This window comes from Haliotis asinina, chromosome 7, assembly GCF_037392515.1.
Source record: "Haliotis asinina isolate JCU_RB_2024 chromosome 7, JCU_Hal_asi_v2, whole genome shotgun sequence".
Taxonomy (NCBI): Eukaryota; Metazoa; Mollusca; class Gastropoda; order Lepetellida; family Haliotidae; genus Haliotis; species Haliotis asinina.
The window spans coordinates 7,155,946-7,300,124 of NC_090286.1; the positions used below are offsets into that span (position 1 = coordinate 7,155,946).

The window sequence follows — 144,179 nt, forward strand, 5'->3', positions numbered from 1 at the left end:
GCAAATAGAATAAAAAATGAGAAACGTCAACATTTTTTCAAGAAAACTATGTACTAATTTAAAATTTACACTGTTTAACATCACTTTCTCTCAAACCCTAACCCGTGGAGGTGCGACTTTGCATTGGTCTTCAGCTTGTCGAAGGAGACCACTAATGGATGGTCAGGTTTGCTGACTTTGTTGCCTCATATCATCGTATCTCAATTGCGTAGAATGATCCTCGCGACAATTTCACGACGTTATGCTTTCGTTATTCCAACCTTGTGAACTCCCGATTACGTTGACACAACATAGTGGCCTGACGTTGCGAAGCAAAGCAGAAATGCAGAGGTAGAAGGAGGGGTTACAAATTTTGAACACATGAGGGTGGGATGGGTGTCATTGATTTTGTTCATGAACAGCGAGGTGGGGTGGGGATCAGTTTCCTTCTTTTCAGGGCATTCACATTGTACATAATCACCACCATCATATCACACACTCACTTTCTCTCTCTCTAAACCCCTAAGTGCTTTTTAGTCCATGAGCCATATGAGATTTGACTTCCAAATTGAGGGTACGTAGTTTATGAAATAACGTGATGGACATCTCCCATGCCTAGCTAAATGAGGATTTGGCGGCCATTTTCAAAGATGGCAGCCATTTTCTTGAATCCAACCATCTGTCTACTATGCTACAGCTAAAACTGTTAGCAGTAGACAAATATATGTGGGGTGAAATATGTTTGGTATTCAATTTCACATTTTGGTATGTAATTTGTAAGAGTGTAGCTTGATTATAGTTTACAAAATGTCGAAAATGTATGAACAAATAAAAGTTTCCCCTAAATATGCGGGTATTTTGTTATTTTCTCTGGAAAATAATGATCACTGACATGAGATCTTAAACAATTTTTATAAACCTAATTCTGATCACTGCCTTTAATGGTCATTATCCTTTCTACTTGCACCAATACCCGGTAAGAGGTTTTACTCCCAATGTAAAACCTGGGAATAGGTTTAACTAGATTTAAGTAAAACCTATTCCCAGGTTTTACTAGGAGTAAACCCTCGTCCCGAAAGTACCGGTTTGGAGCGATCAGCCACCGAAATCTGCATTCACAGGAAAGGAAAAACAAAAACTCTGACAACAGTGTTTTAATTGAAATTGAACGTCATTGTAACACTTCCGTGAGCGACAGTTTGTGTTGTACCGGAATCTCCCTCTGAAGTAGGAACCGACACTGTCGCAGACGTCTGAGTTTTCTTTGGAGCTGAACATGAGAGAACATCTGACGCCATTGCTTGTTGTTGATCACTGGTTCTCTTGTAAACCCTCACTGCCTCGCTTTTGTGACCTACAATAAAAGAATTCATCTTGATAAGTCATTTCAAATTGTACATAACCGTTTGAAAAGCAATTTATATGATATTGTAATCGCTTTGCTTGGGGCCATCATTGGGATTCGAACCCGGATCTTGGCATGTTAACCATAACACATGTTGACATCACAAGTTCTAGCATTTAAAATCGCCAAATTGCAATTTGGCCCAGTCACTTCAAGTTTCATTCGTGTTTTGCAGATATTCATTGAGTTACATACCAGTTTGTTCACAAATCTGTTGCTCGCTTATGTTTGCCTCGTAGAGACGGGTAGCAGCAGTGCATCTGAGCGAGTGGTTCGTTTTCCTTCCTTCAATTCCGGCTTCAGCACATATTCTCTTCACCGTTGTCTGGATTGTGTTGTGGCCCATGGGCGACTCTAGGTACCATTTTCCATCCTTAGGTTTCTTCATCGGGGTGAAGTAAAACGCATTTGCTCGAGTTGAAGATGGTAGGCTGGAAAGTTAAATTGTGTTGACATAGAATCAATTAAGTATGAAATGTTTGCATTTGTCATTTATATGCCCCTAAACCAATGCGTGCAATCATCATCAGGGAGTAAAATTATAAGACAATTTACATGCAGTATGGGTCAAGTCACCCGCATGATGTGATTAAATGAGTGGTATATCTAAAGAATGTATAACATGTATCAGAAATGTATCAGAAAACATCTAATACATACCAAAGTGACTTGTACTTCATGAAAAGGCGCACATAACATCGTTCCGGGTTCTTGGTATTTTCATACGCTCGCACCTTTTTCTTCTGCAGTTTCCTGTCTTTCACTCCCCCGGCATTTGTCTTAGAGACGTCTTCCACATACTGCAGGTACCTGCGGCCGTTCTGGTCTGTATGTGGGCCTGTAATCTGAGGTTGTTGGTGTAGTCTTAAACTCCGATGTTCCTTTCCACCTCTCAAGGCGAAGTTAAGTCCTGGAAAATAAAATTCCGTACACAATTATATAATGTTTATCTATTTTGGTCTTAACACGGGATTCAAAATATCCATCCAAACTTTGTTTGGTTTGGTTTGCCTCAAAGTGAAGTCGGGCATTTTGTTCCAGTTAATCACATTTATTTTCGATGTGAAGGTTTGATTGTAAATGCCAAAATTGCTAATATCCGACTTTTCGACAGGGAAATCAAATGCAAAATGCAACTCACCAGTTAAGTAGAGGACTGTGTCCAGGAGTTTTTGCGGCGTGCCTTCTCCAAGAGCCCCCTTCTCCCACAGAGTGTTCTCCTCGTCTCGAGTTATCACCTCTGTAGGTTTTCTCACGTCTGCTCCAAGACCAGCTGTGGACCTCTCACGCATGCATGCGTCCAGTGCCTGTCTGCTGTCCTGGAACTCTTCGCCTTCCATCAGATTGTAATAAGGAGATTTGTTAGCTTTCAAGTGTGACGCTATTGCCGTGAATAGCCCATACACAGTAACAGCTGGGTAGCAAGTCCCGTCCACTTTCCTCGCCTCGAATAGGAAATACTTTAGGGCTGTATTTATATCTTTAGCAGTCATATCCAGCAAGTCTTCAGTCAAGACGGACGACGACAGCGCGATGTTTGCATCCATTGACCTCGTCCGACGCTCTTCTTGCCATCGCCTGAATACTCCTTTCGCCCAATCATTTTTGTACCTTGTCGTTCTTGGAACACATCGAGATAATTTCCTTTCAATATCTTCCTCAGTCAAAGGTGCCGCGAAACGGAACAGAAAATCATCATCATCATCATCAGCAGCAGCAGCAGCAGCAGCAGCAGCAGCAGCAGCATTGTCATCATCTTTCTTAAACTGCGACTGTGTTAAAAACATTTCGTCTTCGCTCTGGTTTGCCATGGATAGCAATGAGCGGATTCAAGTAACCACGTGGTATATAACTGACTCACTCACAAAAAACACGTGCACTGCGTGAAAATCCCGTGCGTTTTCTAACTTGTGCATTAGAGTTGCGACATTGCTGTCATTCCGAATGTTCGCGGTATAGTGAGGTCCTAATTCCTTATAACGCAATATTTAAAATGACGGTTTATAAGCAAGAGAAAAAACTTCTCCTCAGTTTTGGTAGAGAATGTAACCTTCGGGGGTCGGGAAATCCCTCGGGGCTACGCCCCTCGGGATTTCCCTACCCCTCAGGTTTACATTCTCTACCAAAACTTCGGAGGCGTTTTTTCTCCTATACATAAAGCCTATGTCCCTGAGTATACGTTTGCTTCCATTTGATATTCAAATCTAAACTGAAATAGACTTTTCATCAGGTTTATTACGCAGGTCCCATTTTCCACTTAAACTGACTCCCTTTCAGTAAAATTTAAGCATCACCCTCTAAATACAATGTATCAGTATTATTGAATTTCACACATTTTGAAATGTAATTTGATTCAGAATGATTATTTTCATAAATTGGGGGGAAATGTGTGAAAAAAATGATTTTCACCCAAATGGAGATATTTTGTTATTTTTCTGGTCTGTTGTTCAAGATACCATCACAGGTGTTATTGTGGAAAAACGGTTGACAGCAAAACACATTCTGTTCTACTGCATTGGACTATCAAAACCCTCACTGGCAATAATGAATTAATACAGATTATGAATCGTTTTGACATTCCTGTTCCTATTCGGCTTTAGAAGAAACTGAAAAACTCCAGCAATTTGACTGTAACAGTGTCACTCTCCCCGCAAACGCCCACCATTCGTTTTTCCAACATACTAACTGGAATATGTGGCTTCAGCAAAGCAAACCCCTGACGTCCAACATCTTGAACTTGTCTTGGAAAATTAAGTAAGCTTCATCAATGTATGAATCATGAAAGACAAAGAAAAATCATTGAGAGCAGTTCCTTCACAACTTATCTCAATGTTTTGCGCCACAAAAGGGGACATACTGCAACCATTTGGATGACCCATATTGATTTGGTGGAAATTTTGTTTGGGATCATACATGCAAATAGAAAGGGCAGTTGGTACCTCCACCTCGCTTGTATTCATGACATGATACCTCTATGTCTTGCCTCGAAGAAACATACTATACAAGACATCTTCCTGTTTTCTATGCACAGAAACATCTCCAGAATTGCACAACCATTTCCATACCGAAGGATTTTCAGTTCAGCTTAGCAATACAAATCCTTTGGGACAAGTTGCTACTGACCAAGACACACAGGAAACAGTCAGCAAAGATACAGAAACTGCTGATAGCACTCGAGGCTTCAGCATGAATCAGGAACAGTGTCTGTCTCTGTACCACCTAACAGCAGAAGACAGAGGTACAGCCCCGCGGCAATTTTATCATCAAGCGAATTTCAAATCACAAAGCCTGTGCCATGTTGACCTGGAGAAAAGAGGAGCACACAAGTGTGGTATCACTTGTTGACATTCTCTCCAGTATTTGGACCAACCTGTATGTTATGACGGACTGCTGTTAAGTATGATCGGGTCTTTGACTGCACTACAGAAAAGGACTACACGCAGACAACAAATTCCAGGATAAACTGGAGAAGGAGGTAGACTTTTACGACAATAAACAAATCAATTTGAAAACATTCACTGACATCAACAAGAAATCACCAAAGGTCCTGACAAACACATTGAGTGCAATAGGATCAAAAGAGTATTTGGAAATATGGTGCTAATTGCCATAAACCCGATAACTGGACATGAGAAAAATTCTCTGTCATCCTCTGGAACCATCCTCATTGTCACTGGTAAAAGGTGTGCGGACAGATTTATAGACTTAAAAAGCCAACAAAGCCATGCAAGCAAGCCATCTTGAAAGCAAGGTGTCAAAAGAAGGAGTTGTATTCACTCAAACGAAACCAACAAATGGACGAACCTCCCTGCTTGTACCAAAAGCAGAGCAACCTCCCCATATATGAAGCTAAGAGTTGGAAGGAACCAAGAAGCTTGGAAGGAACAGAAGCTAGGCAGCAAGTCATTGTTTGTGAACTATGGCAAATGATGATCACCAAGTTGTTGAAGATCTTGAATGCAACCATGCAGTCATCAGGCATGGAACCAGAGCTCATATCAGACGAGTGGATGTAGAAAGTTTGCTTCTGCTCTAGGGGTAGAGGTGTGTTGTGCTCTAGTTGGATTAAGGCGCGTTCCCACGTTACAATTTGTGGTATACAACACGTAAAGCTCCCAACTCGGTTATATAACATCCACTTAACTATGGAATGTGAAGAGAAGATGGCCGCCCAAAACGCATTTAGCTGGGCATGGGAGATGTCCATCGCGTGATTTCATAAACTATCTACCTTGAGCTATATGAAAATCGCACTGACTGTTTGCCCTTCAGGTGAAAGAGTTCCTTCCGTTCCCCCATCCCAAATTATATTTATATATTGACATATGACAGAAACCTTAACAAAACCTAACAAGATTACTAGAGGACTCACAAAAATAACTAAAAGCCTTACAATTAAGTACAAAACACAGGGTGGGACCCCTTCAGTTTGGCAGTACTCCATATTTTCAAGGTCTGGCTCAGGAACTATTACAATTGGGCATTGATGTGGACGAACAAGAGACTAGGGAGACAACAGTAAATGCATGGACGTCTTCCCTTTGTATTGCGTTAATGATTGGAAAGTTTTACTGTTTGAAATACTGTCTCCGTGTATTATGTTTTTAACTTTAAGATAAATACTTCATTCTTTTACTTAAGTACATAACAACGTCGTATGCCTCATGTCCTGTTTTACAAAAAATGAGCATGCACTCACATCGCCTGTTCCACAACTGCTAAAGGTTACCACGGAACAAAGGGATAGACTCAAAACTTCTGGTCTGAAATCCTTTCATTGTCACCGCCACTGCCATGCCAAAGAAAACCATCTGCTGCTTTCGACTGCACACTTATTTGTCATTTTGGACGTACGACTTTGCAGCAAACTATGGTCAAGTTGACCTTTCTGTCTCTGTGTCTCAGTTACATCAGGGTCTTTCCACTATCATGAGGATAGCTTACACTCTACCTTAACCCATATTTGAAGCTGCTCGTGCAACATGAATTGGTTGTCAGTAACCAATGCTTGTCCTTAGAGGCGACGGGATCAGGTGGTCAGACTCCTTAAAATGATTGATACATGCCATTGGATCCCAGCTGCATAAATTGATCTAATACTGAATGCTCTGGTCCAAATTCGGTTGTTTACAGACTACTGCTGTGTAGCTAGAATATTCCTGAGTGTCATGTTTGAAATCAATCAATCAATCTGTGATGCAAGAATCTCATGTTTTCCACTTTGATAAAGCCAAAGAGCTTGGTGATCACCAACCTTGACAAACAATCAAGCCAAACCAGAATCAGAACCCACAATAAGAGCCTCCCGTTCCAAGGGACACAACTCTGCCCTCTTCTCCCTTGCGTCCTATATGTTTCATTCAAAACACATCTACAACAGCGTCACAGTTTATTGTTAAAACAATCATATTCAAACGTGCATATCAAACCATCAACATGTTACTTCAATCAATGATACACAAGATAAAATCCTACAACTTGGCTAACACAACAAAACATACAGCCAGTATTGAGCAACACTACAGGAATGCTTCTATCAACAGTACCGGTTGATAACAAAGATACTACAGTTATCTAAATGCACTCATCACTCCAGACTTAACAATCTAATAATTTGGTTCCAGCCTAACAACTTGACAAGTGTACAGAAAACAAAAAGTCCTTTTAACTATTAAACCTGTTGGGTATATAACATCTGCAATGCCCATTAGTCAATAGAGAAGAAATATTTTTGTACTTGTCAATAAAAAAAAATAAATAAAAAAATAATGAAAAAAACCCCTCAAAATGATATTTCTTTGCCTGAAAAACGTATTCAAACTACAGAAGGATAAAATGACTCTAAGATATAGAATTTCCAGTAAACAAATCTACCTTAATGACTATCCAAATTCAAAATACCTAAGCAAATTATAATTGGACCCAAAATACAATCCTTGTTTTGGAAAATAGACAAATGGATCATGAAGAGGATCCTGAATGATAATCTACCCAAAAGAGTACAAGAAATTACATGAGAAAGCGTATGTTGTATAACTGGACCATCCTGGAGTACAATACAGTTGCAACTGGGAAGAAAGAATTGAACAGAGCTGGAATGTTTATCTAATTCAATGCTGATCTTATAATTATCTGATACCTGTCAGCATGATTGGTGAGTGAGTGAGTTAAACTTTGTTCCATTTTAAGCAATATTCCAGCAATACCATGATTTGGACACCAGAAATGGGCTTCACACATTGTACCCAAGTGAGTAATTGAACCCGGGTCTTTGGCAAGACCAGTGAGCACTTTAACCACTGGGCTACCCTAGTGCCCTTGCATGACTAGTAAGCTGATCATATACTGGACATAAATAGTTAGGGATATTTGTAAGTTTTGAAATTTTGAATAATGATGCATTTATTCATTAACATTCTGATAAAGAATCAACCATAAATACCAATATCCCTAACTCTTTTTGTCAAGTATATAATGTATTTTTGATTTACAAAATTTGAACACAATTCAGATAAAAGCTTGTGCTGCCATGTGCAGAGGGATTGGTTAAATATTCGGTGAGGTGCTTCCGATGAAAGTGGTGACTTGGAGAATCAAAATATCTTTGTAGAAGTAATGGAATTCATGTTTTATTGCCAGGATCTCTTTGTGAACCAGGCAGCCATGATCACACGTGCCCTGTATGAACTAGATATTCACATTACGACAGTTGGACATCCAGGTTAAAGTACCGGAGACACAACTGTCACTGGACTAACATTACTTCAAGGAATAGGGCCCATGACTCTTACAGCTCTGGGTCTTTTCAACCCAAGTCGTTTCACTCAAGTTTCATTCCAATTTCAAACTAGATCTGTTCAAACCTCTCTTGGGGTTGTTTCACCCCGTATCACGAGTTGTTTCACCAAAATAATTGAGTATACCTGGAAAGCGCTTAAATATCATCAGGCTTAAAACTTAACTATTCTGTTCACCGCTATCTCAAGGCAGATCTCATTATCTCTTATGCTCGTATGAAACAGAAGATTTTAATCACAGCTTCAGGAGAAACATATCACACGACTCCATGACCACTCATACAAACATAACCAGATTAATTTTTAAACACGTAACATAATACTATGAATAAGGATTTGTTTGCATATAAAGCAATTCATTCTGAATGGCCAATCATACTTCAGAGAATTTCATGACATCTGAAGAGCTCTATCATGGCTGATCAGTCATGTGACAAGTCATGTGATCTATCATGTGATCAGTAGTGAATATTGCTTTGAACTGCATCAATATCACATGTTAGCTTTGTGTGGACAGCCTTAAGTGATGCAGGTTATTTAGGAACTCTGATGACTCAAACCCTATTTCTCTTGATCACACATAACAAGGATATAGAAGGGTGTAGCATTAACAACTTCTGCTATTTTCACAAGCACCTAAAATCAAAATTCCTGTTCAAAAATATGGAGAGAAAAAAGAACAAGCAAAAAACATAAAAATAATACTCATATTTGGGCAGGGTCATGTAAAAGTGAACATTATATAGTAAAGTATGAAGTGGTTTTGCATCTGTTTAGTCACAGTTATCCAAATATAAGTATTTGTAAAGTGTAATTATTTTTAGTATGTCACTGCATCAAAAAGCTCTGATTCCCCCAGTGTTAAATACACAGGGTTTAGTACAGCACCAAGTTTGGATAAAGCAAGATGGAGATTGATGGGAGAAGTCTTTGTATTGGTCACGGAGTAATCTGCAATTACCGCCATTTACACAATGACCAATGGAAACAACAACTTTCTCACATCTATCAAGTATACAATTCTTTGGATTACACGCAAAAATCATGTTGAACTATTGAAAAAATGGCCTTATACAAAGACACCAACAAAACGTGAAAACAGAATAATTGTGCCCTTAAACAGAAAACATTTAAACTGAGTAGTTATGAGAAAGAAACGAAAGTTGTTAAAATTGCTTGTGTACTGGATTTGGTCCAAAAAGAGTGGCAGAAAAAAATATTGATAAAATCATACTCATAACACACGGAAACAAATTTAACAATGTGACTCACAATGGACACATGCATACAAGATTGTCATCTTTGACAGTAAAGCTAAAGAGTTTCATATAGACTGTACCATTCAAAAAAATCGGGGATATTTGATTTACAAGACTGATAAAATCCAAATGATGAAGCAAAGGAGGAAACAGATGATGAAGAGAAAATAAGGGGAAAAAAATGACAATTTCTTCCACTAGTTTGTAAATGTTTCATCTGTATGGATATATATTCCTTTCATATGCATTGGCTAGTGGTATGTTCACAAAATGGAATATCCCCTACTTTGTTTAATGGCACAAAAAGAATCTTATTTATTGTCAGTAGAATGAATAAGGCTAGAAGACACCTTACACTCATCAGTGGAAGAGTGACAAGAACTGAGTTAAATACAGTTTGAGAAATAAATACTCAAATCTTCAAAAGCTATCAATGTTGTCCATACACTAATTACAGCACAGCAAAGTGACACCATCTTACAAGGTCAAACAGATATGTGTCGTTGAGAAGATGGCTCACCACTGTTTTAACAGTATTTTGGTAACTTTACAGCTGGCATGCTGTGAACTAAGTGAGTGAATGAAATTTTAACTCACTCTACAGTGTGTCAACTTAATGTGAGAGAAAACCTTGAAGTAGCGTCTTTGATGTTTACCATTTTGTTTAAATCCATCATCACGGGCTAGGGGTGCAATGATTCAGTTTGATTCATCAAAAATTGAATCCAACAATACGATTCAATATTTGAATATCTAATAATACTATTTCCACACAGTGACAATGTAACTTTGAGTCTAACTTGAGCAGTTTGAAGTGCTGAAATAAGGTGAAACGTGATAGTTTTGACGCCAGGCTAATTATCTAATGAGAATTGTTGTTAACAGGCATTGCCAAGTTGATGATGGGCTTCACAGGGAAGAGGCAGACACACTTGAACTCTGAGAGGGAAACGAATGTGATGCTTTACTTGTATGGAGAATCAACAAAAAAATGATTGAATTGAGGGTCGAACATCGAAATTTGAATGGAATCAAGGTCTGGGTGAATAGTTGCAGCCCTTGCACGAAGCAGAAACCATAAGACATATGTAGGGTGAACCTGGATTTTAATCCACAATGATTAGGTTCCCTCCTCTGTCATCAGACAAATAGACAATCAAGTACCACCTTCGAATGTTGTATCTTATCTGCTTAAAAACATATACCTATTTGCATGATTTTCTTCATACATCTAAATATTTTGTAATCATGTCATCAAGCCATAGAAATATTACATTGGGAGTTTACACATTGTTAATACAAAGGAATATTGTGAAGTAAATACTATGTAATGTTAAATATAGAATAACACTGAACAAAGCCTTCTACTACAAGATTACAGAAAGCCATTCATTATCCTAAAATTGTAATGAAAAACATTCTATGCTGATCATAAATTCATAAAAACAGCCATGTTTAGTCACTCAACATAAATGTGACCGTTTTCCCCAAAACAGTCGACAAGCATTTCTCAGCAAATTCATGATTATTTATCTTATTCTTACAAAGAAATATCTCCAATTTCCTGACTAACCATTCAGCTGCTCTCCTTAAAGGACAGGTCCCTAGTCCTTTGTTAAGCATGCAACACACTCCCCATCTACCTGTGTAACTAACTCAGAGTGATTATTTCTCTTCAAATGTATATTATCTCCCCTGCCAACTTCAGTTACATGTTATTCAATCAAGGTACTTCTAACTAAAAAAACGGGTTTTGTAACTTGTGCAACCCATTGTGTGCACATAAACTGACTATGCACTGATGGTACCAATTTGTGAATGCGTTACCTAAGACTTTGTGGCCTGTATGATATTTATCTATACTTCGCAAAACAATGCTATAACGCTGTGTGTTGTGACAACCACCAGCCATGACGGATTAACTAGATGGAAACATCAATCATACTTATTAATATACTTGTAAAAGAAAATGGCAGCACCGTCTCAAAAATACTAGAATTTGCCATCAGACTCAGCATGATTTATGACAGACTTGTAACAGGCAACCATTCACACATTGTACTCTCTTCAGAACTAATTATCAATATCATCTCTCAACGAGCTAAACTCCATTCATCCGTTGGGAAGAAGAAAGGAAACTTGATACGAACAAAAAAATAAAGTTGACAGCAATAAAAAAATCCTAGACTCTCTGACAATAATATGAAACAAGGATTTGGATGTCTGCAAATGTGGAATGGTTCTGACATTATTCTCAGAGCATGGAAAATATCATAAATATTTCGCTGTCATGCATATACTATGTTCCATCATCATCCAGGGACAAATACTGTCCCTCTGGAATGAAGAAGTCACACACCTATTTAAATCAAGCTAATGAGATATAGCCTTTAGACATCTATATTCCAGGTGTGTGAGAATCCTACTTCAGTCCACAACGGAGGCAATGCATAGAGCAGACGTCAAAAAGGATGTCAGTTGTTGCCAAATATTTATGCATCTAATCACATGATCAATGAGATCAATGTCATTGACCTTTAGTGCTATAGTTATTGCTATACTTATTTAGTACCAGATTCTTTCAAATATTCAACACTGCTATAAGGTTAACTTACAAGCCCGAACAGAATTTTCCTAGACTCAGGTTTCAGTCCAGCAAAATGCTATGTACATGCTGCCTATATTGTCAACCAGGACGATATACATACTTTGAGAGGTTAGGCCAGACCAGTTTTGTTTGGCTTATGGATGTTTGTCCTCAGAAATATAAAAGGCAGGAGGGAAAAAATTAAAAATAAAAATCACCAGTCAAATAATATTCTGTTTAAATACTAAAAGTATTTCACTATTGGCAATTTATGAAGTGTGTAAGGGGCATATGGGGCAAAAAACAACCTAGAAAACATTTTCCTGCAAGTTTACATTTTCGGCCAACTTATTTTTTGAGTGGCAAAAATAAATCATTATTTTTTCACATTTTTGAAAAGAAATAAAATTGGCCCGGCCTAATCTTCATATCGTAGATCGGAGAACACCTCTCACTGAATCTAAGCCTTGCTTAATCAATTAGTTTAAAATTGCAACACCATTATTAGGATTTATTTTCTGGTGACAGATGAACGGAGTGTGTACAAATCTATGAAGTACTGAAGATGTTCATAGAAATGTATAACAAGCAGGGTCTGGATGGTTGGAGGAAGGGTTCCACTACACCTTCCTTGCTGGTGATGTCTAACAAGGACTGAGCTCTGAACAGCCATAATATCTGAATAAACAACATGGCCTCTGACTTTCAATATCACAAACAATAAATAAGAGCAGTATTTAAAATGAAGACTGTGATCAGGATTTCTTCACTGGTATGGTAAATGCTCTGATATTGAAATGCTCACACATTTCACACACCTGAAAAGACAAAAAATATAATCAGATAATTCATGGTAAGATTGAGTAAATGTCTGGGCCTCATTCCTCAAAACGGTCGTAGCACTAACGTGATCGTAACTCCCATACTTTAACACAGACTTACGACTGTTGTAACTATTATGATTGGTACGAGAAACAGGGACCTGGTTTCAATCCTTCTTTCAGAAAAATTCAATCCTACTTTTAGAAGAATTATAGTCTGTTTGCAATGAGAACATACTGATGAAATTTACTTTAAAGGAAAAAGTAAATAGATTAAACTGAAATTGCAAATCCTCAGAATTATACCTTACCAATTGAACATTTAAATCACAGAATTTCATACAACTTAAAGATTTTTAAGTAGCGATCATAGTTTCAGATTGCTGTTATTGGTTTGTATGACAAGGGGGTATGCACATAACATGAAACACTGAGAAAAAGTTAAATTGGTCTAAGGTTACACTCATCACGTATCTCACGTGCACTTGTTTCACTGTTCCAAGTACTGTGCTTACCCCCTTGTTATACACTACTATTATAATTGATTTCTAACAATACAGTATTTTAAAGATGCTGCTGAGAGTGAATATCAGTGTGTTGTCAATATTCCAGACATATGAAGTAAGAGATTGCTTATTGTTTCACACTGTATTAGCAATATTCATGCAATATCACAGCAAGAAACACCAGAAATGGTCTTAAGAAAACACACTGGCCATTTCTCCTCTCAAAACGATCCCATAGATATGTAATACATAATTCCTGCAAACAATCATCAAACTGGTACCTACCACACTGACACCAAATATAACATGAGACACTGTCACGTATATGCAGTATGACCAGAGTAGGTAGAACTCGATGTTCCCAAGACTAAAAACTCCACAAAGGAAGACAATTGTGAATAGTGGCAACAGCAGCGTGTTGATCAGCTCACACCGGGTGTTGCTCATCTGAGCAATAATTAGATTGCACTGAAACAAAACAAAACTCAGCTTACGATTACGAAACACAATGCTTGTCATGACCCAACAATGCAACTGCCTATAAACTGAATCAAGCTGTAATTTTTTTCATTCACAACAATGGCTGCAATGAGGCTACTGTGGAAGCCCTCTAACACAGCATTCATTGGGGTTAGCAAAAATCTGCTTGCATAGAGGGTGTGCTGGTTTAGAGAACCTTTGCCTTTGATCTTCAGTGTGCCGTAAAACACCAATGAATTCTTCCCTTTTGCAAAATGTCCAAAACTATTTGCCTGCCAAATTGGTACTTTGGATTAATTTATACTGTAAGTGGCATGTGACACTCACAATTAGCAACATCAATGAGCTTAAGGCTGATGGTAAGCCAGCATGCTGTTAATACACTTTCAGCAAATCAGCAGGAGAGCCAAGATATTGGACGCTGTTTTAAAAAGCCTTAGTTACTGTACAAACAGTCAATTGGGTGGTCTTTCTTGTGCCGAAATACGGAATAAAAGGACACCAGATTAGAGGGCATGTAAATGATCATAAATTAGCTTTTGCCAGAGCCAAATTCCGGCATTGATTCTACGCCACTCCGCTGCTGTCAGCGTTCTGCTGTTTATTTTGTTGACAGTTACATAGACAGGTACATAACATCCACTTGCAAAGTTTGAGATCTATTGGATTATTGGATGAAGAGTTATTTACAAAAAGAAGGGTCCACATGCATTTCATGCCAAACTATAGTAACTGCTGGCTACTGTATGTCTAACAAGTCACAGCAATTGGACATGACTCACGTAACTGTGGGCAGGTGGGCCATTGGCCCAGTTTTTATTAAGGCTTGAAAGGACACAGCGCCAATATTGTGAGCATGCCAGTGTTGAGGGCTGCCAGTTTTGAGAGCTTCCATTGTATATTGAAGTTTCATGGTTTCCAGTGTCTAGTAGACAAAGTCATAGGGCAGACTTCAAGGAAAAGGATGTTAAGCAAATATCACTATTTGTATAGTATGGTAACTCAAGTTGAACACTATGAAACAGCTGAGCCTGCATTCGAAAAATCGAGTGATTCAACATCACCGGCTTGTCAATGACCCTGACCAGCCAGTTTGGTCGTCAGCTTCTAAAAACACGCAGACTGATTCTAGGCCAGACCTACACAATCAAAATATCGTGAGGAGGGAGAAAACAGGGCAAATGTGCTTTTCACACTTTATTGTATGTTTTCAACAAAAGGAAACATTTCAACACTTGTTTATCAAATGGGGGTCGACTTTTCCAAAATGAACCAAAAGTATACCAAATGTGATTTGTGGAATGGACTCAGTGAGACATAATGAATCGTCACATCTTCCACTTCAAAAGAACAACTCGATGAATGCAAGGAACACTGGGTATGAGGGAGGTACTCACTGCTATATTTGAGAAGGCTGCTCCGGTGGTCCAGTAGAATAGTCTAGGGTGCTTGTCCAAGACTCTGTAGGAGGACAAACTGGCCCATGATAATAACAGGGTAAACAGCAGCGCTGTTGATACAAGAGGTCGCATTGCTTCAGAGAAGGATCTCATCTTTCCTGTCTTGTCACGGTAAGATCTGAAATCAGTCAGGAGCCAACGTGGAGAACATTATTCTTCTTCATCATCATCATCATCATCATCATCATCATCATCATCATCATCATCATCACACTTGTATAGTGCTAACATCCTGCTCAGCTACTCAAATGTGCTTTGGTTTTCCCTCAATCACTGGATGTCAACCTCAATGGCACGTTGCGTTATCAATCTCAACTCCCTGGGGATTATACAGTTCTTGCTCCCACCTGTCCCACTGAGTTCATGTGGCTTTCTGATCCTAACGAGGCACTTACTCACAACTACGTGTCCTGGGACACATAGTCACAAGACATAAAGCTGTACTGAGATAATGTATTACACATCATCAAAATCAAGACTTTAGATGTTGCTTTCCAGAGTTTACTCTCAAACACAAGCCCATGTCACTGTCAGCACTCAGAATCATATTCAGTGAACTGTAACTTTCAATACCTCACCTTATAAGGCCAAAAAGAATTTTACTACACATGGGCTTCACTATGTTGTCTTACTACACAGTTCACTATGATGTCTTGCTAGCTGAACGATCTTGTTAAAAACAGTTCACGTTGTCGGGCTGTTTTCTATATACATCTTGATCCCATTAGTGGTTTTGTTAGTGCTGCATACAGTTTGTCTTGTTGTTTACAAGGTAATAAATCTAATCATGTACACACATCTTGTGAAACCCATACATTATGACACTTTGCTTTAAGTTGACGGTGAAATCAGACAAACACTGTGTCAGTGATTACTCTGCATACACACTCGTGTGCCTGGGATTGAAATAATTAAATTCTTACCTGCCTGCCCTTGTGGCACACTTGATTTGTTTGATAAAGTGCATTAATGTATGTTTTAACTGTTATTATCTTTCATGATTTAAAATGACATTATGAACAATGAACAATGATAAAGTGTACAGGTCAGACAGACAGCTTGTCATCAAAGTCTTTTCAAAATTTGAGGTCAGTAAATAGACAGAAATACATACCTAACATTGTTTTATTCCTCATTACTTTTACATTCACCCACTGCAAGTCATGAAATGGCACACTTAAATGATCATGACACTGACAGTGCCCATGAGGCATACTCTAAGAAAACTTAAGTTCGATCCCTGTATGCATTTGTGAGTAGATGTGTATTAGTCCCCTTTTCTGCCGATTTCATAGTGCTAGTCTACTGTTTAACACAGGGGTGACTGTTGAGGGGGAAACAACAATTGTGACCATGACTGTCAACTGCAACATAGTATTGCGACCAACTGTTGCAATACTATTGCGAAATATTTTCTCCTTGAACTGTCTCATTTGAAGTCATTTCCCAGATGAATGTATAGTTTATATGAAATGAAAGCAAGCTGAAGTAGTATCGGTCTTTTTCAATAACTGACTGATCACTGGAAGTCAATTACTAAAGTTATTGATAATAACACATACTATTGATGCATCAACAGTTTTTTGTCTGGTACCATTGATTAATAGCTCTTGGAGACACAATTGCTATCAGTTGATAGTTTGGTACATCATTACATAGACTAGATACCACACTCAGTCAAGTATTAATCAAGAATTAACCTGCAGTAGTTTTATTCACTTACTGTTCAGCAATAGTTAAGATAATAAGTATCATCTTTCTATCATCTTTAGTTATTGACAAAACCAACTGTAAAATTAGGGACTCTTCAGTCAGACACTACAGACTACAGAGGTGGTCCAGTCCTGAATGATGTTCGCAAGTGTCAGGGTACTGAGAGTGAGAGTGAGAGTGAGAGTGAGAGTGAGAGTGAGAGTGAGAGTGAGAGTGAGAGTGAGAGTGAGAGTGAGAGTGAGCTACATTGGTTTTATGCCGCTTTTGGCATTATTCCAGCAACATCAAGACCCCAGAAATGGGCTTCACACATTGCACCTATGTGGGGAATGAAGTGGGGTGCTCTGCATGACGAACAAATGCTACCAAGTTGAGATACTTACACGTATAGGTTGTAGAGACTTGGGGGGAATGTCAGTAAGAAGAATCCCACTGTAATGGATGCAAAAAAATGGGATTCAGGGTAGTGTGTAACACATGCACACTTGACAACTGCAGATAGCAAACATTTAACAGTTGAACCTTTTTAGCAATACTGCAGCTACATGCAGCTAATACTGTAGCTATATCACAAGTAATGTTTTCAGGAATGTTACGGTTATAAGACTGGATCTGTAGTCAGCAATGTTGCAGCAAATATTGCAGCCATATCATAAACATCTAGTCTGCAAAACCTTCACTTGGGTCACATCAGCAATAATCAGGTATACTGCACTAATACTGCAGTTCTGTTACAGACATCTAGTCTGCAAAAGCTTCACTTTTTTGACATAAGCAATAATCAGCAATATTGCATCAATATTACAGACACCTAATCTGCAATAGCTTCAGCTCTGTCACATACGCAATTGTCAACATTGCAGATACATCACTGGACCTGTTTTCAGCAACATTGCAACTAAATAACAGGGCATGTTGCAGATACATCAGATATTCCATCAATAATACCAAATTTACAGCATTATTTCAAAAACACATGGCAACTGTACTGATCACTACAAAATTCAGAAAAACACTCACTGTAGCACAGCACCACGACACACTCAGCTGCTGTCCAGTCAATAATAGGAACTGTGAACTTCCAGATCTCATATGTTCCAAAATATGTTATTAGATACACAAACGTCATAGCCTGAAACAGAAGAAAAACACAATCACTCAGAGTCATTATTCCATAACAAGAAATCATTGAGAAAAGCAAGCATAAAAACATGGCAATTTCAACACATTGAATTAATTCACTGACATATGTTGCCAAATATGTTGTTTCAAAGCAGCAAACTTTTTTTCTACTTTCATATGCATGCCAATAAGTTAAAGTAAATATAAAAACACTCACTTCTTAAGAACATCTGAAATGATCTTAATCACTTGTTCAAATTACATATCTAATACAATACAGCACTAACAAAAGTGGTCCTCAATACAAGATTAGCTTATGACAGCTAGTATGTTCAACATACAAGCTTGTGAGGTGAAAATATTAGAGGAGAAGAAATTTCATGGATGTATGGTAACGTAAAGACTTAGTCATCACAGACAATTATGAGCCATCAATTCACTAGCCTTTCTGAACTTGAAAACATTCTGAAGTAGAACTGAGGCAATGACAATGGCATGGTTAGATGGTGTAAGTCAGAGAAATCACTCAAATCTGCTGATTCAGAAGTAGGGGCTTGTCGACTCCATATCTGCATTCAACATTCACTAACTTCGCCATTCAAAAACTGAACATGCTGAACACTGACATTCAGCACTGGGATCTCATTCCACATGCTCAAAGAATATTCATACAGTTTATTTGACTCATCTTGTGTCGGTACAATGATGTTTATGAAGGAAGGTAGTCAACATTGATGAATGTCTTTGATGGATCGGCTCACTATTTTCAAAGCCATGGATATCTGGGTAACAATTTGTCTTTAGCAATCTATGCTTGTCACAAGTGCCAACAAAGAGGATCAGGTAGTAAGACTCGCTGACTTTGTTAAGATGTCAGTGCGAAAAAAAAAAAAAAAAAAATGTCCGTTTCCTTATACATGCATCATAGAAACAGGGTAGGTATGATCAGGTGGGCACCTGTCAATCACTAGATTTTCTGGCCCAGACTTCATTATTTACAGACCGCCATCATGTGCTGGAATATTGCTTTGTGCTGCGTTAAACAACAAAACAACAAACAAGAAGAAAAGAAGAAGTACTTACTATTTGGCTGATGTCATACCCCCAGGGCAGGAAGAGGATGCCAGTGTTGTACTTCTCCCAGTGGGACAATATGAAACATGTCATGATCCCCAGTATGATGTAGTAGCAACGAAACACATCCACGCTCATCTCACCGCGCCCAAATATGGAGTAGAGAGCCACTGGTATAAAGAGTGCACCCATGCTGTCCAATCCATGGTCAAACAGCTCCCCGAGCGGTGAGCTGGTGCCTGTACGCCGGGCCTGCTTGCCATCTGTACCATCTGGGAATAACAGCAAGGAATATCAACTTCTTTGTAAAACAATGTAAAGCCCTTTGAGGGGCTAAAGAAGGCGTTGGGAATGGCAGGGGCCATGGGCCATTTTGCACATTAGGCTACTATTGATACAAGGGCAGTGGCCCATTCTAAATTCAGAAAATTAAAATTCTATTAAACAAAAGTCTTGAATTTTCCTCAGACTCATGGATGAGTAGATAGTACCCCATCAACCAAACTTCTATAGATGGTCATATAAATTGACTACAGAACCAGGGCGAGATTTTCAAAGCTCTTAGCATCTTGTCAGAACATGGTAAGTGACTATCTTAGTGCTAAGAGAGATCGAAAATCTAGGCCCTGTACATTTAGGCTTGGCACCTCTAGTTCACCCAAGGACAGCCTGACCTTCCTCCTGTTAAATACCTTCAGATCTATATCCTGCAAGGTTTCATAATTGCAAAAGATCTGATTTTAAGCGGGATCATCAATCAGTACAGTTACCTCCCTTGCACTCCCTGTGTCAGTTTTTACCAATGTTTCATTACCTATCTGTACCACTTACACCTGATTTACCCATGGCTTCTTTTCGTCAATGTTAGCGCCAATACACTACTGGCTTCCCTTGTCAAGTGTCAACCACTGTTATCTTATCACTTTTCACATATCACATGTACATATTTAGCTGACTGCTAGTTTCATAGGATCAGTGGGGAAGTCTGTTGGTTAATGCATTCGCTCGTCACACTGAAGACCAGGGTTCGATTCCCCACAGGAGTCAAATGCATGAAGTCCATTTCTGGTGTCCACATTGTGATATTGTTGGAACATTGCTAAAAGCAGCGCAAAACTTAACTCACTCATCTACTCAGTCCTAGTTCCGCAAACTTCCCCTTTTATTGTGCATTTTTTCAAAATGCCATTCAAAGACTATGGATGATCAACACTGAACATCAATTACCCAGATTATGTGACATGAAGTTGTTGACAGCACCCATGAGCCACACCCAGTTGGGTATGATGTCATAGTCAGGGTAGTCTCGACTGGAGGCATAGAAGTCGGGGTCGAAGTATGTCATGACGATGAAGCTGAGTAGGAGGAGGAGGAATCCCGACAGTGTCAGCACGTTCGGAGCGATCCATAGTGGGTAGAACTGGAAACATCATCATAATCATCATCATCATCATCATCATCATCGACATCATCATCATCACTAAAGTTCGGAATTGACTGAAATGTCACAGTTGATGATCTGTTCAATACCAATGAGCAATCATCAAAAGAAATTGGTTATCATCATTTTCAGGGGTTCAAAAGCCACTAGCCACAAGTGACTTTAAGAAAACAACTTGACCTGACTAATTATCCACTTGCCCTCATTTTTATGACATAATCATGATTATGTAAATATGAAAGAATATATCAACATGGTATTTGATGTCGATGTTTACTGCACTATTTATCGAGAAGTGATAAATAGAAAATAGAGATAACTCTACCTTATCATCATTACCAAATCTAACAGCTAGATTTTGAGCAGATATGAAATGAAACCCAAGTTTATTTGCAGTTTGAAACTGTTAGCGGAAATTGTCTTGTAGCCAGCGGACAAGTAAGATACCATGATTTGATTGCCCGAAATGAATACTGACTTGTACCAGGTTTGGGCAATTTTCCTGTTCAGGTTGTTGTCCCTTGTTGCTGTTTTCCTTTGTGTTTTAGGGGATAAAAACGATGCAAATTCCTCATATAAAGTGATGACTATCATGAATATAAACCTCCTGCACATTTTCAGGCCCTTATAGTTTGTCTCTAAGATATGCTTCATTGTCAACCGTTTCAAACTCTAAAACAGTAGTTCCAAAATCGTTTGTATTTGAATATGGGAAAATATCATTCATTGCCTGGCTGTTTGGTCATTGCGACCAATTTTCAAATATTTCAATTAACTGGAAGTCAACTAATAATCATCATCATCATCATCATCATCATCATCATCATCATCATCATCATCAACTGAGTAAACTCTGCATAAAAAGTGGATATGTTTACAGCCTTAGTTATCTTCAGAGATGTACAAACAAAAACACTGGTATACCCTTATAATGACTTGTTAGCTATTAACATATTGATTATTTTTGTTGGTTCATCTTGTTTATTGTTAAATTTTGCACACAAACACCCTTTTCAGCTTTATAACAGCAGTGTTCGAATAATAGAGACTGGAGAAATGCAGTGACGGACATCAGACAACCAAAGGGATCCAGTGGTCAGGTTCAGTGGTTTGTTTGATAGACTGGCCATTGTATCCAGACTGTGGGTTATAGGACTGGCTGGTTCGGGCTTATTAAGTTATTGAAGGTCTTGGTTAAACTTCAGTAAACAATGCTTGTCATAAGAGGCAACTAAGGGGAACAAGTGGCTAGACTCACAGACCTGGTTGACATGTCATCGTACCCCAGTTGTGTAGATCAATGCTCATGCTGTTGATCACTGGATTGTCTGGACCATACTCAATTATATAGACTGCCGGCACACAGCTGCAATACTGTTGAAGGCTAAACATTCCTCGCTCGCTCACTCACTCAGTCACTCACTCACTCCATAATTGGGATATGCTGACATGAATCTTTAAAGTCATAAAGTCTGACCACCTGATGCTGTTAGTCTTCACTTAAGAAAAATATGGCTCTCAGGAGACAAATTGCAGCCACTATCTTTACAGGTATAACATATCATGATATAAAGTTGCATGTTGTTTGTTCGGTCATCTTATATAGAAAGTTTGAAATTCTGATCAAAGACCCGTGAAGGTCCGGGGTAGAATAGGCATTCAGCAACCCATGCTTGCCATAAAAGGTGACTATGCTGGTCTAAAGAGGCGACTAACAGGATCAGGCTCGCTGACCTGGTTGACACGTCATCGGTTCCCAGTTGCGCAAATCGATGCCCATCACTGGATTGTCTGGTCCAGAGTCAATTATTCACAGACCGCCGCCACAGAGCTGGAATATTCTGAGTGTGGCATAAAACTAAACTCACTCACTGTTCAATGGGAACAGTATGTAATGTTCCAAATTATTTTGCTGGTATACAAAACTGTGTGCATATGCATGAAAATTCTTGTACTAGAGAGAACCTGGACTCCAGATAGGCTTTTGACCATGTGCCTATAATTTTTGTTTACCCATAAATTCAAAACTAAGTGGGTATTTACAATTTTAAGTGTGTATCTATACTAAGCGGGTATTTACAATTTTAAGTGTGTATCTATACTAAGTGGGTATTTACAATTTTAAGTGTGTATCTATACTAAGCGGGTATTTACAATTTTAAGTGTGTATCTATACTAAGCGGGTATTTACAATTTTAAGTGTGTATCTATACTAAGGGGGTATTTACAATTTTAAGTGTGTATCTATACTAAGCGGGTATTTACAATTTTAAGTGTGTATCTACACTAAGTGGGTATTTACAATTTTAAGTGTGTATCTATACTAAGCGGGTATTTACAATTTTAAGTGTGTATCTATACTAAGCGGGTATTTACAATTTTAAGTGTGTATCTATACTAAGTGGGTATTTACAATTTTAAGTGTGTATCTATACTAAGCGGGTATTTACAATTTTAAGTGTGTATCTATACTAAGTAGGTATTTACAATTTTAAGTGTGTATCTATACTAAGTGGGTATTTACAATTTTAAGTGTGTATCTATACTAAGCGGGTATTTACAATTTTAAGTGTGTATCTATACTAAGCGGGTATTTACAATTTTAAGTGTGTATCTATACTAAGCGGGTATTTACAATTTTAAGTGTGTATCTATACTAAGCGGGTATTTACAATTTTAAGTGTGTATCTATACTAAGCGGGTATTTACAATTTTAAGTGTGTATCTATACATTTTGATGCTCACCATGTTTATAAATTCAGGGCATCATTTCAAATAAAAGGTTTAATAGGTGCGACTTTTTTATCCAATGATAGAGACAAGAAAAAATCTTCTAGGTTAAAAATGAATAACTAACAGTGCTAAATTATAGCTAATACAGCTTTATCTACTTGTGACGTAAGGAATAATATCTACATTGTCTACATCCATTTGGGTGGCAAAATCGAGATACAAAGATCGATTTAAATAATATAGCATCTATATTTTCACTCTTTTAAATTAATATGATATACAACCTGATGTTGATTTATTGGGTAAATATGCATTGTTATTTAGATAGCGTACAGGTAAATAATAAGTGTTTTTTCATATCCTGGCATTCATTTGTGTTGCGTATTTCAACTTATTGGCCTATTATAAGCAAACATGCAGCTCATCTGAAACACTATCCACTATACCACTACTCACCTGTACTATCCAGTTCCAGAAGGGGTGACAGATGTAGTTAGCTACGGGACTTGTGTCCACGGCACTGTACTGCAAAACAAACAAGGGTCAGATTAGAAGTGGATTATTTTTCTGACTAATTCATTGCGGCTGCTACGATTCACCTATTTCACTAGGGTGAAATGATCCGTACCTCTTCATGAATTCAATTGCTATTCATGGTAATCCAACTAAATAACACTGTTTTTTCAAACTGATCACGTCAGCTGTGTATCAAAGGCGATATGCAGAAATGAATGTATGGCATGACATTCAAGCCATGCAAAGGCATAGCTGGTGTTCCATATGGCCAGTTTCCAAAGCAACAGGCTACCAACAGCATTGTGACAACATGCTCTTTAGTGCTGCCATGATTCCACTATGAGGTGAATATGATTCATATCATGAATATTGGGTAACAAAAACAATAACACAGCAGCAGCCGATTTATTATTCAGTACACATGCATTCAGTGAAATAATAACAAAAATATTAACGTGACATGCTTTCTACACGTTGCACATGTTACTTTAACATGACAATAACCAGTATCCAGGTAACTGTGAAATGAAATATGTTGACTATTAACCTTCATGGCTCGTAGATATTCTATTTTGTGTATCTTGTTTGACAAACCCAAGTAAAAACACTACTTTTAAGAAACGATGGTTCAATGTGATCATGAATAATGAACTGAACTCCTCAAAGATGATATGGTTCAATTCACTCAAATGCCAAAAGGAAATCTTGCATCCCTAGTACACATGATACTACCCAAGATACCTACTTATATTGTTGCTTAATATTTATTGCATGTATTGTATATTAGGGATGAAATGACTCATTCAGACCATGACTGAATTTCCGATACTTTACCCTCAATTGATCATTTTCAATTTGATTCAATTCTTTACACAAGAAAAACATCAGATTCATTTAGCACGCAGAGTTCAAGTGATTCAGGGTTTTAGAGTGAAAACCATCGTTAACTTGGCCATGTCTTTCAACAAAATTCTCATTGGATAATTAGCCCAGTGTCAAACCAATCACATTCCACCTTATTCCAGATCTCGAAACTGCTAGAGTTAGATTCAAAATTAAGTTCTCGCTGTGTGGAAATAAATAAAATGGATATTCAAATACTGAATCAAAATAAAAATCAAAACTAAAGTGTCAGATTCGAGTTTTGATGAATTGAACCAAATCATTGTAGCCCTATTGTATATGTCTCTCAGTCTGTTCACTGCAGCCCTATTATTCAGTGAGAAACAGTGTTGTAAACATGGCAACTGTATTACACTATCTGGGGTCTCAAGCAAAGAGAGGGTAGCAGGGATTGACTAACAATGACTTGGGCCGCGATATCTATTGCTATACAAGCACACCCAAATTTATCTGCAGCAATCTAAAATCGCATCCTGCTCGCCTGTATGATTACAAATAATAGAGTGTTTAAACCATCACAATTTGATTCTATGTTTTCATAAACAACTCAGATCATGAACAGTTAAACATGTTAAATCCCTAAGATCTCATGTTTTTGGTCCCATGTGACATTTTTTTCTCATATCTTTTATCTTTATACAGACTTATCCCTGAAATACCATGATACCTCGATACCATGAGTGGGTTTGACTGTGTTTGTTGTGAAAGGCTGCACTCCATGATATTCCAGCTATGCTGGAGGCAGTCTGTAAATATTCAAGTCTGGACCAGACAATCCAGTGATCAATATGATCAATATGAGCATCAATCTATGCAACTGCAATACGACAATAAAATCAGATCCTGTTAGTTGCCTCTGACAAGGATAGGTTGCTGAAGACCAATTCTAATCTTAATGGTGGCTATCAGCATGTGATCAGTGATAATTGGGATGCAATTTCTAAATGCTGTCCTTACTAATGTCAAGCATGAACAATTTCTGAAGTTGTTGTTTATCAAACAGTGAGGAGCACAATATGAAAGAGAACGAGTGAGTTTAGTCTAATGCTGCACTCGGCAATATTTCAGCTATAAGGCTTTGGGCTGTAAATAATGGAGTCTGGACCAGAAATTCCAGAGTGATCAACAGCATGAGCATTGATCTGCTTAACTGGTAACCGATGACATGTGTCAACAAAGCCAGCAAGCCTGACAACCTGATCCCATAATGAATAGTAACCACTTGCAAAAAGCATGAGTTCATTGTTCACGAATACTGTCTGACCCTCTGACAATTCCGGCAGATTCGCCAACGGTCAGATAGAAGTCTACAACCAATCAGACCCGGTGTCCGACTATATATTTCACTATGACTTTGACTGAAATTGTCACATGCCCCATTTGTTTGCTGTATATAAATTTTACACTTGTTAATAATTTCAGTGCTGGCCATAAGAAATGTTAGATGTGAGATTCTTGACCACTGAAGTATGTGTATAATTTTTATTCTGTGGGTCCTGTGAATTTTCAGTTGGTCAGACAGACTTTTGAAACTTACAGGACCCAATGTCCTGTTACTTTGAAACACTATTCATGAACACTGTGAGTTACTGAAGGCCAATTCTACCCCAGACCTTCATGGGTCAACTATGTAAAGCAGGAACCAAAAAGGTTAGACTTAGAGTGGTTTTATCTATTAAATGCAACCATGGTAATCACGCTAATCTGATAATAGGATTACCCTTTTATCAGGGTATGTTACAGGATGTCATTAAAATTATCTTCACTAAATCTCATTGAGCAGTCTGTATTTTGTTCATTGTTCCATTGTATCAGCATGTGTATTGTTTGCAAAACTGCCAATGGCAACATGACATCACACTAACTCATTGTCCTAAACAATTCAAGATGATGCCATCCACTGTTTCTGACATCCAGTTTTAAGAGGATCTTGAGACTTTGCTCAAAGAGTAATGTGTTTGTACCCTGAGGGCTTCTGGCTTAGATTTGGTCCCTAACAACTTAAGTGGTGATAACGGATGGCAACCAAAGGGATCACGGCTGGTGATTTGTTTGATAGTCTGGTCATTGTATCCAGAGTGAATTATAGGAAAGGCTGGGTCATGCTTCTCATATTCAACCTGTGAAGATCCTGGTTAGAATTGATCTTCAGCGACCTACGCTTGACATAAGAGGCAACCAACAGGATCGGGTGATCAGACTGCCTAATTTGGTTGACACATTTCATCATATCCCAAATCAATAGAGTGATGCTTGTAAATGTTGACTACTGGATTGTCTGGTCCATGACTCCACTATTGACAGACCGTCTTCATATAGGTAAAATATTGCTGATTACGGAGCAAAACTAAACTCATTCACTGCTTATATTTCACAAGCTGCAGTTGATATGTGGAATATTGCAGACTGTAGTCTTTAACAACAAACAAAAGTACTGGTAATTGGGGATATGCAATTTGATAACTTTTACCATGTTTATTAAACAAAAAGATCACAGAATATCATGGCAATATATGAAATAACCCATTTGACAGTCTGAATTCTGGAACGCATGTCCCTAAATAACTATTGTAAGGCTTACATTCCACTTTCTCATGACATACAATTGGAGATACCTAATATCTTACAGGTTATTCTCTTAGTCCTAACATGCCAAATACTGGTAATCACGTCCAAGATGGCAAAGAACTTTGATCGTACTGGTTTCAGTAGAAAGATAACATGAAAAAAAAAACATTTGATCATCATCATCATGCCTTAAACAGAATGCATACTGGTTACATAACTTGGTTTCATTAACAATAATCTAGAATAGAATAAGTGTATATGGATGACAACTTCTTTAATACTGGAACACAACGTTTCGGTACAGGTTCTTGTATCATTTTCATTTTTTACACTTTGAAAACGACACAAGAAGCTGTATCGAATCGTCGTGTTCCAGTATTGAAGAAGTTGTCATCAATATACATTTATTCTATTTACTTCCAACTTCTGAAATATGCCTCTCAAGTAAACAATAATTTAGGCAACCAAAAGGGAAAGAAATGCAATTATTTCAGGGGTGTCATTGAGCACCAGACAGATAATTTAGGGGTGCTTTTGTGCTTATACTTTCTGATGACCTGTTTAACTTAAAATATCATAAGAATCAATTGAATGTACAATAAATCAGTACCAAACATCATGTAAATCAGTAAATTCAGAGCAGGATTTCCTAAAGACCGTCATGACTGTAACAATAGTTCTGTTTCCTTTGTCCTGGGCCATAAACTAACCCATAATATTATCTTCCAAAACAGGTTTTCCGGTTATGCACACTTGCATTCATGATTCAAAATGGTTACGCCAGTGTTGAGCTCTGAGATTGAGGGTGCCACTGATAAATAGCCAGATGGGGTGCAGAAATGGGCTTTGAATCACAGGAGGGCAGATGGTCAAATATTTCTCAGTAAATTAATCACAGTGAATATTACTTTTAGAACTTTGGTCATTCTACCAGGACACACTGAAAATTGTTCATCCATGCCACATCTACTTTTCACAGTGCCATGGCAAGGATATTGAGCACAATTTCATTGCATGTGCAATCTGTAATACCTCACAGCTCATGACCCAACTGCTGTGTGCTTGAATTTTGTCCATGATGTTTTAGTACTTTGATTGACCATACTGATAACAATAGCATCTATCAATCATGGAAGTAACATTTGATTAATATCTTCATCATGCTTCAAATACATTGCTTTGTTTCATTATCAGAGTTTGTACTTTCAATCGCATGTAATACTACTAAGACAATAAGCAAAATACATGTAACTCCTTTGAACCAAAAGGTGTGGCACACGTTTTGAAAATTAAGAACTGGCCATTGATGAGAAACCAGTGCCTCCTTCATCAGGTTTTAGCAATCTAGTTAGGGTTAGGATGACTGATTAATTACCTTTGCTGAAGAAGTTGCAGTCCCTAAAGGTGCAAGTGAAATATTTATCTATTATTCTAGTTCAGCTAGCTACTACTACGAATTAAACATTTCATGTGTGTTTTTTCCAAATCCATTTGAATGAAGTCTTACATTACATATTCAGATCAGATTCAGGGATTGAGGAGGACAATGCTGTTTTTCAGTCAGCACTATTACAACAATCACTGCATGAGAAAAAAGAAGTGAGTTATTTTTCTAAATCAACGAAATAGCATTTGTAAGTGAAACTGAAAGCAGAATTTATTAACATGACAACCCTGTGCTCGATTTACTACATTCTACAGCATATGGTACCTATCGCGCAAATCATGTCAAGTGCACGACCTATCAAGAAATCGTGAACAAACCCTATAAGAAATGTGTACGATGGCCAGTGACCGGAGTTTGGCAAACGAATCACGTACTGAGGTGGTGATCACCCTCAACGAGCTACTTCACTCTCAGATCATACAGTTTTCAATTCCGATATATAAATAAGCATCTCTATGAAATTTAATTAAGTTAATTCAAACTTAGAAGTCAGCTATACCTTGTAGTTGTCAAAACCGGTCAGAACTTCTTTAGATAAATAACCAAAGGTCGCCATGCTGCTTGCTGTGTGCCTTCTCATCTAACTGGTCCTACGATTGGATATATGAACTTCCGGTCAAATATCATCCAATCAACAGCTGCGTAGTTACTCAATAAACTACATGGAAACTAGACTTGCATTCAATATCCCTTGGTACGCATGCACGAGTAGCGTTATTTCGAATTCTGGGCGTGTTTTGAGAGACCACCTTAATAACTGCGTGTTATCACGTAATAAAGTGTAGCAAAAAAATATATATATATATAAAATATCCTAGTAATTTAGTGATTAATAAAAATAAATTTCATTCCATTTACTACTGAAATTGTACTAAAGGGCCTGTCATTAACTATAAGGCCCAATATACACGGGCGCACGTACGCACGTACGCACGCGCTAACACAGTGCCCCTGATAATTGTTATTTGTATTATCTCTATGACCCTGCCCAAAAGACTCACATTTTGACCTCTGACTATTTCCCCCTACCAAGTTGACCCTGTTAAAAATGACAACTACTTTCAGAACAGCACAACGTGGGAATGTAATGGCCAGAAAGAAATATACACAAGAACCTCGACTTTATCGCCTAGTCTCCCAAAATATGCGACCTTACAGACACAAAATAAAAACACCCATATTTACAATGAGAAGGAATTTAAACTTCAGCATGATGAAAATTCAGAATTTATTCCATTATTCAAATCAATATGGCTTGTTGACTGTGTGACATTAGATGCTTAGACAAGGGTGCTAAAAGTACATGTATTTGTAAAGAACATTACTTATAGCGGTCTGACCATACATATGTGTAATCGGAGTATGTTCAGCTAATTGTTGTACTCAATTAATTAACGTTGTTGTTAACTGATAACAGAATGTACTCGGTCGTGGCGTCCACAGCGAAGGTTGGCATGGTGCAACCAAATCATAATTCGCAAAATCACCTACCGAACTGGAGACCTTTAACCCCATAACTAGATTGTGTCTTGTTGCCAGTGGGCACAATTTAAACGGGGATACAGTTGTTCTTTCGGGAAAATATGGGTCGTGCTGGGTATGCCCTTTTATTTTTTAAGGTCACAACGAAAATCACCACATATATACTTCTAAATGTAATTTGCGTGTGAGCAAAACTTTGTCAAATAATGGTTACTTTTGGTGAATACCATTTAAAGATATATAGCTAGGCGTGTTTTTCTTTGCAATCTTCATAACAAGTATACTTCAAATGGATTGGGGTAGATCCGGGTTAGAATTGATCTTCAGCAACTAACTGGTTCGGGTGGTCGGGCCTCGGCTGACACAGTGACGTGCATGTCGTCATAACCCAATTGCGTAGATCGATGTTCATGCTGCTGATCACTGGGTTGTCTGGTCCAGACTTGGCTGTTTACACACCACCGACAAATAAAGCAGGAATACTTAGTGCAGTGTAAAATTAACGCATTCCTTCACTAAGTTGGTGTTGCCCACAGTAATATAATTCCGTTGCCAAAAGCGGCACAAAACAATACTCACTCGCTCTCATACATGTAGGCCACACAGGTGTCAACTGTCAGGGTTTCTCCTGTTTTTATCAGTAAAGCCGACATCGTTCATTGACCTGTGTGTGGTTGGAGATAGGATATATCCCAACCTTTGGTTAACCCGAGACCCTATATCGGTTAATGGACTCTCACGGGCTAACCAATTACCCATTCGGAAAGACCGCGCCCATACAGCACATACTATGCATAAAGATAAGCGTCAATACTGTTATGGGCATGCACCAAATTCCATCATATCTCTATAATCATATATTTTTATTATATATTTACAAAAGAATGTAACCTCACGTATGGCTGAGTAAACTCCGTGTTCAAGGATGTTATATATGGGATATACAATATGTGAGTGAGTCGGGGAGGTTCGTATCCTCTGTGTTGTCATGGTTGTGTTCTTTGGTTGGAGTTTGTTCCTGTGCATAAAATTGAACAACGTCTCATTGACAACCATTGGCAAATCATACATTTAGTTCCTATATTATAAAGAAATATTGTTGATTTTTATGGTTTAGTTTACATATTTATTAAATCACTAAATCTAGACCCAATTTACGAATGTATTTTTTTCGTATTTTCAATATTTTCATTAACAGGGGCACGTGTTTCTGTGGTTTCAATATTATTCTTAGTTCATAAATAATAAACAGTAAAAAATAGGCCATCTACGTTTCCTTCAAAGATTTCTTCTGAATGTGCATATGAAAATTCCGTAAAGTGCGATTGAGGGAGGTGTGTTTTGTGTGCAGTGACCATTTCCACTTTGTATTTGCGCAGCATGCGATATGCATTTATAAACAACTGTAGACAGGTGTCTAGTTTAAGAAATTCGTTTCTCCACCGTTGAAGTCTTAAACCAATGCTGTGTTACAATTGCACTAAGATCTGCTTTGTGCAAGTGGATTAGACAATTGTGTGGTGATTGTTGGGGCCTAAGATTGATTTAACTAAGATTACTCTATACATATGAGCCCTGGTCTCAAATCAGTTGAAGTTTTGTAACGCTGGGCGTGGAGAGAACTTGCATTGGTGACCATGTTTGACAGCTTGACTTCTGAGAGTTCCTTGGAATTAACGAAGCACGTGTGATAATGTAGTCTCACTTTAAGCATCATATAAATGCTGGCAGTCTTTACGGAGAACCTGGGTTATCAAATATATGTGTGTATATATATACGTGATGTGTGTGTATTAATTTTGTATAGACCCGTGAAGGTCCGGGGTAGAATAGGCATTCAACAACCCATATGCTTGTCATAAAAGGCGACTAAGCTTGTAAGAGGCGACTAACGGGACTGGGTGGTCAGGCTCGCTGACTTGGTTGACACATGTCATCGGTTACCAATTGGGCAGATCCATGCCCATGCTGTTGATCACTGGATTGTCTGTTCCAGACTCGATTATATACAGACCGCCGCCATATAGCTGAAATATTGTCCAGTGCGGCGTAAAACTAAACTCACTCACTTACTCACACAGTTTGTCAAAAAAAGTCGTAAAGGCATGTAATAATAGGAGGAGAATAGAATCCACACATGTCCACACATACTGATGATGCCTTTCACTGGATTGTCTGGTCCAGACTCGAGTTTTACAGACCGTCGTCATACAGATAGACAATTGCCGAGTGCGGCATTAAACAACGAACAGCAAATGTTCGTATCTTAACGAGGACGGAAATTTTGAGATTACCCCGATTGAAACGCTTCACAGTACAATATTGTACAGAGAACTCAGAAGTTTCATGTTTTGGTCTTTTTTTAAAAAAAAACAATCCCAAAAAACAATATCTTTATCCTCGCAGTGACACTAGTGTCTGTGATATGTACGTACTGTTCCTCATCTCGAGCCTCTACCACTAAAAGGCAATAGACGGTTGTATGCATGAAATGTTGACGCACTCTGTTTTCTACTTAATGTGAAACTTCTAATCGGCTTTTTGTTTAGATCACTCTGTACTCACCTTAAATTAATTCATGACGTAGACTGAATCGTTTTGCGTCATCTCATCAATGATAACCGTTCTGTAAAAGCCAGCTTATGATCTTTTGTTTCATTAATACGAGTGATTATTCTTAAATCTAAAAACTGTCAACATGATCATTTAATTTTCTTTAATATCCTTAAAACGTGTTGTTTAAACACACACGAATATTTGTGGTTTATCAATTTCATAGTTACGTGCAAAGAAATCATTTTGTGGTGTTTAAGGGGAACAATTCGCTCAATATACGACTAAATGTTCGAAGCAAGTCTAAAGACACGCCAGGTCTACTGGCAACTCACAGCAGCGTCGTTCATTTCCTCATTCCTATATACCTGAGGAGTCATATTACCTCTCGCGATGCATGGAGTTTGTGTTGACCCCGTAATGCACCGAGGGGGTGAATCGACACGGTAGCAACGAAGCGGAACACAGTTGCAGCCTCAACATGGCTTACTATCAAGACGAGAGCGCGTATGTATTGCTAGTATAATGATGTAGCGGTAAATGTCGCGGTTGTTTCACGCATGAAGTTAAAAATTTCTTAGCTGAAACTGAGTAAGCAGTTCTGACGATGTAGGCGGGCGATGTCGGATGATTTCCTGGCCTGGGTCACAGCGAACTGGGAAAGGGTGTCGTCCGGCTCAAGTCAACCGTATCGCCTTTCGCCGGCAACCCAAGCCACCAACCAAGATCAAACTGATTTTACGTTTTGTATGTCTAATGAATTTATACACCAATCGGAGATAACACGCAATATCCACAATGCCATCTGTAAAATATTGACCCTTTTCAACAAGTCGGTGAATAACAATATGTGTGCATGCACTGTGGTCACCCAACCCAGAGCTGGGCAATGAGACGACGTCAGAGTTTAATGACGTCACACACCAGTTTACTTATGTTACGATGCGTTTATGGTAGTCGTGAAAATATAGCTTTCAATGTTATTTCAGGACACCAACATTATTTCCCTTCAGATGTGCGGTATAATTATGCTCTGAGGTCGTGGTGTAAGGGACAGTTCATGGTTTATGGCTAAGGGGTGTGGTACCTGATGACTTTAAGAGGCGGGGCAGAGTGGGGGGCACCCATTTAGCTCTGGGAAGGTAGGGTGTCATCAGTTTTGCACACATCTTCGGGATTGGGGTAGGGGGGGTTCATTGATTTTGTACATGACAAGCAGGGAGAACCACTTTGTGCAATAATTTTAAGTAGGCGTGTGTTGGGGGAGACATTCACTTTGTACATGCAACTCCATAAAAATCATCATCAACCCAAATTTCTGCTCATGGGTGTGGCATTGGTGCAGTGCTGTTTTTGCAATGCTGTTTGCCAATGCTGGGGCGGTGATAGGCCATCATTGCACTATACATGATGAATCAATCCAGCATTGGCACAGTTGCACTTTGCCAGCGTCTGGCCAACATTACGTTACAATTGTACAACTAATGCTAAAACTGACACTTGTCATTGACTGAGTTAGCCTTGTGGACTAGTGTGCAAACCTACAATGGAAACAAAGAAGAAGCTCTGTGGAACACAGGTTTATATCAGGGCACATTTACAAAAGGAGTTCCTCCACTTATGCTTATTCAGTATGCAGCATTTCCATGAAGATTTGAGTAGTTTCGCAAGTGATCTCTACCAAACCTCGCACAACAAATCAATCAGAATTTAAATAGGTAAACTCCTTTTGTATATACTAAGCCATAATTTGAAATAGAATTAAAAACATAACATGTGAGAAAATTAATACCTGACATTTATTTACAATATTGTGACGTTACACTAAAAGTACACATAAAATACTTACTTTAATGGCGATGGAAACACAAGCTAAGGCACAGAGCACGTCACAGCAGGACTTTGGACTGTTTGCACGAGATGAGTAAGAGTGATTGTGCGCATGGGAAGTCCAGGGGGTGTGAATACCTATCAGTTTGCATGATCATGATTTGGATGGGTGAAAATTATGCCAACACTACAAAAAGACTTAATGTGGCGGCGAGTGGTCCTGTGCCTAGTTCTCAGGTCACCATCAGTTGAAGTTAAGCACCGTCGCGTTCGGACAGTCCTTTGATGGGTCGCCGTGTTTGGCAGTTTAACTCCTGAGAGTTTCTAGGACTTCAGTCCTGCCCCACAACGAAGCACATGGGAAACATGTGGTCTCACCTTAGGCAAGTGAGTTTGTTCAAATTTGCCTCTATTCACCCAGCAGAAAATGGGTACCTGGTGAGATAGAGTCCTGTGACTATTACCTTCTAGTGCCTAAGAGGCAGCTTGGGTTATCCGGGGTAATGATAATCAGATTCTGGTTAGAGCATCCAGTGAGCAACTAGTCAGATGGATACTAGGCGCTGTATAAGTGAATTATTATCATTATCATTATCATTATCAATATACTTAGGTGATAGATGATAACAGGATATTTTTAAAAGATCAAAGAAATATATGTTTTCCATGTTAGCACCAGGCAGGGTGAATGATAAGTTTCCAGTGACACAGGTCCAGTGGCTTGGTGCTGGCTAGCCGTAGTCTCAGTTTGAAAAATGTTGACTGACAGGTATCACCCCACTGCTGGTCCATCGATTCATGAAAGTTAGGGCGACGATGGCAAAGGTGGTGTAGATTTCCAACATTGGCGTAGCGTGTGCGTGCTACTTGGGTAATTTGTTGTTATTTTGAAAATGAGATACAGATATGCAGGTTGTGATAGTCTTTCATTTACTGTTTACATCTATCATACTCTAATAACTTCTCAGGCTGTAGATGCATTTAGGGTATAGTGAAGTGTTGTTAAGATGTACTTGCTGGAGGTATCAAGGATGTACAATATGCTACTTTCTCATAGATTTTTAAAATATAAAAATATCAGGTATTCTGTAGCTTCTTTTGAGTAGTATGTGAAATTTGCTTGGTTGGTCAGTCTGTTGGTTGGTCTGATGGTGTGTTAGACTGTTGATCTTGGGGTTTTTTGTTGGTTGGTCTTTGTTTTAGTTGGTAGGCTAGCTGGCTGGTTGTTTGGTTGGCTGGTTTATGTGTTGACTTGTTGCTTGGTGTGTTGGTTGTCTGGCTGATGAGCTTTTTCCCTACTTTTATTTCAGGTTTGATGCAGATGGTGAGTTATCCGAAGCGATATCCAAACTATGGGATATGGACGACAACAAGTGTTACCCAGGACAACAATATGAGGTTGACCTTCAGGGTGAGTGTCAAGGGCACTTTTTTCTCATTGACGTTCTTTCGCTTATTGAATCAACTATTGGACTATACTTGTGGACATTTCTGATAAGTTCTGTTTCTTTTTAGACCAGTATTGTGCCTATCTGATGTTGAATAGAACATTAACCATTGTGAATGATTATTTAAAGTGCTCATTTCATCTCCTTGGTCTCGTTGAAAATCTGGGGTAGAATTTGTCTTTACCAACTTAAGGCTAGCAGCATCAGGTAGTCAGGATGCTCACATGGCTGATGGGGTTTGCTAAGTTTCCCTTTTGTGTACATAGATGCTCATGAAGTACATTCTTTGATAGTCCAGACATTAGGCTTCAACAAATCCACTATGTATGTGAGTGAGTGAGTGAGTGAGTGAGTGAGTGAGTTAGCAGTCTTAGTAAACTTATCCTTAGTACTTTTTGTTACACTCCACCACTGAGTGTAACAAAACCTTATGGGAGGTCGCGTCAGGTAACCTTTGAAAATGACCAATCAGAACACAGCTTACCAAATAGCGAAAGTGCACATTCGCACATCCCTTATGAAGTTTTTTCTCGAAAAGGTTTCATACCCGAACGATTGCGAATGCTATTTAGCGTACGATTGCTTCTGGGTGATGCACATGGCGTACGTACTGCCATGACAACGGTGAATAAACAGTCGCTGAAAATAGTGTTTTTGACAATATTCAAGGATGTTATCTTGCGGAAATATTAGCTAATGGTAACCATGTCAACAGAAACCCCAAAGCGTATATACAGCAGGTCAAATAACTGTGTTATATGCTGATTCTTGTTTGTGGAGATATGTGTCGGTGATCTGAATATTTTGAAAGTCCCTCCGATCCCTAAATAGTAGCTGTTGTCTGATTGGTTAAATCTGTTTAACCGTCTCACATTTGATTGGATGGTCATTGGTCGCTCAAAGGTTACCTGACGCGACCTTCTACTGGGTTTTGTTAGACTCACTGGTGGAGTGTAACGAAATACACTGAGATGAAGTTTACTTGGTGGGTGGGTGGGTGGGTGGGTGGGTGGGTGGGTGGGTGGGTGAGTGAGTGAGTGAGTGAGTGAGTGAGTGAGTGAGTGAGTGAGTGAGTGAGTGAGTGAGTGAGTGAGTTTCACACAATTTTACCCATTGGGGAATCAAGCCTGGGCCTTCCATGATGAGCGGAATCCAGGATGACTGGAATATGATACAAATCATGAAAGTCATGGAAACGAATATGAATATATGAATATTTTCCATGTACACCATAGCACATCACCACCTGATGTATTTTTCATAATGTTGAGTTAAGTAATTACAAAATATTTTATTGGACGTGATAGCACATGTTTACACTGATATCGTCGCGAAACAATGTCCTGTGACCACATTTCTGTCAAGTGAAATCTGCAGAAGAGATGACTTCCTCTGTTGGGTGCATTCTACTTTGTAAATATCAGTTTGATAATAACACAAAATTTCAAGTGAAAAAAGACTTTAGTAAAATATTTGTAAATATTCAGTTCCAGTGATCATGCACAACTGGTTGACCATGGGCTGTAAATATTTAAATATTGTCTAGTGGGACTGTTGTGATTCAAACATGTATTTTGGGAACTGAACCATATTTATTCACAAATTCTTTCTTGTTTTACTCGGCACTCATTCTGTAAATATTCAACTCTAGACCACACAATCCAGTGATCAGCATGAGCATTAATCTGCTCACTCGGGATACACCGACATATGTCAACCAGCCTGACCACCCGATCCTATTAATTACCTTTTATGACAAGCATGGAGACCAATTCTAAACCAGATTTTCTGATTCTGTTCTTGCAGGATATGTTACAAGCAGTCGGCGTGTGAACAAGGATTTTGCCAGGGACAACCTGATCTCTTGGTTTGATGAAGAAGAAGTCTTCTCAAGACCAACATACAAAGGTAAAAACATTGTATTTTCAATACATTGTTTATGAAAGCTGAGGGTTTCATCTGTTGGACCGTGTAAACCAGATGCATAGAAGAAATCTTTGGGGTACATAAAAGCAATAAAGTATCAATTTTTAAACCCTATGACAGTTGTAACAATATTTTCATGAAAATAATTAAAAGACAAAACTCATTTTTGTCTTATGACATCACCTCTAATGGGCCCCTCATGGCCCCTCATAGCCCCCCCTACAGCCAAGAGCAGGTAACTCTTCTGTCTCCTGTTTGTACATAAACCTGAATAAAGTGCAGATTCACCTTTAGCATGCTACTGTGCTAATTTGTTGTGATGTTGTGATGGTATAACATCCAGAGCTGGGGTGTAGTATTGAACTTTATTAAAGAGCAGTGTAGGTCCGATATGAAACTTAGGCCCAAAGTACCCACAGTCCTACCCAGACCTGTGGGAGGTTACATGACCAATTGCATTGGTCAGTTATCCAGCCATGACCTTCATGACCCCAGTTGAGTGTGGAGCTACATTTTCATTCATAACTTTTTAGTACAAAAGCGTTTGCTTGTCACGCCAAAGACCCGCGTTCGATTCCCCACATGGGTACAATGTGTGAAGCCCATTTTCTGGTGTCCCCCGATGTGATATTGCTGGAATATTGCTAAAAGCGGCGTAAAACTAAACTCACTCACTCACTCATGTACTCTACTGCATGGAAGTGTCAACTCAGATGTGATATTCTACCCTTATGTGTACTGTTGTACTGTGTTGGGCGAAAACATCATCTCAGGTGTGGTGTTGTGCCCTGTTGTAGTTTAATGTTTTAATATGTTGTTGTGTACAGTTGTACTCTCTTGTACCAAAGTGTCAATTCAGACGTCCAGTTGTACCCTGTGATGGTTAAATGTCGTATTGTGATACAGCCTTCAGGGACCTACTAGACAACTACGAGCTGGAGCGTGGGGAGGTGGAGGTTGTCACATGGGAAGAGCGAAAAGAGAACTGGGACTTCCTGAATCTCATCATGGAGACGCCAGTGATGCAAGAAGCCCATAGGATGCTGGTGGAGAGGGGCAAGGCTCCAGAAGATGATGATGACTTCAAAAGGCTTCTTCATGACATCTGGTTTAAGATGTACCAGAGGCGAGGAGCAAGGTAAACTGACTTTGTGTTACCATGCCAACATATAGACATTCATCATATGTCATTACCCGAACAGTTCTATCCTTGAACTTCTTTCAGTGGCATTCCTAGAAGTCTGTGAGTCATTTAAGGACAAACTCTATGGATGAACAGATTCGTTATTCAGGTGATGCGACTGGCTTCCAGATGTAAACCCTTTTCATCGCATCACTGTTTTTCTCTAATATCTCATTTTTGGTATTATATACTGTATATATAACACCCTCTTTTCTGCTCATTCATACCTGTTTCAAAATGATTCTAAAATCTATATCCAAATGTTACATCAGCTAAATAAAGATCCTGTTCATCCTTTACTCCAGCTCTATTCTAAAAAGACAAATCATTAAAGTCAAATCTTTTATTCTAGTATGATAAGGTATTACATCTGTGCATGAAAATCTTTAACACTTGTGTACTATGTCACATATTCATAAAACATAAAGCAGCTTTATTATTAATTATTTTGATTGATCTTTTGAATATCGTTTCATTTCTTAGAGATATGACATTTACATCCCGGGTACATTTGAGGATGACCGAGGGGATGTAAAAAAGTAGTGAGAATAACTATATTCTCTACTTCCAATGTTTGTAAAGTTATTTTTTTTCTTAGGGATCATTAGCAAAGCCAGAAATTATGAGTCATGACAACACATTGGGGTGTGGTATTTGTAAAATAATTGCAGAAAATGAAAACGATATGTCATTTGGTACCTCTTGGATAATCATATGTCCTCAGATAATATCACATAATATATGTTCAGAATGGTATTGGATGAATTCTCGTCATAATCAACAACCAAAGATTTGGATTGCTTGATTTAGATCTGGACAGTTGCTATTTCCTCAGGACACTCCCATTTTGACCTTTCAAAAACATTGTGTCCAGATATTCAAGGTGGCACTGGTTACAATATATTGGGAGCTGACACTTGGGTGACCAGTCAGTATAAATACTGACAACATTAGAATCAGTTATGTGCTAATGATTGCATCAACTGGAAAGGGGGTGGGTAGTGTTTCCAAAACAAGCTCTTTCAGTAAACACGAAGGGAGGAATCACTTTAAAAAGCAATTGTAGTTTTTAAAATTGCTTTTGTATGCACTTTAATAACTAAATTTGATTCTAGTGGACTTCTACCAATCTAAGACACACAAAATGTTTCTTGTGTTTGTGATGCATTTATTGCAGATATTGCATTTTTGGGGGTACCAAGTTTAAAGTCAAACAACATGGCGATAGTGCGGCTGGAATATAGCAAAACCAATTTGCTTGAGGTTCACAGATGATATGTAGAAAAGTAAAATATAAAAACAACTGCATTTATATCATTGTCCTGATGAGGCAAACTACTTCTTGTTATGCCCTCGTCTCTTTTTCTTTGGTTTCAAAATTGATTGAAATTTCCAGAAGTTGCAACATGGATGTGTGTATTGTATACTTAGAGGTACGGCATATACAGCCTCAATGTTGACAATGTAAGGATATATTTGTGTTCTGTGTTCCGTAATACAGTGCCATGTGCATCCATTTTCAGAGGTCCTGACTCATGCAGTTTTGAGCATGTGTTTGTTGGTGAAGGCCGAGGTGACGAGTTCATCGGCCTGCATAACTGGATCCAGTTCTATCTGCAAGAGAAGGCAGGCAACATCAACTACCACGGCTTCTTCAGGAGAGAGACGGTGAGAGCAAAGGGATTGGCATAGAGGCCATACTTCACAAACCTTACTCAAATTTCAGCAACTCTTTCTCTGACCATAGAATACACAAAAGAAGTCAAAGAACATTAAGCCCTGTTTACAAATCACTACAACTCTCTAAGATATGTGGTATGCTTTAACAGGATTTGGGTAGCCTTGTGGTTAAAGTGTTTGCTTGTTCACCAAAGGCTTGAGTTTGAATCCCAAAATGGGTTAAATCTGTAAAGCCTGTTTCTGGAGTTGCCAGATGTGATGTTGCTGGGATATTCCCCAAACTGAAGTTAAAAAAGTACCTGACTTTATGTTTCAGCTTACTGGTGATGAAATCCCACGTCTTATAGCTCTCCAGTTCTCCTGGAAGGGAATCAAGAGTAAGCCGATGTGCAGTTGTTTCCTGGGTACAAGTCCAGAGTTTGAGATCGCAGTGTACACTCTGTGTCTTCTACTGGACAAAGATGGCAAGACTGACTGCCAGATGGGAGAGTACGAGATCGAGGTCGTCGTCCACTCTCACGGCTTCAAGAAAAAGCTGGGGACTGCTTACATAGCTGCAGCACGCTTGTACTAGCAAGATCTAAGTCAGGAACAACCACTATATGTTGAACATCAAATAATTGCTGTGGCGATCAGATTACATAAATATAGCTGCAGTAATCTGCCCCTTCCTTCAAGCAAAATGTCTTACAGCAGAGACCTCGTTGTTCAAATTTTACAAAGGTAAAACTTGTGTTATCGACATTGAACTAATAATTCTGAAATTACTTATGCATTATTATTTATGCCTTTTCAAATTGTTTATGGAAAGATTTGTTTGTTTTACGTTTTTTTGACAACACTTGTCTGATTTTCTGTTGTGGAGATTTCAAAGTAGTGTCGTGTATCGCTGTGCTAGGGGAGGTTACATACCTAGGGATTCTAAAGAAGAGAATTGCTTTTACCATCTGAATATATTCTATGAACTGGTATTTGAGTTGAATTGTTCATACATATTTGCTGTCAAGCTTTTTGAAGTGTTATTTTTTGAGATGATATCTCAAAACTTGTCAAAGAGTATTTGTCAACATTTTGTGTCATCATGTAACTTGAATTAGTTTATGGTTGTGGGTTATCTCACTTTAATACACAAACGTATTTCAGCCTCAGGAATTCTGCCAAATCAATGCTCATGGAACAGTCCCCATGTTTGAATCTGTCCATATTTTTACACGAAATGGCATTTCAATCAGATCATAGTTTCCACTGCTCCACACAGATCTGGAACAGTCTTGCAACTGCTAGGCCAAATGTATCAAAATCATTTGATATGATAAACGCAACCTTATCACCCATACAGTGTATTTATTACAACATGCTTGTCACCATCCATAAGACCATATAGGGATGCGTTGCAAACAACCAATCACTTGCAAGCGATGTTCAGCGATTCGCCTCACAATGGAGTGCTAACTTTCATCCGCTTGCAATCGCATCAGTAACTCAGTGAGGTTGCTTCGTTGTCAAACCAATATGGTGGCTTAGGAAAATTTGAATTCAATGGCTGAACAAAGTTGTTCGGCTGCCAAATTGGCAAAAAAACTGCTTACATCCCAGCATCCAAATTTTGTTCCACAGATTCAGTGTAGTCATCAACAATCATAAATTCATCACTCGTCATTGAGACCTTCCTAGCACGTTCTCTAGCACCAGACAAACAAGCCATAATTCCTCCGCCATTTTTGGAAGAGCGATAAACGCTTCGAGCTGTTGCAAGCCCTCAATAAGCAATTCATTTGCTTACTCTAAGTAAGTAAGTACTCTAAGTAAGCAACACACCCATGGACACTGTGTCAACTTTTGGGTAGACCTCGATATTGAGGTAATAAGGTTGGTATAATAGTAATTAGTGGTGTTCCAATGATCAAAAATTTTAAAAAATCGATCGAAAGAGGGATTAAAAGTAATTGTTAAGAACATATTTTTGATTATTCAGAATTTTGTTGATTTCGCATAACACGCTTGTATTAAGTCAAATATTTCACGAATATTCATGAATAAATGTGCTCAACAGTGTAATTCTGTGCACTATTCGTAGTTTCATATTCATGACTACGGTAAATATTACTGTAACCTGTCTATGAATAAATTTTATCATGAAATCAATCATGAGCATAATAAGTTACACTGATAAATATTTGTTGTATAACTAAACAAAATAATTTGTGTCCAGAAACTAAAATTTAGATTTGAGAATATATCGCTAATTAGAAAAAAAACAACTAAGGAAAAACACCTTAAAATTTGTGATTACATTACAAATGTATATATTTCAATGATAAATAATAACCGTTCATTATAAGTCTTTTGATAATGGACAGTGGATTTGTTTTCCGATTCCCAACACTAGTGGTAATGAAGACTACGATCTGATTTTAATGTCATTGTCAAATGTCACAATGTCATACACAACGCACAGTTGGGAGTTTGAACATTTCTTGTTTAATTTTCTAGTCCTGTATTAGCCAAACAGGGTAACCTGTCAACTACACAGTACTGCTATTGTATTCTATATCTATGGTATTAAAATACTGTATGGGCATGTCAAATATACTGGACAAAATAAGTTAGGGATATTGGTCATTTTATGATTGATATTTCATCAGTATGTTAGTGAATAAATAGGTCATTATTCATAATTTCAAAAATTTACATATATCCCTAGCTATTTTTGTCCAGTATATTTATTTATATATTTCTTGTATACATGAATCTCAAACATATACGTCCGACTCCTTATTGGTACATTATAAGCAGTAATAGAATTTGTCCAGTTATAATCATATTATGTATCTGAGCCAGTGGTCATTTTTCAATTGTTTTGTATAATAGAAAGACTTCGTATTTGAAGATGAGCTGCTTCATGCTTTATGCTTGCCAGTGTTAAAGTAGCTCAGTAGATAGTTAGCTAGTCCTGATTTGAATCCTGTATTTTGCCAAAATGTCTTTCCTGCTTGATGTTTCTCATACAGCTTCAAAGTCACAGCTGTTCCTGTTGTGGATTTTACATTCTTGGTTGAGATGAACTTCAAGGTTAAAATCATTTAATAATTGTGGGAGCTTTATTCACTAATCTGTAGTTCATGAGCCCAAGGGGTGGAAAGGTAGTCTAGGGGTTAAGGTGTCTGCTTGTCACAGACCCAGGTTTGATTCCACACATTTGTGAAACCCATTTCTGGTGTCCCTGGCCGTGATATTATATTGCTGGAATATTGCGAAAAGAGGTATAAAACTTACATAAACACAAATACATACAACTGATGATGGGAACACTCATACAATCTCCAAACTTACGCTGATGACAACTACTGGTAAGTACACTATAACTGGTATAAGGCCGTCCATATTTTCTTACATGGTGTTGTCACCAAAATTTGTAGGGAGTGCAAAAACCAAATAAAAAAAAGAAAATACTGAAAGAAAAAACTTTACAATGGTTTAACTTATTTTATGGGATTTTAAAGTTGAGGTAATACTCTTGAAATTAATTTATGAATTAACTTTCAATCACAATTATTTTTAATAACTATTGATAAAGAAAGATCAAGCAGGCCTGGGGCCCCTTTCACAAAGCTCTCGTAAGCCTAAGATCCCATAACTTTTCTCGTAGCATTCGTACCTCCTATACTGTAACATAGGAAGTACTAATGCTACGAGAAAAGTTACGAGACCTTAGGCTTACGAGAGTTTTGTGAAAGAGGCCCCAGGTTCTTTTAATACTGTTCAAAAGTAAGTGTACTTACTTACCACAATAAGACATAAGTTTCCACAGCAAAAGCAGGGAAACCAAGATAAGTAAAAGTTATATTACTGTACACTGAAATGAAATTCAAGGGGGATGGGAAACAAGAGAGAAGTATTGAGAGCTTGAGCAGATGGCCCAGGTGTCTCTTGTAAAGGGTGACTTGTGCTTTAAAAAAAACTTACATTTCAATATTCTTTAAACAGATGTTACCAAACACTTGACAAATATATAAACTATTTAAGGTTCTGGTCATTTTGGATTATACTGTATTTTGTTTTGGTGAAGGATTGATAGTTTTAGTCTATATGTCACCATTTTTTTCATGTCAGTGAAAATAGTGGTCACGTTTATATGGACATTGATCTAGATTGGAGTGTTTTGTATTTATTTCCTGTTATTTTATGTGCAATACCATTCAGTTATGTTATATTTGAAATGTATGTATAGTTAATACATGACTAAAAACAGTGCTATTTTTTGCAAATTTATTTGTTTCAATAACCAATAATTGACAGTTCAATTTGAATATTATTGATTGTTTTTATGCTATATATGTACACTGAGATATCCTTTGATAAAATGGTAACAGTGGTGGAATGGAGCCATTAAATGAGCTGTTTCAGACGTAGTTATTGCGATTTAAACCCTCAGACTGGTAAGTCAGAATGGGTGATTCTCGTTCAGCAAGCAGCCTTTTCTCTGGAGCTCATGGTCAATGGAGTGAGATAATCTCCAAGAACAAAAGGTGCACTTCTTTGTTTGTTCCCTCTGAAATTTGGTCACATGCGTTCTTGTCCCCACGCAAATTGGTCACTGTGTTATTGGTTATTGTTATTTTGATTGAACTGTCAGCTGTGATCAATACCACATGCTTTATGAGATCTTTATGCTTACCCTTATTAACTGAGCTAATCTAAGGTGTCATGGGGGTTTTGTATACTCTAAGAATGAAGAAACAATGCTTAGAAAAATATGTTACTTCCCTTCCCATGCGATACTGAACTGCGTTGAGGTTTTCTGAAATTGTAATTAGGTGGATTCAACTGGAAAAATATACTTTGGACAAAATGAAGAATATAAGTGAGGCCAAAACAATGTTTCACAGCTCTTTCAGATCACCTTCACATTTTTTCTAGAGAGGTCACCACAGCTTTGGTCATTTGTACTTGGGCTGACCAACGAGTCGGGGACACATAGTACTATAGTGATGTTTTTCTTAAATGAATGTAGTCTTGTTTAATTGTGTTTTGTTTGGCATTCAATTAATTATATCAGGTTGATGTGTGATCTGAAGAACAGGGGTATGTGACATAGTTGTGTTGTTCAAACTTTTGTGAAATATATTGGTTATTAGAGGTAGTTTCAGCTTATATTCTGCGTGCCATCACTTAACACATGGGTATTATTTACAGCAGTTGAAATATCACTGTAAGTATTGGTGATTTAGTATTATAATTACAGAAATATTTTTTTTGTATCATGGCTTGTTATGTTTGATTCTGTTATCAAATCTGTTTTTGTTTGCAAAACCACATTGATATAATGGCAGCATTTAAAATTATGTTGATAGGATAGAAATTGCTTCTAAAATCAACTCTCAGCTTCAGACAGGCACCGTTCATTGTTTAGTTGTGTTTTGTGTCTTTTGGGAGTTATCTCCCCTGGTCTTTCATCTGAAATGATGAGTCACTGTATAGGCTTATGCCTACTGACTAAAGTTTGGCTCAGGCAGCTGGAGAGCCATTTAGACACTGTTTCTTTCTCAGATATTACCTCATAGACTGGAATATTTCAAAGACATTTTAAAGTTATCAGTTAACTTGTACTAAGCAACTTGCCATGACTATGTTAACACCAGTACATTGATACAGACTCATCAGAGTTGGAGTAAGATCACTTAATGCATTTGGGTTGTGGTCCATGTAGATTTAGGTAGTTTTCACAAGAGATAATTAGAAATGATAGTAGTCTTAGTGGCTTTGGTGTTTGGAATACACATTTTCAGAAAAACATACATACATTTATTTCATGATATCTATAAACCCATTTTAGTGATCCCACTGAATTAAAACAAAACTTGAGCAGCAATTTACAAATACCTGTTGGAAAGGTAGATATGTCATCGCTCAAGGGTAAAGTAACATCAAATCAATACTCTAGCAGACTGAAATGTACTTACTTGGAGATAGGATGTATTTCCAAACCAACTAGCATGTCCACTGAGCACTTGTTATTTTCTTTAAGGCCAAATGATTCACATGTATACTGGTTAGCAAACTGCTTTTTTTAAGGTTAAAAATGGTTGTTTAAGATAACAAAAGGTGCTGATATTGAGCAGTGCTCAGTTTTGCATGCAACGTTGACTGCAATAATGCCATGTTTGCCATATATGCCTTTTAACTTTATATGATATTACTGCTCATGAAAGGGTACACTGGTATATATCTAGTGAAATATGTTAGATGCAACACACAATAAGTCTACTAGTTTATGCATTTCTGTCATTACTCTTGCAAGAAATAAAATCCTACACATTTAGTTATTGGTTGTTTAAAGTTGTTGTTAAGTACCTAGTCTTGTCTTCCCAGCCTTTTGAGAGTAATCTATAAACAAAAAACTTCATTAAGCACTCTATATTTTTGCAATAATTTTTCAACACATACAGGAAACTTCTTTTGGTGACCACGATGAAAAACGTGAGCTTTTCTGACCTGTACACATTGATTTTATGATCATAACTGTTCATGTAAAACAAACCCACTGATTTTCATACAAAACCATGTCTGTACAAGTATGGCTCTGGAACGTAAAATGTTAAATTTGTTGGAAAAACCACAAGCCTTAACAATGTACATATATTACAAGAGCTTAATTAAACACCCATTATTTTCGTGGGGGCCACAAAAACATAAGTTCTTCTGACCCATATGTAGTTCTTTGATTCATAAAAAAAACAAAACTGACAAACTGATTGGAATCCATGTTGATTTTGTGACAATTGCTCATTTTAAAACAACTCTGATTTTCCTACAAAACCATGTCTATTTGGAGAGGCCATTTTAAAAGTTGTGAAGATGAAGAAAAACCAAGTTCTATGGTTAGTCAGATTCTTTATTTCTTTATTGCAATGAGCTTGACGTTTTGGTTTAGATACTTATACCATTATCAAACATGTCCGTACAAGTATGGCCCAGGCATGTTTAATAATGTATTCATAGGTGAATGTGAACATTCAAAATGTCATTGTAGGTGTCTTACAGGTCAATACCGAGCATAAGCTCTATGTGACAGTATGATACCCAGCACTCTCCTCCCCATATGCACTGTCATCCTCCTGATCCTATGAAGTGACAGTCTGTGTAAAGCAGCTTCTGTACAGGATGATCCCTTTGTTGCACACGATGCCCAGTCAAGTCCCAGAAATGTTCGATAGGGTTAGGATCAGGGCTTGTTCAGTTGTGAGATATCAGGGGATAAGTTCTTAGTGTATAGATACGAGACCCATTCAATTTTAGAATGATTTGGGCACCGTCTCAGGCCTTATATTCAGCTAACTTTATGTCTGGAACTGTAAATGTTTTGATCCCGTGACTCTGGTTATGGCCTTATAATATATAACCTTGATATTCAAAGGAAGCAATTAACGGGGACTCAAAGACTTCAGGACCTGAAGTGACATGCTTCTTGAAACACCTCACAGTATAATTCATTCTAGCAATGCGTAGAAAACAGCTAATTGCCAAAACCAGTATGATGGTGAAATCCGCGTTTTGGGATAAGTCAGCACTTGGCCGACTGAAGTAAACATATTCTTCCTGATACCAACCGTGGTTATCGTGTGTGGTGGCGTACTAACATGACATATCATCGGGACATGGTCCATGTTGTTAAACCGTTTGATGGCGGCTCAGTGATGGTGTGGGGTTTGCTTTTCGTAAATCTGCAAGTTGGATCTCATTGCAGCACCTAGGACACTCAACGGTCAACGTAATCAACAGGAAGCGCTGGGTACCGCCGTCGTGCCACATTTTGATAAACAATCCCCTTGACAGTCGTCCGATATTCAAGGAAGACAATGCTGGTTCCCTCCCGTTATAACAACTCCCAGTTTGATCCGGCTTCTTGCAGTCCACCTGAAAGCTAAGCTTCTTCTGAAGGGTGTAACGTAACAATATTCGGGACAGGATATGTTTGTGCACCAATGGCGTCATGTGAAGTTTATAGAACAATCAATATTTTGCTGCTGATTAACAGAAGGAAGAAAACTTGGTGGACGATGTAACGGTGAGCGGTGTCCCAGGGCAACTATTTTTACCAACTGACTTGTTGTGAATTGACATTTCATTGCATGGCCAGGGAGAATAATGTTATATATATGTTGGCGAAAATGTGTGTGATGTCCCTGTTCAGTTTGCATAATTATCGGCAGACATGCGCATCAACGATATGTCGAGTAGTATATTCATCAACATAATCCCAAAAGTGCATCTATGAAATAGTTTATGCCAGAGACAGAGCGCCCGTCAACGTAGCTGAGAATGGGATGACACGTATAGAGGTGGACGGACAAAAGCCTCACAAGACAGAAGCCCCACAGACAGAAGCTCCACCGTGTTTTTCGTAATAGGTGACTAACAGGATCGGGTGGTCAGGCTCTTTGGTATACGTCATATAATAACTCTGTTACGTAGATCGATGTTCATGATGTTGATCACGGGATTGTCTGGTCCAGACTCGAATATTTTCAGACTGCCGCCGTCGGCAGGAATATTGCCGAGAGCGGCGTTAAACAACAATCAGATTGGGCTCACGTTCCAGGCGGCAATAACAAGACCAACCATATGCAAGATATATTTATCAAAATTAATTTTGTACCTAATTTTAACCTAAAGATGTGTATAAGAGAAAGTACGCACTTAGTACTTTGGGATTATTTTGCTAAGAACAACGTTACTATTGTAACTTAAATGTCCGAAAACAGTGTGCTTTCTTTCGTACGTCAGTTTATAAGACCTTCACACCTGTCATCAGTTCTCGTATATTTGTTTCATATTGGTGTCACGTTTGCTGACATCGACATCAAGCATTACATCATCTGGGGAAATGACAAAGACATCAATGGATAAATGTTTGGCATGGGAATTTTTGTGAGTGAGTGACTGAGAGAGTGAGTGAGTGAGTGGTATTTAACACCGTTTCAAACTGTATTCCACTTATGTCATGTTGTATCAGCCATGGGTATGGTTTAGACAAAATAAAAGCTTTTTTTTCGAAGACAGAACAAGGCTGGCCACGTCGCTTCACGCACCACGTAGGCTTTTACACTTTATCTATTTATGAATAACAATGTGTCTGTAACTGTAGAATAAATGCAACACTATTCAAGCTAGCTAGGCATGCAAGAACACATCAACTCATTCTGTCAGTTGGATACAAACATCATTAGCAGGTTGATATAGGGTATAGTTAATTTTTGCATATATTAATTTTTGCATATATTAATTTTTGCATATATTTCGTGACATGCAAGTTCCAACGTAAAACTGTTTTGACGCAAATATTTGTCAGATTATTCGTATATTTTTTAAAGAAATGAGGGCTGTTGGTGGTGAGGTTACCGTCATACATCACATTTTGTATTTCAATTTATCCTATTTGTGAACGAAATGAAACATCAAAAGATCATATTTTCTAATACAATCGTACGGTAAAAATCAGTTTATAGCTATAGATGCGATTTAGCCTTTTTTTAAAAAAGAAAAAAAGCTCATGACTATTGCTTACGAATGAAATAAGCGCAAAGTGATTCAGGAGTACTCTCTCTCAGTGAGAATAGACACCGGTGAACAACCTCGTCGTCTTGTCGAGAATTACGCCCCTTGGTATGCTCTCCTGCTCAAAAGCTACGTCAGGTAGCTACTTCCGCATTGGGGTATCCAACGATGCTGCAGGTGAAAAATCAATAATCTTTGTGTTTCTTGGCCCATGTATAAATGTTAAACGTGACAGGTCACTACCTGTTCAGACGATAACAAGAGGCCCACGACTGTCACATAACTTCATGTTTCTGTCACGGAATACTTTATTGAGAAGCGGTGTCAATGATGTGACTGTTTGAAGGCCACAGGATTTTTCTTCGCTTTCTTGAAATGGGGCAGAACGACCGGTCGTCTTTCTAGTTTCCTGAGCGGCTGCGATCCTTTGCCACGACTGTGTTTGTTTTTGCTGCGCCCAATGAAGTCGTGCCCAGTGTCAAACAGATCAATTCGCTAGCATGATAAGTAAGAGTGCCTGTAATGTCCTAGTATAACAAATGTATTTTAGTATTCCACAAGCGATAATAGCTGTTGACAGGTTAACGGACTTTTCCTATGCTTTACAGGTTTATATAAAAGTGTGACTTACTATCTTTAATCAGTAGGATTTAATCAATATGTAATAGGTTTTTTTTGTTTGAAGAGACACGTGTCAGAGGGTGTCATTCAGAAGAAAAAAGTCTTTACTTTTTAGATTGAAATATCCAGCAGTGATCCCGTGCTTATGCTTTACATTTGAAAGTATAATGCACAATGAAAGGCTAACTTCAATTCCCAATGTAACCATAGCATCGGGTTGTATATGTTTTGAAAAGGTACATCCCTTGATATATACTCAGATAACTGGTTGTGGGTTGGTTAGAATTCCATCCTGCTTTGAAAATGTGCAAACCAGTAAATGATCATAATGTGATTATGAATGTGTCATTTGTATTTACATTTATGAAACAATATGATACTCATCTATTAGTGAATGATTGTTGAAAGATACGTATATGTGACACAGGTCAAAGTCAAATGAATTTCAATCAGGAATTATTGTGATATGACTTTTAAGTTTTGTGTGTGTAAAGTTGGACCTTGCATACAAAAAATTATATATCCCAGTGTTAGCGGTTTTCTACGGTATAAGACAAAAACGTAATTTTTATCTTTATTATCATTTTAAGTTTTGATTTTGCTAACCTTGAGTGAGAAAGGTATATTCATCTATTTCACTAAAATGTATCGTGTGTTTCCAACAAAAACAGCTTTTATAACATCGTATCAGCGAAACTGCAGTCGCTTGTCACATCCGGGTACTTTTGTATGTGTTTTCGACGGTGAGCCATACTTTTCCCTCCGCACCGCGAGAGAGTGTTTTGATCACATGGCTTCCTGTTTCATACATAACCTGCCACTAGCAGACGACTGATATTGTTGCATTTTGCTCGCTATTTTTTGTTATACAGACAATTGATTTTGCATCTGAAGTGGTATCAACGATCGAGGGTAAATAATATTGTTGTTTATTTGCTCTTTACATAACTTCATTTCTTGATTTCAATTGTCAATAAAACGTCTCACGACATGAATTGGGCATCCGCCCTACCGATGAAACTGTTTGTGCACTCTGATCGCGCACGTATTTCCTCGATATAGCGCTAGCAATGCAATCGTCGAACGTCGAATTCAGCTCGCTTTGGGATATATATATATATTTATAGATATATGATGAGTAACAGCATAAACAATGTTCAAACAGTTACCTCACTGATCTCGTATAAAGCTGTTTGATCAAGGAGATATGTATATGTAATGTGGGTGATAGGTGTATGTTCAACACATGGTAGGGTTCCCAAGCTACAGACCTGGGGCCAGAGAAATGTTGAAAAATGAATAGAGCACATAAAAAGATTGCACTTAGAGGCCAGTACCATATTTTCTTGAGTATAGTGCACATGTTTTCCTTAAAAATAGCTGTGTGGAGAGATGTGTACATTATGTACTTTAGGGCTGTAACAATGCATCAAACTATCGATACATTCCAATTGTTGAGTGTCCGATAGCAATTATTTGATGATAGAAATGAAAAACTATTGATGCATTGATAGTATGGGTGACTATCAACATTTTAATGATTGACTTCCGTTGATAAATACGCAGTGCAAAATACATGAAGTACCTTCATCAGATTCATTTATTTGGATTTAGAGTTATCTGCCCCTGTTACCTCTTAACAAACTTGATCTGGGTTTCAAGTCACTTGTAAACACTACTTCAACTTGTTTTCATTTCATATAAACCATACATTTATTTAGGAAATGACTTTTAATGAGACAGTTCAAGGAGAGGTAAAAGCTTTTGCAATAGAACTGCAATTGTTGATTGCAATAGAGAATGGCTATCACAATAATATGTTGCAATGGACGATTGGTATCACAATAGCTGTCTCCCACTCAATAGTCACCCCTATACACCATTTTGAATTTATGCACAGTCATTAATGTGAACAGGTAATATAGGAAATACAATTTCTACAAATATTAAAATTTATATATAATAATTTAAAATGAAATCAAACACGCAATTCCTTCATATATTTTCACTGCCCGTGTATATCAGTTCACTTTATATCTAGACTTACATATTTCATTTATTTATTAATTTTTCATTGATATTTTTGTTTGCAAATGATGGAATTTTATTTCTCCAAAATTATCTCTAGAGGGTGGTGCACATTATGCTTGGGTACACACTACATTGGAGGTAATAGAACTGTTTAGTATATGTATATTGACAAATGAAATGATTCTACAATTGATGGACGAAAAGGTCACAGAGCATTCAACGGTGCATAGTATTCTTTAAATATGTATACAAATTGAAGCAAGTGGTATCAAATTTTTAAAAGCAACATGAAATCTTGAATGTACAGTTTTGTCACAGTGAATGCATCCTGATGTCGTTTTGCATTCGTTTTCTGTTATTGATGCTTACATGCAATATTAATGTTTGCTATTTCCCAGACAGTTTTTTTTTAAAAATCTTCCTCCCACCCAGAAGAGTAATTATTGAATGGCTATGTAAACAATGAAATTTGGAGAAATTGTACCATACCTAGAACATGATTTCATTTCCCAGAATATGTAATATTCCTAATGATTTCATTGGTAACTGTAGAGTAGAACTTGTTACTTTGAGATAATATTTTCATATTCATCAACACTGATAGATGAAGTGAAATCTCACATCAGTCAGTGTGGAGGCAGTCATATCCTTGGTGGGAGCATAGTGTTTAGAGCTGCATATCTGACATCTGTTTCTTGAAAACAAACTTCTACAGACTGTTCTGTAATGAGAATAAAGCAACCATACTATGTTAATGATATTTTATGTTGTGTTGCTTCAGTCACATCTAGCAATCAGGTAGAGAATAAATTACTTTCTGAATGGTTGCTTTGGTGGAAATTCGCTTGCACATCTGTTCAAGAAATTTGGAAGTCTTGGAACCACTAGTTATGGAGATATTTGCTGTCAAAGTTAGATTTTTTTCTAATTGATTTTGAATTATCTGTCCTTTGTTTTGGGGCCTAGAGTCATGGGTTTTTGGTGCAAACAATTTCAGCTCTGTGGGCACCTTGGTGATTTTTGTAAGCAATTCTGAGCACTGGTTTAGGAGTTAAGTTGGATACAAGAATCGACAGAAGAATATTAAACTAAAGGCATGGAGCCCTAATAAAATAGTTTTTGAATGGTTGCTTTGGTGGACTTACCTCTGATTTGTAGTTAGATTGCAGTTTTGATTGTTGTACCAAAATGACAACCACTTGAATCAGGGTTTCAACTCTATTTGAAGGGTTGCTGCTCTCTTTTACAGGATTTGGTGGTATTTGTATCATTAATATCTTGATCAACACTGTTCCACTGTGTTGAGTGTGTTCATCTCTAGATTTTTTTCACTGTGATTTAGATGATGCAGTCTCGATTACAAGGGTTTTGCTTTAAGTGGTTATGTTCTAGTTTGATTGCCACGGTTTCACTGTATTTGGAGATGTACTAGTTTGATTACAAGCGTTTCACTGTGATTGGAGATGTACTAGTTTGATTACAAGGGTTTCACTGTATTTGGAGATGTACTAGTTTGATTACAAGGGTTTCACTGTATTTGGAGATGTACTAGTTTGATTACAAGGGTTTCACTGTATTTGGAGATGTACTAGTTTGATTACAAGGGTTTCACTGTGATTGGAGATGTACTAGTTTGATTACAAGCGTTTCACTGTGATTGGAGATGTACTAGTTTGATTACAAGGGTTTCACTGTATTTGGAGATGTACTAGTTTGACAACAAGGGTTTCACTGTGATTGGAGATGTACTAGTTTGATTACAAGGGTTTCACTATAATTGGAGATGTACTAGTTTGATTACAAGGGTTTCACTGTATTTGGAGATGTACTAGTTTGATTACAAGGGTTTCACTGTATTTGGAGATGTACTAGTTTGATTACAAGCGTTTCACTGTGATTGGAGATGTACTAGTTTGATTACAAGGGTTTCACTGTATTTGGAGATGTACTATTTTGATAACAAGGGTTTCACTGTAATTGGAGATGTACTAGTTTGATTACAAGGGTTTCACTGTATTTGGAGATGTACTAGTTTGATTACAAGCATTTCACTGCGATTGGAGATGTACTAGTTTGATTACAAGGGTTTCATTGTATTTGGAGATGTACTAGTTTGATTACAAGGGTTTCACTGTGATTGGAGATGTACTAGTTTGACAACAAGCGTTTCACTGTATTTGGAGATGTACTAGTTTGATTACAAGGGTTTCACTGTATTTGGAGATGTACTAGTTTGATTACAAGGGTTTCACTGTATTTGGAGATGTACTAGTTTGATTACAAGGGTTTCACTGTGATTGGAGATGTACTAGTTTGATTACAAGGGTTTCACTGTATTTGGAGATGTACTAGTTTGATTACAAGCGTTTCACTGTATTTGGAGATGTACTAGTTTGATTACAAGGGTTTCACTGTATTTGGAGATGTACTAGTTTGATTACAAGCGTTTCACTGTGATTGGAGATGTACTAGTTTGATTACAAGGGTTTCACTGTATTTGGAGATGTACTAGTTTGATTACAAGGGTTTCACTGTATTTGCAGATGTACTAGTTTGATTACAAGGGTTTCACTGTAATTGGAGATGTACTAGTTTGATTACAAGGGTTTCACTGTATTTGGAGATGTACTATTTTGATAACAAGGGTTTCACTATAATTGGAGATGTACTATTTTGATTACAAGGGTTTCACTGTATTTGGAGATGTACTAGTTTGATTACAAGCGTTTCACTGTGATTGGAGATGTACTAGTTTGATTACAAGGGTTTCACTGTGATTGGAGATGTACTATTTTGACTACAAGGGTTTCACTGTGATTGGAGATGTACTAGTTTGATTACAAGGGTTTCACTGTGATTGGAGATGTACTAGTTTGATTACAAGGGTTTCACTGTATTTGGAGATGTACTAGTTTGATTACAAGCGTTTCACTGTGATTGGAGATGTACTAGTTTGATTACAAGGGCTTCACTGTATTTGGAGATGTACTATTTTGATAACAAGGGTTTCACTGTGATTGGAGATGTACTATTTTGATTACAAGGATTTCACTGTATTTGGAGATGTACTAGTTTGATTACAAGCGTTTCACTGTGATTGGAGATGTACTAGTTTGATTACAAGGGTTTCACTGTATTTGGAGATGTACTAGTTTGATTACAAGGGTTTCACTGTATTTGGAGATGTACTAGTTTGATTACAAGGGTTTCACTGTGATTGGAGATGTACTAGTTTGATTACAAGGGTTTCACTGTAATTGGAGATGTACTATTTTGATTACAAGGGTTTCACTGTATTTGGAGATGTACTAGTTTGATTACAAGCGTTTCACTGTGATTGGAGATGTACTAGTTTGATTACAAGGGCTTCACTGTATTTGGAGATGTACTAGTTTGATTACAAGGGTTTCACTGTGATTGGAGATGTACTAGTTTGATTACAAGGGTTTCACTGTGTCATTAAATTTTGTCTGCCTGATTAATAGGGTTAAGGTTACTGTATTTTAAATGGAGAGTTGAGTGCAAGATCATGGTCTTGTTAGTAAGATTGGATATTTGATATTTGATCAGAAATTATAATTGTTGATGGTATTAAAATTCCTCTAATGATTAATCCTTATCAGTAGTGGAAGAGTGATGTAAATGAGTTTTGTTATGAGTTACTTTGCTTGAAACTTTTATGGAAATTAATTTGATCATTTTCTCATGGCATAATCAGCCAACATATTGATATTTCTTGACAGGATGACGAAAAGCAACAAAAGTGCTGCTACCATCCGAAGAAGAAAGCTACGACCTAAACAAGATGACCTTCAAAGTTTGCGAGAGAGTAACCAGAGCTCTCCGATTCAGAGTGAGGATGAAGGACGAGAGGAAGATGACTGCCACATGTTTGATGATGAAGTGCTTGGACCCAACATCATCAAGAAGATAATGGCATCAGAGAGGACTCTATTCCTGGGCTTGCTGGCATTGCGCATCACCAACTCGTTGCTGATACAGACGTTCTTTGTTCCTGACGAGTACTGGCAGTCCCTAGAAGTGGCCCATAACATGGCCTTCCAGTATCCTAGGCTCAGTCAGTCGATGCACATGTCTTCAGAGATGCCAACCACTTTGAATTTGAAGGATTTACTCCAATTTTGAAATACAAAATCCACTCTCTGATTTATCTATAAGAAATCATTTTTTAGAAAATACAAATGTGTTCTCATAAATTTAGAATGTTTGAAAGAATTTTAATAAATAGCCATTGAAATATGTTCATTTGAGCTAAGCATTTTCTGGTTAAGTATGCTGAGGAATTGCATGTTTCAGGCTAAATCTAAAAGATTTTCATAGGTGATCCCCCCCTTCTATCTAAAGGGACCCAAGCCCCTCTCTTGTACACCCTCAATTCTCATTGTTAGGGCTTGGGAATTGCTTTTAGCAAGGAGCTTTCATTTTATTCAGGCTTGTCATGTCTCTTTCTTGGTTATGTCTAGTCTGTTTCACTGTCGCTGGCTGAGCTGCAATATTTTCCCTTCTGCCCATCCTTTCTGCTGTAGACCCGTGAAGGTCCGGTGTAGAATAGGCATTCAGCAACCCATGCTTGCCATGAAAGGCAACTATGCTGGTCGAAAGAGGCGATTAACGGGATTGGGTGGTTAGACTCGCTGACTTGGTTGACACATGTCATCAGTTCCCAATTACGCAGATCGATGCTCATGCTGTTGATCGCTGGATTGTCTGGTTCAGACTCGATTATTTACAGACCACCACCATACAGCTGGAATATTGCTGAATGTGGCATAAAACTAAACTCACTCACTCTCTGCTGTAGTCCAAACTGAAGCAAGCCTAGGCCTAGGTATCGTCAGGTTCTGAATCCCCCAACTCATTTGATCTCCTTTGCAATATATAAGGAATTATTTTTTGTATGAAAATTTTACATTATCAGAGACAGTACTAGTCCAGCTTATGTCCAGCAATGATTCCATATTGGAATAATCCACTATCAATCTGTGCTTGCTGCAAGAGGAGATTAGTGGATTGGATGGTCACAATCCATGACTGGATCGAATATCTTTGTACTACTGATGTAGTGATACAGAAATACTATTGTGACACAAGGCTCATGGTACAATAGATCCATTAGAACTCCTTTATCGCAACACATTGCATTACACAGTCTCTTGATAATGGCTACTGTTTGAAGTCCTGTCTTGTCTTGAGTCTTTGAAGGGCATTGTCTTGTCTTGACTTTCCTTGACCACCTCAGCTATGGCCACCTGACATGGGAGTGGCAGGAAGGTATTCGTGGCTATACCTACCCTCTCTCCTTCGCCCTGCTGTACAAGTTTCTCCACATCTTCGGCCTGGACAACAGAGTGCTGCTGGTGAGATGACCCCCCAATGTCTGATTCTTCATGTTCTTTGATGAAACCTCTACAATATTTACTCTAGTACAATCTGTTTGCATGATGATCTTCAGACACCTCTCTCTGAATTTAATTTTAATCTTAATCTTTTCCCAACTAGATAAAGTTACCACGGATGTTGCAAGGCGTTATGGCTGCCTGTGGTGACCTCTACCTATATCGGTTGTCCCGCCTGCTATGTGATCGCCCAACAGCACAGTGGACATTGTTGTGCCAGACGCTGTCATGGTTCACCCTATATTGTTCTACACGAACACTCACTAACTCCACCGAAGCTGTGCTGGTTACCATGGCACTATATTACTATCCGTGGCCAAAGAGCCCGCAGTAAGTTGTCAGCCCTTGTTTGTTTACAATCATACTGAAGACCTTAGATAATATGATTCCTTTTCTTATTTTTGAGGTCTACAAAGCATTATTTCCTTAAGTGCTCATGTTTTCATGATCGAAGAAGTTGCTAGTTTCCAAATATCAGTCATTTACATAAAAACAGACAATACATGTTGTGATAAACCATATTGCATTCCCACTTTTGTGATGCTCTATTGTTAGTCAGTGTTTTATAGTTTTTTTTGTGCAAAATGTTTTTACTTTTTATCCCCCCGGCATGTAATGCAGGGGGATATAGTCAGCGCCTCGTCCGTCCGTCCTTCTGTCTGTCCGTCCGTCCCTCCTTCGTCCGTCATCATTTTGTTTCCGGAGCATAACTCAGAAACCGTTCAATATTTTTTTACCAAACTTAATAGATTTAGTAATCTCAGCCTATGGTTGCACCTTTTGCTATTTACAGATTTTTGGCATTTATGTTTTTTTTGTTTTTCCATGTAACATTTTGGTGTTAGGCTAATGGTGGGGTGGGCTTCATTTCCGGAGCAGAAGTCAAAAACCGTTCAATATTTTTCTTCAAAACTTGGTAGATATATCAGTCAGAACCTAAAGTGGTGCATTTTGCTATATACAAGTTTTTGTGATTTATTATTTTCTCGGTTTCCATGGAAACGTTTTGGACATAGTCTGAAAAGTGAGAGGTGTGTTTCGTTTGAGCAGAACTCAAAAGGTGTTCAATATTTTTCTGCAAAACTTGGTAGATATATCAGTCAGAAGCTGAAGTAGTGCCTTTTGCTATGTACAGGATCTTTTGATTTATTATTTTCTTGGTTTCCATGGAAACGTTTCGGACCTAGTCTGAAAAGTGAGAGGTGTGTTTTGTTTCCGGAGCAGAACTCAAAAGGTGTTCAATATTTTTCTGCAAAACTTGGTAGATATATCAGTCAGCAGCTGAAGTGGTGCCTTTTGCTATGTACAGGATCTTTTGATTTATTATTTTCTTGGTTTCCATGGAAACGTTTCGGACATTGTCTGAAAAGTGAGAGGTGTGTTTCTTTTCCGGAGCAGAACTCAAAAACTTCTTAATATCTGTCCGTAAAACTTTCTAGATATGTGTGGCAGACCTCAAAGTGGTGCCTTTTGCTCTCTACAGGTTTTTGTGATTTATTATTTTCTTGGTTTCCATGGAAACGTTTCAGACTTCAAAATGGAGAGGTGGGCTTCGTTCCCAGAGTACAACTTGAAAACCATTTTATATCTGTCAACAGATCTTGGCAGATATATGATCTTGAAATTGTGACTTTGCTGGTTACAGATATATGTCATTTATAATTTTCATGAATTAAATGGAAACAGTTCAAACTTAGTCTGAAAAACAATGAGTAACTCTCAGGTTATTTGTCCTTTCAAACATGTGGGGGCTTGGGGGATATGTGATGTTCTGATGACTCTTGTTTGTTTCATGTATTATCTGAACTGTAATGTTATAAAATTCAAATGAACAGGGAGAAATAGGGTGTCGAAAATCTTTTTAAAAAAATATGGTACAAGGTTTGTCAAGATTTCAGTTATGAAAATAGCCCATAGTCGAACTAAGTATTGTTTGGTTCTGTATAATGTTTCCTCCATTTTGTTGCATGTAACCCATCTAAATAAAAACAAGAAATGGATTTATAGTTCAATAAACATTTTTGCTTACAAAAATACTTGTATTCAGTATGTTATCTCAGCTTTTCAAGCATTGAAATATTATCCACGATTGAGGAATCCTGAATGCCTGTTTTTCAGAACATCCTCCCTGAGTAAATTCTTGGTGCTGGCAGCGCTGTCAGTGATTGTGAGGCCCACGGCTGCCATCTTGTGGGTCCTACTGTGTTGTTGGCATCTTCAGCTGAACCGAGCATCAATGCCGATGCTCATCAAACAGTACATACAAATAGGGTGAGCGAGAGTAACGCCAATCAGAGACATAATGACTGAGTATGTGGACAAGGCATTTACAGCCTTTACTGGGAGTTTCTTTTCTCACCATTACAATATATGCTGGTAGCAAATAGGAACTCTTTGAGATGAGATGATGTGAATTCATGTATATTGAACTGAAAATGCAGTTTGGGTTCTGTATTCCCCTAAGGGAGCTGGAAATCAATCATTTAACCCAAGTAGTAAAGACATATCCTTTGTGGCTGTTGATGCAGCTGCTGCAGCTGCTGCTGATGATGGTGAGGATGAGGATATTGGTGGTGATGATGATGATGAAGATGAAGATGATGATATTTATGATGACTGCGACAGTAATGAATATTAAATTACTACTACTATGATGATGTTGACATTCCCATCACCATCATCACCATCATCACCACCACCATCATCACCATCACCATCACCATCATCATCATCACCATCACTATCATCACCACCACCATCACCATCATCATCATCACCACCACCACCACCATCACCATCATCACCACCACCATCACCATCATCACCATCATCATCATCATCATCATCATCACCACCACCATCATCACCATCACCATCATCATCATCACCATCACTATCATCACCACCACCATCACCATCATCATCATCACCATCATCATCATCACCATCATCACCATCACCATCACCATCACCACCACTTGTAAATCTGTAATGTCTTTTGTTCCAGGCTAGTTGTGCTAGGCCTTGCAACAATGATAGACCACATGTTCTATGATCGCTGGATATTTGTACAGCTCCGGTTCCTTCAGTTCAACGTACTCAAAGGAGGAAGTGCATTCTATGGCTCACATCCATGGCACTGGTACCTTACACAGGGTTATCCAGTTGTCATGGCAACGCATATAGTTCCTTTCATACTAGGTGCTTGGAAGGCTAAAAACAAAGTGTTGCTTTTTGTCATTTTATGGACAGTATTTATATACAGGTATGTTATCATTTTATGGACAGTATTTATATACAGGTATGTTATCATTTTATGGACAGTATTTATATACAGGTATGTTATCATTTTATGGACAGTATTTATATACAGGTATGTTATCATTTGAGATGAGTTCCATTATCACCCATAGTGGGATCTTCAAGATTTCGTCTGATTCTGGGGCAGCGTGGTAGCCTAGTGGTTAAGGCATTAGCTTGTCATGCCAAAGTCAGTGGTTCCATTCCCTAAGTGGGGATGATGTGTGAATCCCATTTCTGGTGTCCCATGCCTTGACATTGCTGGAATATTGCTAAAGGTGGCGTAAAACCATACTTGCTCACTCCTTTGATTCATATTTTGCCTGATGTGTACAATAATTGTGATGCAGTATACTCAGAAAAGTGTTACCATATCTGGACAAATTCACCAAAGATCCCAAAATTCAGACTGAATGAAAAATATTCTAGCTTTACTCCACAGTTTAAAGTAAATGTACCGTTTCCTCGAAGGTTTCAGTGAGAAATGAGGTCAAAGTAACTTTCATGGATTATAACTTGAAAAATTTCATTGCTAGATGTCAGTTACAAAGCGTAACTGGCATTACCATCATATTTTTGTCCATTGAAATCACTGTGTATTTGACCCCAAACAAGTGTGACAAGTGCTTGTCCAAAAGCTGTGTCTTGATTTGCTTTTAGAGTGAAGAAAATCATGACTCCGAAATTTAGAAAATTGCTGGTTCCTATGGAAATTACATGGTTGTTCTGTTTTTATTCTCATGGCATGAACAAATGTGTCGACACTCTGATATAACTGGTGGACTGAAGCTACATGAACACCATACATTAAGGACCTGTGAAGATCCTTCTTAGAATTTTCTTTCAGTAACTCATGCTTGTCGTAAGAGGGGACTAACAGGATCGGTATCAGGCTTGCTGACTTTTTGACACGTCATTGGTTCCCAGTTGCACAGATTGATACTCATGCTGTTGATCGTTGGATTGTCAGGTCCAGATTCAATTATTTACAGACCACTATCACATAGCTGGAATATTGCTGCATAAAACTCAACTGACTCAATTACACATACATTGAGGGAGGAGGGTAGTCTAGTAGATCAGGAGTTCATTTCTTTTGCTGAAGACCCTGTCTAACAGTGTTAGAAAGACACATAGGTATACAGACCCACCCCTAGTACCATATTAAGGGTTATGGTACTAGGGTATGGCCTGTATACCTATATTTCTTTCTGAAACTGTTTCTAAGTGAGACACACACCTGTGGTTTACAACTGATGTGAGCGACTTGTCTAAATAGTTTGAACTATGTCGTGACCTTTGTCAATGAGATGTACTATTCCAGTCAGTGACTTCTGTTAGTGAAAGAATAAAATAGTAAGTAATCTCTATGTTGCAGTTTCCTGTCTCATAAGGAGTTCCGCTTCCTGTTGCCGATTCTCCCAATTTCCATGCACTACTGTGGAGTGTACTTTCAATCTCTATGCAAACGACCAAACCTCAAGAAAAGAAAATCAAAGAAAACCAAACATGAAGGTGATGAGGATTTGAATGAAAGCTTTAACAGCAGTATCAGCATGTCAGACACAACAGACAACCAGTCGCTGCTCCAACCAGAGAAACAACCTTCACCCTCCAAGCTTGCTGACCTTGACCCAGAGGTCAAGAGGGTACAGCAACACAGAGCCAACCTGTCAAAGGCCAAGGTTATTGTATTGATCCTGCTTGTGACAAACATTCCAATGGCTCTGTATTTCTGTCTCATTCACCAGCGAGGAACGGTAGATGTCATGAAATTCATCCATGATGCCAGTATTGAGAAAAACGTGGATGTCCTGTTCCTGATGCCATGCCATTCCACCCCATACTACAGGTGAGAAAGTCATTAAGGTTGCTCCACCCCATTTAACAGGTGAGAGAGTCATTAATGTAACTTCACTCAATAGTACAGGTGAGAGAGTTGTTGATCTTACTTCACCCCGTTTAACAGGTGAGAGAGTCGCTAGTGGAGCTGCAATCCATATTATAGGTGAGAGAGTTGTTGGTCTTCCTCCAACCCATGTAACAGGCGAGAGAGTCATTAGTGTAACTCAGACCCATATTACAGGTGAGAGTTGTTACTGTGATAAACCCCCCCCCCCCCCCATATTACAGGTGAGAGAGTAATTGGTCTTGCTACACCTCATGTAACAGGTGAGAGAGTCACTAGTGTAACTGCATACTGTAGGTGAGAGAATTGTTGCTCTTACTCCACCCTATGTAACAGGTGAGTGGGTGAGTGAGTTAGTTTTACGCCGCACTCAGCAATATTCCAGCTATGGCAGCGGTCTGTAAATAATCAAGTCTGGACAAGACAATCCAGTGATCAAAAACATGAGCATCAATCTGCGCAAGTGGGAACCGATAACATGTGTCAACCAAGTCAGCGAGCCTGACCACTCAGTCCCGTTAGTCGCTTTTTGTGACATGCATAGTCTCCTTTCATGGCAAGCATGGGTTACTGAAGGCCTATTCTACCCCGGGACCTTCATGGGTCCCCATGTAACAGGTGAGAGAGTTGTTGGTCTTACTTACAGGTGAGAGAGTCATCTGTGTACCTCCTTGATATATAACGGGTGTGTTAATAGTTACTGTAAGTCAAGTAAGCCTTTGATAGTATGTTATTCTGGCCCTTATTATGGGTGAGTGATTGGTCTCATAGATGACAATTTTGCCAGGAGACCAGGTTTGGGGTTAGATCATCACTAGCATGAAATGAATTATTTAAAGAGGCTGCTTGTTGTTGCCCAGCCTTTTGCTCAACATGGTAGACAATGATGACATGATGACATGATGACATGATGACTTGAAGTCAGTGCTATGTGTCTGTAAAATTGCCACATGGTATCTCAGTTAGCTAGGAGTAGTAACCCAGCTTAGGTTGGACAAGCAGTCACCCATTGTGTTCCTCTGTGTGTTTTTGTAAGTGTAACAATCTTGAATGGAATGTTCACATGACCTTCACCTTACCATTTATGATCATAACTGAACAGAAATGGGATTTTTCATGTCAATATCATAAATGGAACAATGGCTTGCTTTTAAATCGGAATAGGATATATAAGTACATAACACCCCAAGTCTTCATATAAGCCACAAAATCTCCTAGTTAAGTTTGTATCAAACTGGTCACCTTGCTCACTTCTTACCTCTGCAGCTACGTTCACCGCAACATCTCCATGAGGTTTCTCACATGTGAGCCCAACCTACAACAACTTGACAACTACACAGATGAAGCGGAAGTGTTTTTCCACGACCCAGTGAGATGGCTGAAGACTGAATACTCTGGAACACGCCTGTCATGGCCATCACACATCATCTACTTCAGCCCTCTTCAGGGCACAGTTGGATCTCTGCTGAATCAAAATGGCTACAAGCAATGTGCCCGATACTTTCATACTCATCTCCCAGAAGGGCGAGTGGGGTCACATGTGCTGGTCAGTTGTAGGTGATGCATGGGATTTGAACTTCATGGAGATAAGTGCTGTTTTACTTCTGTAAGAGATTTTCATCTTGTATTGTGATGTAGAGGAGATAGCTGACATGTTGTCATGTCAGGGAGGTAAGTGATATGCTAGCTCGATTAGGTTCAACATACATATTGGTTCACCTCTGTTGAATTCAAATATGAAAGCTGTCTCATGTACTGAGTCAAGTAATGGAGGTAACTGTATACAGAATCAAGTATGGAAATAACTGCTGTTTGAGTCAATTAAGGGAGATAACTGCTTCATAGAGTCAAGTATGGGAAACAACTTCTGTTTTGAGACTGGAATCAGAGATAACTGCGGTATTGAATCAAGTATGGGAGGCAACTGTTGCATAGAACCGTTTAGGTAGGTATCTAGTCACATACTGGAGATAATGATTATTGTAGATGCGGCAAACTCTCCGTGAACAACACAAGTAAGACAAAATCTCCATGGATTATCCCAAAGCGAGCTGAATTCGACGTTCTGGTGATTTCAACGATTGCATTGCTAGCGCTATATCGAGGAAGTACGTGCGCGATTGGAGTGCACAAACAGTTTCGTTGGTAGGGCGGATGCCCAGTTCCTGTCGTGAGACGTTTTATTGACAATTGAAATCAAGAAATTAAGTTATGTAAAGAGCAAATAAACAACAATATTATTTACCCCCGATCGTTAATACCACTTCAGATGCAAAATCAATTGCCTGTATAACAAAAAATAGCGAGCAAAATTCAACAAGATCAGTCGTCCGCTAGAGACAGGTTATGTATGAAACAGGAAGCCATGTGATCAAAACACTCTCTCGCAGTGCGGAGGGAAAAGTATGGCTCGAAAACACATACAAAAATACCTGGATGTGACAAGCGACTGCAGTTTCGCTGATACGATGTTATAAACGCTATTTTTGTTGGAAACACATGATACTTTTTTGTGAAATAGATGAATATACCTTTCTCACTCAAGGTTAGCAAAATCAAAACTTAAAATGATATTAAAGATAAAAATTACGGTTTTGTCTTTTACCGTCGAAAACCCCTGGGATATATGAGGAAGATATTACCTGCATTAAACTATAATGCCTTATGTCTTATTGACTTGTAAAACCTATCAAAACATTTCTAACCTATATCTAATCTCCGTCTGGCATAAGGCTGGAATATTGCTGAATACAGCATAAAAAACAACAACATATGAACTACAGCCATCGTTGAATGAATTTTCCCTTTAAATATCCAAAGTTTTTCACTGACAACTCATTTCATTCCATTGTAAATGTCATCTGTGGAATGGAAACCTGTACAACATCAGTACCGATGGAAGATGACGAGTACTGATACTATGGCAGCAATATTCTCAAGGAAATATTTCCGATGGCTTTGATTATTACACCAATTTATCGTATGTTTCAAGTGGAAATAAATGTTTCATCACGTTACTGTATGAGCTAGAGGACAGCTATTAGATGGTATCTTCTTCTGCGTTGTGTTTGATGATGTTGTCTTAATTGTTTGTAAACAAGACTGTGAACAAGGTATGTTTTTAGACTGAGTCAGGTTTGAATTTGATTTGGTATAAATGTCAAGTGACAAATTTATTTTAATACTTGTTTCTCATGATATGACATTTTGATATTTTTATGACAAGAAAATATTTAATCTCTTACATGCATACTTACAGCTCTTCAGGGGTAGCAGGGTAGCCCAAATAATAGATCATCCAAATTGAGAACAGGGTTCAATTCCCAACATGGGCATATCATAGAAATCTAATTTCTGGTTTCCATTACTTGTATTTTGCTGAAATTGGCCAACACCTTCCTTGCTCACTGATCTTGACAATCTAATTCTGAGTTATTGAAACTGAAATTAACCTATGAATGGCATTTTGAAGTGATGCATTTTTGAGGGTGTCATAAAATGAGTGAATTTGTGGATGTCAGTTTATTTATTATGATGAATATGTTTTGTAGAGCATGCTTACCATTTTAGCTCATAATGAAGAATTGGTTACTTTTCTCCCCTTGATTGAAAAGAATTTCTGGCATGAATTGTTATTTCTCTGAGAGATGTACTTTATTTTTATGTTGTCCAATAATCAAGAGTGAACAAACTAGTACAGAATACAGTACAAATGATCAGATCGTATATTGAATGTTTGTTATGTGTGACAGAAACATGGTATTTCATTCTGAACCATGAGTTGATAATGTTAAGCTTGTTTAACTGGAAAAAATGTGAAATGATTTTCTTGGGACATTTGCAGCTATAAATCAATCAGTTGTTTTGCATGAAAAATCAAGAGAATTGTTTCTGGTCTGTTTTTGAGTTTACAATATTTGGCCTGGTATTGGCACCAGTGTGCTTTCTCCATATGGGCATTGGAATCTCTCAAAATGGCTCATGATCGAAATCTATCAGAACTACAATTAGACCCCAAATATCCAGACACCTAGCCTTCCAGTCAATTTTCATTAAAAAAAACCAATTTCTTATGCTATAAAAGTGACTGGTCGTAACAGATATTCAGTTTCTGTAACCGGACAGTAAATTTTACAAACGAACCAACTAAATCAACATTAAATTGACTCATCCGCAAGAAGCTTTGATCTGCCGCTGATCATGTGAAGTGAAGTACAAGTGTACATGCATTTTGACACGAGACAAGGTCTGCTAATCCAGATAAATGACAAATCAGCAGGGTATTGGTGGTGATCAGTGGGCCCGTTTTGGAAGTGATTTTAACCTCGATACTTGTTACTGTTTCTACAACAGAGCCTGGACAGAAATCCAGAAATGCGGATATTCAGTTATCCAGACGATTTACGCAAAATGAATGTGTGTGGATAGCCGGGGTCTCACTGTAGTAGAAACAGCAGTCTTTTTCTTACTTTGATTTATTATCTAGTAAAATCTGTCTAATCTGGACTGACTGATCTAATCTGGACTGACTGAAAATCTTTCTAATCCAAAGACATGTAAGGATATTTTTTTATCAATATCTTTGTATACATAGCAGTATATAGAAAAATGCTTTGGAGAATGTGTCAAACTAGTTTTGGTTTGTGAGCACATCATGTGACATCAAGAGATATAACTCCTGCCAAATGCGTGCAGACCTCTGTGTCATTCAGACTAAACAAGTCTGTTGATGTAGTCATCTGTTATTAAATGCACCCAGGCATCTGACTTGATCAGAACCAAAGTTAAAAGTGTGATTTCACTCCATATCTTTAAGCACACAAGTTTAACTGACATTGTGAAATACAGTGGAATCTTGACTGGGACTGACTTTTGTGTCTGAATTACGAGGAGTCCGAATTGGACAGCTGAGAGTCAAGAGTTAGTCAACTTGATCATTTCAGTCAAGGTAAGGGCTGCATTTGGACGTCTACGCTTCGGTGGTGGTTCAGCCATTTTGTCACTGTTGAGAAATTACTGGAGTATCATCTTTTCATAACAAAATTGCATACCATCAAAATGACACTGAGTGAGTCGTGTCAGCTTGTTGAACTGCTTTGTTAATTCCTTTTGTTAATTGGTTGTCATCACACCTGATAATCCGTTTGAAGTCGGTAATCGGCTAACTACAAAGCACTTCCGCCTCATGCAGTCCCGCTAGTCCGAGTTAATTAGCGATGTTTTCATACTAAATTACCTTGAAGGGCGGAGATTTCACTCCGAAATCCGAGTTACATGAAGTCCGAATTAGTTAGTCTATATGTAGTGATAACTTAGTTAACTTCTGCCAGGACCAACAATTCGGTCTGAATTATATAGAAAACCGAGTTCCTTAGGGTCCGAGTAAGACAGCTTCCACTGTACATATGTCAGTTAAATATTTAAGTGTTATAAGTATTCTCTCTCTGTGTGACCTCTTATGGTTATGACAAGGCATCAGTCTAGAATAATATGGCATAACAATACAAGGGATGGCGTGACATGGCAAGCAATACAAGGATGACGATTGGCATCCATATATTAATAATAACATGGCATGAAGATGCCATACAAAATTATAATGACAGCTGGCTTCATGATGCAAAAAATGACATAATATACTTCAGTAATGCACTTCACATGGTTATCAGAATGTTAAGAAAAAATGGGAATAATGTGGAATTTTGAAAACTGTTGTGTGAAATATATATATTCTTTTTAGCCATAAAGAGTTGCAAGTTTTTCAGATTTTGGATACAAGATCATTAGGTACTCTTCCACTGTTCATATATTTGAATGTTCTGTCGAACCTCAGAGAACTTGGCATAAATGAGAAGGTCCTCCGGCTGTGACACAGCAGTGTTTGAGTGTACATGCTCTCTTATTTACTCACCACTTTCGAGACTGCCTATCAAACTGTTTGTAAATAGTCCTTGCTGCAGTTGATAGTCTCCTTTGTTGAAAGCATGTCACCAAACAGCTTATGAAATTGTCATTTGATCATACTTAGCCTATGAGATCTCCATGTATCTTCTAAATGGATTATTGTTTCGTATGCCTTCTGAATCCATGAATGGTGCTGACCATTTTTCAAACGTATTCTGACATTTTGATCAAAGTGACATAAAATCTCTTCATACCTTTTCCTAAGTGTAGCAAAGTCCAGCGGTTTTGAACCATTGTGTAATTACACATAATTATTCTTATAGGATAATTGTGTTTTGGGTTTGTTTTTTTTTCTGAAATTATTTTGGAAATGGTAAATATATGTATTTTACATTATTTACGCAGATGTTCACTCTTTGGGGAATTATATCAGAGGTGCTGTGTGAATGGCTTCACATATTTTTATTTCACCATTTTCAATGCAAAATATGGACATCAGAAATCAGAATTTCACAGTATTAGTGCATTCATACAAGTCATTGTCAATACTCTTTGCTCATTAGGCATTAAATTTAAGCCATCCCTATTTCTTTTTTCAATTTCAACCAGTGTGAATTCAGGCTAAAAAAATGTAATGAGTGTGTTGAGGTTTATGCCGCACTAAGCAATCTCCTGCTCTATGGCGAAGCTCTGTAAATAATCGAGCCTGGACCAGACAATCCAGTGATTAACAGCATGAGCATCGATCTGCACAGTTTGGAACCAATGATGTGTCAACCAAGTCACTGAGCCTGACCACCCAATTCAGTCAGTTGCCTCATACGACAAGCATGGGTTACTGAAGGCCAGTATTCTAATCCAGGAAAAGTGTAATGTGTACAGAAAAATACAAGGAAACAAAATATGTTTTTTACTAAATTTGTGACTGATTTTCTGAAATTTTAAAATTTAAATCACGGGGTAATAGTCTTTGAATTAGTTCATGATATAGATCAATATGCTTTAGATTCAGAAACTATTTTTTAATAATATTAGTAGGACATTTCTAACCCACATATGTCAATACTGAAGTATGTTCAAAGCGCTACACTATACAAAGAGTTCTGCACAGTTGGCAAAACATGAGAAAGAGATGAGTGTTCAGTTTTGATCGGAAGTCAGAGAAGTCACTGGTGTTCTGGAGAGGGATGGGCAGATCATTCCAGGCTGTTGAAGCTGCGTAGGTGAATGATCTGTGAATGATCTGTGAATGATCTGCTGCCGCAGCGAACACTGTTAACTCTAGGAACAAGTAGAAGGTTTTTAATATATGTCCATAAAGAGAGAACAAACTGACCTGTTTTTATGAGTAAGGAGGGTTATGGGTATGGGTTTTTTTTATCACATCAAGGTGTAAATGTCCACAGCTTTGTGGACTGTTGAGACAAATGTTTGTAATAGTTTTTCATCAAAAGTAGAAAATGTCCCAAGGAACCTATAATATTTAACAAAAATCTGGGGAATTATGGTAGCCTAGTGGATGAAATGTTCACTTGTCACAATAGAGTCCCAGATTCGATTTTCCACACTGGGTACAATGAGTGAAGCCAATTATTGATGGAATCTTGCTGATAGAAAAATAAAACCTCACTCACTCACTCACTCACTCACCAATGAGCAATCAGAGTTCTTTTATGATGTGGTTTGTCATGTTAACCTCGTTTTGTGACATAGGATCCTAACAGTGATGAAAATCTCTGGGAATACTAATCACTGGTTTGTTGAGTATAACCTTGATTATGTACCAATTTTATTTTTGAAGCTTGGACAGGGCTAAGTGTGATATTCAACCATGACAGGTCAATACTGATTTTATGCACGGTTAATCCTCAGTCACCCTTCCTTCAAGCACAGGGATACTTACATGGGACCTTGTAAGTATGTGTTAATGATCTATCCAAGTCAGCTGCTGGTTGGAAGTTTAAAGGATGCTCAGCAGATGTTGCCGTTTTTGAATTGTTAATAGTAATTTGAAAATGATTAAATATCAGAAACTTCATATCACAATTGCATTTGGAGAAAAAATGTTATAAATTTTCCAATCTAAATTAATATTTTTTCCCTTGTTAATAAGAATTCTCTGAGATAGTGTCAGTAGTGCTGGATCCTCGTTCATCATGTTCTGTTATCCACATCTTTCAGATGACTTTCAAGAACGTCTCAGCTTACAATCACTGGGAACCAAAGGTTGCTACAAAAAGTTGATTTCGAAATTAAATTAATATAGTTTTCCTTCCTGCTTTCGGTTTTGGATGAATTGTGAAAATTGAAAGACACAAAATGTAGCGTGTGAAATATTACATTATATCGGAAATTCCAATACAAATATTTCATAAAGGGACACAATTCTGTGACTGTCTGATGTGCATAGTTGTTAATATACTGGACAATTATAGTGAGGAATATGTGTAAATTTTGAAATTATGATAATGATCTATTTATTCATTGACATACTTATGAAATATCAAACATAAAAATACCAATATCCCTAACTAAGTTTGTCCAGTATATTTAGGTGGTTATGACCAACAAGTTAAAAGGACCTCTTTTATTGCTTAAATAGAGTTAGGGTTGCTTGAGCTTACCTGGCATTAGTTTGATCAATATTTTAATATTTTAAACACACTTTTAACCAAGTGTGGTCAAGTTACAATGAATACTTGATACGTCATCTGTTGTATCATAACATCATTGTGATGGGGTAGCCAGAAGGTTAAAGTGTTTGTTCATCATGCTGTAAACATGGGTTTGATTCCCATCAAATTCTGCTGTCCCCTGCCGTCATTCTGCTGTATTACTACTAAAAGCGACGTAAAACCTCACTCATTCATTGTATTCTGGGGCGGTTGTGTCGCCAAGGAATGAAGTTGTTCGCTTGTCACACCAAAGACCCAGGTTTGATTCCCCACGTGGGTACAGTGTGTGAAGCCCATTTCAGGTGTCCAAGATCTTCTATTGCTGGAATATATATAAATAAAATTGGCATAAAACTAAACTCACCTGCGCATTGTATTCCATTGTGATATCCTGTTGGTGAGAGTTCACATAGAGAGTACTTTCATGACAATATTTTAGCTATTAATGTCTATAGTCATTTTATGATCTGGGATTTGTGACAGTTATTTAGCATCCAGTGCCCCATGTTTTTAACATCTGAAACATAATGCTTATCTCAAGTTAGTAATTAAGAATCTGAAAACATCAGTAAAAATTCCTGATTTGTCTTTGACAACCATTATGGCTGGTTATTGGATGTTGCATAGTAGATATTGAATTCATTGGGAGTTTTTGTGAAAACCTCATTATATTGATGGTATGGTTTGTATAATGTTCAACATATGCACATTTAATACACGGTCACTCTTCATTCACGACAAAATACTTTAAAGGCAGAAGAAATTTGAAAAGCTTCACATTATAATTGATAGTATCAAGCATACCTTTGTCAGTTTTGTCAGAGTGTATTTTCTGTGGAGATGTTTGTTCTGTTCTACAAGGAAGAGCTAGGAAGGGCAGATAACTCTAAATGATTTTGACAACTGAGGCTATTTTAATCCCTCAAGCAAATAAATATATACTGTATTTATCATTGACTGTTGTGTGAGTCACTGTTTGTTGCAAGAACATATTTCCTCATGTTTTTAAGGTCATATTTGAGGTGAATGAGAAAAAACCTTTTGTATAACACTTTTATGTTAAGATAAAAATTGAAATATATTTGAAAAGAACTTTGAACAATACGTACACTGCAGAGAACAGTTTTATGCATTTTTGCATCAAGATATGAGTTATTATTTGCCAGATTTCAGTAACTGTGTTAAATGAACAGGTTAGTGATCTTTTCACTGTGAAGGTTCATAGTCATTATTTGGAGTTATTTTATTTATATAAAGTTTGTATTATTCATATTTATACAGGGATTAGTGGCTTACTAAAATTTAGATAGGTATGCAAATAATCCAGGTTAGTGTATTAACTGATCATTAATGGATGTATAACACTGGCAAACACAGGGCTGTCTTTGTGGAAATCACTTTTATAATGATGCTAACTCTTTTAAGAACCCTCATATAAAATAAGTCTGTATTACTGTCTTTGTTTTGACCATTAGACACAGAATATTAGTGAACAATTTTATATATTGAACAGTGCCCTGAAGACCTTGTTAATTGGTTGATTGAAGTTTAATAAGGATGACTTTCCATATGTTCAAACTCTGTTTTATGTGTCCTAATGCACAGACGTTCTCATCCTCTTCAAATTCCTGTGGGATTAATCACTGATCTGAAATAGACCATCTGATCTTGTTGTTTTAATGACATGTGTGTCTTGAATTGCATTTGAAAATTAAACTTCCTGAAGTAGAAATGTTTTTTTGTGGTTAATCAGGGAAATTGCATCAACTTGTCTTTAGGCCAAGTGATGTTGTAGCAAGCTGCGGGATTCCTAATTCATGTAAAGACCACATTTAAACAATTAATTCTTGTACATGTTGTGTTGGCCAGGAAGTTGGTCCTTTCTTTTGAAGGGTTCTGTACTGCTTTTGGAAAACATCGACCTTGAAGTGATTACTGTAAACTAGGGAGGAGAACTCTTCACCGATACCCTTGTTTGTGAAGTATGTGTATTCTAATACATTGTAAATATGACAGAGTATTTTTATTCCCAAGATATGCCTGCGTAGGCGATCTGTCAGTCTTTGAAACTGCATCAACATTCCGTCCATTTTCAGCTTTAATCTCATCAGATCCTGCATGCTGATGCCATGCCTCACTGCTTGAACTTCTCATCCTCCTTGGAGGATGGTCTTTGGGTTTTTGTGACAATCATCTGTCAACCATCTAGAACTATTCAGCTGTATGTCTTTTCCATCTTCATTTGAAAGTTTTATATCAACTAATGTACCACAAATAATCATTTGGTGGTACCCCTCTGTGGGTTGTTAGGTGTGAAAGCAGAGTTGGATCTGTCTGGGTGAAATCTCTGTCTTTACTGAGACTGGCTGTATTGTGGGCAATGCACTCTTTCCTATGCAAACTATGTGCTGCTGTATCACAGGCATGAGTTACAAAACCGATTGCACTCCCTTAGTTCTACCAGGATCCGCTGGTCTTTGGTTTGAACCAATTTTCTGACCCTTAATCTGTCAGCAGCTCATGAGTTTCATTAAAGGGTTATATATCCCCACTTTACTATCATTAATTCCTATGTTATAGTGATGACTGCAATTAGACTGAAACAGTGTTGAAAGTATCACTTTGTTCTTGGATTCGTGATACAAGAGAGAACTAGCGATTCATGTCTTTTTGTTTTTCATGATTAGTCTCTCCCTTTTCCACCACTATAAAAGAATGTTTGTGTTGTTACTATAATTGTAAGATTTGTTACACTGCAAAATCAGTGATATGTGATTTATCACCTACTCAAATTTGGTGTTTTAGATGCTTGAGATGAAGGTTTTGAAAACAGTACATTCCTGCAAGGGTGAAACGGTATACCATTGTATTGATTGAACTGCGGTATTTTGTCTTTGGTTTGGTATACCTTGATATAATCCAAATATTGTTTGTTTTTGTTTTTTGTAAAATATATTAACCTTTTGACAGTTACAAAGTAGCAAAGGTTATGCATATTTTTCCATCTTATGAAACAATGGAGGTTTGACTCATCAGTTTTCTGTATTATGATCATATATTATATACTGAACCTCAGCAGAACGAACTAAACCCCTTGTACCGCAATATGTTCCATAGCAAAAATGTACTGTTTTACCCCTAATTCCTGCATCCCCAGAGAATTCATACAGCCATTCTACAATGTAGAAGTGATGAGTGTCTAATTTGATTGAGCTAATGAAATGTTCATGTTTTTAAATCATTGAAGTGAAGCCCAACCCTTTACATCAACTTTACGAACCCAATTATTTGAATCAATGTATTGAGCAGATGGCGACTGCGTGGAAATGTGGCTGAATGTATTCTCATATTCTCAGAGAGCAAAATGACACAGACAATGTGTTGAATTTAGTAATTTGAATTTTTCTTGCCAGTTTTTCAGTGTATGTATTTTAGATTTGTAATTTCACATTTAACACTTAAGTGTCAACAGGTTCTCACTTCGAATGATAATGCAAGCACCAGCAATACTGGGATGGCAAAATTTTAATCTGGGTAGAGACTAGTCAGTTGTACCTGCAAAAATGTTCTGGAAATTACTACATTTCCTAATGCTGGTCACAGTTTTGGATGATACTTCCAGGGTTGTTATCATTTGTTTTATTATCTGAAAAAAAACCAGATTCAAAAGCACTCCGTATTTGTTATAAAATATCATTTTTTATGACCCTCACCAAATATGTGTATTATTTCTAATGAACCTCTTCTAGCAAATGATGTATTGTGTTCTCCCCAAATTTCGTTCCATCCAGCCCTCATTTTTAACAGACAACCATCATGTAGATTAAGCAGGTTGTATTTTCTGGTTGTTTTATTTCATCTGCATGAATCTGAGATTGTCAAATCTGGCAATAGTGTATACTTGAGTCACAGTGTCTGCAGTGGAGAGTGTTGTCTGTATGTCTGTAATCCACCTGCCAGCCAAGTAGTAAGGTATGAAATAAACCTGTTTGAATATATCACCACATCATTGTTTTTGTTGTACATTCAACCTGACTGGATCACAGTTTAGAACAGATCTACAGCACTGTTCAGTTTGTTTAAGGGTGCATTCAGCAACATCCCATCTATACTTCCCATTAAAAGTTTAGACTCACTTAAAACACCTACTATCTGTTATATATATAAATATATGGTTCGATCCAAGATTGATTTCTCCACCAACCTGGGGTAACCAACTGCAAAACTTATGCAGATGGTGTACAGAAGGATCGTGTGAACAACAATTCCAAGATTCAGGCAGGGACACATGAAGTACCTCCTTTTCATGTTTGCTTTAGAGGATTTGAACAGTGGCTTGAACCATCAGGCTGACTTCTAATGACTTCCAATGACTTGAAACAAGATGGGACATTTATGAAACTCAGAAACAGACAACATCGAACGTTCACCTGTCCATTGTGTACTAATAAGCTAAAACCCAGCTATTGTACATTTATTGTTTTGCTTTCTACATTACATTAATGCAATCCTGTCAAATCAACAACCTGGCAATTTAAGTTTGTACTCAGGGCCAGTTCTTTCTTCTATCTAAAGCTGTTGAAGTGATAGGGCGGAAGAATATATGCGAGTACTGGGCGCATTTTTTTCAGATTCATTAGCACTCCCTAAAGATCGGAAATCGTACCAGACCCTAACTCCAATCCCTAGCCCTAACCCTAACGATCGTAAAGGGTGTCTAACCTTACCCTCAAAGCCCAAGGATCGTAAAGGGGGCCCAACCCTAACCCTAAGGGTCGTAAAGGGTGCTTAACCCCAAGCATCGTAAAGGGTGCTTTTCCCAAACCCTTTGAAATGTAAAAGATAGCGAAACAACTGCTCCGCAGCACTGGCTTGTGCTGCGCCCAGTAAACTGCATGCTAGCCGAACATCTGTACCCGGAAGTTACTGCCACAACGGCCAGATGTTACCAGCATGTTTCAATCTGCCGTCGCAAAAGAATGTAATAAATGAAAACTGATAGCTTTAAGCTGTTCGATTGAGCTGGTGTTAAAACTTGTCTGGGGTTACCGTGACCTACACTGACTCATACGCAACTACCAGATTTTAGCTTCGTAAAGGTGAAGTGTAGCGGCCCCAAAATTTCCGAGACCCGTGCTGGGATTCGAACGACGGACCTTCTCATCCGAAGTCGGGCGCCTTGTCCACATGACCAAAGAGGTTAACCCCGCCGGCAATCTGATAAGGTAAGAATGTCATCTGTGGGATGACTGCACGCCCTGCAACATAAGACATTCATTGTCGCATTCAGAAGTGTTGGTGCAACCTGGTCCCTTCGTGACTGGTTATAGCCTTCCTCGGTAAGAGTTCATTCCGTTCCCACATCCCAAATGACATTTATTTATTGATACATACGAGCATTATTAACAAAACCTGACACAACAATTACTAGACGATACTCACTCTTACATGGAGGTTTGATAAGTATTTTGAATGTTGTACTACAGGGGTCACACCGAGGACGTTACATAGACGTGTAGAGTTGCGTCCCCTGTTTGTTCCATAATCCTGTTATTGCTGATTCGTTGTAGACAGTTTGTGTTTGATAATTATGAATGAAACAATAGTCGATTTCGAGATTGTTACCAATAACCTACAGCAACAACAACGCATTATTATAGAGACTACAAATGAAAATTTTGCTATCATAATGGTCATTGGGATTTGTGATGTTCGTTTTTGACCATCGCACTCAGCAGTATTCTGGCTTTCTGTCTGGTTCGGACACGGACACTGCGATGGGACCCTATAGGCATATGACGGCATGCACTGACCTCGCCAGGAAACTTGACCACCTCATCCCATTAGACGCCACTTGCGACAAGCATGGGTTGCTGATCTTCTCCAGTCAATCCCGATCTTCTTGGACCTGAAAACGTCAATTCTGAGGAGAATTCAGCAACCCATGCTTGCCACTAAAGGCGACTATGCTTGTCGTAAGAGGCTATTTATGGGATCGGGTGGTCAGGCTCGCTGACTTGGTTGACATGTCATTGGTTCCAAAGTGTGCAGATCGATGCCCATGCTGTTGATCACTGGATTGTCTGGTCCAGACTGGATTAGTTACAGACCCGGGCCCGACATATAGCTGGAATATTGCTGAGTGCAGCGTAAAACTAAACTCACGTTATATACCACTGTCATACCGTCACACTTTAAGGCCAAAGTTTTGTTAAATGCCCTTCCGGTGTTATTACACTTTGTTTGGTAACACTGCATGTGTCCCAAGTGCCCTTTCCCCCGTTATTACAAGTTCGGTAACATTACACGTGTCCCGAAAGCGCTTTCCCCCGTATGCCTTGTTCAAGTCACCTGTTTAAGTTCCCAGCTCTCCCGTTATTCCGCTGTATGTGTCCCAAGTTACACCCTGTGATTCCGACCTCAGTTTCTAGCACTGTTAGTTTCCCAATTTGAACTAGATATCTGTTATTACTAAAACTCACTCACTATAAACGTCAGAAACATCACTTCAGCTTGGCTTAACAAACATAGCTGACATAACGATATAACTGAAAGTTTGTTTACATCAAACACAATTCCCTCATGCTGATTACGACAAAGACATTTAAAACAGCCAGTGTCTTGTGTGAAGCTTTATTTTAAAAAATAACAATTGAATTTTACTGCTAAAATACTGCATAGTTATTAAATTGTAGGTTATCCAATTATAGTTCGGAAGCATATCTCAAGAGTACTTCAAGAGTATAATTCCTAGATTAGCGAGTGAAAGTGCATGGTTTCCGCATGGCGAAATTGGTTTCATGTCATAAGTTTCCAGAGAAAAGGTTTGGGGTAGCCTCATTTTGAAACATGAGTCCCATTAACCCATTCAGACACTGACCTACTTTTCAGCCGATCCGAATTTTCTCCTGTAAAAGTGAAAAAAAGACATCACAAACAACTCTGGTTACACTGAATTCCAATGCCTTGTTTCATACGAAAATGATACTTACTTAATGAGTTTTAAATTTAAACTTTAATAACACCGTATTTCTATATTTTATGGCAAGGTTTAGGCAGCATACCTAAAATAGGAAATCATTGACTGTCCTTGTTTGATGTGGTCGTAAAATGATTTACAATGTATCTGGCTCACTGGTGATACTTGTGATGTGTTTTTCTTTTGCGCTTATTCAGTGTATTATTGTAAGACATAATAAGAGTGATATATACTACTCAAAATTTGATAAGGATCATAGATATTTTTCTTTTTTAAAAATTAATAGCTGCATAACTGGCAATATTGTGTTCAAGTGAAATCAAAAACGTCTTCAACAAACTTGCACGTGCATTTCATGCAATTGGAAATGCGTTTTTCATCACAGTTTATGCTTTTGCTACCATTGCACGATTTTCACTCAGGCATCGGTGTCTGATTCATTCTAACATTTCAAACTTACTTGAGTGTTTACACTACGTTTATCAACACAATGCCCCCTCAACGTGTAAGGCGTCGAATGACGACAGAACAACTGGACAGATGTATTGGAATGCTTGACGCTGGCTGTTCACAACGTGACGTTGCAAATGCACTAAACGTCAGTCAGAGCGTTGTACACAGGACCTGGAACCGACAGCAAACTTTTGGTACAGCAGCACACCGACATGGGGCTGGTCGTCAGAGGTCGACTACCCAACGCCAAGACCATTTTGTGGCTCCTCAGGCACGACGCCATCCCTTCTGGACAGCAACCAGCCTACGTAACGACCTCCTGAACGCCTCGGGGGTGAATGTGTCCACTTAGACGATACGGAATCGTCTTCACAATGCAGGTCTCAACTCGAGAAGGGAATGTGTTCGAATCCCTCTGACTGTTCGACACCGGCGGGAGCGATTGGACTGGGCTGAAGATCATGCCACTTGGACACAGAACGATTGGGTTCCAGTTCTGTTCACCGATGAGTCCAGGTACTGTTTGGACTTTAAAGACAGGAGGCACCAAGTGTGGCGACGTCAACGTGAACGTTTCCATGATGCCAACACCAGTGAACATGGCCTTTATGGTGGTGGTTCCATCATGGTCTGGGGTGGAATCAGCAGGGATGGAAGAACAGATTTTCATGTCCTGGAGAGAGTAACAATGACGGGGGTGCGGTAACGGGATGAGATCCTCGATGTTTACGTTAGACCCTACGCTGGTGTTGTTGGCCCTGAGTTCATCCTGATGGATGGATGATAACGCATATCCTTATCGCGCCAGAGTGGTGGAGCAGTGCCTTCAGGAGGAGACAATTGTCCGCATGGACTGGCTAACGCGCTCGCCGGACTTGAACTCGATTGAGCATGTCTGGAACATGCTGCAGGTTGCCCTTTCACGCCATAGAGCACAACCCCCGAAATTTAGCAGAGCTCGGAAACGCCCTCGTGGAAGAGTGGAACAACCTTCCCACTGGAAACATCCGGTGCTTATTGACAGCATGGCTCGACGTTGTCAAGCCGTCATTGATGCAAGGGGAGGCCATACCCGGTATTGACACTTCGTCGATTAAGTGTTATGATGGACTATCCCCCCAAAACTGTGCAATTCTTTCTCTGGTTTGCTGTTAACATTGTGTAATGAACACCTTTTGGTGTTATCAGATTTCAAGCATTCCGTATTGATAAAAGTTCATGCCGTTCATGATTTTTCATTCATAACCTGAGTAAACACGTTTCTGAGTCAAATTTATGTCATTTGTTATGTTAGTGGTAAATTACACACATACAACCTAGTGATCCTTATCAAATTTTGAGTAGTATAAATTTTCATACCAGACCGCCACAAAGTTTTCTAGCGGCAGAGCCTCGTTTTGAGATTACTACGATTTGCAGGTTTCCGGTTGTCGGAGCTCGCTGTGCGACGGAGCACGTTGTACGACGTGTTTGCAAGGAACAGTAGGAGCGTAGTGTTGCAATATACAAGTGCTTAGATGTATCAAATTAATATTTATGTACCCAGTTAAATTAATTAGTCTGAAAATTCTGGACTGGTTGTCGCACTAAGTTGCGTAATGGGATGGGACCCAGTAAACAGGAAACGAGACTGTTCTGTAATCAATATTTTGACTTGGCGTTCGCTTGTCAGACCGCAGACCCAGCTTCGATTCCCCACGTGGACACCCCTTTCTGGTGTCCTCCGACATGTTGTTGCTAGAATAGTGCTAAAGCAACATAAAATCAACATAAAAAACACAATAAAAACTTATCCACTCACCACTCAGTTAAAACACACCATAACCCTTTCACTTCGCTAAGACACGTAACGTAATATAATACTGAATGAAGATTTAACGGCTGTTTCTCCATCCTTTTGTCGCTCGCAATGAAGTTATCTTCTCAGCTCAAACGTAAACACGTCTCTTGGGATACAAACCGATTCGAATCACTGTTAAGGCAGGCATATAGTCTTCTATCTGCATGAATATTTGTGCTGGTGATTAGCATCTAACACTCAGCGAAAGCCCAGAGGGCCTCAAATGATTTTGTAAAGCGTGACACGTGACGACCGACTTCAGCAACAGCACAGAACACACAACGTCAACACTGGTGTATGTTCCGTCTTTGTCTACTTAGATCAGTGGCATCAAACACAGTAATTTCAACGATTCTGACTCCCTACATATAGCGCTGTTATATGGCTGCACACGGTACGTGCTCCGAGACGACTTTGGTTCTGAGAGGGTCTTCACGATCGGTCTTCGCGTCAGACATCGGAAATTACGTTTCTGTCGAGATTAATGGGGTAATTAATGAAGCTGCAATGTACTCGAGGGGATGCGATTGGAGAACTGGGAATCCAGAGAATCATAGGTTGTTCTGACTATGTCCTGAACACTGAGAAAAATCAGAAGATAACGCTACTAGGGAGCCTAGAGGTCACAGGCCTATCGACCAACGTGGTTGATCAACTCTCACTGATTGTTATTTATTTCTGTATTTGCAGAGAGCATATGAGAAGCCCAGAGTTTAAAGCTTTCGATCGTTACGCCGAAGACACTGGTTCGACTCCCACATGGGTATATTGTGTGAGGCTCATTTCTGGGGTCGTCCGCCGTGATATTGCTGAACTGCTGCTAAAAGCGGCGTAAAACTAAGCTCACTCACTCTCATGAATTGAAGACAAACTGTCGTAGATATGTACGTCCAACCTTGACTATTAAGATCCGGGTGAGGTGATGGGTGGTGGTGGGTTTAGCACATCACACCACACCACAACACACCACCCTTTTCCCCTTCAATTGTGTTAAATGACCATAAAAACTCGGGTGAAACTGAAGTGTGCACCCACCTTTTATCAATAGTGTGCACCCCCTTCCTCCAACAGCTGTATCCGCCCTTGCCTTCAGCAGCTCAAACTTGTCGTTAGAGGCGGTTAACAGGATCGGGGTTGCCTTGGTTGACACGTCGTCGTATCTCAGTTACGTATCTCGATGCTCATGTTATTGATCACTGGATTGTCTATCAGCAACCCTATAACGTCATTGAATAGGTAGACGACGACCTTTGCACTGGCGTACAAGAGAGCAAGCCTTAACCACAGAGTTGAAACTCCTTTCGCAAATCAACTCATTTAGTCTCACAACGAATAAAATAGCGCGTGAAACCGACCCCAAGTAAAAGTCTCAGGCATGTTTTAACGTTCTATTCTCGGAATGTAAATATACAGCTAGCCACACATTCGCACCATTACCGGGCGTTTTCAGCTATCCAAAATCCACGTTGTTGCACAAGGACACACATCAGGAACGGCATTTAAAGTAATCTCAGAATAGACTGAAATCACGTCCGTCAATATATGTTTTGCTAAATGCGTATTGTGACTATAGTGCTGGAACAGTTCTAATCAGGATATTGGCTGTACACAAAAAAGGCTTTTCTTATTTTAACACAAGTGGGGATTAACTAAAAACAACATAGGTTCCACAAAACAAATTTGCTTGGTTTTGCAAATGAACACGTGATTGTGAAATAGGCACAACATCACTGTCATGAGAATCTATTTTCAGAGCGGAAAGGAGAGTCATTGTCTGAAAAGACAGAAAACCAAGGAATAGACACGCATTGAGTGAATGAGAACGGTTTTACGCCACTTCTCACAATGTGATAATAATAATGATAATAATAGTCTATTTATCATGCGCATTACTCCATGCTGCCTGCTCTGCGCTAGAAGGTTAGTGGTTACATGACTTATTCTATCGGGTACCCATTTTCTGCTGAGTGAACAGAGGAACCTTTGAACAGACGTACTTGCCTAATGTGAGACCACATGTGTTAAGTCAAGCTGCCAAACACGGTCAGTCCATGCCAGGACTGTCCGAGCTCGATGATGACCTGAGCTTTGAGCACAGGACCACACGCCACCACACTATTCCACCAATATCACGGCGGGGGACACCAGAAATTGGCTTCACACATTGTACCCATGTGGGGAATCGAACATGGGTCTTCAGCGAGACGAGCGAACACTTTACACATTGTACAAAGTCACTTCGTATCCCAAAGTCGGTCTGATTATGTTTCCGGGTTTAGCGCCAGATGATTCGTATCCTAATATGTGGTAGCGTGTTTGTTAAGGCGTTCGCTAGTCACACTAAAAAGTAGGGTCCGATTCCCTGCATGATCACAATGTGTGGTGCCCCCGCCCTGATAATGCTGTAATATTTACATTTGGCGACTTGAAAGCATAGTAGCTCACTATTCCAATATATCTGCGAAAAAGAGCGTGTTTATCGTAAGAACATTCAAAAGACTGATATCTCCACACATTTCCCACCTCCTAGATGCTGTAATTTTGCGCACGACCTTACTCTCCTTCAAGACGTTTCTTGCTTCACCCTCTGTCCTAAAACCTGCAATCCATTGTACTTCTAAATTCTTCATTCCCACTGGGAGAGAGGGGAATGGTGACCCAGCCATCTCAGCAACCTCAAGTGTTTGTCTAGCGTTGCCTCCCTTGGAGACGACAGGAACCGACGACAGTAGAATCGAATCTTTGATATCAACGGCTGTTTCTAGCTTTAGAAGGTATCAACAGTGCTCGTGGATTTCACCATGTATGCAAAGGTGTGGTACCCACACAACCTCAAGGTTTTCATTCACGCGACAAGCCGTGATATAATACACTGCTGTTCAACATCAATCCCAATTCACTCACTCACTCTACGTGACTGGAAAGATTACCGGGCCTAGATTTTCGACTCTGTCCTAGCGCTAAGATAGTCGTAAGTTCGTGTTAATGTATGGTACTTAGGATTATCTTAGCGTTAATAGAACTTCGAAAATAGGTCCTGAACTCGCGGATCTGCACGTAACGGAAACAGGATATGAAGATCATGAAGGTTTCTCGACGTGGTGCACTGACCGACACAATTCAGACGCGTGTCCCTCGCACGTCTATGTCATGCTGTTCAATTGTAATGGATTCTTCCGTTAAACACCTGCTGTCGAAATACATGATGTTCTCATCGATGTTCTTGGAGATTGTTTAGCACTTGTGTCCACAACCATTAAGCATTTGTTTCCTATTTTGTTTCTCATTTTGTTTCTTATTCTGTTTAATTCCACAATACTAAAACTATTACATGATCTAATGACTGAGGCTGGCAGATATAATATTCAGATATAACAGAAAACAGTGCAAATTTTGTAAATGAAGATGAGGTCCACTTTTTGCTTGTATGTCTAAAATTCTCCTTATTCAACTGATTTAAGGACAAAATATTTATTACAATATTACCATTCATATCATACCACGTTTAAATTTAAATTGTTAATAAACTCCAGTAATACAACATATATTCGCAAACTTATGTACATCCACCATGATCTTGAACACAGAAAATAGCCTTTGCAAATATTGTGATTGTATGATATTATTAATGATATCAGACATTATATGATATATATGCGCCTGTGGCCTCTTCAATACTGGAATAAAGAGATTAGGAAAAGATAGTAAAACTATCAGGCTTTCCACCAGTAAACGATCGAGCTTGGCCCAGACAATCACATGATTGAGATCGTGAATAATATTATCGATCTGCACTACTGGAACTCGATGACATGATTCAACACGTCGGCCACCGATCACTTTAGTCGGTTCTCACGGCAATGAAATCTATGTAAATATTACAAGTTTAGTATTCGGAATTTATAGAATTCTTCGACGTTTTCCACGCCGTCCCGTAAAACTAAGCTTTATTGCAATCCCCTTTGTACTGATCGTACAATAGAATCAATGATCAGTAAATTCAGGGTCTTTGTCTGAAAACACGGTGCCATGCTAGGGAGCTGATTGGAACCAAGCTGTCAAAACACACGTTTTACTCAGAACGAAAGAAATGCCTTACTGACAAAACCATTCCTTTGTACAACTACAAATATTTTAATCTCATGTCAGCGATGTTGTCAGGACAGAATCCAGTCTTTAACAAAGCGTTTCGTCGATAGCAACTGGTCGAGTCTTTGTTCGTACACTTCATTATTTACAAGATGCCGGGTTCGAGACGAAGAAAATGATATACACGGCATCTTCAAAGGAAGATGCGACCTGATAGATTAACGCTAATCAGATCAAAGATGTGAACTGACCAATCAGATTTCTTCATTTATGACCGAATGCGAATAGAACAACTTTGACATTTCCTGCACACAATATGGAATTATATGCATGTAGATAGGCGATTGGAAATGGACGGTAATATGTCTGTCGCAAACTGTTAATCTTTACGTGGAATATATTGTAATATCCATCCAATATCCTCGTTTCTAATATTAGAAAGATGGGGTCAGTTACATTTCGGTTTGCAGTCAAATATTTGACAGAGTCACATAGCCCCATACGCTGATATATATGGCGTAAAGCCAGTTCGTAGATAGTTCTTCGTGCCGCTAGTGTGACAGAACATCATGTCTCACTCTTTTCGTGGAACCGTAGAATTCATTTCCAGCCCAGACCCGTGAATATCCGGGTTAAAATTGGTCTTCAGAAACCCATGCCGGTCGCAAGAGCCAACCAACGGGATCATCAGGTAGTCAGGCTCGCTGACTTGGTTGACACGTTATCTTATCATTGCAGTGTATGTCTGCACGGCGACCCGTTGCCTGCTGGTTACATGTCCGGCTTACAACTTTACTTTATTCCAGCCCTGTGGACCAATACATTTTCCAAGTGTATATATTTGACCATGTCATTGTCTACGGGAAATATTTCGAAAATAATTTACAAGTGTGGTAGGTAGACAATGTCTGTATTGTTCGTGAACTTTCATACATCAGGATACCCATTTATCTAACTATAAATTGATTGGCCTAGACAATGCTTTCAGTGACCACGTTAATTATTTTGCATTTGCTGTTGCATATGTTTACTTTTCACAAGGAGAGTTACAAATCTCCTGCACTTATTGCAGAAAGAACATGTTTAGAATATTCTGGCCAACTGATTCTGTTTTTTCTGATGCGGATGGCAGTGACACTAAATGAATCAAACGTGACCACCAAGGTATGTTTTAACAAATTGCTTTTTTTTGCATATGTTTAAGTTTACCTCACTACAAGTAATTGATTAATTACACTATTTTAACACCTTACCTCGGTTTCCTATTTTTAATACAGGGCTGGTTAGGTAACAGGGTGAGCAACATGTTTTCCTGTCTTGTTTAGGGGTTTCATACACTGGTGTCACCGTCGCATTACAATTGCGTAGATCGATGCTCATGCTGTTGATCACTGAATTGTCTGGTCAAGACTCGATTATTTCCATACAGCCGTCAATACCTGGAATATTGCTGTATGCTCCATTAAACAGCAACAGACAACCAATGCAAAACAAACATCTCCGTCCGAACACATTCATAAATAAGGGTTGGTGGGCTTAAAGCGTTCCCTCCTCCCATGTTCGATTCCCAATATGGATACCATGCATAAATTCCGTTTCTGTTATCCAATGCCTTGATATTGTTGGACTATTGCTTCAAGCAGCATGAAACAATACTCACTCACTCACTCACTTATTCATACATATGAAGCGATTGGTAGACCTGTGGTAAGGCGTCCACTCGTTACGCGACTATGCTTGTCGTAAGAGGCGACTAACGGGTTCGCTTGGACAGTCTCGCTGACTTGGTTGACATATATGATAGGTTCCCAATTACGCAGATCAGTGCTCATGCTGTTGATCACTTAATTGTCTTGTCCAGACTCGATTGTCTACTGGCCGCTGCCATAGACGTTCAACATTTCTGAATGCGGCGTAAAACTAAACTCACCATTCCTGCTCTCAACCGCTTAAATGAGGCAGTAAACTGGCTTTAAGGTTACTCATTCAAGGCCGATATATGCACACTGATTTTTCAAATAAAAAGTTGATTATATCTGAAATGCATAATTAGGCAAAAGGATTTTGCCAAGTACATGAAAGTAGCAAGTTTTTTCAAATCTTTTGTTTTTTCTATTTTATTTCTCACTAGCGTTATATTTCCATAGCAACATGCATTAACACGTAACCATAACAGTGTGTTACAACATGCATGTGATAAAGACGATGTCTTGACTGTAGCTGGTGATATGCCATTATTTCTGGAAATCAGGAAATGAGACAATAACCAAGCCATGTCTTTGAATAATTACCTCCCTTGAGATCTGTAGGCCATTTTCTCTGCATTGATGTAGTAGGGACAGGTGTGAAAAATGTCCAGAACGTGATCTTCGTCAGGATGTCGCAGATGGGTTTCATCGCAAGTCGGCGATGAAGAGATTTTGTCATGCCGACTGTTACCTAATTGAACTTAAGTGAGTGAGTTTAGTTTTACGTCGCTTTTATCAATACTCCAACAATACCACGGCGGGGGACACCAGAAATAGGTCCACATATCACTATCATGTCGGGAATCGAACCCGGGTGTTAGGCGTGATGAGCGGGCGCTTAAACCACTGGGCTACCAGCTGAACCTGACCCGTTCCACCGGTTATATGAACACCACACACGGACTAAACTAGTGCACGTCATTTACTATATATACTGAACATCATTGAAAACGCACCACCCCTAAAATTGTGGATTTCTAAGAGCAGAAGTGAGCAATTTATGTAAATTTTACATATTTGTGTAGACCAATGTTTGATAAAGAAAAGAAGCAAAAAACAATCAAGCAAAACAGTGAAGATTTAATGCAGCTGACAATGAAATAAAGATGGGGTCAAAATGGAAAGTCAGTAGCGTGTATGACCCCCGTTAGCAGCAACACAAGCTGTGCAACGTCTCCTCATTGAACGGATAAGTCTCTGAATAAAGTCCTGAGGCACTGCATTCCACTCTTGCTGCAAGGCATTGTCGAGTTCCCCAAGGTTGTTGATCTGCGGACGACGTGCGAGGCGTTGGCCGATGTAATCCCACAAGTGTTCGATGGGTGACAAATCTGGTGACAATGCAGGCCAATGAAGTAGAGGAATGTTGTTGTTAGCCAGATACTGTATCGAAACACGTACAGTGTGGGCTCGTGCATTGTCATGTTGAAATGTGTGCAGATCTTGATGCTGGTGAAAGAAGGGAACGACGTTGTTCTGAAGAATGTTGTCACGGTAGTAAACGGCATTCACTCTGCCACGACAAACAATCAGAGCGGTTCTGTGGTGATAACTTATCCCTCCCCACACCATAATGCTGTCTCCACCCCACCGATCGGTTTGCACAACACAATCCTGATGATAACGTTCACCCCGTCGACGCCATACCCGTAGACGCCCGTCAGCATTTCGCAAGTGAAAACGCGACTCGTCGGAGAACACCACACCATGCCAACGTCGTAACAACCACACACGATGCTGTTCAGCCCATTGTCGGCGTTCACGGCGATGCCTGTCAGTCAGGATGGGTCCAACGTAAGGGCGTCGATAACGTAACCCTGCCGCACGGAGACGGCGTCGGACGGTGGAAGCGCTGATCAAACCACGTCGACCCTGGACAGCGTTGGCGGTTCTGGCAGCGGGCAAGGTTCGATCCCGAATATGGCGCCGTACAATGTCTCGATCTTGACGAGGGGTGGTAACACGTGCCTGACCTGGGCGTTGCCGGTCCCTGCTGGTTCCTGTTTGTTGGTATCTGTTAGCAAGCCTCAGAATGGTCGAATGATGACACCCAAATCGTCGTGCAATGTTTCTGCTTGAAGCGCCGTCCTGCAACATACCCAAGGCCTGTTCTCGTTCCTCTGGTGACAATCTTGGCATGGCGAAAAAACTTTACTTACGAAAGTACTGCGAAAATGAGAACGGTTTTGTGCCGAAGGTCATTTATACCCCTGAACAGCATGCTTTCTGCATGCAATTTGTGCCCTTCGTGTGTGATGTGCATGAATTTTGTTGTTTTCATGTGATGTGTTCGATGATGTGTTCGAACGATCCGTTTTTTACTGTAGAGCGTTATTTACGATCTAGTGTGTTATCATCAAAATTCCCACCATTAATTTTCCATTTCCAAAAGATTCTATTGCCTTATTTCAAAATTTACAGGTGGTGCGTTTTCAATGATGTTCAGTATATGAGGTGTGTTTTTGTTTTGTCACATATGGGATATATTCTTTTGTCGATAAGAAGATATTGTGCAATAATTAGATACTTTCGTGTCTGGAGAGAGTGAAAGAGGGCTGTTTTACACCACTTTTAGCAATACCACACAGGACTTCCAGAAATGAGCTTCTTACTTTATCCCCACTTGAGGACTCGAACCGAGTCTTCAGCCTGATAAGCGAACGCGTTAACCGCAAGGCCATCATCCCATCTGAAGTCGAGCATTTGTATATTTTAAAGTATATCTCTGACTATCCAGCAGGTTTAGAGGAGAATAATAATTCTGGTATATACCAAACTGATTTGTCAAATGGTTTTTTGGCACATTTTGAAATAGATATTCCAAAACAATGTAATTCAAGACTTATATCCTTCGATATACTTCTATGTCTGTAAATCTGGTAAAAGAGTCACACAGCTTTTACCATTTATTCAAATATATATTAAAGTCATTTCTAAACATCGTATCTCCTTGACGTCCTAGGTTTGTTTCAAGGAATAAATTGACATACCGTCACTGAGAAACCGTAATCGATTGAGTCTAGACATGTCATGTCATTGTTTACTTCAGTATCCCGTCAACTGCTTCCTGTCTTGGAGCCAAATGTTTATCATGACAAGGACCAACCGTAATCACTTGTCCGCAATTAAGCACATATCTTAGCTCTATCTGGAAACACGATCAATCGGATACGTCCAGAACAACGAACCCCCGATCACGTCAGACGTTTTGCGATAATCCAGAGTAAATATAACAGGTTTAGTGCTTTTTTTTATAGACACGTTCCTTTCTTCCCACACTACCCTCTAAAAGTAAGCTTTATGCGTTTCCTTTGTTCTCACCCTACAAAAGAATCAATGGTCAGCACACCATGGGTCTTTGGAAACACGCTGCTTGCTAGAGAACAGTACTAGAACCTGGCTGTTCAAAGACGTGGTTTCGCTTGAGGCGAAAACATGTTTTGTAGATAAAAATTAATACTCAACCAGAAACAAATATCTTTGTCTCACGCTGCAGAAGATGCAAGGCCCTAATCGAATCATCTGGAGTATCAGCTCTGTAGGCAGGCGCTGGAACATACTAGTCTTTATTTATAATGCATTATTTATAATGTGTCGGCAATCGCGAGGAAGATACAATGATATATTCGACATCATGAAAACAATACCCCTAACTGAGGAGACAGTATAGCTAAGTGGTTAAAGCGTTCACTTGTCGGTCCGAAAACCCGGGTTCGATTCCCTATATGTGCATAATGTGTGAAACCTATATCTGGTGTCCTCACCCGTATTATTGCTGGGATATTGCTAAAAGTGGCTTAAAACCATACTCAATCGCTCATTAAAATAACTTTCCCCTTCGCAAATCTCACCTTTGTTTGTTTCAAACCCAAGGGTATACTACCCAGCTTTTGATATGACTCGTATAATCTGATATATAATGCAGTGTGTGTCTAATAGCCTAATACACACACGTCAAAAAGGATAAGTATATTATGACTATATATTTCCATTTATGTTACATCGGGGGATTTATATTTGGTGTGGAGACGTTTGAATCTATCAATTACAACCACGGATAGCAATATCTTTAAAGTGTGGCGTAGAGCACTTGGTAAGTATTTTGAATGTGCCGTTCAGAAAAAAAGTGTGTCCATACGTATGTATTCTAAATGACTGTAGCAATGTTCATTTGAAATTTATTGTTAGTAACCAACAAATGTATCCTGTTTTTATTATCACTGGTATGTCATCTGTTTAAGATGACTTTCTTAAGCTTCATGTGTTCTGCTTTCCCAAAACCTTTAATGGCGAAGAATTTTGTGACAGGTTCACTTGTTCAGTGTATCTAACATACCAGTTTTCCTCTTCTATAATCGAACTAACAGTACCCCACATCATCCTAAATGGAAAAGCAACCATATATTTTTACATCATTCATTGGCAGATCCAGAGGGGTGGGATGTCCTTTTTCTCAATAGGACGCACGCATGCACGCACGCACGCACGCATGCACGCACCACACCACACATTTGCTGGGCGATAAGGTCAGTTAATATTTTTGCATATTTGTCAGTTTGTGGTATTTCAAGCCCTGACAACAAAATTTGACATTTAATGTGACATTTATCTCTGAAGGAAATAAGCAAGATAATCACATTGTGTGGTACGTTTAATGATGCATAAATTGACAAACTGTGAGGAAACTTCGTAAACAACGTGAGTAAAAAACAAGTAAAAGTGTGATGGTGCTAAGATGATGTCACGTCTGTAACTGTCTGGGCATTGCATAGAGGTGATGTCAAACAAAACTGTGTCGTGACTGGCCGCTCGGAGAAGAACAAACGAACACACAAAAAATCCTATAGGACCATGTCACACGTTGGTGACAAGACAACCTTCTGGTTCCACAGGGTGAGTCTTGCTTTCGGCGGCGCTACTCCCGGATATACCGGAAGCAGATGTCAGATCAACTGATTGGTCTCTGCTCAAGCGCCCCCTAGCGGAACCAGAGTCTAAAGACTGATCCCGACTTAGCCTGCCACGGCTATTAAATAAATGCAGGGCTTTAGGTGAGTTAGGAAGACCGCCTCGTCTCTCAGAGTCAAAGATCTTGGCCACGACTGATGATATAGGCTCTCCCGATGGAGACACTTGAAATACATTGGCCTGTTTCTGTAACTGAAGTCTCTTTGGGTCATCTTCTGAGTTAGAACTGGAATCAGATACACCTAAAACAGTTGGTCTTTCAGACCCGTCAGTGTCCTCTGCTGACTGAACGCTTATCTGTTCTTCTTCCGTTTTTCTATCGTCCTCACCATGAATCGCTACCTCCTCGTCATGTCGATCTGTCATCAACCTTTCTAGCTCCGTGCGCTGTGACATCTCTATTGCAAGTCTATTTTTTTCAAGCTGTTCAAGTCTTTCCGTTACAATTTGAACTCTACGTAGCTTCGTTGCAGTGAAAGGATCCCTTTTGAGACTCATGAACATTTCAAAAGTTTTGCTCTCTTCCATTTCGCGCTTCTCGCGCTTCAGGTAGGTTATGATTCCGACTACAATGCCCAGGGAGTAGAAGAGAAGCGTGACGACGATGTATAACAGGGCATTGCGGTCGTCGTTGTCGATGGTGGTGTCGCGTCTGGTGGTGTTGTAGACTTCGGTGGTGACCAAGAGCGTAGAGCATGGCATCCGTAGGTTGGTCGCAGGAGGCATGCCGGGTTTGGGCTACACAAGCCCCTTCCTCACATGTAGCTCTGTGAGGTCACGAGTGGACACGCCCATCTGAAACAAACAAACGTGTTTTTTAATGTGTTGGAGAAAATAATCTTGTTCAAATTTGTTACGTTTGACCCATTTTACCCAGGTTCTTATTTTCGCTCTGTAGTCATTTGCATGCAAATATCGCTTTAGTGGCTACGGTAGATCATGTGTCAGCCTGGTTTGCTGGATAGGCTGCGCATGCGCCTTATCATTTACAATGCCCGTGCTGGGCACCTCCTAAGCACTTCTTTAAAATGGCACCGAGAAACAAACTGCCCATTAATCCCAATGGCACCAGTCGCTGTAACAATATGGCACAATAAGTCACCGCCTCCGTGACCTTGCCGAGACAAAGCGTTTTCTTGGAGTCGACGGTTGAGACACTCTCTGACTTGTTGTTACCGTGCCTGGCGCTTGACATTTACTGTATAAAGAAAAGGACTCAGGCATGCCATATGGGTAGGCTTGAAAAATGAAACGTATTGTAGCACCGAATTAGCGCAGACGCACACACACGCGCGCAAGTGCAATAATTATATGAACTCGACGTTAAACTCCATTGGATGCTGTATATAACTTTCACAACTCTTGAGATTTGGACATGGGTTCGACAAGGGTCTTTACTGTTACCCTCGCTTTCAACAGAGAAAACACCATTGCCTCCCCTATTCACGTGTGATCATAAAGCTGTCTCACGACACAAGTTCTCACATAGATGCAAGGATATCACCCCGTCGACTCAAGTTAGTATTGATTATTGTAAGACTGTACAGGACTGCGGGAGTCATTGCGACACACCAATAATCACGCCTCTGTTTACGTGAAGGGCCTCTGGTGTTCGATATACTCGCATTCCTGTTGCGGCGGACTTGCACATTTCAAATACTGGGCTATGGTCGATTGTAAGATGAACAACCTGTGCTTGCTACCAGAAGAGTAAATTGTGGTTTTGTTTGATAGTGATGACTAGCACGTACTTGATAGTGAGACTAGCCCATGGTTGACGATGGAAGACTAGTCTCAACCTGGTCTGTAAGATTCTCCATGCAGTCACTTGGTGACGTGTACGGTAGATTAACATACAGGTTAAAGTTTCTTCGTCATACTCCGGGTTCGATTCCCCACATAAAAAAATGCAGGCCGCTTTTGAGTACCACAACATTGCCAAATTCGGCATAAAACCTCACACGCTTGATGATGTGTCTGAGCCTTGAAGTATAGAATCTACGACTGATAGGAAGGGTAAGCATTTAACAATGTAGTACACTGGGAACATTTACCCATATCTCATTCTCTTCTCCTGTTCCCCATCTCCATCTAGATCGAGATATTCGAAATGATATTCTCAGTGAAGCCAATAACTAATAAGTTATGTGAATTATGTCCAGCTCATTCGCTTACGATCGGGGCGGTTGGGTAGCCTAGTGGATAAAGCGTTCGCTCGTCACGCCGAAGTCCCGGGTTGGATTCCCCAAAGGGGCACAATGTGTGAAAGCCCATTTTCTGGTGTCCCCCGCAGTGATATCGCTGGAATATTGCTAAAAGCGGCGTAAAACTAAACTCACTCACTCATTCGCTTACGAAGGTTAACGGTAAGAAGGCAGTGTGCACGGCGAAAAGTCACAGGTCCGCATGCCCTTGGCAAGTGAAAGTCCCCCCTGGTCAGTAAATCGCCACATATATTACTCTCTCTGGCCTGTTGAGTTATAATATACTAGAATATAACATGATAAACAGGTTTGTCATATTAGCAGCTTGATGATGAAACACGTGTAATGCCGACATTATCTTTTTCTCGTCAACTTTTGTAATCCTTTTCTTAGTTTCTACATTCAAATTTCATACTTGTGAATTATTTTGTGAGTTACCCTTCAGGCATAGTTAGCCCAACTGGATAGTAAAATTTGCAGTCAAATTAAACGTAGTCTCAGTAGGCTTCGTTATGCGCCACTAACAAAACCTAGCAGGAGGTCACGTCAGGTAACCAATTGACCAATCAGGACACAGATGATCAAATTGCGGAAGCGGACATTCGCACACACTTTTGAACTTTAACCTCGAAAAGGTTTGTGCCCGAACAATTCTATTTTCCACACGACAGCTACCTGGTAACACACATGGAGCACGCTACGGTACTGTCAACAGTCGCTGAAAATAGCGTTCTTATCAATATTCAAGGATGTCAGCTTGGGAAAATATTAGCTAATGGTAACCATGTATACTGCAGCTCAGATATCTGTGTTTTATGCGGATTTTCGTCTGTTGAGGGATTAGTCCCTCTAAACCATAAACAGTAGCCTTTGTTTGATTGGTGAAGTCCGTTCGGCCTTTTTGCGTTTGATTGGACGGTCATAGGTCGCTGAAAGTTTACCTGAAGCGACCTCCTACTAGGTTTAGTTAGACTCAGTAGTGGAATGTAACGAAACGTACTGAGACTAAGGTTACTTTGACTGGCAAAATTTGGAAACTATATTTCGCACGCTGGCTGGGTAAGACATCCATCCGATTTCGAGATCTCATTTACTTGAAGACTAACAGGAAAGGATAGAACATCACCAAGAAAGTCAGTCCATAAGCGATACAGTCAGACGACGTGTCTTCAAATGGCGTCTTTCACCCAATGTGGTAATTTCAGTGGCTTGGTCTAAATCCTATCTGCCCTTCTGAATAGTTACTTATCTATTAGCAAAACGCCGAAGGTACGTATTGGAGGAACAAACAAGACTGTACTTATTTTTCTTGGTCTCTCTGAATGGGCCGAAGGCTGACTGGTGAGTATAATTATCAGGTCCTTTCTCCACCCGGACTTCCTGTCACGTGCCTACTGGTGTGTGTCTGCACACACCGTGTGAGCAACCAGCAGCCCAATTCTCATCTGTGTTTGTGGACGTGAGCCGTTCATTACATCTGTGTCAAGGGGCGGTGGGGAAGCTTAGTGGTCAAAGCATTCGCTCGTCATGCTGAAGTCCCGGATTCGATTCCCATATGGTTTCAGTGTGTCAAGCCCATTTCTGGCGTCCTCCGTCATGATATTGCTGGTATATTGCTGAAGGCTTAATCCATACCCACTCACTTACTCTGCATCTGAATCAATAAACATGGATCACCAATCACCTTGCTCATTCCTGTCGGTGAACATGCATGCACACACGCAGGCACGCAAGCACGCCAGCACACGTCCACGTCAGACCCCAAATACGAACCGTCATCTTCCACTACTCAGGCTAGCCATCAATTCAACGGAGATCCACTGAAATGTATTATTTATCATTCTTATCCCAAATCTCACCCCACACATCCGTCAATAGAGCAGAAACCATGAAATACAGATTATATATCATATCTAATATTTGATAATAATTATGTATAAATAATATTTATTATGTGGACTCTGATAAGGGCACTATATGAACCATAGAAAACACCATCGCACCTAGTCTGTCTTACAGCCCCTGGACCGTTTTTCCTTTCTATCCAGCCCTTTCTGCAAAGCTAAAGCCTAAATGAAGCAAGTCTAGATTTCCCCAATTTCTGAATCTTCTCTTTGACTCGAGTCCTTTTCAATTCAAAAGGAATTGTCTGTTTCAAGCTATATATATTCAGAGACAGTATTCGTCTACATCACACCTAAAACAGCTTGCATTAATTATTCACCAGCCAAATGCAAGCAGGTCAGAGGAAGTGGTCTCACTCAGCCAGCTGCTGCCCAATGCATAATTCTACACAGGAAGAATGCGTATGAAACATGCCCTGGTGTCTTTGATGAGATGATCGACATACACATTCAAATATACACGGGAATTCAGTCAGTGATTCATACCTTCCCCAGTTTCAAGAGGGCTGGGATCGATGAACCCCCTGATATAAAATATGTGAATAGGCAATGTTACCTCAGGCTTCACAGTAGCCTGTGACCTAAATAAGTCAATGTTACATTGAGCTGAATCCTAAACAAGTCAATGTTACCTCTAGTCGACTCCTAAACAGGTCAATGTTACATCGAGTTGAATCCCAAGCAAGTCAGTGTTACCTCGAGTTGAATCCAAAACAGGTCAGTGTTACATCGAGCTGAATCCATGTCCATGATACCCCTGAGCTAAACACTGAATGTAACCTGAAGCTTCACAGGACCCAATGGCCTAAACGCTGAATGTAATCCCATGATTCACTGGAGCCAATGCTCTAAACACTGAATGCAACAGTAAGTTTCACAGTAGTCAATTCCCTGCACACTGAATGTAACAGCAAGTTTTCACAGGACAAGCCACACAGGAGCCAAAGACATAAACACTGAATGTAATCTCAAGCTTCACAAGAGTCAATGACCCAAACACTGAATGTAACCTGAAGCTTCGCCGGAGCCAGTGTCCTAAACACTGAATGTAATCTCAAGCTTCACGGGAGTCAATGTCCCAAACACTGATGTAACCTGAAGCTTCGCCGGAGCCAGTGTCCTAAACACTGAATGTAATCTCAAGCTTCACAGGAGTCAATGACCCAAAACTAAACGTAACCTCAAGCCTCACAGGAGCCAATGTCCTAAACACTGAATGTAATCTCAAGCTTCACAGGAGCCAATGGTCTAAACAAGGCAATGTTACCTCGAGCTGAACAAAAGCCAATGTCCTAAAGGTTCACTCTTACCTCAGACTCCACAGGAGTCTGTGTCCTTATGTAGTCAATGCTGCTACAGGAGCATGAGTTTTCAAGAAGTCAATGGTTCCCAACCCAACTTTAGCCCTTTAATATATGGATGAAGATGAGACCCCTTGTCGAACCATCATACTTCCTACAAGGCCATAATGGACAAAACAATTTGTCACATATTCAAATACAACGTACTCTTACCTTTAAAATGCATGTCGTTTAAAAAAATACCCTCCGTGTCATCACTCTCGCATGTAGTTTCAACATATCGACTAGAGTTTCTTTTGCATGTATGACAGACACGATTTCCGCATGGTGATTTCAAGCCAACATTAATGTTGCATTGGCACGATGGGCTGGACTACATGCGGTGTCATGGTTAATCTGATTACAGAGGAAGCAGGGGCCTCCTGTACGGATCACCGCTAATGTAAACCCGACGGTGTGGTCCTCACGTTTGCTTGATTTCCCCTGGGGTATATCTGAACACCGTTGTAAAGGTCGACATTGTGCCAAGGCTCAGTTGGATAGTACAACTGGGCAGCGGGGCTGGTCAGCTGTTGGGACAGGATGCTGGTATACGGATGACGGGTCATGCCATCATTGTTGTGTTTTACACATTATGATGGTTGGTGAGCGAGGATTTTATCAATTCCGGTCACATGGCAGGACGGATTAGGACCCTTTTCAATATCGTAAAGTGCTTTTTATCATATACACGTGACCAGCTGGAAATCGCACAGTATCTATATGTGCGTGTATGTACGTTGTACAGTAAGTAGAAAATAATATAGAAACGACGTACAAAGGAGCGTACACAATTTCCGAAAAAAGACCCAACAACATATATTTATTTTGAAAAGAGTTTTGATGGTAAATTGCAAGCCACAAACATTATATATACATGTTATATGGCAATACAATAGTGTATATAACGATTGCTGTCAAATAACATACATTTCGTTTCGATTATTTTGAAACCTATCTAAAGAGAGAAGTGGGAGAGATAAATGTAGAAACAAAAAGTGTACTGAACGAGGGCAGTAATCTCTTTCTTCATACTTATATCCCAGCATCCTAAAGCCGCATTCTTTCACCATTCAGGTGAATATCCTGGCGAATAGATTGGTCTGTTAACACTCACCATTACGTCATTACTGACGTCATCAGTCTCACTTACGACCTGTGAAGGTCCGGGGTAGAATAGGTCTTCAGCAACCCATGCTTGCCATGAAAGGCGACTATGCTTGTTGTAAGAGGCGACTAACGCGATCGGGTGGTAATTAAGGCTCGCTGACTTGGTTGACACATGTCATCGGTTCCTAATTACGCAGATCGATGCTTATGCTGTTGATCACTGGATTGTCTGGTCGAGACTCGATTATTTACATATCTCCGCCATATAGCTGGGATGTTATTGCGTGCGGCGTAAAACTAAACTCACTCACGTTATATACCACTGTCATTCCGTCACACTTTAAAGCCAAAGTTTTGTTAAATGCCCTTCCGGTGTTATTACACTTTGTTTGGTAACACTGCATGTGTCCCAAGTGCCCTTTCCCCCGTTATTACAAGTTCGGTAACATTACACGTGTCCCGAAAGCGCTTTCCCCCGTATGCCTTGTTCAAGTCACCTGTTTAAGTTCCCAGCTCTCCCGTTATTCCGCTGTATGTGTCCCAAGTTACACCCCGTGATTCCGACCTCAGTTTCTAGCACTGTCAGTTTCCCAGTTTGAACTAGACATCTGATATTACTCGTTTTGTCACACCATCTATATCCCATTCCCCCGTTATTCCACCCATGTTAAGAGACATTGTATATGTCCCAAGTGCCCTACTTTCCCCATTATTCCACAGAATCCTCTTAATGTGATTTCACATATCATGTTACATGTTAAATCAATACTCACAAAGACTAATATGATTAACTCCGTGTATCTTTCTGAAGGAATCTAATTTGACTGAATTTGTTTTAGTATTCGACAGTGAAAGATATGTAAACAGTGCCCCAGTGACTATATGTTGTTGTTGGATTAATCAATATTGAACGGAGTTAAATTCTTTGGTAAATGATTGTTCAAATATAGACAGCGGGTTTTGATGTGTGTGTAATTTTATTGTGGAATAAGTTTTTGGTTCTTTTTGCACCCGGGTCTGTGCGTTCAGGTTCATGGTCAATATTCTGTGCATACAGTTCTGTGATCAACATCCTGTGTACACCTCCGTCTTCTACATTCTATGTGTAAACTTCTGCCACCAACACAGCTCGTACACAGCTGTGATTTACATGTTGTGTGTATATATCCGTGATCTATATTCCGTATGTACACTTATTAGTGAGTTTAATTTTACGCCGCTTATATGAGATTTCTAGCAATATCCCGCCTGACACCAGAAATGGGTTTCATAGGCTACCCTTCCGCCCAGTTATCCAAGGATAATCAGTTGTCTTGTTGGACCGGAATTCATTAAGTACTAAATTCTATTTCTCAATCTCATTTATGTCTCACTAACAATTCAATCAAATTCTTCTCATTAAAGATCGGTGAACCGTTATTTCAACATAGACCGAGCCTAGCCTGTGTTCCGGCTGACCAATATTGACCACGAAAGGTGTCAATACTGCGGTCAGCGTCAGTAACGTTATTTCACCAAACATTTTCTGGTCATTTCTCTATTGTTAGTGGACTATTCAAGTTTATTCTATCGTCACGTGATATGATTAACCAGTGATCAATTAATCAGTCATAGATTATCGATAGAGGTATAGCAGTGTTTATCATGGTTTGAGCTTAATGTATTATATAGATGATGCATGACATATTTGTGCGGTACGTGCGTGTAGTGTGGAAGGTGCGCACTGTTCCAACCCTTTAGAAAGAGACCGTTAAGATGAACTTAAAGGTAGTACATATTATCCGCCCTTTACAACCTTTTCCTTCAAGCCCCATATATATTTTACGCCCATGTATATGTTTTCTTCTAACGCCGCTTAAAATCGTTTACTATCTTTTCCTTCAAGTCCCGCTAAAAATCGTATTCGAGTGAATTTAGTTTTACGCCGCACTCTTCAATATTCCAGCTATATGGCGAGTAGACAAGTTACTGCCTGTGCCATCAAGGACCCCTATAAATTATATTGCGGTCTTTTCATTGTAACCCTGTTCTAAATATTAACTTTTATTATCTGTGCCAATTAATTATACACAAGTTCTTGTCTTTTTCCTTTGTCACTTAAATACACTAGGAGCGGTGAGGTAGCCGAGTGGTTAAGCGTTCGCTCGTCACGCTCAAGACCCGGGCTCGTTTCCTCACATGGGTACAATGTGTGAAGCCCATTTCTTGGTATTGCTGGAATACTGCTGAAGAGTCGAACCGGGGTCTCTAGCAAGAGGAATACCGTCTCAGCCTGTTGTGAGGGAAGTGTCATAATGCGTTGTGTTGGTTTATCATCAGACAGCCAGAGTGGTGTTGACTTTTGTGTCGTATCGTGGCGTGTCGTGACCTGGCGTGTCGTGGCGTGCGTTTTGTTACTTGGTGTGCACTGTTGTGAAGTTGTGTATCATATGTGTGTAATACGTATTATGACGAGTTGACATTTGTTGGGTGGCGTGGTGTGGTGTGTATGGCGTGTCGTGGCGTGGTCTTGTATAGGCTGTATTGTGGCCTGTGTTGTATTATGCTATGTTGCCAGTATATGGCCATGATAATATAATGGTGTTGAGGACAAACGCAGATGTCCCACTAACCGACTAACCTCCAGTGTAAAGTCTAACATGGCCCTGTGTTTTCGAGAATTGGGAAAGCATTAGACCTCAGGTGTTCTCGGGGCTTCATGAGGTTATACATCAAAACTTGAAAATAACACGGCATTAGCTACTAGATTCCTCCAAGAACGCCCTTGTACGGAAATACTTATGTTACTTGTAGGGGTCAGGGGTGTGGTGTGGCTGGTACGTGGAGGATGGTTGTATGTGCTGGGATCTGGGTTTGGAGTGAAGGAGCGTGGTTCTTCAGGAGCATGTCGTGTAACAAATAAACTGCTTATGGGGAGGGACTGGGGGATGGGACGGGGAGTATGATGAGGAGACTGATAATTGCTTTACAGCGTCGTAAACCGGTTGGAAAGCACAACCCACGACAAGATCATTATTCTAAACATTAAGTTCTTGGCTCCGCTGTCACACATGTGAAGTTTCAGGATAATTTAATTGGGGTTTGTTTGGCATAAATACTCCCCTCTTATTTGAGAACACAGTAAACAGCCTGTCACCAGGTTCTTTTGAAAGTCTTGCGTAGGGTATAAATTAACATCCGACTCACTTCTGACGTAATACAAGTGTCTGTCTGTGTCTAATATGTATCCTTATCTCTTCAAGCAGCTACCCCCTTCCCCCCGCCAGCACACACCTACTCGCGCTGGGCCCATCTAGTTCTTCTTCATCGCCCATTTTACAATAGTCGTTCTGCCTTTTTGGTTGTTGTAAGCGACATTTTAACCGGAAGTCGCCATTGAGCAACTGTCAAACAAGCAAACGATCGGCTGTCATCCATGTTTGTTTACCTTGGATACCGTAGATGTCCGGTCAAAAGGGAGGTAACTCTAGTTCGATCATTTTGGCAGAAGGTCTATTCTCTTGGAAGTCCAAATGACCCAAGAATACCTCAAATAACAGTTAAGTAATTTAATGCGCACGAGTACAGAGCATGTCAATCGGTCCTCTAAATAACAACTCTCAGAGGTTAAACCCTGATGAAGAAAAAAAATCGAATCAAATAAAAAACAACATGTTCCCCGAGAGTGTGTATACTGTGGTCTGTGTTTGGGATGGTGTGGCCACCGAATAATCGCCAGCTCAAACTACCATTCGTAGCCTTGAACACAACTTTACTGCAAGAAATACAGGGCTAAAATGAACAAAATAATATCTAAAGGTTTCTCTGTAAACACATTGGAAGCATGCTGTTAAGAGCTCAAACGAAATGAGCGCCTTAGATCTTAGATGTGCAGATAGAATCCTCTGTGTAAGACTCATCCCAGTCATTATACCATTGATGTTAAACTGGTTCCAATATTGTTTGCGCAGGAAGCTCTGTGCTTTAGTTGGTAGGACTTGTTGGAAAATGATACTTCAAATTTTAACCATAACCGGATATAGATGCGCGCATGCCCGACATGTTTACTTACGAATGTAACTGAGCATAAAGACATATCTTTCATGTTTGATTTGGTTAAGAATAATTAGAAATAAAATTACGTGCGTCTCCATGGAGATTATAACGACAGTGTCATGCGTTGCTGTTGTCATGGCGACCGACTCGTGACGTTTGTCTGATTGAACAGTAATTAAGGCTAATTATCACTTAGCTATGACGTGTATATGTCTGGAATCATTTAATTGCCATTACTTTCAGGAATCTTATCCCCATTGGAATTCTTCGTTTCCAGTATATGGCACATTCGCTAACAGTAATTCTGAACAAGTTAGGTCATTTTTCATTAAGTGCTGTTGTTTATTTATTATGACTCAACTCTCGTCCGCGACCAGAGTTGTATAAACCTTGGATCGGAGACGAAGATAAAGCGGCCATTCTAATTTTAACTCGAATGAGACTGGGTTCCCAGGTCCACTGACCACTGCCACCATATGCATAGTTTGACCTCGACGCGGTGCTGTCAGCATATACCTACCTGTATAACCAACACAGCACAGTTGTGTCGAATAGAAAGGACATAAATAAGTACGTCGAGTTATCAAAAGTAACAAAAATACAAACGAAAAAAGACAGAATACAAGCGGATATCGACACAACGATGCTTGAGTGCATTACAAGGTTACGACCCAAAATATATAAGTTGTTCACTGGTCACGAGGGGGTCATGGGCTCATGTACCCTCGAGGTTTGTTTATGTTCCCCTCGCCCGCATGGCCCCCGAGGGACCAGTGAACAACGTATATATCCTCCCGAGCACCTGAATTTTAATTTTGAACTGTTTGAAGCACTTCTGTTGAATGAGAGGCGAATCGCCATTTTGCAGACGACACAAGTTAAACAGATTTAGACTTATCTCCCTTTCATCGATTTTCAATCGCAACACATCGGTAATTTCCGTGCTTCATGCGTTATTCGATACAAAGAAGTACTACCATGAAGCACCAAAAGAGTTCGGAATTCCCAGCGGTGTACATTGAAAATAATACATCGCCTGTACGCGGGGTACATAGAAAATAACAGAATAGCGCTTAGCCAGTCAGAAAGCGACATTCATGTGTGAGGTAAGATAATAACGATTGTACCGCTGTATCACTTATATAATATTCGCTGTAAGAATAACTAAAACCACAAGCCTGGTATATAGTCTTCCAGGCTGCCCCTTCAGTATCCCACTGCAGCAAAATCTAAAGTTCAAACTACGGGAGAAGTGCCAGCCTCTTACTGAAAAGTTTTGGCCGAAAACTAAACTCATTTGTCCAGAAAAGTGAAGGTTGAGTGAGGTTTTACGCCGCTTTGAGCAACACTCCAGCAATGAATGTTTGATAATCAAGTACCGTATTGGCTGATATATCATATGCGACTTTACATGATTTATCCCACATGTGTGATCATATCGAGTACCGTATTTCTTGATTTATCATATGGACTCCGTGTGACTTATCACATATGTTTGATCATATCAAGTACCGTATTACTTGATTTATCATATGGACTCCGTGTGATTTATCACATATGTTTGATCATATCAAGTACCGTATTACTTGATTTATCATATGGACTCTGTGTGATTTATCACATATGTTTGATCATATCAAGTACCGTATTACTTGATTTATCATATGGACTCCGTGTGATTTATCACATATGTTTGATCATATCAAGTACCGTATTACTTGATTTATCATATGGACTCTGTGTGATTTATCACATATGTTTGATTATGTCAAGTACCGTATTACATGATATATCATATCATGTTCCAGATGTCTTGATATGTTACAAGCGACTGTACATGATTTATCATATATGTTTGGTCACATTAAGTACATAAGAGCGTGGTTTTGTGAATCCAACCTCACAAAGCCATGCATCCATGAGGGGCTGAATGAGTGAAGTTTTACGCCACCTTTAGCAATATTCCATCAATATCACCGCGGGGGACACCAGGAATGGGCGTCACACATTGTACCCATGTGGGGAATCAAACCCGGGTATCCGGCATGACGAGCTAATGCCTTAACGACTAATCTACCCAACCCCCCTGCATCCATGTTGGAATCAGAACTTGGACCAGGGTTCGTCCAACATCTTGACCTACTGCCACTTTTTCGAGTGGAAAGGGCACTGTCGTTAATTCACAGCGCTGATATATACCAAAAATGCACTCCCTCCAAATGAACGCCAAATCCTCCATATATATTAGACATGGTGTGAACACCTCGAGGCACAGACCATTTGTCGACACATTGTTTGATTTTGAGCTCAGTCATAACGAATGATGTTATGCCAACAGGCGAACGCTTGCCCAAATGATTTGAACATTGAAATCAATGATGCTTAAACTGCTTCCTGTGATCGTGAGATTGGCTAGATGTTTACACTAAACCATCATATTGGAAATTAAGAGACCGTACCTATGACGGCCTCCGTTCATATGGAACTAGATAATCTAAGCTAACATCCTGTAACAGAATTATACTCGTTCGGTAATGTTTGAACAAAATAAGCGTTTTGGGTCGAGTTTAACAGACGTTGTGACAGAAAACATATTGATCAGAATTAGATCGTATTCAAAACAAAAAATGTTATCGAAGAATCGATTTGGACGTACTGAGATAAAAGAGTGCTTATTGGCGAGTTACATTGTCGTGTGCCTCCGGTGCCATCGGGTACATCAACATCGACCCGAACAACGGCTACTGCCCCGAGGGAGTTTTGAACGTTGTAAGGAAGTATTTCACGACATGAGCTGGGAGTAACGAAAACAAAATACATTGCTCGTCTTTAAACTGTCAGCGAACATGAATTAATTAATTAATTACGGAAGAAAGGAAACAGTGCCTGAGTGAGTGGATGAGTTTCATTCTAAGCCGGTTTTTAAAAAAATATCACTACGGAGAACACCAGAAATGGGCGATACAAAGTGTATCCATATGGGGAATCGAACCGGGATCTAATGTGTAACGTAGAGGCGAACGAAGGACCGAAGGAAGGAATGGAGGAAGTAAAGATAAATGGAACGGTTGAATAAATAAATAAATAAATAAATAAATAAATAAATAAATAAATAAATAAATAAATAAATAAATAAATAAATAAATAAATAAATAAATAAATAAACGATGGGTAGATAAAATGATAGATAACAAAGTAAGTAAAAGAATAAGGTAAGAAAACGGTAACTATTATTCCAAAGACATGTTGCTCAGTCCGCAAAGGTCGCAGACGAAGAATGGAATTTTACAGCACGTCTCTGAACGGCATTAATTAGTACAGCGATGTGATAGTTCCACCTGCCGTTGAGACAGTCCAAAGTAGGTGATTCCTATCTAATTTGTATCTGAGGCTGGAACCATCTCGTAAATCTAGACAAATAAGTGCTTGAACTCTGAGGTTTGATTTCGACCTTGCCAGTATCACGAAGTCATTGTGGATTCTGTCACGAGAACAAGCTGTTGTCCAGGTCGTGACGTCAGTCTTCGTGCTGTCTGTATGTATATTTAATGGGTGGATATTGCAGGTGACACCACATTCCTTTTTTGGTCTGTCTTCAAAGAAATGATCTGTCTTCAACCGGCATTTGTCCAATCTGGCAAGTTGCCAACACAAGCATAAAATCCCAATCCCATCCGTGGCTTGTACATTTATCATCAGCTCTATAATCCGGCACATTGTCTAAGCCAGATTATTTATCAAGTCCCAGCGAGTTCCGGTTTAGACAGCTTCCACTCTAATTGAATAAGTGAGTGAGTTTGGGCATCTGAACGCGGCGTCAAACAAACTCACACTCATGATGCAGACAAACTTGTACAATCGTCTCTGAACTCAGCAGAGTGCAGAGTGCAAAGAGTTCCTATTTACACGCTTTGAGTAGTTTTCAAGTTACATCACTGCTAGTCATTTTAACTTTGAAGGCAATCACAGGTGATGCAAACCTTAGAAGTTCATCACTTACCCGAAACTCCAAAGCCCTGGTATGTTGGTGATTATCCTTGCACAAAATCAAGCTAAATTTGTGATTTTAACCCCGTCCACGGGTTTAGGCATGGTAAATGTCGTGCCTTAGATAAGGTGGCATTCGTGCATCATGTTAGAGTTAGATTATCACTGGTTAAAAGTATAGACTCCGAGGGCAGCTGTATTTTGATAATCAGCATCACACGACTGTAGCATTATATGTCTGGGATCAGCACGTGGCTAGGTCAGCGATACCATTTGGTCTTGACTTCAACTCATACATGGGCAAAGGATAAATGACAAAGAAAAATGGTACATGATATCACACTGGATATATTCATGCTCGCTAAACTGATAGATACACTGGTATATACACAGGGAGACACACTGATATATGCACTGGTAGATACACTGATCGATAACTGGTGGATGCACTGGTAGAGATCTTGTAGATATAAAACCTGGTATATACACAGGTAGATACACTGGTATATACAGTGATATATACACTGGTAGAAGCACTGTTACACTCTGGTAGATATACTGACATACACACTTTTATATACACCGGTATATACACTGGCAGATATACTGGCATATACACTCGGAGACACACTGGTATATACACTGGTAGATGCACTGGTAGATACACTTTATATATACCTTGGTAGATACACCGGTATATGCGCTGGTAGATACACGGGTACATAAACTGGTTCATACACTGGTAGATACAATGGCATATACATTGTTATATACAGTGAGATGTACTGACTATCTGCAATATGAACTTCAACAGCCCATTATGTACAGTGAGCAGATGTTCAATGCTATTGGCGTGCCTTGTATAAGCATTGCGTTCTACATCGCCCGTATCAATGACGTCTGTGTGTAGTGCACAATCTATCAGTCACAGAGAACTGGCTTTTCACTAGCTTGTATCTCGCATTATGTGCACGCACGCACGCACTGTCTGAGGGTTCGAGAGTAACATTGCCGATGACGTCTGTCATTTGTACTGACAACCCAAACATGTTGGTGATTACCCTTGCACATAATCAAGTTAAATCTGTGATTTTAACCCCGTCCATAGGTTTAGGCATGGGAAATACCGTGTCCTGGACAAGGTGGCATTCGTTCCTCATGTCATCAGAGTTAGATTATCATAACTTAGGTTTGCTTAAGAGTACTAAATTGTACCCTCATAAAATGAAACGAACTACAAATACCTTTGATCCTGGTGTGATATCGACAGGTTTGTTTTGGGTGTGTTTAGCGACTGATTTAAGCATTGTAGAGTAGAGGTGGACATGTAGGTAGATACTTGATATGTACATGGCTAAAAAGATTCGTCGGTACACATTGAATGAGTACAAGGAAAGGAGGATACGTTGGTAGACACTGAATGAGTACAAGGAAAAGAGGATACGTTGGTAGACACTGAATGAGTACAAGGAAAAGAGGATACGTTGGTAGAAACTGAATGAGTACAAGGAAAAGAGGATACGTAGGTAGACATTGAATGAGTACAAGGAAAAGAGGATACTTTGGTAGACACTGAATGAGTACATGGACAAGAGGATACGTTGGTAGACACTGAATGGGTACAAGGAAAAGTGGATAGGTTGGTAGACATTGAATGAGTACATGGACAAGAGGATACGTTGGTAGAAATTGAATGAGTACAAGGAAAAGTGGATAGGTTGGTAGACACTGAATGAGTACAAGGAAAAGAGGATACGTAGGTAGACACTGGATGAGTACATGGAGAAGAGGATACGTAGGTAGACACTGAATGAGTACAAGGAAAAGAGGATACGTAGGTAGAAACTGAATGAGTACATGGACAAGAGGATACGATAGTAGAAATTGAATGGGTACAAGGAAAAGTGGATACGTTGGTAGACACTGAATGAGTACATGGACAAGAGGATACGTTGGTAGACACTGAATGAGTACAAGGAAAAGAGGATACTTTGGTAGACACTGAATGAGTACAAGGAAAAGAGGATACGTTGGTAGACACTGAATGAGTACATGGAGAAGAGGATACGTAGGTAGACACTGAATGAGTACATGAAGAAGAGGATACATTGGTAGAAACTGAATGAGTACATGGACAAGAGGATACGTTGGTAGACACCGAATGAGTACAAGGACAAGAGGATACGTTGGTAGACACTGAATGAGTGCAGGGAGAAGGGGATACGTTGGTAGACACTGAATGAGTACATGGAGAAGAGGATACTTTGGTAGACACTGAATGAGTACACGGAGAAGAGGATACATTGGTAGAAACTGAACGAGTTCATGGAGAAGAGGATACGTAGGTAGACACTATTAGACACTAGACGTTGGTAGAGATATTAATGTTAAATCTAAAAAGTACTGTAAAACAAGATTCTCCAATCACACTGTCATTGATGTTATATGGAAGTCCTGATATGACCACTGAACAGAATGAATACGTTTTTAAATGTCTGCAAACCTACATTCAGCAATCAAAACGTTTTATGTGATTACATAAATTGCATTAATTCCTCTCTTTCATTTTCCTGCCTCTTCTCTCTATTCTTTTCTAAGATGTGTAAAATTGAAAATGTACGTATGTAAATAGTAGGGAGCGGGTATTTTAATTTGGATAACTTGTCCCCAATCCCGTTCACATTCGTAAATATAATATGTTTAAAACAAACAGAGTATACGTTGTTGGACACTGAACGAGTACATGGAGAAGACGATACGTTGGTAGACACTGAATGGATACACGGAGAAGAGGATACGTGGGTAGACACTGAATGGATACACGGAGAAGAGGATACGTTGGTAGATACTGAATGAGTATATGAAAGAGTGGACAGATTGGTAGACACTAAAATAGATTGGTGTCCATTAAAACTGGACATGTTTGGAGACTGAATACGCACGGTGCAAAATAATCGATAACAATATCGATTTATTCATCAACCAATGACAAGACACAGATCAATACCCATTCACTTGTGATCACCAGTGTCCTTGCTCATCAATGAAAGTAAAAGCAGAGCAAACAGGAAGTCCACAGTAAATATTTACCAGTTACTGTTATGCACACATTTACCATTTGTCTTTGACACCAAGAAGTAGGTTATTCCTGCTGAATAATTTAGCATCCCAGAGATAATAATGCGGTCCATTATCAATATGGCATTCAACAAACAAATCATTGCATCAACAAATTTCCAAACAAAGAGCGGTTGTTATGAATCATTTGTTCACGCCCTGGCGTGGACGTATGCATTCAGAGATCTTTGACCTAACTAACAGGAAACTATCAACATCGAAGTCAGTTGTCTATCGATTCTGAACGATCCTTTGATTTGATCAGGAGATGAAATCTATTAGTATACCTGGCGACAATCTTGGAAGGAGTATCCACAACAATAGACAACTTCATCCAACGTCTCTAACAGGCTTTAAGAAACTGGTGCTGTTACCAAGGAATCGTTCCCATAGTTACACAACTCTATGACATCTCTCTGAATCGTTAAACCTTCAAGCACTGTGGGCACATGACCGGTTGGTGTTCTTTGTTTACACACCGAATGGTATTGCCCTGTATTATGTCATTTACAGTTTTAACAGAAAGTCATGGTGCAGTTAACTGTGTTAACAGGAAGTTAAGGTGTTATTAACAGTGTTAACAGGACGTCAAACGTGTGTTAACAGTGTTAACACGGAGTCGCCGTGTCATTAACAGTGTTAACACGGAGTCGCAGTGTCATTAACGGTGTTAACACGGAGTCGCAGTGTCATTAACAGTGTTAACACGGAGTCGCAGTGTCAGTAACAGTGTTAACACGGAGTCGCAGTGTCATTAACAGTGTTAACACGGAGTCGCAGTGTCAGTAACAGTGTTAACACGGAGTCGCAGTGTCATTAAAAGTGTTAACACGGAGTCGCAGTGTCATTAACGGTGTTAACACGGAGTCAGTCGCAGTGTCATTAACGGTGTTAACACGGAGTCGCAGTGTCATTCAGGGTGTTAACACGGAGTCGCAGTGTCATTAACAGTGTTAACACGGAGTCGCAGTGTCAGTAACAGTGTTAACACGGAGTCGCAGTGTCAGTAACAGTGTTAACACGGAGTCGCAGTGTCATTAACGGTGTTAACACGGAGTCGCAGTGTCATTAACGGTGTTAACACGGAGTCGCAGTGTCATTAACAGTGTTAACACGGAGTCGCAGTGTCAGTAACAGTGTTAACAGGGAGTCGCAGTGTCAGTAACAGTGTTAACACGGAGTCGCAGTGTCATGAACAGTGTTAACACGGAGTCGCAGTGTCAGTAACAGTGTTAAAAGGAACTGTCAGTGTCATTAAGAGTGTCAACAGGAAGTCACAGTTACGGAGGTGGTTAGCAGGGCTTCATTAGCAGCGTTACCATTCAGTTAACAGACGTAGCAGGAAGTTATCGTACTGTTAACAGTGTTAACAGGAAGTGGCAGTGTCGTTAACACACTTGAGAGGAAGTCACAGTGTCGGTATTCCGACACAACAGCGCAGAATGGCACAAATCGGAGTTAAATTGTTCTAGCTATGGTTACGAGACTTCTTTCATCACCAATATCAGTGATCTTCTCAGTCTGATCTCAGGAACATAGTCACCGTTCCCCCTGACTGCACCTATCAGACTCTAACTGCACCAGTCTGACTCTGGTTGCACCTATCTGACTCTGACTGCACCAGTCCGACACCCGCTCTTCGGTGGGGTAGCCTTGTGGTTAAAGCTTCCTATACCAGTCAATTCAGCACCATCGGTTTCCGCCATGCAATGTGTGAATCGATTCATTGTATGCATGGATATTACAGAAAAATATTTTACATCTGACTGAAAAAATCTGACTCTCTGACTATTTTTATGTCAGCAATCTAACGTTTTTATAAACTATACCCTTCAAAAAAGTAGGGGAACCTGAACTTTGAAGTCTGGTAGAAAGGAAACCCATTGAGGTACGTTACAATGACATTTATCTTGTGCATGCCACATCATTTCACGTTATCACCACACGCAAACACAATACATGGGAAGCACGTGCACAACGTGGGAGCCTCCTACACGTGCATGGGGTATCATTATGAATCTTGACGTTTTTTTCAGGCAGGTTTATAAATCATTGTAGACCATTTTTCAGAAACTTTCTTTCATCTGTGCAAGGTCAGGGTTTTCAGGGTCAAATCACACACTACTGACTAAAAACTGTAAACCTGAACCTTTCATGCCATACTCCAGTCACCTAACGAGGCGGATAACTGAACGAACAGCTTTGTTTTGAATGAAATCCACGGGGTGATGCGTTCTCAAAACATCCATTATTATTGTATCGACACTGATTCAATCCCATATATCTCCCAATTTCGACAATCGTACATTGAAAGTACAGTGTCCCTACTTTTTTGTAAGAGTATATGTCGGTCTACCAGTCCATTGCCTGGGTGCATCCTCTCCCCGACAAACAGCGGTTAACACTCTCTCACTCTCTGTTGATGAAGATAAAGATCACCAACTCAGGTGATGCTCAAGTCTACATGAAAGTTTATCGACTGAGTATATATAGATAATGGCACGACCCGAGACTCGGTGGTGACATCTACGGCATCGACTGCGACCGTGTGATGTAGTTATATACACGACGACACGAATATTAATAACGAACAGTCAAGGCATGATAAATCTGCCGACTCAGCATTTTATTAACTGTGTCCTTACAAGGGCTGGCAAAGGGGATGATGGACAGGATAGTTTCAGAGGCTGACATTGACAGCCTTAGACCGATATCTTACGGCGTCACTTGAAATTAATAATCCTGAAGGGGATTCGGAGTTATAGAAGATCCCCGACAACCTTTGCTGGCCGTCAGGTGCATTGATCATTTGTCCTGGATGGTTGAACGCTATCGTGCGTTTGCGGTTGCTCGCAATATTGACCACTGGGTTGAGGGCCAGACTCGATTATAGACGGGGCCCTGTATTACATTGGTTGAATACTATCCAGTTCTGCGTTAACCAACCAGCTAGGCAGCCTGCCAACCACCCGACCAACCACAAGGCCGTCCATTCACTCTCTCACCAATTCGCTCGCTCGCTCACTCACTCACTCACTCACTCACTCACTCACTCTAGTCTGTCAGTCGACCAGTCAACCAGCCAACAACCAACCAACCACCAGTCAAGCAAACCAAGCAACTCTATTCCATAACTTACAGACAGTGCAATGTTGCGGGGGCAATGCCACGCGCTTCCTCAGAAGCAATTTTATCAACCTAATCAGTGAGGAATTTGGGACACTAGGGTAAGCATTCAATAACAACGCGATGGATCAGTCACATCTGAATTGACTGTGCCACTGAAGAACCAGATGTGATTAATATTATGGTGGAAGCTGGTTCATGTGTCGTTACGGTTAAGAACAGCTGGATCAGAAGGTCGAAACATCGACGTTAATGGTGGCATTAAACAGGGTCACTTGTGGCGCTAAATACAGTCAATGGTGGCGCTATTCAGGGTCAGTAGGGGCAATAAACAGGGTCAGTGGTGGCGGTAAATACGGTCAATGGTGACGTTAAACGGGGTCAGTGGTGACGTTAAACAGGCTCAGTAGTGACGGTAGACAGGATTAATGGTGGCGTTGAACATGGTCAGCGGTGAAGTTAAACACGATCAATGGCTGCCTTAAACAGGATTAATGGTGATGTTAAACAGCGTCAGTGGTAGCGTGAAACAGCGCCAATAATTCATAAAGTCAACAGCACAAATACATTTTGATGAAGATACATCACACTGATTCAGATGACAGAGTGCTTCATGCAAAACATAATGGCTTCTTGCCCTAAGCAGCAATACACGGCTGGACTCTACGCTCACCATCATGTATAAACAACATTTATAAATCAAACTTGAATTTCCGAATAAAGGATTTTGTTTCCCAAAGTTTTACTTGATTACAAAATCCACAACTTTTTACAACTGTGTGTTGCAACACAGGGCTAAGTGTTCAATAACAGAGCAATTTCCGACACACCAGTCGCTCACAAAGATCAGATAACAGAACGGAAATTAGGAAAGGAAAAATCCAAATCATGTAACCTCAAGGCCTATCTTACTGGGTATGAAGTAAAGTGTTGACTCGCATTAGTCAACCAAACCGCACCATATATGGATAGCATATATTGCGGGCAACTAATACTGGATACATATAATTAGGGATATATGTAAATTTTAAAATTATGAATAATGATCTATTTATTCATTGACACGCTGATGAAATATCATTCATAAAAATACCAATATCCCTAACGTATTTTGCCCAGTATAAGTACCAGAGATACGTGAGTTCAACGAAATATTGACGCTTAAAAAATGTGTACAGTATATGTATTGTATTGGTTTGAAAACATCCACAGTTTCTATCTATGAATCTACGCGCACGCACACACGCACACACGCACACACGCACACACACGGCATGCACATGCACTATTGGGCACTTGTAATGTTTTGGGGTATCTAGTAGGAATATAAATTACATTCAGTTGATTCGCACTGAATAACTGTTTCGAAGTTGCTGAGAAACGATAAATTATGATTTTTTCGATATGGGCAGCGGAATGATCACAGAATTGATGTTCTCACTGATTATCCACCAACACTTTTCCTAGTTTTGTATGATTAAATGATATTGAACCACAAACGGCTTACTCTTTCGAAGACATACAAAACTATTGGGATTGTGCAGAGAAAACACTACTGATTTGTCTTGAGTGATTGAATTTAATCATGCGCTGCTTTTAACAACATCCCAACAAATACCACGGTTGAGGACACCAGAAATGGGCTTCACACATTGTACTCATATCGGGAATCAAACCCGGGTCTTAGACATGGCGGGCGAACGCTTTAACCACTGGGCTACCCCACAACCTCATTTGTCTTGAAGTCAATGGTGCCAGGGTTACTTACTCTTTCAACAGCCATTTGACCCAAATATGTGGAGCAGGGAGAGTTTTTTTCATCTCTCCGCTTGAACTAATCAGGATCCATCAATTATTTACTCCAGCTGGGAATTGCGAGCACTGGGTTCGCGAATAGAAAGAGGTGGGCGCTGGACCTTCTGCGTTGATGTCAGCATTCAATTAAAAACTGCATGATCGAGCACATCGCCCTAGTGGACGGTCGATACACACGGTGGAGAAACTTCCTTCAAAGTGTGCAAAGTCAGATGTTGCAACCGCCAACAGTGACGTCATCCTGTTTTATCCTAACGTTTGCAGAAAATTTATCATAGGAAGAGATTTGCTGGCAGGTGCGATGAGTGTGTTCCATTACAAAGTTCCATGTTTATTTATTTTTAAAAAAAACAACAAAAAACAAAACAAAAAAACATTATGTTGGTAATTGAAAGAAAAAGTTCCAAAGGGTTTACTTTTTTCTCATTTGTCCTTTCCATCGGGAGCCCTTAAAACATCAGTAAACGCTTAAAGATTCAACAACGAATATACCTAATGTCGAAATAACCATGTGTAAAGGTCCCACTCTCAAGTCTTATTACATTATTCATTGTTGAATGATGCATTGATGAGCTCACTTATTTATTATGGTCTCAAAAAGGAAAATGACAATGTTCCGTGTCCTTAAGTGTATATTATTAATTTAACATCTATACTATAGGCCAGTGGGTGGTATCTCGTCATATTAACGGGTTCGATTCTCCACTTGAGAACAGTTGCTGGCTTTCCTGCTTTGTTGATGCTGGAATATTGCTAAAAGAACCTTTCAAACCTACAATAAACTAACTCATGACAAAGTTATTATTGAACAGACCAGATTAAATATTACTCGACACGGAATATCAGACAAGCAGTTTTCTGTAACCTATGGTGACGGTTCATCATGATCCGGTGAGATAGTTTTTCTTGTTAAACCCACTTTTCAAACGATGTTTGAAATACAGTTTACTACTGTTTTGTCGAACAGTCGGTTGTCTCGAACCGATTAAGCTTTCTCTGTTTTTACTCCTTAGTCGTTTATAACATAACCCTGTCGAATATTATGTAGTCAACATACAGTATGATTCTTTTTTGACTTGTGAACGGTGAGAACTTTCGGATGTGTTGAACACTTTGATAGGTTTATACGAGTTCGGCAAAATGGAGTTCATTGCATTCGTTGACAAGACTGCTAAACGTGTTTGGGAGTAAAAGAGTACCGGATAATGAATGTTCCCCTGTAGGACAACCCACATCATTGTGACTCTCTGAACCATAAAAAGAAATTCATTGAACAAATAGTCCTGCTTCTTATTCATCACAATGGACAAAAGCAACACAATTTCCGAATCTTTTCCGCATAGTTACTGAATAACCCAGTCATCAGCAAAGCCTCCTAGCAATCAATACTTTGCTTTAAAGTTGCTTTATTGGTGACTAGCGTTTAAGAATCCTTGCCAATGAAAACATTTTACAAATCATCGGCGTGGGAAAATATTTTCTCTATAAAGTACATCCATGTATTTTTTTCAGTATACACAAACAAACTTCGAGCTACAGTAAAACGGTCGATGTCAGCTGGTAATTGAAGTAAAACACTTAACATTTCTCAAAAAACTTCAATGTCACTCGACACATTCCAACCTTGAGAAAATCGTTAACTCGATGTTGAAAAAATACACCCGGAAAACGAGAGAGTTCTAGTACAATGGACATAAAAGCGTCTTGATAAAATGTCCGAGAAAGTGCGCCCCATGCATTTTTTATTCCTGTAAACATCCCAACGCTGCTTCGATAACGACAGCTTCTGTTTCAACACCACGATCAATAGCAACGTTGTCTTCTGTGACTTATTGCTTGATTTGAAGATCGTTCTTGGCAGTGCACTCAGGTGAGGCATGATCCAAAAGGAGGGAACACATTTGTGAAGCATATTCCAAATGGCTGAAACACAGCGCTAGAAGTATATTTCATATGGGTGAAGCGTCTTTGTGTGGCAAATTTTATATTGATTTTTGTGTGAATAAAGAGGCAAAACTGTTTCCCTAATCTTAAAACGTACGATTTTATTCAACCCATTCGATGCAATCTCATTATCTTAAGAGAAGCGAAAAACCCTTTCCACATTCATAAGAACTATCTGCCAAAAGCAGAGTAGATTGTACAATTATGACTATATCATGAGTAGATACTTGTTTGAGCAATATTACAGCTGTATGATGTTGTTTGTAAATAATCAAGTGTGGACTAGACAATCCAGTTATTGTCACCATGCGATACGATGACCGAGCCTGAATGAAGTATTTCAACCTGCATACATTGTGTGACGCATTTCAACATGCACACATCGGGTGAAGCATTTTCATGTGTGAACATTGTGTAAAACATTTCCTCATGTTTACATTTTATGAAACACATGCATCATGGGATACACTTGTACATATGTTAATTTATCTTGAACCCTTGCTCACTGAGTAGTACTGTTAACCTAGCTATCTTCATCATACCTTTAACATTGGTGTCAACACATCCTCGTATTGACAAACTTTCATGACTCCCTTCGTCGAAATTTCAGTGTGATGAATGAAAGTACAAACCAGATTATGACGTGCCATAACGTGATGCCACGAGAAACATTCTGACGCCTTCGAATTGTCCAGACAGACCGGAATGGAGACATATTTACTTGCAAGCAACTGATCTTTCAGAAAGCCAGATTCTAAAGCCCAGCTCCACCGTTGGTTACAGGAGTATGTGTGGATGATGTTACACCATCACCGTGATGTTACATCCATCAAGATAAAGCTGGTGACATCCACTAAAACGTCCACAGGAATCCATCCAGGGGCCCGTTTCACAAAACGCTCGTAGCCTAAGATCTCGTAAGTTTTCTCGTAGCCATTGTACCTCCTATACTGTAACACAGGAGCTATGGATGCTACGAGAAAAGTTACGAGATCTTCGGCTTACGAGAGTTTCGTGAAACGGGCCCCTGGTCTTCATTCTGAATACCAAACCGATCCCCCTGAAGTGCGGGACCATAAATGATTTGACTATCACCGCGGTGTTACTGTAAGTATTAGAAACACATCAAATGACTCGCACCGAGTTGATGTCGTCGCTTTGAACTAAGTGGCTTGCAGTTTATTGACCACCGTCTGGACAACCCCACAGCAGTGCATCGTTGTCGACTACGACATCTGGATACGTTAATGATTTGCTGTTTGCACAGATTCAGTTGAAGGCACAGTAAATCGTTGTCACATCTCCCAGGTACACGGGTCTTCGAATAGCGACGTCAACACGTGCAGTCGGTGTTAGTCAAGTTTCTTTGAATCGATGATGAATGGCGCGGTATTTACCAAGGTCGTGACGATATAATTGTTGCAGAGTTGTAACCTTGGCTCTGGCTTTGAGTATCTACAGCTATACATAAAATGTTATGTTCTGATTTTGACGTCTTTTTTTTGTCAGGTGGACAGAGAGCGCCAAGTGACCTGTAATACAACCAATGGCCATGCCATGCTGAAATGTGTTGATTGGTCTGTTGTTTTAACGCGGCTCTCAGTGTTCCAGCTAAATGGTAACACTCGGTAAATAAACGACTCTGGACTACATAATCGAGGGATCAACAGCATGAGCATCACTCTACGCCATCTGGATGCAATGACGTGACAACCAAGAGAAAAAGCCTGACTACCCGATCTAGTGAGCTGCCTCTTGTGACAAGCATGGGTTGCCTGGCACTCGGCATCATCATCTTTATCGTCGTCGTCATCATCGTCGTTCTCTTCCTCCTCCTCCTCCTCCTCATCATCATCGTCATCATCGTTTTATATTCACATTTCACGCCCATATGAATATATTTCGACCGGTTATCAGGACTGATTATTTTGCAGAGTTAGCGTTCAATAGTTATTGCAAGGGAACATATATTAGCCGGTACAGAACTAGCGTACACTAGTTCCCACAACGAAGCACATGGGAAACATGTGGTCTCACCTTAGGCAAGTGACTTTGTTCAAATTTGCCCCTGTTCACCCAGCAGAAAATGGGTACCCGGTGAGATAGAGTCCTGTGACTATAACCTTCTAGCGCCTAAGAGGCAGCTTAGGTTATCCGGGGTAATAATGATAATCAGATTCTGATTAGAGGGTCCGGTGAGCAACTAGTCAGATGGATACTAGGCGCTATATAAGTGAATTATTATTATTATTGGTGATCTCAAAACACATCTAAATCATGTTATGTCTTAGCGAGTATTAATCAATGTCTCCTCTTTCTGATTGTCTCAATGAGTTATCTATTCTATACTTCACCCCTAACGTTACACGATACCCCATGGGGTGTAAGCCGGACCCATGGTCTGTTCCAGTCATTGTTTACGTGTAAGGGTTACGCCGAGATCACATATCCTTGTGAGTTCTGATGATTCAGATATATCCTGATTTGCTGATACCATGGGTAATACTCACTGGAGCAAATCTAATAGAATGTCAGCTCTATAATTTTCGCATAAACAATAAAGCACACAGAGTAAATAATCTATACATTGTTACAGTGCCGTCTCTTTAACCTGTGAGAGATTCAGTGTGTGAATGCGTTTGGTTTTACTCCACTTTTAGCAATATTCAAGCAACATTAAGGCGGGGATTCCAGAAATGGGCTTCACTTATTGTGCCCATGAGGGTATCGAACCCGGGCCTTCAGCGTGACGAGTGAACGGTTTAACCACTAGGCTACCCCTTTGAAATAAAAGAGAGCTGTGCGTTTGGGTAGCCTACACGCGTATACTGATTGAGGCTCCAAATGGGTACACTTATTGGCTTAATGATACTGCTGGAATATTGCTAAAAGAGGCGTAAAACTAAACTCACGCACTTAACAAATCCATTAGGTGTTTGAGTTAGAATTGGTCTCCGCAATTTTAACCGTATCAGTCGTCGTAAAGCGGCTCACTAGAGTGGATGGGCGTTGACAAGGATGACAACGATGATGGGCGTTGACAACGATGATGGCGCGTAGTGTTTACAATGCAGACTGACAGCCAGATGGCAAGTGCAATAAATTCCCAGTGTTAACATATTGTTATTTCAGACATGACTCCATCCACAATTCAACGGAACCGCATGGCAATATTGAATAACAAACTCGTGTCATACTCTGCTCAAATTACAAGCCTGAGTTGTTTTTCCGCCTGGAGGTTCGGGGAAGAATATAAATTTAACCTTCAGGATCGATAAGACTCAAATATTATCAACCGATCACGTAAGGTGGATCAATGATCATTACAGATTTTCTGATATATATATTATATGTCTACATTACTTTTTTTACTAACACGTCTTGAAAAGAAACTCAACGAGACGATCGACCGTGCAAGACGATCGTAGCATTCGAACTGTCGGTATATGAAACTGGTGGAATGTCATGGTGCCTGGAAAGGTTGGGTGATGTGTATCATATAACAGCAGTTTTTTCTGTTCCTTACATGAGTATATACATTTAGGTGATAAAATCAACCAAAATGTCTATTGTACCAAATTGGCTTTGTCTCAAACCTTGACTACGGATTGTCTATTTCCTTGACTACGGTAACAGACCACCGGCTTCCATGACTACGGAACATCACTCCCTAGAGTCGATTTAAACATGTATTATTTACAAATAAAAGGGATTCGTAACAGGTTGTAATAACTCGATTGCTCTTACTCAAAATATTTAATTTCCATTTCACAATCGAGATATCTGAGAAAGAGAGAGTATACACCGAGAGCATCTGCCGTCTTGGTTACGGATTGTTTACATGCTAGACCCATGTTGGGTGTCGTCAACTTAGTTGGTCACGGCTACAGGTTGTCTAATTTGTTGACTACTATTACAGATAGTCTACTTCCTTGACAACTGTTACAGATAGTTTACTTTCTTGATCGCCGTTACAGATTGTCTGTTTCCTTGGCCATTGTTATAGATTGTTTACGTCATTGAAATGCCTACATAGTGTCTACTTTGTTGATACTCTTACAGATAATTTACTTCCCTGACCACTGTAACAGATTGTCTATTTCCTTGAGCACTGTTACACATTGTTGAGATAATTGAAAAGCCTACATAGAGTCTACTTTGTTGACTAATGTTACAGATTGTTTACTCTTGCTTGATGGCTGTAACAGATTATCTATTTCCTTGAGCACTGTTACACATTGTTTGTTTCATTGAAAACCATACATACTGTCTACTTAGTGTTGAATACTGTTACAATTTCTTTACTTCTTTGACCACTGTTACAGATAATTTACTTCCTTGATCGCCGTTACAGATTGTCTATTTCCTTGACCCCTGTTACAGATTAATTATTTCCTTGACCATGGTTGCAGATAGTTTGCATCCTTGATCGCTGTTAAAGATAGTTTACTTCCTTGACCATGGTCACAGATAGTTTACTTCCTTGACCATGGTCACAGATAGTTTACTTCCTTGACCATGGTCACAGATAGTTTACTTCCTTGACCATGGTCACAGATAGTTTACTTCCTTGACCATGGTCACAGATAGTTTACTTCCTTGACCATGGTCACAGATAGTTTACTTCCTTGACCATGACACAGATAGTTTACTTCCTTGACCATGGTCACAGATAGTTTACTTCCTTGATTGCTGTTACAAATTGTTTACTTCTTTGCCAACACACTATAATGTTTATGCCCTTGGATAACGCCACGATTTCTACCTCCTTGACTAAAGTAAACCGTTATCAACAGTACAGCCCTGTACGGTATATATCTTTGACTGCAAAAAATCCCAGGTTGTGAACACGTGAAGTTATTACAAACGGTGGTTGGATCCATTTAAATACAATGTAGAAATGTTTCTAATCAATACTCACGGAATCAGCTCCAACTATATTGATTTCCGGCTCCTTTTCTATGAAATATTACCTACATGTTCCATGTAATTACACTCCATTGCGGCTGCAGCACATGAATGCACAAAACAGATGTTGCAGATGTGTGTGCTTATTTGCACCAGTTGCACAATGTAATATACAACGTCAGTGCTATAGAACAACCTATGTTGATGAGTGGAGGAAAAATTTAGTTTCGTTTCGTTGTTGATGAAAGCTGCACTTAGCAATATCCTAGCTATTTCACGCTGGTCCGTATATAATCGAATCTGGTCAGACAATCCAGTGATCAACAGCATGAGCATCATATACGCAACTGGGACACGAATGTGTTAACCACGTCTGATCACCCGATCCAATTAGTCGCCTCTTATGAGTGAGTGTGTGTAGTTTTAAACAACTCAGCAATATTCCAGCTATTTGGCTGTAGTCTGTAAATCATCGAGTCTAGACCAGACAATCCAGTGATCAACAGTATAAGCATTATGTACGCAATTGGGACGATGACGTGTCAACCAAATCAGCCAACCTGGTCACACGACCCGGTTAGTCGTCTCTTAGGAGTGAGTGAGTTTAGCACACAGCAATATCCCAGTTGTATGACGGCGGTATGTAAATCATCTTGTCTGACCAGACAATTCAGTGATCAAAAGTATAATTATTATATACGGAAGTGGGATACAATGGCATGTGTTAACCAGCCTGATCACCCGATATCGTTAGTCACCTCTTACGACAAGCATGGGTTGCTGAAGATCAATTCTGATCCGGATCTTCACTGGTTACTCGGTGGGTGAAGATCTGAGGACAGAGCATGTATAGTCATACAGCACGGGAGCCTCTGAATTCACGGGGGCGGAGGGGTGTCCTAGTGGTTACAGTGGTTCTCAGTGATGACACCAGCGTAGCGCTACCACTGCCGGAAGTGTATGTTACAGGAGGTACGCCAGTCGCAGCGCTACGAAACTTTGTGAAAAGGGCCTCACTTTGTGTTAATGACAAGGAGGTCCCGCTTCTCAGGTAGCAGTTCGTAAGTTTTGTAACAGTTGTTTTGGTTTTGTTTTACGGTCATCTCGGTAATATCACAGCTATACGATGGTATAGCATGATTGTAGTACTGTATAATGGATGGAAATTACATGCTTCAGTGAATAATGATGGTAGAAATTTGGTTGGACAATCAAAATAAACTTACTTACGCCCGCTTCACAGAGCACGGATGCAACACGACTTGTGTCTGGTCACCAACATGGCTGATATCAACACAACGGACGTGATGTAAGAGCTAATATACAATTATTAAGTCACGAAAACTGCACGCATGTTTTTCTCCACAGTTATTAGGAAACCCCACTATCATATTACCTTCTATTATAGGAATGTTCAAACTCAATTACTACGTACAACCACAATCAAACAATATCTAACTTATTAGAAAGTCTGGTAAAACATCCCTATTTATACAAAATCTACAACAAAACGTCAGCTAGATTTAAGTACCTTGTCAACAGTATATATGTTTCCGTTGAGAATAGTTTACACAACATGATCCATTAAATTCGAACCTATTCCCAAAGAACTGGTGTCACACGCCCGACACTTTAATGCGTAACTGGTCAAGAGTATAAAGTATAAACGCTTGAGTATAGAAAAAAAACAAACAAACAAATTAATAAATAAATAAATAAACTTTTGCACATGTAATCTACGGATGTAACAGCCTGGAACAGTTTAGCGTTTGTTGTGCGACTTCAAACACCTTATCGCGAACATCTGGTACCAACACTGTTTTGCAGTGTCATTTAAGCATGATTATGATCTGATCGGAATTCAAACACCGACTCCAGTCTTTTTGAGATCTGTTATAGATGTTAAAAAATATTGCCACTTCTTTGATATACTGATACCATACGGATGGCTTCCTGACTCACGGTCTGCTGAAATGAATATTCAAGCTTAGATGGATGGTTTTAGTATTTGTTTGATTAACATATATTATTCTTGACTGAGTAGGGTTTTATGCCGCAATGCTGAAGCAATCTCACGTTGGCTGACGCTAGAAATCGACACCACACATTACCTATGTAGAGATGTATCCTTCAAGTGACGAGCGACCGTTTTAGCTAATATCTAGCCCCCAGATCCGGTTCTTATGATTATTATTGCCGTTACCTTTTTACACATGACTGTTATGACCATGATTAATAATTGCAACATACATATGACTATTGTTTGTCTCCCTTTTAAAGATTGTCATTATAACTATACACGATCATTGTGACCATGATTATCATTATCATACACGAGCATTGTGACCATGATTATCATTATCATACACGATCATTGTGATCATGATTGTCATACACGATCATTGTGATCATGATTATCATTGTCATACACGATCATTGTGATCATGATTGTCATTGTCATACACAATCATTGTGATCATGATTGTCATACACGATCATTGTGACCATGATTTTCATTGTCATACACGATCATTGTGATTATGATTTTCATTGTCATACACGATCATTGTGATCATGATTTTCATTGTCATACACGATCATTGTGATCATGATTTTCATTGTCATACACGATCATTGTGATCATGATTTTCATTGTCAGTATGCACATGCCATCAGTTACGCTAGGGACTCTTGATAAGGCCACGCGCTCTCTGTTCTCTCCTACAGGTCATCGGCTTAATGGCGCTCATCTCGTTCTGCTGACAGATGGTAAAGGGTAAATACAAGGTAAATAAACACATTGTCTCTCATTTACAGTAGAGCCTGATTCAGCAGCCATGGCAGCATCGGCGGTGTGGTGAAGCTTCAGATTTTAATCGGAGTCTCTGAGAACATCGTTACTGCATTACGATAATGCTTCACAATGGAACTACCTATCAACTGGAACATCGATGGAGCGATATCCGTGAGTATAAATTCCGAGACGTTGTTCAGGCAATTGCAAAGACCGAACCACTCGAACATATTGACCAGAACAGGTCATGTAGAAGCATAAAGTTAAAATCGTTTTAAAAGTAAAAAGCGAATGCGCACGAACAATGGCATTACCATGGAAACAAATATATGGATATAAGAACCTCGTAACGAAGTTTTTCCTGTATCCATATATTTCACAGCTCTGAAGTCAGATTGTCAAGGTTTCTGGAAGAGATAAAAGACTGGCAACGTCGCCATTCAGTGTGGAGACCAACAATCGGATTAACTGTACGATGCTCGACATAAACCAGAAACGGATAACACGTTTTGAAAATGAATGATGAATACGCTACCTCAGCCCTAAAATGTCTTCTTTTCGTTTGAACGAAGCAAAGACATAAGACATGTGAAAGTGGGATGGGGGGTTGGGGGGTGGGGGTTGGGGGTTGAGGATTTGGATGGGGGTTGCAAACGACCAGTGCTGTTCAACGGATGAGGATTGCCATCCTCAGTACCCATAGTCATTTGAGTGTCAGTTTCAGATTGTGTTCATGTTAACTTCGTTTTTTAGATATGTTTAAACGTTTGCTCAACTACAGACCAGCTGGTTGTATAATAGTTGTCATATATACAGAATATATTGGCAGTATGTTATGGCGCTGATAACTTAAAACGGTATTAACTTACTGAGAGCATCTGTGTATTCCATTAACCCTATATTGGCCATGTTGCAACTGTAGACAACAAAGCCTCGCCCAATAGTTCGTTAATGCCATACAGTTAAAAGTATACAGTGTTGCTCCGAACGTACTGGGTCTAAACACAGCCCGTGTGTTTACAGTGGTGAGGTGTGTGTGTATATAATCCACCGTCACTCACAATCAGAGGGGGTGTAGTTGCCAGCGTTCTGTCTTCACAACTAAGTTCCACCAGAAACATATACCTGGTGACCTAGTTCCTGAAGCACGTGCAGATCCATGATCCAGCTACGCCCAAAGGTCTCTTGGAACACTGTCTACTGACAACATAGTATAGATTTGAGCTGGTATTCAAATGACACAAAAATCGCCCTAATTGTAAAGGGTATTTCATTCATAAACAAAAGAAGTGTATTAAATCAGCGATCAGTTTTGCGTTAAAGAATATCGATCTGCTGAATCAAACAAAACCTAACGGAACTAATTGTTTTGAACAACGGTTTACTTACTTTGTAGGCATCCGGGAAAATTGTGTCTGTTGCGTATTCCAATAAACCTCTCCTGTCAGACACACCTGGCTTTTGTCAGACGTACATCTCCCAATACACTGTTGCCTTTGTTCTAGCACTATGTAGTTCCCAACAACTTCAACGTCGTTGCCGGCAGTAGGTTGCGTCCAACCCTGACGAACGCAGCGTCTCGAATGAACCCACGAAGCAACGCCTCGCTCTGTTGACTCTATGTATTGTATTCGTTCCAGAGGCAGGGCGAACGCAGAGCTGTGCGGCTGGCGGTCGATAGACAGAGATGGTCTTGGAGCATCCCACAGTCAGCTGGATGTTGGACCAAACCGCTGCAGCCGTTCCACGCACGGCATCTTTATTCTCAGAAAAACAGCTGGGCATCTATATTCAGAAGTATGCATTCTCACTTCTTCAAAGCTCGATATTGGATATGTGATGAGTTTGTGAACATGATTTTGCAGGTGCGAGGTCTGTCGGCGTCCGACCGATTCATACAGCTGTTTGTCGTATTGATGTAGATGAAGATAATGATGACGACGTATATGTCATTGTAGATGATGTTGCGAAGAGATGGGGTCTGGGTAATGTTGTTATAACATTGTTATTACTCCATTTTATTTATAATATGGCGTATGTGTTCGTCTCTCTCTCTCCCTTTCTCTGTCTCTCTCTCTGCCTCTCTCTCTCTCTTTCTCTCTCTCTCTCTTCAGACACAAATACAAGACCACAAGTGCACGTACGCGTCTTCGTAGTTGCTCCAGAATTGCTTCCCCAAATGTACAATCTGGTTGATATACAACTGTATTAATGTCAACTGGAGCGGATATGATTGATAGCACTTGGCAATGTGACAGGTCTTTGTAAATATCGCCTTACCAGTTCAATTAAAGCGCATTGATATATCCCACGGATGGCCTCTAAAGCGGGCAATTAATACGCAGTAAAATGACACTTGTACGTATCCACAGCATGCACCAGCTCACCTCGAGTAATATCACATATATATGTGTGTGTGACATACATACATACATACATACATACATACATACATACAGACATACATACATACAGACAGACATACATACATACATACATACATACAGACATACATACATACAGACATACATACATACATACATACATACATACATACATACATACATACATACATACATACATACATACATACATACATACATACATACATACATACAACAATGTGACAACGGCATACATACATACATTGATATAACAATGTGACAACGGCTGGTCGGCTCGGTGTCACTAGACTGTGTCTGAGCGGGGTATTCGTGCTTAACATTCATTCATTCATTCATTCATTCATTCATTCAACAATTTCTAGTCGGACAACTCGGTATTTGGAATACAAGCGTGACCATTCGTAAATGAGGCCTGCATATTCGCCACGTTTCTAAATCTCTCTTTGATTCTTGTCAGTCAAACTTCTATCAAAAAGTGAGAGAATTCAGTAATGATATATTGTAATGGATTTATCGGAAAGGTTAGTTATTTTACCCGAATGCTTCCGAGGCAAAATATCGGCTTATTCCAAAGAATTTCAATAGCTTAAATAACGCCCTTGAATGTTCTTGGTGGACCAATGGAGTGACCGTTGGTCAAGACGGCGTGGTATAAGGAAGAACCTACACAACTATGCGGCTAAATGTAATGATTCTGTGCCACCGAACAGGTGTTGGGCAGTCTCATTAAATTCGCACGATAATCTAAATTGTATATTTACATTTTGATGAAAAGTCACACATTGACGGTTTCGATGGGCGGAAATTGATCACGATCTGTAGAAGAAAAGATGCATCACTGAACTGAACTTCGATGCAGTCAGTGGTCAGCTGGACCTCCCTTGACCTGGCCCGAGCTAAGTAAGGTCAAGGATCAGTTCCTGCTGACCAGAGCTCAGTAAAGCAAGTCATCGCTGGGAGTGATTAATAAATTCAAGCAGGGTATGATATAAGCCAAAACCCTAGCCAGATATCAGGGCTGGTAACTTCACAATGTTACCCGCCCAAAATGGATTTAACCAGACCAGACACCAGGAATTCACTCAGATGTATAGAAATCTAAAATCCGCACCAGACCGTCGGGCTGGCTACCAATAAATTTAGACCGTCCGTTAGAAATCTAGCATGTCAGGTTATTCGAAATCACTGGTCACCATCCTGATATTACTGTGAATGGTGAAACCGTGGCTTAAAACTACAACACTTTCAAAACTTTTCACTGTATTCCATGTTTCTCTTCTTTATCAGTATCGATATATTTTAATCAGACTATTTTTGGTCGATTTGGAACGTCTTTAGTTTTCTGAAATAATGTTTCTTTTCTAACTTACATTTCATTTCATAAAGTTGTTTTCAAGAAATATAGAAATTGACGTTTTCCTGACGTTATGTCATAGTTTGTTTTGATTTTTCTCTCAAATTGATTTCTGAAATGCTGTCGTTAATTGTGCATATGAGAATTACTTCGAGCAAAGATCTATCCAAGATATACTCTTCAAACAAAGTAGGGATACTGAACTTTCAGTTTGGTTAGGAAGTGTAAACGTTAACAGACGTTACAAGGACAGACATCTTATGAACGCATCACCATTTCCCTCTACTACCACCCCTAAATACAACGCATGATATGCACGTGCACAACGCAGTAGCCCCATACACGTGCATAGTATATCTGCCTTTGTTTCAGATAATTTGAACTGAAACCGATTTTTCTTATGTGTTTTGTACCGTTACTACAATGGACAATCAGAAAGGCCATTGACAAAACAGATCATCAGAAAAAGTATCAGCCCAGTGGATCAGTAGAAATTTCACGACTCAGTAGCTTGTCAGAATCATCAAATAGCTCGGAATCGGAAGATGAATCCTGACGTTCATTTGCAATTTCACGTCTGCTGACACTGAGGTTAGATAATTGGTGCATGGCGAGTTCTGTCCCGTCCTTTGTTGTCGTCGTTGATGGTCAATGATATTTGTAATCTGGAATGGCTTCCCTCTCATGCTGTTGTAGCTATCTGCCAGTTTTCATGGAATTATGTACTTTCGCACATTCAAGAAGTTTGATACGTGCAAGATATTCTTGGACTGGATCTGTGCTTCTCTCTGGGGCAAATCCTTTCTCCAGTTTGTATACTGAACATAGCTTGTCTTGGGATATAGAGTTAATATTTCCCAGCGTTCTGTTACCATGTATCTAGCTTTATCTCTAATGGCCTCGTGTACATTTGCGTTATGACAAATGTGTTTATCCCGTCAACAACAAATGCTTGTTGGAAGACACGACTAACGGGATCGAGAATTCGGGTTCGCTGATTTGGCTGACTCATGTCACTGTATCCTAATTGCGTAGATCGATGTTCTTGCTATTGATCAGTGTGTGGATTGTTTATACAGATTCGATTGTTTACAGACAGCCGCCATATGGCTGGCATAATGCTTAACAAACAAACAAACAAACAAACAAACAAACAAACAAACAAACACAACGTATTCACAAGCCATCTCTCAGGATGGTTGATGAAAAGGGCCCTCATACAAAACTGCTTGTCTCAAAAAAAATGATGCAAATTAATTTGATTGACCAGATTCGGTTACTTGACTGATTTTGTGTCACCACGCCCCGTCATCGATGGGCGTTTCTCACACGATCAACCACTAAAGTGTGTGACCCAGACACAGGCCATCTCTATGTACCCCGAATCCTGTTTCGAGAAGAACCAAGTAAAAACAATAGTTGCTCTTTGAACAACATTTTAAATGTTTTATTAATTTTTTGTATTCAATATATTTCCTTACAGAACGGTGAATCACGAAGTACTTACTGTATTGAATTCAGATAAGAAAAGGATCCAGTGTTTGCAATACTTTAACTTACCAGATGGCCATCAGGGCTGTTACCTGCAGGCTTTAAAATCTACAGGCCCTGAATGAAATCTGCAGGCCCATTTGGCTGAAGTCAAACCAATAAAAACAAAATAAACTACATTGTACACAGTTCCACACACTACAAAATAAAACGAAGCAATGGCACACACAGTTTTATTTGTTAGACTGGTGTTAACATTCCTACGTCAAAAGTATTGAGATACCAGGAAGTAAAACCGTCAGTTATCGTAACATGGTAGAGTGTGGATGATTCCTCAAGTAAAACCGTCGGTTATCGTAACATGGTAGATTGTGGATGATTCCTCAAGTAAAACCGTCAGTTATCGTAACATGGAAGATTGTGGATGATTCCTCAAGTAAAACCGTCGGTTATCGTAACATGGAAGATTGTGGATGATTCCTCAAGTAAAACCGTCAGTTATCGTAACATGGAAGATTGTGGATGATTCCTCAGGTAAAACCGTCAGTTATCGTAACATGGAAGATTGTGGATGATTCCTGAAGTAAAACCGTCAGTTATTGTAACATGGTAGAGTGTGGATGATTCCTCAAGTAAAACCGTCAGTTATTGTAACATGGTAGAGTGTGGATGATTCCTCAAGTAAAACCGTCAGTTATCGTAACATGGAAGATTGTGGATGATTTCTCAAGTAAACCCGTCAGTTATCGTAACATGGAAGATTGTGGATGATTCCTCAAGTAAAACCGTCAGTTATCGTAACATGGAAGATTGTGGATGATTCATGAAGTAAACCCGTCAATTATCGTAACATGGCAGATTGTGGATGATTCCTCAAGTAAACCCGTCAGTTATCGTAACATGGAAGATTGTGGATGATTCATGAAGTAAACCCGTCAATTATCGTAACATGGAAGATTGTGGATGATTCCTCAAGTAAAACCGTCAGTTATCGTAACATGGAAGATTGTGGATGATTTCTGAAGTAAAACCGTAAGTTATCGTAACATGGAAGATTGTGGATGATTCCTGTACATTAAGAAAGAGAAAGGGGAAACGTAGGTTGAAAACTAATTGACAGATAATTTACTGAAGGCCATAACTGCCTGCAGATATTTGAAGCTGCCGGCCCGACACAATAACAGCTCGTACTGGGCCTCCGACCGGGTTTTATTTCGAACGCTGCCAGGTTCATGTTTGAATGTTTTAAATGGGGCATACTTGGTGTGGTGCTGTAATATCCCACTGAGTAGGATCACATCGCCATTGTATTGGGCATCTGTTTGGCTTTCAGTCACAGGTTCGCCAGGAAAAAAAATGGACAAAAAGAATATCTCAGTGAAGCGTTTCATAACATTAATTCCAGTTGTACTCTAAATGGTAAAGTAGAAAGTGCAATCAAGTCGAAAACGAAAAAAAAGTTTCAAAGTTCATAAACCTGATTCGATACTACCCATTCGAGCTCATACAGACTCCGGCTGTTTACGTCCCCGGATCTCACACTTGTTCTTCAGAGTGGTCAATGACGTCATTGCACTGTTTAGAGAGCTCAACCCTGCTGATATAACTGAAAGCCTTCACTGCAAATGTCCCATGGGGAGAACATGAGAGTGGTGTTCAGTCGGAGCCACTGTTGTAATTCCATGGTTAAATTAAAAACACGGGCGTTATTTTGTAAAATATAATGAAGCAATCAATTCGTCCAGTGAAATGAGCAAAACGTTTAATGTTTAATGTCGTACCAGTGTTTTTTTCAGATGACATTAGTGTGATTCTTTGTCATCTGATGCACACGTGATGCTGTTGAGAAATTGAGGAGAATTTTGTTTAATGTTTGGAAACTGCGGGTTGAAGACGTTCCTGTAAGTAAAGACAATTCAAATGTGCAATCACTGTTCTGTTTGACTATACACTAGTCTGACCTTGGTCTAGGTTTGGAACGAGGCATTTACCCCGCCTGCATAAGTAATTATTTATGTTCTCGTTTCCATCTTCATTCACGTTTAACTCATCTACAGGTAACCTGAAGTAGGGTTATAGGTGGCTACAGGTGAACGCATGGAAACCCGTTGCTGCAGTCGGTTGGCTGTACATCCGTGTGTTAAACTGATGGGATGCTGGGCACTTGTGTAAATGTTGAGGGTGGCGGTACACTCTTGTAACCGTGGGCAGTTAAGAAAAGTGTGCAATAGCAGAGGGTGGCAGCACACTTTTGCAACAGCAGATTCTTGTAGCAGTGGACAGTGACAACATACGAGTGTAACAGCAGAGAGTTGTGGCACATTTTTGCAACAGCAGAGGGTGGCAGCATAGGTTTGCAACAACGGTGCCAACGCACGTTTGTAAAAGCAGAAGGTGATAACACACACATGTGTAACAGAAGAGGGAGTTGTGTTGTGTAGCGGCAAACTGAGACAGCACGCTTCTTCAAAAACGGCAGCAAACATTTAAAAAAAAACATTCGTTACTGTATAACAGCACAGGATGGACATTGTAAATTGCTTCAGAAATTATTATTTATTCCAGATGCCATATCCTGTTTTTTGTTTTGTAAACAAGCCAAAATAAGCGGGTGTTATACATCTAATTGCGTTTTACTTATAACGCTTCACCTTCATTACTTCACAAGTGAGAGTCAAACGTCAAACGGAGGTCTCAACATGTTGACGTCTCTGGACAGACAATTAGGAAAATCGTCCTTCAGTTGAAAAAAGCAGAAGTGAAAAAAATGCATCGATTTGACGTAAGCAGTGAGATAATTGCCTCACTTCGCAGTCCACTTGAAGTCCGTGGTACAGTCATCACATCTCCCGACAGACACACCTGTCACTCACTATAACCTCTGTGAAGGACATATGGAAACTCTCCTCCCTGTCGGTAAACGTATATATACTGACCAGCAAAAGAAACGCAATTCAAGAAATCCATTTTTTTTTCTCCTTGATCAAATCCAAACTCATTCTTAAATAAGGATAATTTTCATGAATTCTGAGATACGTTTTTATTGCTGGTCAGTATATATTTAATTCCATGCACCAGAATAAATTCCGTATTTCAGGTTACCGTTTTCAGAGACAACCGATACAATTGCTGCTCATATCTAGATACACTGGTTAGGGCTGTTTTACGGGGTTTTGTACCACACCATTCTCCGTTCGATCTCCCAAAAGGGTAATATGACGTCACCGTATAGATAAGTAGCAAAATAAGCAGCAAACCATTTTCCAACTCCTCCATCTGCAGAAGCTATTGAAGTCTTCTGATCTTGCCTCACATATGAATGCCGAGCCAATCAATGTGTCTAACTGGGAGTTCAGCTCAACACAGGCTTCTGTTTCGTTCACTTTGCGCCTGACGTGCCGATTCCACTCATCTCTTGGAAAAGAACGCTGGAACACTTCTCAACGGCTTCTAGAACCACACCAACGCGTGACGGAGACAATTGCGTCCTTTCACTTTAGAAATGTACTGCACGGTTGAAGTAATTAGAATCCAGGTACAATTCCGACCGTCGGCCATGTCGTATTGAACGTAGCACGAGTTGTTGACGTGAAGCTGGATGTTACCGCTGTGTATGACAAAAACGCTGTAACACAAGTAAATCCCTGTGGGTTCTCGAGACAAAACAGCCCAAGAACGAAGCAATGTAATAACCTTCTAACTGTTTAAAAATATTGAGTTAAGGCCGTCGAATCCTTCAGCCATTTTTCATTGAGCAGTACACGTTCCGCTGACGCTAGCCTCGCTCTCAGTCTTTTCAGACAGATATATTTTTGGATGCCCGTTTTTCGTTTAATGCTGTACTCACGACGTTCCAGTATTCCAGTGGCGGTCTTGGAATAATCAAACCTAGTTTTGACAAGCCAGTGATCAACAGCATGAACATCAATCTACGCACATTGAGACAGAAGGATATGTCAAAGATGTATAGTGATTCTGGACCACGAGACAGGCATGTCTAGGTAAGCCGACAGAAGTATCATTTGAATATGTCTTTGGAATTTTTCTTTTGAATGTTATCACAAAGATCCATTAATCCGCCAAACACTACAACAGCAGATCTATATGTCTGTGAGCCTGGGAGGGTGTCTGCCATCAAATCCGGTGTTCATTCTGCCATCTGCCATTGTAAGGAATACAGAACTGAAAGGATTCTGTTATTATCAACGCCGGTGCCTCGGTACAAATAAGGTTTCTACAAGAATACGTCAACATGGACGCTAGTCCACCGTTAAAATGTCGATATATCAGTGACAAAACTGATATCCAGTGCAAATCCTCATTTTGACTTGTATCAGACGTTCCCGATTTTTTTCAAGGGGAAGAAAGACTAAAATTTGCGTATGTATCGGACGAGTGCCATATGACAGTGATTAAAATCCACAGGCTCTGTCAACGTATCTCACGATGTCAGTACAGATTGTCCGATTCGATGACCCACAGATTCCCTCGGCGGTGGGGCGGTGGGGTAGCCTAGTGTCCGCACGTCACTCTGAAGACCCGAGTTCGATTCCCCATGGTGTGTTAAGTCCATTTCCAGTGTTTCCCACCGTGATATTGCTGGGATATTACTAAGAACGAGGTAAAACTCACTCACTCACTCATTCACTCCTGCCAAACATCTGTAGTTTTGCTAAACTTGGCCTTAATCAAACACACACAAAAATATTATAGCCGCATTTTTTTCAATACACTTAGGTTTTAGCAGAGGTTTTCCTGGGGAAAGGGTTTTGTCTCTCTTGTTTAATTCTGTTATCTACAGAATCTAAAAAAATGGCATAATCTTGTAATCATTGCCGCAAAGACTGATACAAGTCTATGTTCATATAAGCATCGGGGCGTGCTTTTAAGAGAGCTTTGTAATGGATGCGGAGGGGGTTTTCTTGTGCAAGTCTGCATGGGCTTAGGGTTGTGAGTGATAGGTCCAGAGGTCTTTGATCCGTGTGCCACTGACCTCTCAACTCCGTAACTAGGACGCTGTATTGACCCCTGCCGACTGTCAGGTCCAAATGGTGATTACTCCTCCTGATGCTCTGATGCCAGGCACCAAACAGACCAGTGCACGGCTCAATACAATGAACTTACTGAGCTTATTGTCGTATCAATGTCAGCAAGTCCGACCTTGTCCTCTGTAATAGATCCAAGGAAACTATTTGTCACGTTCGCATCTCATGGACAAAGTGGTCCGCTTCCCCTTTCTCCTGGGTGTGTTAGGTTACGTACCCCACAATCTGCTGACTGACATTGAGAGGGTACCCGGATGTCCTGATGAAAATGCAGCCATTCTGAGCTCTGGGTAATGCAGAAGGCTGCAGTGTTCTGCAGTCTTCACAATCTCTGAATTCTTGGTGGAATTTGACGAGGTAGCGCTTCCTAGGTGCACAAGGCGGGATAGTGTAGTCAGACTGACTTGGTTGACTCATGTCATCGTACCCCCATTGCGTAGATTGATGGTCATGCTCTTGATCACCGTATTTTCTGGCCCGCACCGTCTCCATACAGCTGGAATATATTGCTGAGTTCGGCGTTAAACCAACAACTACCCAGCAGCAGCAGCAGCAGCAGTAGTAGTAGTAGTAGTAGTAGTAGTAGTAGTAGTAGTAGTAGTAGTAGTAGTAGTAGTACGAACCTCTTTAAACATCTTCGGAGGAATCTGATTTCACATATACATTCAGTGTTCTTTCTCACAGTACTGATTCAAGCTCACATCTCTAGTTGAGCCAGATACGGTTAATAATACAATATGAACGGTGGGGTAACCTAATGGTTAAAACGCCCGCTAGTCACGCTGAAGACCCTCGTGCGATACTCCACATATAATAATCCGCTTATGTAATCATCAGGAGGAGATGTTGGAGGATCTGGTGAGATGAAGTGTAGTGTAGGGAATGTTGTGTCCATTGTCTTACTGCTTAAACAAACGCCACTGGTGTGAATGAAGCCCTCAAGGGACTACAGTCTGGAATAGAGAGAGAAGATTGTCCCCACTGAAATATTTCTGGAACATTGGTAAAAACGGCGTAAAACCATACTCACTCACTAATGATTCAATGTATATAAACTCATCTCTCTTCAAAGGAACATATTTCACTGGCATTGTAAGTAGGTATATATTTCCGACGAGAGTAAACAGAAACTAGATAATATACAACCAACACTGCCCCACAGTTACCTCACCGCCAAACATCAAACCCATGGTTGTTTACAGCAGACAAGATCTGGCTCTGCCAGCCTTTCAACAACGCCTGTGTGTGCACCGCAATGAAACTTTGGTTTAAACAAAGTTTATTTTAACATTTTTATGTAAAGCATATGTTACTAATCACCCTTGAACGCACGTAATAAACCAACAATTTGAAACTGAATCCCATTGTTATACCGTGCCTGCTGCGGGCGACTCATTTTGCCCAAGCTCATGTTGGTGCCAACTTTGGGCTTGGCAATTAAAACTGACGTCATGGAAATGATTTAAAGCAAACACTGTTCACTTGTCAGCAGGTCTGGGGTTTAAGACAACTTAAACTCCTTCTTTAACACGCCTGAGTGTAACAACAGGAGACTGTCTAGACCGTCATAGTGCAATGTAATGTTTGGTGCCATGCCAGTCTGACACTGAAATGCTACGAGATCGGAGTTGTGTTAAAAGGCGCTGAAAGACAAGAAAACCACTTGCAGTTAAACTTCTACATTATAGTTCAAGGTATGTTCAGATTTATCGAACGAACTTCAGACATATTGTACATAGCTGTGCTTAATTCCTCTGGAGTCAGCGTTTCGTGACATTTAGCGTTAAGGTAAACAGTTGAAGATTACTGCTCACGAGTTCACAAAGCAGCAGAGATTCAATACATGAACATTACCTAGTTCATCCCTGACCAATGCGTTATTGTCGGTATCGACACAGTTTTCAACTTTTCACATTTTAACTTCCAAACTCATTTCGTCAGTCTACCAACAAAGCCATCTTCAGTCCAGCAACATGCTTCGACCGGAGTGAGTCAGTTTCGGTAGTCCTCCATCCACCCTGTCACACATCTTCAGTTCATCACGAAGCTTTGATCGACGTCAGTCAACCTCTGATGTCCTCGAACACCACCACGCCACACATCTTCAGTTTAGCACCAAACTTAGATCGGCGTCAGTCAACCTGTTGTCCTCCATGTCAGTCCAGCACCAAGCTTAGATCGGCGTCAGTTAACCTCTGTTGCCCTCCACCATCCGACACATCCATCAAAAGTCCAGCACTATGCTTAGATCGGGGTCAGTCAACCTCTGTTGTCCTCGAACACCACCACGCCACACATATTTAGACTGTAGTCAGTCAGCCTCTGTTCCCCACTAGATTCTAATTTTACAGCCATGTCTCTTCAATACAATTAACGTTCTGATGCAAGAGGACTATTAATAGTATTTTACACAGTATAATTGAAAATCTTCGTCTCTCTCTATTCCAGACTGTAGTCCCCTGAGGGCTTCATTCACACCAGTGGCGTTTGATTAAGTAGCAAGACAATGGACACAACATTCGCCTACACTTCATCTCACCAGATCCTCCAACATTTCTTCCTGATGATTATATAAGCGGATTATTGTGAGCACAGGCCTGTTTTACCCTGTATGCCTTCCTCATCAGTATTGTCGATATTAAGCCTCGTGTACTGATGTGGTGAAGTGCTTGTATAAAAGAGTCGGCATGTCAAAGGGAAACGTCAGTTGTTTGCTGCGTGTTTGTGGGATTTTTCCAGATGGTTTTGAAATTCTCCTTTAATATTTCCATGTTTGGGAATGTCATGATTTCAGCAAACACCCTTCTTTTGTTAACCGTTCGTGTCTTCTTTATTGGGTTGTGGAGCATTTATTTCTATTGTTGATGTATCTTAATTTCAGTTTTATTTCAAATGTGATTTTGTCCTGCATGTTAAGAGGTGTCTATATCAAGCTTGGGACGGTTTCTCGTGACTAGACATTCACCACAGTGTTATTTATAGAGGTTAGGCTGTATGAGTCTACAGAATGGAAGATTCGATTACCAGCTGAAATATGTAACTGCATCAATCTTTCGATTTTTATGACTATCGAATGTGTGTTCATTTTACCCAAGGGGATGAATAGCACCTGAAACCACGTATGTTTTATATCGTCATAACCAGCCTTATATGCAAAGCATCATCTAGCTTAGACGTCTCTTGTCGTCGCTTGAGGTATGATTTGTTTTCAAATTTAAAAAAAACAGGTTACATGCTTACAAGTTAGACAATTCTCGCACCCATTTTTAAAATGATTGAAAATAAATGGTCATGAATAGCATTTACGTGGACTTTATTAATAACGAATACGCGTGCAATACACCACGAGTAGAAACAATCCTTTCATAATTGAAGTGTGAATTGTTTTGTGTAAAATTCACAGAGAGCAGTTTGGCTTAGGTGAAGGATCTTCGGTTCAGACAGTATTTTTTATGTGTGACACACAGAAACTTCAATCAACAACCGCAGCATTGATCCTATAAGATAAGGACGTCTAAATATCTACATTCTTTAATCGGTATCAAATATCGGGAAATGGTACCATCGTAAATATTGATGAAATGAAATATTCGCATAATATTACAAATGACAAATTAGACTGGAAGGGCGAGGGGTAGGCCGGTTGAATGAATTACCTGTGTGTGCTTCCATACATTGCGACCAGTGCCACATATCACCTTCAACAAACTACGGAAACATTTCAGGGACATTTGTTTTCAATGTTTTTCTTGAATTTTCAACATAGCATCTTGAAAACCAAATGGCGAGTGTCTCTAAAACCTTCCATAATCGTGTTAAAATGTTCATAAAGTTAACACGATTATTTGTGAAAGGAAAGTGTTAAGCAAAAGGTGGACGAAGGGAATTAGTTTCTTGGCGTCCACATTTGTCGAAATGAATAAATTGACATATTCTCGATAGTATCTTCACGTTAAATTTGAAACAGAAATGTTTTCAATTTTCGATTGTCCTAATTATCGCATGTATGTTAATTTTACCCAAGGGGATTTATAGCAACATCACAACATCCAAAAGTAATTCATATATGTATACCTTAAGAATGATTATGCATTTGACTACGGAGTAAAGGATACGTGTTTTTTTTAAACATTGCTGCGTGTAACCTTCTGGAACCAACATTACTAGTTATGGTTGAAGTAAAAAGCGAAAATGCATTTCATAATCACAAGATTATTGAAGGCAGGTTCTATATGTAGAATTAGTTTATGTATTGGAATCACTATATGGATTTGACCAGATGCATGTGGTGACACAGCATGTCCATACAAATCCATCTGTTTCACAGGCTTGATAGTACATTGTGAATTACAAAGATGACTGCCGTATCAACAGTATTTTAGCGGATGATTTTGAGCGGATCCTGCTCCTCTTTGGCAGAGTATGTTCAAATAGGTCCATCTGTTTCACAGGCTCGATAGCAGATTGTGATATACAAGATGGCTGCCATATTAATAAAATTTATAAAGTAATGATATTTGCAAAAAGTATTGAATACATATATTCTGTGGGTGAGTATGCTGGTTTCAGAAAAACTAACATAACTGCTAATTTGTCTTCCAAATCCATTCTACAAGTTTTGTAATATAAAATGACATTCTATGACTCACAAATATGAAATTGTGAATGAGATTCCATAATATGGCAACGCCTGTACCATTCCAAGCTAAAATGGTTATCTATAATTCGCCATTGCCAGTTTTAATACAATCAGAAATGATGTTCTATAATTTTCTACCTGTAACAACCAACTTTTTAACATGACCTTATTGCACCAACAAAAACATTAGCAGTGTCCATGTACCACATGTTCAAAAGATACAGAGACAAGAAACCAGAGCTCATAAACGTGATGGGATATAATACCCACAACACAGTTAATGATCTGTGAAATAGTCATCAGAACACTGAGGACGACTGCATCGCTGCTCTGCTCCTTCATTTCAACTTGTTTGTATTTAGATAAAATAGCTCCATCGCCATTAAATGAAGCAATTAAATAAGATCAAATCGATTTAATGTGTCATTTTCAAATTAGAAAAAGTGTTTGAATAATAGGCACAGGATGGAGAAAGTAGAGAGTAATCCTGACTGTAATTGCTGGCGGGTCTGATTCTGAATCAGGACAACATGAAAGGGCAGAAGGTCTGGTGAAAAGATTATTGGGGCAATAGGGACTTTACATCGATCTGAAGTTAGCGCTGATGTAAGCTCCACTTCACGTCACAGGCATGGTGCCCAACGTCTCGCTATAGACCTAATTAACCCCGAGTCTCCCAAAAATCCAATAACTGGCGTGCAGGACATATGGACACTGACATTCAACCTTCACTCACCGCAGCCATTATGCAGGATATCTGGACACTGACATCCAACCCTCCACTCACTTCAACCATCGTGAAGGCCACACGGACATTGGCATACAATTCTTCACTCACTACAACCATCATGAAGGACCTATTGACACGGACATCTACCCCTTCACTCACTACGACTCACCCACTACAACCATTGTGTGGGACATATAGACACTGACATCCAACTTTTCACTCACAGCCGTCATGCAGGGCATATAGAAACTGTTCTCCATCCTTCACTCACAGCCGTCATGCAGGGCATATAGAAACTGTTCTCCACCCTTTACTCACAGCCGTCATGCAGGGCATATAGAAACTGTTCTCCATCCTTCACTCACAGCCATCATGCAGGGCATATAGAAACTCCATCCTTCACTCACAGCCGTCATGCAGGACATAAAGACACTGTTCTCCACCCTTCACTCACAGCCGTCATGCAGGGCATATAGAAACTGTTCTCCATCCTTCACTCACAGCCATCATGCAGGGCATAAAGACACTGTTCTCCATCCTTCACTCACAGCCGTCATGCAGGACATAAAGACACTGTTCTCCACCCTCCACTCACAACCATCATGTAGGACATAAAGACACTGTTCTCCACCCTTCACTCACAAAGACCGTCATGCAGGACATATAGACACTGTTCTCCACCTTTCACTCACAGCCGTCATGTAGGACATAAAGACACTGTTCTCCACCCTTCACTCACAAAGACCGTCATGCAGGACATATAAAAACTGTTCTCCACCCTTCACTCACAACAACCGTTGTGCAGGGCATATAGACACTGTTCTCCATCCTTCACTCACAACAACCGTTGTGCATGACACATGGATACTGTCCTCCACCCTTCACTCAAAACAACCGTCATGCAGGACATAAAGACACTGTTCTCCATCCTTCACCCAAACAAGAACAGAAACTTCATGTTACAGCATGCGGACTGATATTGACCAAGTTCACATTTTTTTAATGTCCTCCAAAGTAAATTTCACGACCTGCTAGGTAAATCAATTTCAATCGAAGCCAAGCATCAGTCAGCGTGGTTCATCATTCTTTGCGGGCACTGAGGCTGAACAAACTACGAGCTCTGACAGACATCTGGAAGAACATGAATACAAAGTACATTTTTTCAATAACAGCTTGTTTTGGTGCCTGTTATGACGTTTCAGAGATACTTCGTGTATTGCCAGGGACAAAAGAATTTTGTGTAAAAGGAAATGTTTTAGAATCAGTTTATGTCACGAAGTGTTTTATTTATAAATCAATATGAATTACTACAAAGTAATACCAATGGTAGTGAACGGAAAGCACCAGTGACTGCAACACTACACAGGTACAATGGTAGCATTATGTGAAAGTAACAGTGATAACAGTGTGCGAGATAGTTCACAAACATTCCCTCAAAATACTAACAGACAGAATAATTTACTAGCCCGAAATTTGAATTTACACACAGGTTTCATCATTATGCTGCCAAAATGATGGACATTTATCAGGCCGTAATCTTCCATGATTTAAAAATATAATGTCCCAATGAAAATTCAATAGCGAGTCGAGCCAGCGACTGGGAGATTTACTGTCCCGACTGGATTTTCACTATCCACTGGCTTGCGGGTCAGTGGCTCTTTCGCACTCGGGGTGACAATAGCGATAATAATATTCAACTTCCAGTAAACAGGGTCACGCTTCCCAAATAGCCCGAGACTGGATAGCCAAAGACGAAATCTCATCTTTTCAGGTTATGTTATAGATTCATGGGCTATATTCTAGTGAGAACCAATCAGTATTCCCGGCCCATAAGGGACGGTGAGATAGCATAGTGGTTAAAGTGTTTGCTCGTCACCCGAAGACCCCAGGTTTAATTCCATCCATGGGTACTATATGTGAAACATATTTGCGGTGACCCCTCTGTGATTTTGCTGGAATACTGGTAAAAGCGGCGTAAAAACTGTATCCACTCACACACTTACTCACCCCTAGTCCATAACAAACTCACCAAACATTCATCGGAATACACGTCCAGGTATATGTTCTCATACATGCGCGCAGTTACTTGTGCACAATGAATAATACACTTGGATAAGTTGTATAACGTAATACTTGGATTACAGATTTTATGTTTTTCCATATAGGGATGAAATTGGGAATCGATTGACCACAACGCTTACTACGAACGTCCTTAAATGGATACCTGACGCCACACGGCTGAAATATTGTTGAGCTCGGCGTAAAACAACAAACAAACAAACAAACATAAAATGGATGACTGGTATCGAAATACGCGAATGCTACGTGCTAACACATGATTTGAACTGAAGATAATTGCCCTGGCTGACACTTGGAGTACTTACGGGTACCCATCACACAAATATATATGAGCATACATGTAGAGACGCATACTTCATAAAACGTATATGTTCATATTGGTGGTTCATCTAATGATGTCTCTGTGAAGACAGAGGCGAATATATTATAAGAATAGATTAACAAATGCTTTCAAAGCAATGACGTGAGTCAAACACTTGGGATGTGGAAACACTCTCAGGATATCATTTAAGATCAAAAGTAATCTGCCCGTCTTAATTATCTTGCGGAATTGATTCAACAAACGACTCGTGAACGTTCAGGTGTGGCTGCAGAATGAAGGATATAGGGTGTGTGTAATGTGTAAATTATATACGAATTGTTTTAAAGGTGCTGTTACGGGTAGTGCAGGTCATGGTCATACCCCTTTCATCATCACAGTTTCCAGTGGTCCATCTTCTCACATGTAGCCCCTCCATATATTCACATCATCCAGGATAAATGAATCATTGCTATCCAAAAACACATCTATCGGCACTTCCGCAAGACACATCTATGAACACAACCCATGCCAAAGACACATCAATAAACACGGGCCAAAGTCACATCTATTAACACTTCCCAAAGACACATCTGTCAAACTGCCCAAAGACACATATATGAACTCTGTCCAAAGACACATGTATCAACACTTCCCCAAGACACATCCATGAACACTGCCCAAAGACACATCCGTCCATACTCCCCAAAAACATAAGTATCAACACTGACCACATTCCATATCTGTCAACCCTACCTGGAACAGAGGCCAGCTCAGGCCAAGTCAGGGCCCGAATAAGCACGAAAGCACACGATCACGATCACCCATATATGGTCAACTGTCAGGTCAGAGCAGTTTTACTTGGCAGGTCACTTTGACTACAGGGCCTTGCGTGATTCCACCCTCCACCATTATCCCAGTGAACAACCAGATCACAGGCCTGTGGCAAGGGTGTTACTGAGAGATTAATTGTCAGGTCTTCACTACAGACAGTTCTACGACAACTGCAGCTTACTGTACCTTCACGCGAATTGAAAGAGACCAAAGACTGAAACCTAAGTAATTACTGGCATAAACGGAGCAATGATGCTACTTTAAGAACATGGTTAAATCTGTATTTGGCCAAGCAGAAGAGCGACTGTTACTTTAAATCGTTCTGACCCACAAGAACATGGCATTGAAGTCACAACTGAAATAGATACCTTTACACAAAGCATCTAGTTTTCATAAATGCCACCTTAAAATCCCCGCAGCTATATCACCATACCAAGATGGTCCTAATACCTGTGATTTGTCAGAAGCATGGTGCTATTGAACTGCACCTTCCTAACAACCAAACATCAGCTTTGGTTGAGCCTCTCATCTAACTTATGTAGAACTTGCACTGAGACGATCGCTAGTGAAGAACTTTCTAAACTGTGCAATGACGTCATCGACCACTGTTAAGGA

The 144,179-nt window shown here is 39.6% G+C and overlaps 5 protein-coding genes across 5 annotated transcripts in view; 3 read left to right on the forward strand and 2 right to left on the reverse strand.

Annotated features, from left to right (window-relative positions):
* Positions 1 to 832, forward strand: part of LOC137290991 (DEP domain-containing mTOR-interacting protein-like) — a 17,872-nt gene extending 17,040 nt beyond the window's left edge. Inside the window, exon 9 of the mRNA XM_067822225.1 lies at positions 1 to 832. This exon is cut by the window's left edge and continues 799 nt beyond it. The gene's annotated coding sequence lies outside the window, so the exon portion shown is untranslated.
* Positions 833 to 12,628: 11,796 nt separating this feature from the next.
* LOC137290893 (ethanolaminephosphotransferase 1-like) lies at positions 12,629 to 29,379 on the reverse strand. The gene is made up of 9 exons (XM_067822063.1): positions 29,311 to 29,379; positions 23,834 to 23,902; positions 20,431 to 20,623; positions 19,213 to 19,475; positions 18,028 to 18,139; positions 17,391 to 17,439; positions 15,232 to 15,412; positions 13,640 to 13,822; positions 12,629 to 12,845 (listed from the first exon to the last, which is right to left on the reverse strand). The coding sequence occupies exons 1-9, from the start codon at positions 29,365 to 29,367 to the stop codon at positions 12,783 to 12,785; spliced, it is 1,170 nt and encodes a 389-aa protein (XP_067678164.1). The 5' UTR covers positions 29,368 to 29,379; the 3' UTR covers positions 12,629 to 12,782.
* Positions 29,380 to 33,250: 3,871 nt separating this feature from the next.
* Positions 33,251 to 44,378, forward strand: LOC137290947 (uridylate-specific endoribonuclease B-like). The gene is made up of 6 exons (XM_067822168.1): positions 33,251 to 33,353; positions 35,987 to 36,087; positions 37,931 to 38,032; positions 38,957 to 39,188; positions 40,757 to 40,901; positions 41,230 to 44,378. Exons 1-6 carry the CDS (start codon positions 33,328 to 33,330, stop codon positions 41,485 to 41,487), a joined length of 864 nt encoding a protein of 287 aa, XP_067678269.1. The 5' UTR covers positions 33,251 to 33,327; the 3' UTR covers positions 41,488 to 44,378.
* A 6,229-nt stretch (positions 44,379 to 50,607) lies between these two features.
* Positions 50,608 to 65,381, forward strand: LOC137290962 (GPI mannosyltransferase 3-like). Its single transcript, XM_067822192.1, has 8 exons — positions 50,608 to 50,978; positions 56,867 to 57,187; positions 58,384 to 58,501; positions 58,644 to 58,870; positions 60,659 to 60,811; positions 61,548 to 61,805; positions 63,219 to 63,692; positions 65,016 to 65,381. The coding sequence occupies exons 2-8, from the start codon at positions 56,868 to 56,870 to the stop codon at positions 65,308 to 65,310; spliced, it is 1,845 nt and encodes a 614-aa protein (XP_067678293.1). The 5' UTR covers positions 50,608 to 50,978; position 56,867; the 3' UTR covers positions 65,311 to 65,381.
* Positions 65,382 to 92,070: 26,689 nt separating this feature from the next.
* LOC137290832 (uncharacterized) lies at positions 92,071 to 126,421 on the reverse strand. Its single transcript, XM_067821977.1, has 2 exons — positions 126,079 to 126,421; positions 92,071 to 93,200 (listed from the first exon to the last, which is right to left on the reverse strand). Exon 2 carries the CDS (start codon positions 93,129 to 93,131, stop codon positions 92,292 to 92,294), a length of 840 nt encoding a protein of 279 aa, XP_067678078.1. The 5' UTR covers positions 93,132 to 93,200; positions 126,079 to 126,421; the 3' UTR covers positions 92,071 to 92,291.
* Positions 126,422 to 144,179: the final 17,758 nt, after the last annotated feature.

Coding starts and splice junctions, on each gene's coding strand:
- LOC137290893 (XM_067822063.1), bottom strand. CDS start 29,367: ATGGCGACCTTTGGTTATTTATCTAAAGAAGTTCTGACCGGTTTTGAC. Junction 23,903..29,310: donor CCGGTTTTGACAACTACAAG/GTATAGCTGACT, acceptor TTTGTTTTGCAG/TACAGTGCCGTGGACACAAG. Junction 19,476..20,430: donor CTTCATGTCACATAATCTGG/GTAATTGATGTT, acceptor TGTTATTCCCAG/ATGGTACAGATGGCAAGCAG.
- LOC137290947 (XM_067822168.1), top strand. CDS start 33,328: ATGGCTTACTATCAAGACGAGAGCGC. Junction 33,354..35,986: donor TACTATCAAGACGAGAGCGC/GTATGTATTGCT, acceptor CTTTTATTTCAG/GTTTGATGCAGATGGTGAGT. Junction 36,088..37,930: donor ATATGAGGTTGACCTTCAGG/GTGAGTGTCAAG, acceptor CTGTTCTTGCAG/GATATGTTACAAGCAGTCGG.
- LOC137290962 (XM_067822192.1), top strand. CDS start 56,868: ATGACGAAAAGCAACAAAAGTGCTGCTACCATCCGAAGAAGAAAGCTA. Junction 58,502..58,643: donor TGGACAACAGAGTGCTGCTG/GTGAGATGACCC, acceptor TTTCCCAACTAG/ATAAAGTTACCACGGATGTT. Junction 61,806..63,218: donor TGGACAGTATTTATATACAG/GTATGTTATCAT, acceptor TCTATGTTGCAG/TTTCCTGTCTCATAAGGAGT.
- LOC137290832 (XM_067821977.1), bottom strand. CDS start 93,131: ATGCCTCCTGCGACCAACCTACGGATGCCATGCTCTACGCTCTTGGTC.